Genomic DNA, 102,124 nt, shown 5'->3' with positions numbered 1-102,124 from the left:
TGATGTCCAAGCTGGATGATAAAATATGAATCCAGAAAGTCTGTGGGTTAGATTTCACTGAGCTTTGGCTGGAGTTGCTGGATTGAGGAGCTCTGTCTCCTCTGGCTTAGACATTACATAGCAAAGCTTGTAATTTTTCATCTCCTCTGGAATGCAATTTTGCAAGAAATACCAATTCTAACTACTAGGTGCAAAGGAATTTTTTTAAAATAAACTTTTACCTTGTCCACCTGTGTTCAGAGTGGGTCAGAGAGTGGAAGGAAGGTGCCCCCCTATCCATGAGAGGTACCTGAGGGGAGCTGGGCTGCACACAGACCCAGCACTGATATTTCAAATCCTTCCATCTGAAAATAGGGGCTGGTGAGGTTTAAATCACAAACACACAATAAAACCCACTTGAAATGAGTCCATGTAAACGAAGGGATTGAAAAACAGCTCTGTATCTCTGTCCTATTTCCCTTTCCAGGAAGGAACATCTCTTGGGTAACCTAAAAACAAAACAAAGTAGCAGAAAACTTTATTTAACCTCCAGCTAATTTCCTATCTGGACTAAATTTAGCAGGTTGGATTTTTTTGGGGGGATGTGCCTCCAGCCCAGTAAATTCAGAGGGATGTTGCCATTCCCCTAAAGCAACTCACGCAGTGCTCTGGTTAAAACTGGCTGGGTTAATTCCACATCACAGCATAAATTTTTAACATGAAATGTCACTTTCGGTTTAAACAGGGCAGCACAGGGGTCTGGTGGAGCTGTGGCTGAATTCTGCTCCCTGGAAAAGCCCAGCAGCAAACACACAGCAGAAAACCCACAGAGCAAACAGCTGCTGGAGCTGCCTTGCAGCCACCTCTGCCTCTCAGAGAGCACGGGAGGACAAAAACTTTGCCATGAAAGCTCCTCCACGCGTGTTTTGAAACAGACAGTCCTTAATTGAAGGAAGATCAAGTCAGGGACCAGCCCAAAACACTTAGATTATTTTTCCATGAGTCAAGGGTTATACTCAAAACAAAAATTAGCCTACAAATACCAAGGCCAGGCTGGTGCACTGAGCATTTCCCAGCACAGGTCACTGCTGCCAGCCTCCTGCTACAGAGAAAAAACCATCTGACAAACGACTTGGAAAGTTTCTGAAACTTTATTCACTCTGTCTGTCTTTGCCTTGCTAAAACCTTTCATTTCAGGGCCTGCAATTATTTGCACTGCTGTCAGCTTGAGGTGTAGAAATTGTGGAAGGAGCATAAAAGGACAACAAATACATTTAAAAACTCTCTGAAACTGGCAGCAAGTGTTTCTACTGTGTGTTTGGGGAAGCTGGAGACCTGGACAAGGTGCTTCTCTTACCTAACTAAGAATTGCATCTTCTTTGTGTTGAGAATCTTTCCAGGGTATGGAGATACCGGGTTACCAAACTGTCCCAAAAACCATGACTAAGAAGTGTCTGCTGCTCACATCAATCCTGAAATGCTGGAGGAAGAAGAGGAAGGGAAAAAACCATTTTTAAGCAAGTGAATAAAAAAAAAAAAAAAAACCACACACAAGAACTTGTACAAATAAAAAGCAGCAACACCTTTATTAAAGTAGTGCTTGAAGTTAATGTTTGAGCAGACAGTGTCTTTGATCCCATCAAAGTGAAATGATTGAAAGGGAATGGCAAATGCACTGGCAGGCTGGCTGGAAAAGGTGATTTCAGGACACTTCCCTGCACCACATCCCCCCAGACCCACCAGAATCCCTGTTCCAGCCCCTGCCCAGCCTCTGCCCTGTGCATGCAGAGCTCCTGGGGCTGGTTGGTTTTCCAGCCTGGCATTCATGGTCCCTGTTTTGCTACAGGGCAGAATCTGAACGCTTGAAATTACATAAAAAACATTTTTGTGCTCATAAATGCAGGGGCAGAGGCTGCAGCCGTGTTTTCCTGCTGTGCTGGAAGCAGCAGCACCTGGCACAGCACTGGGAAGGGGCATCTTGCTCCTGACAGGTCTGTGGTTTTTTTATTTTCCTTTTTATTTTCCTTGTTTGTGAGCAGAAAATAAAATTAAACTGCGTTAAACTGGACCCTTATTTTCGCCATGAACTAAAAGGTGCATTTGAGATTTTACCACTCACAGTAATGAACTGGATGCAAATGAAAAGAAAGCTGTCTTACACACATAATTTAGCCTTCTGTAATCATTAACACTCTTTCCTAAGTCCGTGGTTGATTCACTTTGACGTTTTTTGTGGGATTTACAAAGCCATTTAGCCTCTGTTGGACAAATGAGACTGTGCCAGATGCAAGCCAGGGCTGAAGATGATTTAAGATTGTTTCCACTCTTTCAGCAGCAGTTTCTCCTTCTGTCTCTGGCGTTAACAAATAAACACAATTACAGGCAGAGGAAGAACAAAAAGTTGCTTACTAGCATGAAAGAAACTTTTAGGAAGAAAAAAGAAAAAAATAGTTTTGCAGTAAGGGTTGTATTTTTCATCTGGTGACACTCAGCCCTGTCAGAGACCTGGAAAAGCTGATTCAGGGCAGGTTTGCAGAGCTCAGTGCAGGTGGTGTCAATGCCTTTAAAAAAAAAACCTATGAATAATGAATAATACATAACCAAGCTTTTGTTGAGTAATTATTAATAGGAAACACAGCATTTGAGATAAAGGAGACTCTTTGCTGGCAGAAGGTGGTAGGGATCACCATAACACTGAAGTTGGCCATCCGTGGGGTTTACTTGGCACTCAGCAGAAAAGGAAATGTATTTTCCCTGCTATTTCCCTGAATAGTTGAGAGTGGAGCAAATCACCATCAGCAGAAGGCAGGAGAAAAAAAAATCTGTTCCTGATGCAACTTCCCATGTTTTCAATCAGCATTTTCCATAAACTGCCTTTGGTGATGCATTTAAAAGTGATGTAAATGCCAAAGAGTACACATATATTAAAGAGGCACAGTAATAACATAAATACTAATAAACAGAAAAATATATACATATATAGACATATGCATATACATATTTTTAAATATATATATATAAATGTATATACATATTTATGTGTTGGCTGAAGAGAGCCACTGCCAGGGCTTCTGTATGAAATGGGAGAGAAAAACTAATTATTTGCTTTTTCAAGTAGCTGTGCATTTGTGGGCCCTGGAAACACAGGTACTGTTTTGCAAAGGGCTCATTGCAAATGAGAAATGAGCTCCAACTCCATCACATCTCCTCCCCCTTGCTGTGAAAGGTCACAGTTGGCTGAGCTCCATTGTAGCTCCCCTCAGAAAGTGGGGAAGGAGTTCAGAAGTTGTTTTTCCCACCAGAAATAAAAAAGAAAAAGAAAGAAAAGAACAATTGTACACCATTTCCATTTTCTGAAGAGGAAATGGTGATTTGTCTCAGCTGTGCCATTGCCTGGGAATTCAGCAGCCTTTGGTATTAAAGGAGTTAAGCAGCAGGTTTGCATTAAATCTGGAGGAAAACATGTTGTTTGAATTGCTTTTTTCCATGGTAAGTAAGCACGAGTCCTTCCTAGCACCTTCTCTCTTTCAGGTGCACCCTGCCCCTGGCTTGGCTGGTTTTTGCTGCATCCCACCTCAGCTCTCACCCAAATAATGTGCCACACCTGAGAGGAGCACCCACGCTGGAAAATCTCAGCCTAAGGAAAACAAGTGAGAAATGCACTGAAATGCTCTGAAATTCCATCTCCTGAGCAGACCTGAGTTCCAAGGCACCAATTAATTGTGTTCTGTGGGCTCCCTCATCCTGTGGGTCAGGGTGGAAAGCCAGATGAGGATCCAGCGAATGGATTTTTCACTGTGACCTTTTAAATCATCCCAACAGCACGGGTGCCACTGGAAAAGCCCCAGATCCTCTTTTGTTGTGAACCAAACCCTACTGCAAAATTTCCCTCTGGGTCTCGTGTCCAAACACGAACCTTTTCTGTCTCCTCAGCATGAAATTCTGTATCCCAGCCGTGCTTTGGGGGGAATCTTTCCCATATTTTTTATTTTTTCATATGTGAAACCTGCTGGTTTCCCTCCCTGCAGAGGATGGAGCTTGTCTGGGCACGACCCAGGCTGATTAAGGAATGAGGCTGGGCTGCCTGTGACACTTGGATGGTTTGAGATGATCAATTCCTCACACAGGCACCAGCTATTAATGGGCTGCTTTCTGGAAACTTCTGATTCAGAGCTCCAGAGCTGTCAATAACTCATTCTGACCATTTATTTGCACGTCAAATAAACAAAATGCTGAAAGAACCCCAAGTGGAGCAGCATCTGAGGAGAACTGGGGAGCATTTTGGAACTTTTGATGTTCATTTCCCTCTGTCCTTCTTCCCCATGGGGGTAATTCAGAGGAGCTGAATCTTCACACCTCCAATTCATATAAAATCAGATTATTAATAATTTATGCTCACTGGGTGAGAGTGAGATGAGAATCATGGCAAACCTGAGGGTGACATTTAGTATCACAACTTTGAAAAGCTGTTTTCAACAGCACATTGCAGGGTGCAGTTGCCAACAAGAAGACAGAACATGCAGACACCTCATTTTTGCAGGGTTTTCCACTCTGCATCAGCCTTGTGATGACAGAAGTGGTTCTTATAACTATTTATTTAAGGCTTTATTATAATGCTCATGCCAGAGGGCCCTGGATTAAGATGAATTGCAAGTTTTAATCGTGTCATTTCATTGTTTTTGTGGACCTGCCTCGGCGCTCGCTTTTGGGCAACCGCTGGCTTTACAAAGAAAACTGTGTGAAAAGTCTGTCTTTTTCACTGCACTAACAATGGACAAACCCCCAGCTCGCAGGAGCAGTGTACATCCACTGTTCTGCACATTGTTCGTGCTCTGAAAAGGAAGAGGAACGGGGCTGGACTCCTCCAGAAATGAGACAGAAATGCCATTGAGGTCTCATTTCCTGCGCGGGGCTGGCGAGAGCTGGGCTAAGAGCTGGGCCGTGGTTTGTAGGAGCTGCTGCATCCTCCTGAAATCACTCACCCAGGGTGAAAAGGGCTAAGAAAGGGTCTGCTTTTAATCAGTTTAACATTCTGAGCTGGGGACAGTCCCTGTGAGTGGGGAGCAGAGATCCCCTCATGTGACCTTGTTCACAGGGGTCTGAGGATGAGGGAAGAGGCGAGGATCTGACTCCCTGTTTCAGAAGGCTGATTTATTATTTTATGATATGTATTACATTAAAACTATACTAAAAGAATAGAAGAAAAGGTTTCATCTCAGAAAGCCAGCTAAGCTAAGAATAAAAGGAATGATAACAAAAATTTGTGGCTCAGGCTCTCTGTCTGAGCCAGCTGGCTGTGACTGGCCATTAATTAGAAACAACCACATGAGACCAATCCCAGATGCACCTTTGCATTCCACAGCAGCAGATAATCAATGTTTACATTTTGTCCCTGAGGCATCCCAGCTTCTCAGGAGGAAAAATCCTAAGGAAAGGATTTTTGATAAAAAGATGTCTTCAACACCCTCATCTCCCCCCGGTGAGGAGTGGGAGCGAAGCCCCAGCGACATCTCAGCCTCCAGAGCAGCCCCAGTGTGTCTGGGCATCCAGAGACCATCCCTGACCTGTCCAGTGATGGTCAGCAGGGCCCTGGCCACCAGCAGCACCACATGATGCCCAGCTGGGCTTCAAACCCGCTGAAGTAATTGTTTAAAGTAGTCACAGCCAAGCAGAGTGGAAAATGTTAGAGCTGTTTTAGGTGCTGGTTGTACTCACTGCCACTCACACTCATTAATCAGACTCCAGAAATGATGGATGCCTTCAAATGTTGTTGCTTGTAAGTGAAGGTTTAGGGGCTCTGGTTGTTTGACACTGGCTTTGTGCCATTTGAGGTTTTTTTCGGGTGGTATATGATGATCCTGCTGCTTCCAGGGTGTGGGGCTTTCAAATCCATTCTTCCTCCCAGCTAAAAGTCATGGATTTGTGAAAAAAAAAAATAAATTGCGGTTTAGCAACACTGGGTATGTATTGTGTGGCTTTTATGGGACAAGAAATCATTGGTAGCTTCTCCTTTCCCCTGTGTGCTTGAATGGAGCACGGAGAGGCAGCTTCATCTCTTCATGGCTCTAAGAATATCAGTGAAATTGGAAACACTGCACTGCAAAACCCTTCGTCACTTCCAGGAGCTACCCTGGGAGAACATAATGTTCATCTCAACCAAAAGAAAACATTCTGAACCATATTTTAGTTTATATGTATATTTTAAATATATATTGTGGTTTTTTTCTGGGAAATTAATTTCCTCATCTCATCTTCTTCCTCCTTCCCTTTCACCTGAAGTGATGGACACCATGAAAGACATTTCTTGATCCCAGATGTGTTCCATTTCCTGAAATTGAAATCATTGCCTTCTTCATAAATACCTGCCAGGGATGGAGATGCACTACTTAAGAACTTTCTGCAACTGCTTTGGTTAGAAGCAAATCAATCAGAAGGACTTGAGGAGGTAGCCAGTATTTTCTAATTTGTTTCTACTGGCAGAAGTGCTGCACTGAGGCTACATCCAAACAAATTTGGTGGCAGCATCTGCCTTATAATGACTTAAATGTCTAAATCTAACTTTAGAAAGTGACTTGCAGCAGGTTCAAGCAAGGCTTTCAGAGTTTTATTTCCACTGCTTGAAGTGAAGAGCTGGCCCATGGGGTTTGTGATTTTGGGATCCCTGGAGGGATTCTAAGCCCAGCACAGTCCCCAACTTGTCCAGAGGAGCCCATCAGTGCTGTTTGTGCTGTTCCACAAAGGGTTGGACACACCAAGAGATGGCTCTGGAGGCAGAGAGGATCTGTTTCAATTCCCCACCTGACAGCACTGGACTAAAATGGGCAAATGTGGCTGTTTAACAGAAAAACTTCAGCTGTTTTATGGTCCAGATCCTGCCTCAGTCTTTAACTGGGCTTTAGTGCACAGGACTCCTCTGAGTTTTATATATATATATATATATTAAAAATATATATATAAAAATGCAAAAATCATATATATATATATATGTATAAGATTTTTGCAGCCAGGCTAAATAGATGCTGAAGAAAAAAGCTTTATTATGTCGTATCATACACACATTAAAAAATATAAATGCATAAACAATGCCGCATTTCAGAGCTGCACGAGAAAATTTGCTCTTTAGGGGTATTTTAAATATTTAAGATGCTATTCTGGAATGAAATTAGTCACATTAATAATTCTATTAAAATGTAGGATCAGCGTCCAGAGATGTAAGGGATTATTACTGTACAGGATGTGAAGAAACAATTAAAGAGCTTGTAAATGCCTCCTGTCCTGTGTAGTTTTGGCCTTTCAGGTATTTTATTGCAGGATTTTCTTTTCTCTAAAAGTTAGTGGTAAAAACACATCTCAGGTCAAAATAGTAAATAGTGAATCACCCACAAATTCAGCTCATTTCCTATCTCTCACTGCAAAAATGTTGATTCCAGGCATGGGAGCAGAGCTGTGAGCCAAACAGTAATTTCTTTATGGTGTGGATGACTCAGAGGAAAGAATGCCTCATGGGGATAGCAGGAGAAAAAAACCAAAGAACAAGGAAAAAAAGTAAACTTTCTTTAAAGAAACAGGCAATCAAGTGAAGGGCAAAAGGTCAGAAAAAGCCCTCAGCTGTTTCTGTGATGCTCCTGTGATCCTCTCAGTGCCCTGCAATGCCAGGTTTGTCCCCAAGGCAGGGGCAGCCCAGGCCAGGCTGAGCCCAGCCCCATTTCTGGGTTCAGAGCCCCAAATCCCATCCAAACCAGGACTGGGAACTCGTTTCACACCAGGCACTGGGACAGGAGTTTCCTTCCCAGCCCTGCTCCAGGTGTGAAGCCCTGGGAGCTGATCCTGCCCTGGGTCTCTGCTGGGAGAATGATGCAGAGCCAGCCACCTCTGTTTCTGGGAGGGGGATTTAATGTTTTCAATGTTCAATCCCTCTTTAGTAACTCTACTTAATATTAAGAGTTATTAACTCTACTTAAGGATTTTGGGACCTCCAGCAGCTCTTTTGTTTGTCCCTCTTTCCTTTTTCACAAATGTGAATAAAAGCACTTTAACCTCCTCCATTAATTGCTTTGTGATCTCTTGATGGGCCTTTAATTATTACAAATATTCCTTGCCCTCCCTGGCAAGTGTCTCCTCCCCCAGGCAGATTTATCCAGTGGGGTGAATTGATATTCATCAAGCCCATTTCATGAAGGCTGATTGAGAAATGGAACAGAATTTCAGCTCAGCTTTCAGCAGCAATATCTCATCTCATTGCCATTCCTTTTTTTTTTTCCACGGTGATAATGAATGATTAATTTCAACAAGCATTGCTATCTACATTTACATAATTATTTATGTGCAATTAAAACATCTTGCCTGCTGTTCCAGAGTCAATATCACATGGCCAGGAGCACAAAACAAGATAAGGAGGCAACATTAAAATGTATGGTAGCTTGTCCCTGTGGGGTAACCATGTGCAGCTTTAATGTCACATATTTAAAGCCATGCTCAGGACCAATTAATTTCAGTCTGTGAAGACTGAGAAAATTATTTGTGTTATCTCAGTACAGATCATTACCCTCTCCCACGCATTTTAGGAGCTTTCAAAAAAATGTCATTCAGGTTCCAGCACGATATAATTTGAGGCCTGAGGCAAATTTCCTCTTCAGCACCTTTCCTTCATAGGGATGCTGCAGCAAATGGCCTGACATTTATGTACAGTGATAGCTCTAAGAAATAAACCAGATTTCTCTGATTTTCCATGAACACTTAAAATATGAAATAGAAACGTGTCTTTTGGAAGAATTATTTAAGAGTTAATTCTTGACAGTGTAGGAAAATGCAGTAAAAAATTAAAGTTTCTATTTAAAATAAAAGCTTAGAATTGAATTAACTTCTTTCCACTCAAATTCACTTCCTCACCTGCTAAAATATGGTAGAACTGTTTCAGGAGCTGGATTTATCCCTAGGAGTTGTTTCCAGAAGGTGAAATTCAGAGTGTAAATAATCTGCAGGAAGAAAAGACTTGTTAACAACAGATTGGCATCAATTATTTATTCCCTGTTAGCAGGCCAGGCAGAGCTGGGCCCTGTGACAGTTTCCAACCACAGCAGGTTGGGAAGCTCTGGGTGGGGAGTCAGAGCTTCCACAAACATTTGGGGATAATGAGACTGTCAATCCGGAGTGACCTTTGCTGCTGGGGTGGGATGGACATCAAAGGGCTGAGATTTCCCTCTGCCTGCCCAGGGCTGGGACATCTGAGCTACACCAGGCCCTGAGCAGCTTCTGACACACCACAGGTGAGAGCCAAGTGCTTTCCCTGGCTCTGGGCTGTCCTGTTTTGGTTTGGGTACAGGTGAGAGCCAAGTGCTTTCCCTGGCTCTGGGCTGTCCTGTTTTGGTTTGGGTACAGGTGAGAGCCAAGTGCTTTCCCTGGCTCTGGGCTGTCCTGGTTTTGTTTGGGTTTGGGTGGCGATGGCCCAGGAGGAGCAGGATGACAGAGCTGTCACTTCAGAGGGCACTGCAGCTGTGTCACCTGTGCCAGCCCTTGGTGCCCCAGCAGCTCACTGCCCCTCTCTGTGCTGCATTACAGCTTGCTGGAAGGCTGGGGTTGAGTCCAGCAGGCTGCTTATCAAATGTCCTTATCAAAGGGATAAATGCCATAAATCCATGCTGTGCCCTCCTAACTGGAAACACACCAACCTCCCTCACTTTTTGTGTTTTCTTTCAACATGAGAAATGATTTCTCTGTTGTACAGATCTGCCTGATTAACAGGGAGAGAAATGGCAGGTTGTTTACTCATCGGAAGGGAAACAATGAGTAAAAGAACGGAACACATCCCATGAAGCATGTGGGAATTTCAGAAATCAGTTTTATTTAGAAATCTAGACAGATAGGAACTCAGTGATTAAGGTTTCCTTAAAAGAGGATCCAACTCTTTGCAATTGCCTGTGATTTGTGTCCTGCAAATGATGAAACAGCTGGAGTAGGGATACCCACACCATGACTATCCATGGGCTGTGAGGATTTTGGGACCTCCAGCAGCTGGAGGATGAGTGCAGGCCATGGCTCCCCCATTTTGGCATGGGGAGGATGGAGGAAATTGCACAACAGAGGTTCTGAAACAAGCTCAGGCTGCAGGAGATGGAACACCAGGAGCCCTGTGCTCCACACCCAGCGCTCCCTGCCCAGGATCCCACCTGAACCCCAGCAGGTTCTCCAGGCCACAGAGTGGAAATTGTCCCTGGCTGTCCATGGGGAAAAACCCTGCCAGGGACAAGGTGGGTGTGGAGGAGGCTGCTCTGGAGGCGATCAAATGTGCAGGGATCCACTGCCAGGGGTGTTTGTGATGACAGCTGGGGGGAGGGAAAAGCTCCAGGTTTTCCAGTGGAAAAGGCGACGTCAGGCAGCCTCAGGAGCTGGGAAAGCCCAGCAGGAACAGCTGAGGTCTCCACTCAACACTTGACATGGAAATTGGAAACTTGGTTTGGGAAGGACAAGACAGTCGGTGTCAGTGGTAACCAACACCTCAGGAGCTGAGAGAAAGGGGAGCCCCTGCAGAGGGGATCAGGAGGTGCCCAGCAGGCCGAGGGTGATGGTGCAGATGTGTCCGGCTGAATGAAACATCTGTTCTGAGTTTGTCTGTGGTTCCAGCAGCCCACACTCGGTGCCTCCAGCACTGCAGGGGGTGGTGGGACACCCACACCCCCAAAAACAGCAGAACTGCAGCAAGGAGAGATGGATGAGTGCAGGAGCCAACTCTGCCTCAGCATCAGCCCTCACTGAGGCACCTCTGAGAGATCAATGAGCAGCTCCACCACAGTTAAAGCTTTGCAGGCTACTCTTTCATTTCGAGTTAATTAACAGTAATGAGAATATTGCATGGATTAGGGGGTGGCTCTTGTTTAGCAAAGCATGGACTTTGTTTGTCTATCAGGACTATTCTCATTTTACTGACTCTCAGATCCTCATTAGATATTAAAACCAGGAACCTGCAGGGGAAAAGCCCTTCATCACATTTCTACTCAGTCAGTGTTTGTGTTGTGTAGGCTATGGTGCTCTCTAATTATTTCTAACTTTCATTAAATTTGAGGTTTCTTTCTTATTAAAACATAATTAACTGGATGGGATTGGAGAGAAACTATGCTTAATATAAAAAAATTGAAGGTGGCAGAGCTTAGGAACAAAAGCAGGGAGGTGAGACTGTCAATATTTTGAACCTTCTGACAAATGCCCAGACTGTTTCATTTTAAAAGGGCAGCAACAACAAACCTTCCAGAAAATCTGCTTTCATGTTTTCGTGCCCATCGTCATTTCTTTGCTGTTTGTTTGTTTTAAAATGCTCCACTCCACTGGTGGCCATGGTATGCTGGGTTACAACACAGCGTTTCCAGACATGGAAGAATGTTTATATATCTGTGGGGAAACATTTAGCTATCTTTTAAAAATAAGCTATTTATGTATCTGGGTGTCAAAGACTGATGTTCAGTTCAGAGCCTGGTCCCATCAGCCTTCCCTCTGCTCTGGGTCACTGTGGTCAGATTTACAAGCAAGATCTGGAATTATATTTTATGGTTGTCCCTCTAGCTGGAAGACACCATCATGAACTTCAGAGCCTTCATAACAAGTAAACTCTCAATGATGCCAATATCACATAGAATATTTGCAGGAGTTTGAGATAGATCTGGACAAAACAGCTAAACAAAAAGAGGTTTCAATATTCTTTTTTTAAAGGGATTTTATTACAATTTGTGTTCAGTGTAAGAGTTCTTGCTTAGAGCACAATGCATTACACCAGTCTCACATGTTGATTTTTTTTTTGGGCCATTTCTCAGTGTATTTGCCTGGTTCTGCTTTCTGCATTGGCATAAAGATGCAATCATTCTTTGTGAGTGAAAAGCTAAAGCACAACTAGTCCAGACACCAGCCTGGTGTCTCTGCAGGAAGCAGAAATTCCAAAAGGGAGCAGGACAAAGCTCACAAGTCTGGACTCATCCCCCAGGAAAGGCTGGTGTGTGCTCACAGAGCTGCTCCCGAGTACATCCAGGGACACTCTGTCCTGCCTGTGCTGGGGCAGGGAGTGGCAGACCCAGGGCTGGCACACAGGGACAGATGGCAAGGGAGCAGCTTCTACCTCTGCAGACCCTGACAGGACAAGGGGGGATCATTTTAAACCAGAAAGGAAGAGGTTTATGTTGGATGTTGGGAAGGAATTGTTCCCTGTGAGGGTGGCAGGCCCTGGCACAGGTGCCCAGAGCAGCTGTGGCTGCCCCTGGATGCCTGGCAGTGCCCAAGGCCAGGCTGGACAGGGCTTGGAGCACCTGGGACAGTGGAAGTGTCCCTGCCCTTGTCAGGGGGCTGGGAAAAGACAACCTTTAATGTCCCTTCCAGCCCAAACCATTCTCTGATTCTATGAATAAAACCAAACCTTCAGGCACATGGCTTGGGAGACACATTTTCGATTTAACTTTCACAGGGGTGCTTTACAGGTAAGCTGACCCAAGGACAGCACAAATTTGGCTGCCTTGTGACGTTATTTTCATTGCTAGTGTTATCACCTTCCTCCTAAAGAACATGAACACCTACAAAGGCTCTATCTCCCTCATTCAGCCCTGGTTTGAATTAGAGATTTCTTTCCCGTGCCCGGCTCCCTGGGGCTGGCAATGGCTGCGGTGATTCCTCATCCCCAGCTCCTTCTGCAGCACTCCAGGGACGGAGCTGATGGATGCAGAGGGAAGCACTTTTGGGAGGACGCCAAAATAATGTCACAGCCAAAGAAAGGGACCTGCCATCCTGTCCCACCGGGGCACGGGGGGTTCTGAGGGACACGGGTGGGATGGAGCCGCCTTTGGAAGGGGCTGTTTGCTGCTGGAGCGCAGAGCGGAGCTGTTCCTAAATGCCGGGTACCATCTGCTGGCCAGCGGGAGCAGTGCGGGATGGAGCGGGGACAGGGACAGGGATGGGAAAAGGGACAGGGATGGAGAGGGGACAGGGACAGGGATGGAACAGGGACAGGGATGGAACAGAGACAAGGATGGAACAGGGACAGGGATGGAACAAGCAGATGGATGGAGCAGGGACAGGGATGGAGCAGGGGAAGAGATGGAGCAGGGACAGGGATGGAACAGGGACAGGGATGGAGCAGGGACTAGGAAGGAACAGGGACAAGGATGGGAACATCATCTGTGGCTGGGGAAGTGTTTGGGTCCAGGAGCATCCTCAGAGCCTCTGAGATGGAGCAGGGCTGGCAGCATCACCCGGCTCTCACTCAGGGCATTGCCCACAAACAGAATCCTGGTTAGGATTAACAAACAGGCTGGGTTCAGCACATCATTCATGCCATGCAATTCAAACCCCACAGAGAGTAAATTTATTGTCTGAAAACTTCTACAAGAGAGCTGGAGGACTTTTTGCCAGGGCATGGCGTGACAGGACAAGAAGAAAGGCTTTAAAGTGTCAGAGGACAAAGTTAGATGGGATTTTGGGAAGGAATTGTTCCCTGTGAGGGTGGGAGGCCCTGGCACAGGTGCCCAGAGCAGCTGTGGCTGCCCCTGGATCCCTGGCAGCGCCCAAGGCCAGGTTTGCAGAGGGCTTGGAGCACCTGGGACAGTGGGAGGCATCCCTGGGGCTGGAATGAGATGAGTGTCAGGTCCCTTCCAGCCCAAACCATTCTATGAGCTCATAAATTGACCTCAATGAATGGGCAAATTAATCAGCATCTCAGTTTCGTGCAGGTGCCAGATTTCACCGATTCCAAGCCCAGTTTTTATCACCTAACACAATAAAAGCCATGTGCAGAGATGCTTTACTCAGCTCAGTGCCTGCAGATGTTTTTCCCCAGAGCTCTGGGGTGTCCCCCAGCAGTTTGGAAGTTCCTGAACCAGATCAGCTCAGTCACTTTGAGACCTCCTACCCCCGGGAATGTCCCACGTCTGGCCAGCAGCTACAGATGCAGCTTGGCAAACTCCAGATTTGTTGAAACCTGTGATGCCGAGAAAAAAAAAAATTACATTTATAAATATAATATTTTTAAGCACATAGAAAGAAATATCTCGATTTTGTGACCAAAAGTCAAAGGAAGTGAGTCTAAAAGGCCATTTTAGAGGTTAAGCTGGAGTGGGGGGAGGACTCTGGTTGCTGACAGCTGTTTGCCAACAGAACATTCTCTGGCATTTTCTTTGAGGAAAGCTCAAAAGGTCTTTTCACATTAGCAGTCCCCAGAATGGGTGTTAAGTTTCCTATTATTGTAAGAACGGCCTGGGAATCTCGGTGCCCTGCGTGGGAGCCAAGCACGGGCAGCAGCTGGGGAACAGTGCAGAAGTGCCCAGGAACTGCTGCCAGGCGGGAGAAAGAAAAAAATTCCCAAGGAAAAAGGAGCTCTCAGAAGGAGCTTGAAGTAGAGTTGGGGTGAGGAAACACGAATAAGTGATTATTTTAGTATATGGAGGGGGGAAAAACGGGGGGAAAAATATGATTTAGTGATTGTGGGGAGAGCAGAGCGAGCAGGGATAGCAAGGAGGAGCTGTGGAGAGGGAAGGGCTGCAGAGCTCCAGGGCAGGACAGCTGCTCCTGCCCTCCACAATCCTGGGAAAACGGGAGCTCTGAGCTGGGAGAGACTCTGGATGGATTCCACACCCTCAGAGGAAAAGGATTTTCAGTTTTGTGCAACCTTGTCTCTAAAAAACAAATTGATTTTGGTATCATCAGTAGTGATTCCCTCAATTTCATTTTTATCAGCACGCTCCAGGCCTGTTGGGTGGAATCGGTTTGGAGAACATCAGGCAGCTGTGGAGGAAATTATTGAGCCAAAAAAGTGACTCTGATCCCCCTGATCAGTCAGTTCTCCATTGCTGTTTGAGATCTTACTCCATCACAGGAACAAATCACAGGCACAAATTAAATGTGATTTAAGGACACTTAAATATTAACAGAAGGGGCTGCAGATGAAATTGTAGTGGCTTTGAATCTTCATTTTCAGCATTCCTGTCAATCACTGTCATTACTTTGGATGTGCAAAACCAAGTTTTTTGAACACAAAAGATGAATAAATTGTACACAAACACAGGTGTGTATTCCTGTCTGTAAGAGAAGTTTGGTTGCTGCATGCCAAGAGGTTTCTGTGCTCAGAGAATTCAAGAAAAACTAAAAAGTTTAAATATTTCTGCATTGCTTCAGTTTAAATTGCCAACCAAGAGGAATTTAATATTATTTATATAATATATAATATATATTTATACTTTTATATTATTTATTTTTAATATTTGTAGCAAGATAATAGTTTTTTGCTGTTCTCACTCTGGAGATGCTGTTGGGGAAGGGAAGGGAAGGGAAGGGAAGGGAAGGGAAGGGAAGGGAAGGGAAAGGGAAAGGGAAAGGGAAAGGGAAAGGGAAAGGGAAAGGAAAAGGAAAAGGAAAAGGAAAAGGAAAAGGAAAAGGAAAAGGAAAAGGAAAAGGAAAAGGAAAAGGAAAAGGAAAAGGAAAAGGAAAAGGAAAAGGAAAAGGAAAAGGAAAAGGAAAAGGAAAAGGAGGAAAAGGAAAAGGATACAGAGGGTCATGAGTGTGATAGTGACCAGTTTGCAGCCTCCTGGCTGTATTGCAGTTGGAGGGGCTGGAGAGGGACTGGGGACAGGGATGGAGGGACAGGACAGAGGGAATGGCTCCCAGTGCCAGAGGGCAGGGTTAGATGGGAGATTGGGAACTGGGAATTGTTCCCTGTGAGGGTGTGAGGCCCTGGCACAGGGTGCCCAGAGCAGCTGTGGCTGCCCCTGGATCCCTGGCAGTGCCCAAGGCCAGGCTGGATGGGGCTTGGAGCAGCCTGGGACGGTGGAAGGTGAAATCACCAGCAAAGAAAGGAAGGTGGTTTCTCTGCAGAAGCAATAAAGAACAAGAACACTGATGCTCAATGAGAACACCTCAAATGAGCCCTGATTTGGCTCTGCAGCCTCTTCAGGCTTTTCATGCAGAACCAGGGGAGCATAATCTGATTTTAAATGCATCCAAAAATTCCCAGCAGCAACAGCAGGGGAGTGGGACAGAGCTGACATCCAGACAGGCAGCCCTGAGAGGGGACCTGGAGCTGGGACAGGCTGGGACACCTGAGGGTCAGTGTCTGTCTGTCTGTCTGTCTGTCTGTGTGTCTGTCTGTGTGTCTGTCTGTCTGCAGGCACCTCACCCCAGCCAGGGCAGCTTCCAGGGCCACCAGCATCACTGAGCATTGTCCCACTTGCAGCCACTGGCCCCATCCCAGCTCCTCTGCCTGACTGGGGCTCGCGGCCCCCTCGATCTCAGGTATGGAAACAACAGCAATGAAAAAACTTCTGTAGGAGCTGGGCAAATCTAGAGCAAAAGTGGTTGAGACAAGAAAAATAAATATAAAAAGAGAGCTATTTTAAGGCACTGAGTGACTGAATTTCTTGGGACCAGTGCAGCCCACAGGCCATCTGTCTCCTGTTGGAGAGCTGCTCTGTGAGACTGGGCACACACACTGAGCACCCCAGGGCTCAGAAATCAGCCCCAGGACGGGCAGCAGTGTTTATTTGCTGGCTCAGGACGCCCATCCATGGGCAGTAATCCCCTCTTCATCCTCCTGAGGAAGCAGCTGAAGGAGGGGTCAGCAGGATTTGCCCCGAATAGCCTGGGCTCACAGCGCAGCCCGGAGCCAAGGCTTGGATAAGCATAAAAAGCTTTGGATAAGCCACATTAAAGCAAAGGTCAGATGAGATCACTCCACTCCTGATCATTCATGAGCAAAGTATTGTTCTCAGTTTCCACAAGGGAGCCTGACTTTGAGGAGATGGGTTTTCCAGGGACTGCTTCTGTCTGATGGTAACAGGAGCTGTCAAATCAATGCAGGGCTTTTCCCCCCCTGCTTATCATCATCCTCAGAAGAGTCCCATCGAGGCCAGCTCTGGAAAACTTCCTGGCTGGCACAGTCCCTCATTTATCCCTAATTTATCCCTATTTTATTATTTTTTTATGAAATTGCCAGCAACTGATGAAACTCTGCAAGCCTCTCCTCATTTAAAGAGCACCAGACATCCCTATGCTGCCATTCAGGAGAAAAATCTCCTAAATCAGGGAAAAAATGGGTGGGAAGGTGCTTTAGGAGAAGCTCCTTGTCGGTTTCTCGGCTGTTTTATGGCCTGGAAAGGCCCGGAGTGGCCTTGGGCAGCCCGCGCTCCAAAGGACGAGAAGAGACTTCAGGTTTTTTCTCGGTCTCGGTGTTTATTAATTGTTTATCTAAAAGATTTTCTCTCGGCCCGACAGAGGTCTGCACAGCAGCCAGCCATGAGCACACTGAGAGCCCCCGGGGTGGTCACCTATCTTTATACTCGAAATTACGTGTACAATATTTATCATTTTTCCCCAATACCTTTCACCCTTATTGACCAGTGCACTTCTAGTAATAACCAATCCCAAAGTGCCAACATCACCACAGAAGATGGAGGCCAAGAAGAAGAAGGAGGACAGGACACACCCCAATTCCTCCATCTTACTTCTTTAGACTCCCTGTACAGAAATCCTAAACCCTGTGTTTCACACTCTAATTAACTTATCCCTTCACCATTTATCCCAATCCTCCCATCCTCATACAGGTGTCGTTTCCTGTGTAGGGTCAAAGTCCAGCCACCAGACACTTCTGGCAATGTTCCAGGACTCCCGAGCCCCCCAAGGGTGGTCTCGGTCACTCTGCACATCAGTTCTGAGGTGCTGAGATCCCACAGCTCCTCCTGTCCTAAGCTTTGGGGTGAGTGAACCAAAGCAACCCAGGGACAAACCTCTCCTTTTCAGCTGCTGCACAAAGCACTGCAGAGGAGCCTGGTGGATGTGTCCTGCTCACAGCCCTGATCCCAGGAACGCTGATAAACCTCTGCCAGTGCCCCCAGGCACAGCCCAGCTCCGATGATTTCCCAAGGAACATTTTTTCCTGGCCCAGCTCAGTGCCCCCACTCCTGGATTTGCTTCATCTCAGTTGCTGATCTGCTCTTTGCAGAGCCCCGATCACTGCAACAGAATATTTAACAAAACCAGACGTGTTTATCCAACATGAGGAGTCAGAGCTGGCTGGGAGAATGTGGAAACAAGAGATGGAGACTGCCAAGTGCTCATGAGCACTGATCACAGTACAGTGCAAACAGACAGCTCCGAAAAGTGAAACTTAACCCTTAAGGAGCAAAGGAGAGGAGGGCAGAGCTTGTTCCTTGCTGCTCCTGACACACCTGTGGTGGTGTTTGCAAGAGTCCCAGGATGAGGGAAGAGATGAGGATCTGACTCCGTGTTTCAGAAGGCTGATTCATTATTTTATGATATATATTATATTAAAACTATGCTAAAAGAATAGAAGAAAGGATTTCATCAGAAGGCTAGCTAATAATAGAATAGGAAAGAATGAATAACAAAGGCTTGTGGCTTGGACAGAGTCTGAGCCAGCTGGGCTGTGATTGGCCATTAATTAGAAACAACCACATGAGACCAATCCCAGATGCACCTGTTGCATTCCACAGCAGCAGATAATCAATGTTTACATTTTGTTCCTGAGGCCTCCCAGCTTCTCAGGAGGAAAAATCCTAAGGAAAGGATTTTTTCAGAAAATATCATGGCTACACACACCCAGCTCTCAGGGATGCAGGGCATCACAAGTGAGGCTCCAAACACCACTGGACACTGCAGGGTGCTCATTTATTTCCCTTCTGTGGCTGCAGATTTCTCCACAGGTGTGTCCTGACCATTGGGACTTCAAATGCTCACATAAAGCAAAATTAGAGCACAACTTACCTTGCTGATTAAGGCTGGTAATGAGCAGAGTGTGAGGAGGAAATTCAGAGGTTATCCTCCTATTAGAAATGTCATTCCAGTGACACATAAGGATGAGAATTTGAATTTAATAACTGCACACTTACGGAGATTTTGCTTGCATTGGAAAGCCCTCAAAACATTGTAAAAGGGTTAAAGAAAAGTTGCTAAAAGGAGATGAACATCCTCAGGATCTCAAGGATATGTTGCAAAAGTTCTCTTTAGGTTGAGAGAGCACACAAGCAAATCCACAAATCAAAAGTTTCTTTAGGGAAAATCAGGCTCTGACCTGAAGAGAGAGCAGCCAGTCCCTCTGAGCTCCAGATCAACTGACACTGGGTTTTTTTCACTGAAAATTAGAAATTGAGAATGACTGACATTAAAACATGACATTGAATGTCTCCAGTGAAGGCAGCAGCAATCAGTGATTTGGACACCAGTCTTATTTTTTTGGCTGAGTCTCTGCCAGTGTTCCAATACCTTCTCCCCTTGAGTGTTTAAAGGAAAAAAATTAAAACTATTTTGGTGAGGATGAAAGGCAGGAAGTTCTCAGAGAAGGGAAATAGCTTCAAGAGAGAAATTCCGCTTCACCTGTCAAGCATTACCTCACACTTGCAAATCTTTTGGGCTTGCAGGGTTTTAGGAGGACCTGTGGAGCTAAGTCAGGCTGCTATACAAGTTGTAAGGAATTTAAGGAAAAGTGCACTCCTTAAGGGATTACTAGTGCTAAACATGAAAGAAAGGAGGGCTGGGTGGCTGAAAAGGAGGGCAGGGTTAGGTGGGAATTTGGGAAGGAATTCCTCCCTGGGAGAGGCTGTGGCTGCCCCTGGATCCCTGGCAGTGCCCAAGGCCAGGCTGGACATTGGTCTTGGAGCACCTGGGACAGTGGGAGGTGTCCCTGCCATGGCTGGGGTGGCACTGGGAGGGATTTCAGGTCCCTTCCTGCCCAAACCCTTCTGTGATTCTGGGCTAAAATGCTCAGCCCCATCCTCCCACCCTCATCCCTCTGCTTTAGTTTTGCTCCAGAAAAGTGCATCATCACCTGTCTCCCTTGGAAACCCATCCCTATGGCAACATGCAGGAATGTCTCCATGCAGGCATGGCACAGCTTTGGCAGCTCTGTCACACTCGTCATGGCACCGTCCCGAGGCTGTCGGGAGATGACGGGAGCTCGCCTCTCTCAAGACACCACTTGGAAGGTTTTCCACTGAGAACTTGTTTTCTGCAGTCTTTCACTCCCCTGGCTCTTGAACTCTCAGTCTGTGTATCACAACTGTGATTTTATATGAAATGTGTTGCAAAAAACCCCCATGTATTTGCCTTCATCAGCAAAAAGCCCTAACCCCACATGAGATGTTTTTGACAAGACCTACTTTCCATGGAGCCACCCTGCCAAGCACGAGCTGCTTCTGTGCTTTTTCCAAACTCAGTCCCACACTGGCTTTTCACTTGTGGGGTATTTTTATCAGATGCTAAGAAAGTTCACCTGCACCTACACCACCAACACTGTGAATTTCTTGCTACACTTTTTATGGGATTAACATTGTTACCATTTTCCCCACTCTGTTGTGAGTAAATATGCCACCTCTGAGTACATCACAAATTTTCCAATTAAAAACACCCCTTGCACTGCTGGCTGTGGGTGATAAGAGGGAGTGTTTGAGTATCCTGGGCTCCAGAAATTGCACTCAGGAATTCTGATTTCAGAGGCATGAAATCCTCCCCAAGGGCATGTTACCAACCACAGCCAGCAGTGCCCTCAACATCTGCACGTCCAGAAAGGTTGAGACCCTTTGGAGTGATGCTCACAATGAAATCTGCCACAGCTGGGCTTTCTTTGCACACAAAGACATGGTAACACGGGCTGCAAGGATGGTTCTTGTTTAATCCCTACTGCACAGAAATGCATGACTGAAATTTCACATGAGGAAAAAAAAGGTTAAAAAATAAACTGTGGCTTGTGACAGCAAGATGTACTTGAAACTTCCATCAAATTGCACAGCCAGTATTGAGCTTATCTAGATATTCAAGACCACAAGAATTGCTTATTCCTCACCAAGAACAAGGGACAACTTGGTACCTTGTGCTCACTGTGGAAAAGCCAGGTGTGGAGGAACACTGACACAAATTAAATGGCAAATTCTCACTCTGTTTACCGAGAGCTCAAGGCTCTCTGCTCAGCTGTGCCCTCCTGAGAAGACCAAGAGGCTCTGGCTGCCCTTGACAAGACCAGGAAAATAAAGGAATGCTGTTTGTAGAGCCAAAAACAAGAGGATAGAATGAAATAGTGGAAGTTATGATTTGGGGCTGTAGGTACAACTGAGATTTTCTCTCACTTAGAAATGAATCTTTTTGGACATCCTTCCTGGAGGTGAGAGAGCAGAGTTACACTCAAATACACTTACCCAGCTGAGCCATTACATAAATCCAGCTGATACAAGAGCTGAAAAAGAAGTCCTGTCATTCTAAATTGCAGCAGAAAGCATTTCAGCATCAGATTCTCTGCTGCTGACATTAAGGAAGGGAGAAGGAGCCTGTGGCTGCAGCAGGACTTCACCTCAGAACAACCAACTTTCTATTGCACCTGTGACTGGGAATAGCTCTGCACAGACATGGCAACAAAACCATTAAAATGTTTTCTGCAATTTAATGGAGTTTAAAAAATATTCATCCTATTTTGTTTTTGTTTCTTTGTGCTTGTCTTCCTGTCAACGCTTATGCCAAAAACCATCACGAAACCGCTCTGAAAACACCAATCCACAAACGTGGCTCACCCTTCCCAGATATCCACATGCAGGCACACTTCAGGGTCGTACCTGGGCAGGGAAAATGTATTTTTTTGCTGTAAAAAGCAAAGCAGGGCCTGTGAGGAGCTGGGAGGCAGGGGTGGATGGAGGCGGTGGGAGCTGCCTGAAGATCCCAGCCCTGGCTGCCGTCAGGAATGACAGATGGTGTTTGTCAAGAGGATAGAGATTTACCTTCTTATTTCACCATGGAAATACAGCAGCAAGAACACTACCAACATCCACTATTTTATCCAACAGATTTAAGAAATATATCCCACATTAAAAGAAAAAAAAACAAAACAAAACAACAAAGACCAACAGGATTCCTGCAGGAAAACAGAGCACCAGATGCAGCTGGAAATCCCAATTAAAAGAAGCAGTTGTGTTTACCAAGAGACAATGTCTGCCATTGCATGTAATTTATTTTCTCATTAAGAAAATGCACTGAGCACATACAGAGATTACATTCAATACAGATTTATCATTACAGAACCATAGGAAGATAAAGATACAATCAATACCTGCTTCCTGTAGCAGAAGAGATTGAAGGAACTGCTTCAAGCTGAGAATGAAATGAAAAATACTTACACCAATTTAAATGATTTTTTATACAGATGAGACACTTGAATCCAAATCAACATTCTCAGCCAAGATCTGCTGCATTGTTGCAATCTTTATATTTAACAGCTTTATCAGAGTGGTGCCTAGAGACTAAAAATAGATCAAACTGCCTTGTCTGAGCCCACCTGAACAAACCCAGGAGAATCCAGGCAGTCTGAAGCCACAGCCCACATGAGATGACGGAAGGATCCATGCTGGGGAAAGGGCACAGCAGAACCAGGAGACAGCTCAGCCCCTGTGACAGCTACAAGGCAGGCAGGGTTACACTCTGCAGGGAGGGCTCACTCATTGACCTTGCAGCAGCTCTAGAGTTTGCAACCTGAATAAAATTTTGGTCAGTGTGAAGAATTCTACTACACACTCCCCAGAACTGATTTTTCAAAGAATTGTACTGAAAAAAAGTCACAACACAAAGCTAGAGGAAAAACTACTTTGCCACTTATTTTGTGAGTTCCATAAATTTGATAACCTAACCTTTTTCCCACTAGGCAACTAAAACTAGAACTGGAAAGACCACCTCTACCTCAGCTACACCAGCTGGACTTACAGCCAGTCCTGTGCATGTTGTGTGCCAGGGGTTGGAGCAGATCATCACAGCTGGACATTAAAATCTACAAATTTCACTCATCTGCTTGCCTGGAGCTCCGAGTTTTGGATCAAAGGAGGTAGTGATGCACAATGCCTTCTACTGTGTGACCCCTTCTGGATCATTTACTTGGTAAAACTGCCATGAATGGGTTTATTAAAAATATTGATTTAGTCCCTCTTTATGCCTCTAAAGACCTCCAAGTAATTTCATTCACTTTGCAAAATGAAAAGATCATAAACCACCTCAACTCCATCACATCACTGAAGGGGGAGGCCTGTATAGATATATACACTCTTACTCCCAAAGACTGCAGTTTAGGGCAGTGGAGAATTATTTACATAACTGAAACCTCAAGAATTATAAACTCAAGTTATCATTTGCCTACAAGAAAGGGATTAATCACTTGTTTTTAAAACCAGCAGGAGAGAGGTTGAGCCAATCTTTGGATGGAGTACCAGTTCAAAAACAACTTCCAAACTCTTCTTTTTACTTCCTCTTCTGATGCTGTGGTAAAATTCTCAAGGGATCAGAAAAGAGAAGACTGGAAGGTGTTTTCTTCCAGGGAAATACAGACACAAGCATAGAACCATTGAATGGTTTGGGTTGGAAAGGATCTTAAAGATCATCCAGCCTCCCTGCCAGGAACATATCATAAACAACAGAATATACCTCCATGCATTATTCTCTTAATGACCTTCTCTTACCAGTTTTATTAATACTAAATCATCTGTATTTCAAGTTTCCTTTTGTCCAGCACGCCAATATGCTCTGGAAGATTAACTTCCTTGCTAGAATTTTCAGTCACTTTGTGCTTGAAAATTTTAGCTTGCTTTTGAATATCTGCCAACAGCAAAAAGCATTTGGCAGCCATTTGCCCTTGACCTTACTACCAGGTTACCTGCAGCCAAGATTTCTCCTTATCCAAAATGCAGGAAAATAAGCAGCAGGGCAGCATTCCTTACACAGAGATCAAAACCTATTCAGCAGATGAAACAATTTTTTAATCTAAATATCTGTCAGGTCTTCCTACAGCGTTTTGCCTAGTGAGATAAAATGGTACATGGAGCAACGTGATTAGCAAATATTATCACCCCTTGCTAAGAAGGCAGAGTTGTTGCTTCAGGATACTCTTTTTTTCCTTTCCCCCCTCATGTCAGCTTCAGCAAGGGGAGCCAGAGCAGAGTGAGGATGAGGAGGGGGAGGCTGCAGGAGCTGGTGACCCTGGGAGCCAGGCTCCTGGCGTTGCAGTTGTTGGAGTAGCAGCAGTGGACGCTCACGCCGGGCGCCCTCGATCCGTCGCGCCTCGCCCGCTCGCAGAAGGACCTGAACGAGCAGGACTTCATGATGCCACCTGCAACAGAGCCACGGTGAGCCCCCAGGGGCTGCAAACGGCCTCCTGCACCCCCAGCACCAGCCTGAGCACCCAGCACGGGGCAGCAGCCTCGGGTTGGGCTGCTCCTCACAGGAAAACGAACACGGCCACAACAAGGCAGCGCACCAACAGCTCCCCCTTAAATAACTCTGATTTACCTTAGAGGCAACTGGTGCAGCTTAAATACCTTTGGATGTGCCCAAGTGCTCATTAGCTTCTCTTCCATCCTAATTTCCAGCTAAGTCACTTGAGCAAAAAGTGGGCAATACTTAAAATGCTTCTTCCCAGCTTTCCCACAGAGTGGGTGCAGCTCATTGTGGCGCACCGACAAATCGTTCCCAGTGGGATTTTGTGACAACAAAACCAGGACAGAGATTCCTTAATGGGGTTTATTTTAAGAGGAGACATTTAATTTTGGTTTGCTCCTTAACTTACTATGCAGTCTTCTCTTTCCAACACTGATTATTTATTTCTTTTGTGACAAATGTAACAGGTCTGACACATTTGTGACACTTACTTGCTTGTCCTCTAATGACTGCACAGGCATCTGCATGGCCTGGGCACTGCTGACTTCCTTGTCTGTTGCAGTCATCATCACTAGAACCTACACAGGTGTAACACTGCAGTGCTTCACCTGGGTGGAGGGAGAAGAGACCATTTAGAATTTACAAGAAGTATTTAAAAGTATCAATCTTTCCAGTAAGGTTTCATGCACACATTAAAAAAAATGCAAAAAAAGCTTTGGAAAATCCAAAGAGTCTGTTAATCTTATCAATGTTTATTTTTTTAGAAATGGGTCAAATATTGATAAAAAGATAATAATAAAAAACATCAACCACAGATTACTTAGTTGTTATAATCTGCATTTAAAGTAACACAAGAAACATTTGATATTCTGTAATTGCATCCGTATCTTCTTGTAATGTTTTCAGAGCAGAGCCCACAAATTGGTTTTTTCCCCCCCATCATGATCTTTGGTCCACAGTACCATGAGAAATCACATTGTATACACATAAAATCTTACAACGATCCAATTTTCCTCTTCTCCTGAAGTACCAATTCAGCTGGAAAGCACAGCAATGTATCTTGAGTTTTGCTCTGGTTTAAACACCACAACCACACCTCAATCCTCTTTCTTTTCCTTGCCTCAAACTACATGGCATTTTCAAAGGAAGGCAAGCATGAGTTATGAAGATTTCAAACACCACATTTGAAGCTTGCAGAGCAGAAATCCCATCCCTGCTATCAGTGGGGACATTTGGATCTGTTAGCACACACATTTATCTTTACAGAGGTGCAGTTCCGTGCTGCCAACCACACACACAAAATAACCTGAAAGCATCCAGCCCAGGAGAGGAGCCCAGAACAGCAAAGAGGCTCAGCCATGCCTGAGGCAGGGAATGCAAATGAAGCAAAAAAAGGAAAGAAAAAGGAGCTGACTTACTTTTGAGGACAAAAAGGGAGCTGACAAGAACCAGGCTGAAGACTGTCCACATCATGGAGATCCAAGAGATGCACCATTAGGCAAAGAAAGCAGTTTGTTTGCTATTAGAGCCTTAATGCTTCTCCTCCATCCCTAATCCTGTGCAGAGGATAACTTACAGGATAAAGAGGTGTTCAAGAGTGCTACTTATGGAGAGCTTATTCTGGCTGCACCTCTGATCACACCAACCCCAGCTCCACCAGCCCTGCAGGCAAATTCTGCCAGGAGCAGGAAATTATTCACCTTTCAGTGCCAGACATGCTTAAAAACCATCCTGTCACCACATGGCACAGCCTCTGACTCCTCCAACAGCCTCATTACATTTGCCCATGGGATTTGCTGGATCAGGGTCAGAGCATTAAATATTTTGGAGGATTAAGCCTATGCTTGAGACTTGAGTGGTCCAAATCCAACACATAGACACATATATATGTATATTTAGAGAGACATTAAGATATAGACCTAGATATGTGCACATAAGCAGCAGACTCTTGTGACCCACAAAGTGTTCCAAGCAGTGACCCATGAAGTGCTTTCTGTGGAGGAATTAATTCCCAAGAGCATCTGGTGCTGAAATAAGCAAGTGAAGGACACAAAAGAGAGACATACTTATCTTCAACTTTCAACGAAAAAATTTATTTACAATAGAGAATTTCATTTGTGACATGCATTTTCCTTCTTTTTTTTTTTTTTTTTTGATTTTATTTTACAAATCAGCAAATGCAGATAAAGTTTACATTCCTTAAGGCAAGAGTCCCCATGCAAGTAATACATGTTTATATTAAATCCAAAAGACATCCAACATGGGAACTCATGTACAAAGGGAAGGCTAGGATCAGCAATTTGTATTTTCTTAGAGAACTTGACAATCTCCCTGATACAGGAACTTTGAGATCAACTTGCTATGAATTATACTATGAAAATGCAAACAATAGCAAGAAATTCTGATAGTCATCTTAGTACTGCATACAATTAAATCAACTTTATTTAGAAAGAAAATACAGTAGTGCATACGAAAAAGTGAAAATATAACCTGTCCACATAAATGTATGGACATCAGTGTGCCAATGGTCATATTGCACTCAGTATCGAAGTCCAGAAATTTGGTTAAAAGTTAGCTTTTCCCCATTTTGGCAATCAGTTCATCACAAATCTTTGTTAATTCTTCTATCTCTTTATTCTGGAAAATAAAATATGAAGTATTATGAAAAGGATTGTTGCATTAAGATGAGGGGTTTTTCTAATTTTAATGTTATCTAATCAGTGGGAAAGGTGTGGGAAAATTAACTTTTCTCCAATGCTGAGATCAGGAGATTTATACATACAGATATATGTGCAGATATAGTACAACTAAGTGTTCATATTCATAGCACAGCTACATGCATTCAAACAAATGCTTCCTTTTTTCCAAATTCAGCTCCTCCAGTTTTAATAAATCAAATTTAGCACCAAAGCAGACAGCCTCACAGCACTCATTCCCAGCACTCCACAACAATACAGAGTGGAAATTTGTTTCTGGGCTGCACTTTTCTATTTTTTTTTTTTCATTATTTTCACCCTGCCTTGCAGAGCTGCAAGCAAGGACGAGCTGTTCTATGCCAAAGCAAGCTCCCTTGGCTGAGCTAGAGATATAAATAGGCATTTCCTACAGACACTTTGGAATTAGCATTGGAATTACAGCTAGCACTAAAAAGGGAAACAGAACCTGAGAGAAAAACCTGAGAACTGAAGCAAGCCAAGGCCTGGGCTGCACCCTGAGCTCTGCCCAAGGCTGAGCCAGCCCCAAACACTTGGGCTCACATCAAACCTGGCTCCAGCTGGTGCTCACAGGGGTTCTGCCTTAAAATTTGGGGAGTGCTGCTGTCCCCAAACCTGCAGGACAATCCTCAGGCAGGGCTTGGCTCCTGGTTTATTTACCTTTTGTTCCAGTGTTCTCTCCAAGGCATCCACTTTGAGCTGCTCCTTGCGAAGGCTGGCCTGGTACGCTGCCTGCTCCTGCTGGGCCTTGCCTCTCACTTGTGCAATTTCAGCATTGGCTCTGCAAAAAACACAGGGCTTGGTCACAGCAGGGTCTCCACAGGAAAGGGCAGAGGGTGCCCAAGGGTGGACAGCACCTTAACAAATGGGGGAGAGGGCAGAGCTGCCTTCTGCACATCCTGGGTATGTTGTGAGACTTGTCCCTGAACACTTTCCACAACTCCCTCTCTTGCTCAGCAGAGCCTTTTCTTACTGTCTGTGTTGCTCCCTTTGTGCTTCTCTCAGATATCTCCGCTGGGTTCACAAATATGACTCAGGTAGAAGTGTTTTATGGCAGTTTCCAAACTTGCTCTCCAGCTCAGGGCACTGTAACTATGAGCCCTGAACATGATCCCTAGAAAGGCTTAAGTGGTCATTATGTGGAGATCTAGAAAAAAGAATCTGTCTAAGATCCTCTCATGATAATACATTAACAAATATAAAGACATTAGCTAAATATAGACATTTAAGGTGTTCTGTATGGTCAGGAGCTGGAAGAAACACCAGCACATTGCAGAAATTCTCATTATTACATTTCTTTCCACCTCTATCCCAGAGCAGCCTGTGCTTTGCATATTGCAGGATCAGTTTGGGATGTGAGGTCCAGCCATGGGAATCCTTCTGCAGCATGAACTCCTGAAAAAATGTGTACAGTCCATGCACCAGCCCTGGAAGTGTCCAAGGCCAGGCTGGACAGGGCTTGGAGCAACCTGGACCAGTGGAAGGTCCCTGCCCATGGCAGGGGGTGGAACAAGATGGTTTTAGGATCTCTTCCAACCCAAACCATTCTGTGAATCCATGACTCAATTACCTGTCCAGTTTTTCCTCAGCATGAATTTTGAGTGCCTGGTACCTCTGCTCCTCCTTCTTCACTCGTGACAAATATTCCTGCGCACATTTCTTCAACACTTCTTCATTCTTAAAAGAGAAGATGACATCAAATTTAAACCAAGAGGTTAAAATGCAGGACAGGGAGTCACATACACAGCTGTTTGAAGGGCTGCAGTCCAACACTGACACCCCCTGAAAGAGAATATTTCACAATGCAAAGAGTTTTACAATTTTTCTGTTTGCATTTGATAGCTGGCTGCAATCCTTCACCTGAAGATTATGGTTTGGCATGCAGAACATCAGCATCAGCTGGAAACAAAAGTCCTGCCTTCTGTCCAGCAGCACAGCACATTCTGGTCCACAGAATCCGCTCAGCTCTGCTCTTTAAAGGAGATGTTAAGGTGACTCACCTTCCGAAACCCCTCCAGGACTTCCTTCATCTTCTCGTATCTCCTGAAAAGATCTGCCAGGGATTTCTCCACTGAGTTCAGATCGGCCAGAGCTTGCTCCTTCTCCACTATGAGCTGCTGAACAGTGTGGTGGGAGACAGATTTCTCTCTCTGTTCATCCTCTGAAAGAAGAGAGGAGTAGAGAAAAGACAGGTTTTCAGAAGGGTAACAGGAGTAAGTCCACTGAGTTCACTATCATCTACAGTTTCTATCATACTCTGCCCTATTTGTGTATTAGTAAGCTTACAGGATCCAGAAAAGTCAGATTTATATAAAGACACAAGCCTGGTTTTGAAAACAGTTGCTAAATACAGTGATATTTAAATATTTTGATGTTGGGGGAAAATGTGAATGTATCTCTGTACTGATGATTTCTTCACTCTGAACTCGAAAAGGCAGGTGCTGGATTTCCCCTGAAGATGCATTAACTTAAAGAAAGGACATTTATGCACATTCCTAGCACTGGCCACAAGCTATCTGCCACTGTTGATAAATGCCTGTCATCTCCTGGCACCTTCTAGTCCTGCACAAACAAGGCACTTTGTTCAGTGCAATTCAATTATTCCCTTGGAAAAGCAACGTTTTACCAGCTCTCAGGATTGCTGGAGCAAGTGGCAGAAAGGAAATCTAACATCAGACAGACTTCCTAAGTGTAAAAAAACTGCAAAAAACATCTGCCAAGCTCCTCCTGTTTATAGCTAAATTTGAGCCAGGGGTGGTGGGAAGACCATAACAGGAATACAAATCCATATGGAGGAGGAATTTTCAAGGGATTTGACCTCATAATAAGTTGGAATATTCACATAACACTGGAAGAAAAGATCTGGCATTGTCTTCCAAAATGCTGCATTTTTTCCTTCACATCCTAAACTATGATTCTTGTGCCCATGTTTTAAGGGGTACTTTGCATGATACTGAAAGGAAAACCCAGCCACAAAACATAACAGTTTTATATTACCATTTTCCTTGGTTTATGATAGAAACTAAAATAAGGTCAAAAGTTCTCCTGTGGAAAAAGCATGGGGCATTTCAAAGTGTACAACTTTTCATTTGGGCCTTTATATCTGGAAACATAAAGAACTCAACAAATTTGTTGGTTTTATTTGAATAGAAGATTTCATCTGAATTATTTACAGTGCCGGTCAGCTCCAAAATGCCAAAGCTGATACTGTCAATCCCCGAGATTCATCTCTTCCTTTTGCATATTCCATCCAAAAAATGCAATTTTTGTTGGCCTGACCAAGGCTAGAGCAGAGATGATGCCACACTATGCATCAGCTCCTGGGCTCCTCTGCTCACCCCTGACAGCACCTGGCTGGGGCAGAGCCTGACCTTATCTTGCTCTGTGTGATACAGAAGATGAAAAGAACCAGAGAAGCTCTCAGGACCTGCTTGTAACACCTTTATTTTACTGGTGAACAAACACCTTTGACATGGCAGAGAAACCCAACAACATAACTTGGATACATTTAACACTTTATTAAAAAGAAACATTCTTTTCTATTTTGCTTTCTCAGAGACACCCTGTATTCCTCTCTAATGTCAAAATTATTGTGTTCTCAATTAAAACAAAAAAAAATTTGTTGTCTTTTGTTTATTTTTCTAAAGCTCAGAGGCTGTCTCCTTGTGTTCCAGCACTAAATCTGTTTAATCATGCTGGAGATTACACCCTGCCTAGATAATTCCAAACCCTTTCCTGGCAGGATCCTGCTCTCTGGCAACACTTCTGTCACTGCAACTCCATGGGCAAGAGATCCATGTGCATCCTCATCCAAAATATTTTAATGTATTTAATATCACATCCATACTTTTTGTGAGACTGCTGTCTGAGGTATTTTAGCCACTTCCTTACTTGTTTCCAGGGCGATCAGGAAGTTAATAAAATTCATGTCACACTCCCTCACAACTACTGAGCTCCTCCTCTTCCTCCCAGCACATTGTGGGCCCTCCTCTCTCCTCAGCTGGATCAGCTCCTCCAACACTCAACGCCAAGCAACATTTAAACCATTTAAACTCATGGGAAATGGGCAAATGCTACAGAATCCCAGAATGGTTTGGGTTGGAAGATCCTTTAAAACTCATTTAATTCCACCCCCCTGCCAAGGGCAGGGAGACACTTCCCACTGCACTAGGCTGATCCAAGCCCATCCAAGTGATGCTCCCAAACCAAAGTGGTTAAATACAACAAAAGGCAGAAACTTGGCTGGAGGGAAACTAGAGTTTTATGTGATACTTTCATAAAATCACAGAATGGTTTGGGTTGGAAAGGACCTTCTATTTTCTAAGACTATGATTTAGTTTCAATAAAATGTGCTAAGTCAAATCTTAGATAAGCAGCCACACATCCTTAATTCTAAATATGTTTATGAGGTCATGTGATCAAAATATTTGAATTAAATGACTTCCACATCTGCAACACAGCCTGCCCAGGGCTCACCAACAATCACAGCAGTATGCTCAGGACTAGCACTATCCAAATTGACAGAATCAGAGCAGCACCACGGCAGATCCGCTTTCAGGCTCAGCTCACTACTACTCACACGACTTCATGGGAATGCAGCAAACAGAGAACAAAAGCAAAAGAAACTAAAGATGCAAAATGCTGGTGTGAAAGTTGGTGAAAAGCTTTACTTACCAGGCTTGCCTGTTTTGTTTTTGCAAGCAAATAGCAAGAAGCAACGAAAACGGAAGCAAAATAGAAAAATCGGGAATTGTTAGGAAAGCAGCAAATAAGTAATGCAACAACCTGTAATGCACAAAGCATAACATCTGTTTGTTTTTCACAAGGAGAATCTCATCATCTATTCAAATGTAAAGTAATAAAAAAATCCTCATAATGTAAATCTCATAATGTAAAATCTCATAAATCTCATCATGTATTCAAATGTAAAAAAAAAGGACACATTTTTAAGAGGGAAAAAAAGACCAACAAACCAACATTAGAAACTTGTCAGTGAAAAGGAATTGGGGTGGGGATTTTGGCTGTGAGCCAGGTGTGTGGAGGGTGCAGGAACACTGGGGTCACCCAGGCTCTGCTCCCTGGCTGTCAGAGCAAACAGCACCAAGCACAAAGCAGCAGCACAGCCCGAAAGCCTGCTCTGTCCTCTCCCCACTCCTCAGAGTAAACTAAAATGTGTTAGAGGCAAGTGTAAGAAAAGAAAGGGAAAAAAGGATAAAAGCACAAGTAAAAAAAATACACCAAGTGACACTACACACTGGCAGCATGTACAGTGTGGCATGAAGTAATCACAGCAGCTAAGCTGGGTAATTTTGGGTTCCATATAAGTGAGACAGCAAATACTGAACCTTCCACAGCCCTTGGAATCAAAGGCAATTGTTTGCAATGCACATTTTTCAGTGCCTTTAGAAGCAAACATGGGCAGTCATATATTGTTAATATGGGACATTTTCAGTATTCATTATGCACACACCAGCCTGCAAAAAGCTCAGCAGGACCTATCAACCTCACTGAATATTCATCAAAGGGATTGGTGAAATTGGTTTATGTGCAGTGCCCTTCTAACAGGGCTGTATAAATAGTTCAGAAGGGTTAAATGATGAACAGAAACAGCACAGGCATTTCTTTTGTTAAGATGCATATTCTGCTTCAGCACTGAGGCATCACTAACAGGTCACTGAAGTACATGCAAATAACAAACACACATTTTCCTCCACATGTGGCATTCGGATGAGCGAATTCCTTTATCGGAAGGGACAGCAATTTACAAGAAATGGCATGACAAAGTGGGACAATTAGATCAAAAATTTACATTAAATGCAGGGAGAAGCCTCACATTTAACGTTTTACCATGCTGTAGGATTTGCATACTGCTCTAATTAACACAGAAAGGATGTTTTCTGTGTAGCTGTTGTTGGTTCAGTTCCTTTGCAAACAGACAGCAAATTAAATTACTTATAGCCACAGCCCTTAAATACTCACCACAGAGCATCTGAGAGGCCCTGATACTCTGAGTCTGAAGTTTAAAGAACTATTATATTACAGTCAGTGGCCCAATACTTACTGAACCTTCCTTTCTTTGCAACAAGAGGAAGTGGCAATGGTGGAATGCACCATGTACACCAAGGCCTCTGCCTCAGGATTCCTATTCTGTATATTACTGTTGCACTGCAGTCTCAAAATCTAATTTTTTTTTTTTAATCTGTTTCTCAAAAATAGAATTCTGATTTATCTCTTGTTAACTGCACGCATAGCTTGGGGAAAAAAGGACAAGTCTTTTGTGTGTCTGTAGTACTGGTCAGGTTCACGGTGGAAGCCACACCAGGGTATGTAAACCAAAATGAAATAAGTTCTTTGCACACTCTGGTCACTCCTGCTTGAACATTTGCATGATGACAATGACACACACCATGTCAGAAGGCAGCACATTGGCTCAGCTGCGCATACAAAAGGCAATGGAGGCATAATACCAGAGAGAATGAAGCCTGGCATATTATTATCATTATTATATGTATTTCATTAATTTATTAGTTATAGTTGTCATTACCATAAAACTTTGCAGGTGCATTTTACCCTTCACTTGAAATGAGGCTGGGATGCCTCCCAATGGCCAAGAAATCCAGGAAGGCAGCAAAAGCACCAGACACTGGTGCTCTTCTAAGCACCTCTGGCCTTGGAGACCCCAAAATTCCCCTCAACCATTTGCCTTTCTGGGAAACAGCTGGAGCTGAAGCAGTACAAGGCAGCACAAGCCACTGGTGCTTGTGCCTGCTATAGCCAGACTAATACAAAGAGCTTTAGAAATCTTAGAGGAGGCTTTAAAATCACATCCCAGGGGCCAGACCTCACGTGCTCAGGAACCACACGAGCCCTGCAACCTTTGGGTTTGGAGTGCTACTGAGGGTAGAGGTTTTTATCTGTGAGACATGCTGTTAGCAAAGGTTTTTTAATTACTGAGAGGCAAAGCTTGTCACAATTTAGACTTGAAAGGAGACCCCTGTGTCAGTAAGTTAACTGGGGGGGTGGACTGGGCACTTGTAAAGTCCCAGCTGGGATTGGAGTTAATCTTGGTTTTGGTCTGATCAATGCACTTAGCACAGATAATCCCAGTTGCTGTGAAGAGCTAACTTTGGTATCTGCCTTTAAACAGCTGTGAGCTGATGCCTAAGGGGTTTTTAGGTCACTGAAAGTCTCTCCTGGAGAAACCCATGAATCTGAACCTGTTTCCTAGGGAAAGCCCTGAGCTCTCTGTGTTACCTGAACTGCCCGGGGGCTGCTGGCTGTGAGACGAGGCCCTGACTTTTCCTTTCCTGGTGTCCTCAGATGCATTCACAATTCCCTGCAGCATCAGCAGATGCAGCCAGCATCAAAATGAAGCCCACAGACTTCAACCAGGGAGCACCTTTCACAGCAGGAACACCTACCTATCATCTGAGCAATCGTCTTCTCATATTCCGAAACTATTTTTCTGTAAGAGGGGAAAACAAAAAAAAAAAACTTTTGGCAAACAACATCATTACTCATGCTTACTTAGCAAATGACACTATCAGAAACTGAACTGTGGTGCTTTAAAGAGATACAGAATCCCGTCACACTTTTATATGTTCTTTATTGCCCAAATAACAAATAAAACAGAATTTTAACACTGCACCTGATTTTTAACTCTCCATAGGAATCCATAAAGGTGAGAGGAGCAAGGATTGCTTTGAAACAGATTCTGCTTTTTGAAACATCACCCATCATGATTATAATCACTGCCGTAACTCAAGAATTACAAAGAGCCTGATGTTTCCATTACTTTCTCCCCTCTTCTCCAAATTTGTGTTGGTTTCTTTTTAATATAAACTTCAAGTAAACTTATAATTGGCAGCAAGTAAACCTAACAGTAGTGTTGGCTATCATCCAAATTGTATCTCATCTTCTAAATTAATCTTCTCATGATTAAATGATTCACTACCACTTAAAAGAACAAGATCAAAATACTCAACTATGTAGCACAAAATCCATCATGTCCCATTTCCCAAATCTGTTTTTGAAGCAGAGTTGGCAAAATTTTACTTTTAAGACCATTTTATTTCATATACTCACAGTAGGCTTTGAATTTCCTTCTTGAAAAGAGGTTAGCCAAAATAAGCAGATTAAATGTGATTTAGAAAGATGATCCATCCCTTCCCAGAGCCAAATAAAGCTAATGAAATGAGACTAGCTTGATCTGTGCTTTGATTCATGAGCCACGCAGGACCGTCTACAAAAAACAAAATTACCCCACACTTCATCAGAAGTGGATATTCCAAACAGCTCACTGGAGTTGGAATACACCTCTTTTGAAACACTTTCACTTGCTCCATTTTCAAAGCTCTGCTGCAGTTGGTAAGATTACAGAAAGGGTATGGGAATAAAAGTCAGTAGGGAAAGGAGAAACTTGCTGAGCTCCCAAAAATCAACGATAGCAACTCCAGAAGTGCCTCAAATCTGAATCACAGACAGAGCCCAGAGGCCTGAGAAGGTCACCTGGCCCTAAAGGCAGCAGCATCTCCCCTGCCCTGGTCCTGCAGAGCACTCAGAGAGCAGGGCTCTAACCCCAGCACTGGGATTTTTCCTTTCAACCATAAATGACGCTTTGGAGAGCAAAGATAACAGCAAGGATTCTGCCCTAAAAGGAAGGGTTTGGTTTCATGTCCAAAGCAGATTACCTCAAAAGCCTGCTGTAAGCAATGAGGATTTTAAAGCTCTGTCATGTCCTTGTGACACAAGGCACCTTTGGGAAGTTTTATCATCCAAGAAGGAGAAGCCAAGGACTCAGGGTACTCAGGGTAAGGAACACGACATTACAACACTGCAGCACTTCCCAGGGAAGGATTTGCTCCAGATTCATGTCAAAGGACCCTTTCAGTCCAGCAGCCTAAATAATGGCCATTAGAGCTGGGGAACCAAAGGATGCTGCCACATCATCCCTCTTTGGGAGGGCACATCTTAACCCCAGGCTGACACATTACACAGGCCCAAATGTTGCTGTCTGAGACACTCAGTCCATTCACTGACTGCACATTTGTAAGGCATAAAACCATCAGAATCTAAGGCTACAAAGGGCCTCAGAGGTCATCTGCCTGACTCCCCTTACAGAGTCATGATCAATCAGACCTCCAAATAACTATAATTAAGTATTTCTTGCCTGCCTCTGGTTAGACTCCTGGATTATGGTACAGCCACTGTGGTTCAGCTCTTTGACAGCTACTGCATTATTAAACCTCTCATTCTGCCTTCTGTTCTCTGGAGTGGAATTTCCTCCAAGTGATCTTTTCCTGGTAATTTAGATGAATTCAGGATGTTCCAGCTACACTATGCAGTACATGGGTAGAGGAGCATTGCTTCTCCTTCTCTGGGAAGTGATGCTTTTGTGCCTGCAGCTCTAAATAATCCCTTCACTCCCTGCTTATCATTATGTCATATCTCATTGCTGCATCTCTAATTTACCACACATGGACTGCTTGAACATTTCAACTTCCAAGAGAAATCTTATCTTGGTGCACATATGTGTATTTATCATTTTGTGACAATATTAGCCAGATTTTTTTTCTTTTCATCCACATGTTCCAGGCATGTGCCTGTGGGAAATCTGGCTTGGTTATTGTGGGCTTTTTTTTTTTTTTTTTTTTTTTTTTCAAATCAGACTTTATTGAGGGTGGAGACACACACAAGCAAATTACTGTGTGGAAGATGAAGGTGCAGCTGCTCTGTGTCACCCCTGGCTCTGCTTCCATGAGGGAAAAGGCTGGCAGTGCCCACTGGCAGCCAGCAGCCACGTGCACCCCGGCACAGAGCAGACCCAGCACCACACTCGAGTGTGAGCTGCACACTGAGACATTCCTCACAATCCCTCCTTCTGCTCCCTCCCTGTTTGGCTCCCTGGGTCTGACTGCTCACAGCCACTCCGTTCTGTTGCTCCTCATTAAGCATTTCAGGGCTATGCCAGGGCTTTGTTCCCCATCCCAGCAGAGCACAAGGGAGGTGAGAGAACTCAGCTGGGCACTGGGAGGCGGCAAAAAAGAAATAAAGAGGCTGCCCTTGCCTTTTGCAGATGCTTCTCTTAAGATGCCTTGGCTCAGAGCCCCATGCTGCTGCTATTCCAATCTGCCATGTGCAATTCCTGGCATCCATGCAAGCGTTTGTGGAGCTCTGCACTGCAGCTCCCTTCTACTCTCCCTCCCTAAGCACAGTTTTCCTGGATATAAGTGATTGATTATGTAGGTCATCACTAGATACAGAGTTTAGCTTTAAAATCACTGAAACTCTGCATTTTTGGAAGAAGCTGGTGCTAGTACAGAAGGGATTTTGAAGAAAATACAGTCTCAGAAGTGATTTGTATAAATTATTATTTAAAGGAGGGATGCTAAAATAATGTGACAGTTTCCTTTTTTTTTTTGTTACTTAAGAGGGGGGACCATTTTTTCTGGTTTTGGAAGGTAGAAAATAATAAGCTTTAAAGACTCCATGAAGTATTTTATACACTCTCTTCTGCAGTTGATGGCTTTCTCAGATTCAGATCAATGAGCAAGCCAAGCTCATTGTTTTGTCCTCCTTATGGTCCTACCAACTGAAAAAAAAAAAAAAAAAAAAAGCAAAGCTGAAAGCTTGAAAGGTTTTTAACTGACTGAATGGAAGGCATCAGTTTCTTTGAGCAGCACTGCTCACATCATCCACTACAGGGATTTTGCTGTCATTCTTGCACGTGGTAGGACCTGGGCTAGAGAGGAGGATCAAACCATGTCCCAGTGTACAGATATTTAATGTAACAGAGGCAGGCTGGCACAGAAATAGAACAGATACAACCAGAACAAACTAAAAAGCTCCAGGTCCTTCTGTCAGCTCTCAAAGGGAACAAGAGAGCAAAAGCCAAGAGAACTATTGCTTTACTAAAATCAACCTTAGTGTGTGCAGCAATTAAAAAATCATCTTAGTTCAAAGAAAAGGGTGTAGAATCTCCCTAAAAGCCAACATTGATAGTTCAGAATGGTTCCTGTACAGGAAATGCTTTTCTACTGACACTGGTTTGATTTCTATTGTTGAACAACTTTACAATGATGTCCTGGAGGCAGCCTGTACTACTGCAAACCTGCATGTTCTTCCCTACCTTCCTTCTTTTTTCCAAGTAGAACTAGAAGTGAATTTAATGTGCATTTAATGTGCACCCTCCTGCCAGCTCTGCAGCAACTCATCCAGTCTGCAACAGGAAACTCACCATGCAATCCTAGTGAGAATTCACACACAAACCAGAGGAACTCCTTCCCTGGCATTAACCTGGAGTAAAACCTTCCTTATCTCAGTATTCTGAGGGTGTGAATGAGATCAGCAACACAGAAGTTTTCAGTGATTACCCTGAACAGTGGTGCACCCCATACAAAGTAAAAAGACAAAGTATCAGTTCAGGATCAGTGCAAAGCCTTAAGTTAAAAATAATGAAGCAAATTCAGCTAAGCAAAACAACTGTATGAGCCTGGTACTCTGTTGTCAGGCTGAGATGAAGCCTCATCTCTGACAGACTGATCAAGTTAATAACCCACCTCATTTCCATCACTTCCCTTCTGCTTTCTTCATATTTCTCTTTCCACTCAGATACTTCCCTGTCCTTGGCCACAATCTGAAACAGAAAACAAAGGGAATAAACCCCCCTGGATTATATCCATTTTTTCATTGCTATTGCTAGCCACACTAATATGATACATAGCTTTGTAAAATACATCATTTTATTCCTATTTCAAGCAGCATATATTTTTATATAATTATATAGCAATGTCAAGATGCACAGTGCACACCTGAGGTTTAAAACCATAAAGATTTGTGTTTACATCACATCTGCTTTTCACATCTGTAAAACAAGCAAAACTTGCAGTGTGGCACCTTTTGCTTTAGTGTGGCTGAGGACGGCTCCAAGAACAGAACAAGTGATCACTTTTGGCAGAAAACAGGCAAGGAAGGAATAACAAGGGGCAGGTTTTTCCTTTCCCAAGTTGTGCAGACAGTTACCTCTGCCCTGGCCAACCGTAGTGCAGAGTCCAGGTCCTGCTGGGGGTAGAGCAGAGCCGTGGTGCTTTCTGCATCTGAGGCGCCGATGCGGGAGTACAGAGCACTTTTGGAGATGGAAACATCTGCTGGGACAGCAGGTTCTCTCTGTGGGTTTGTTTTTTTAAATACAAAGAAATAAACCATTAAAAAGGTGTTTAGCTCATGGGTTTTCTGGGTGTGGTGCTAGGACTTCTAGTCTAAATTACAACACAAACAAGGAGCTCTGAATTCAGCAATCATGAAATATACATTGAAGATCCATAAGAAGCACCATGAGTCATATTACCTTTACAGAGAGGAAACAAAGACAGCACTTTGCTATCAATATTTTAAAGTCTTATTTTAGAAAATATACTGTTTTTCACCACAACATCCACAAGAAATGCACGTCAGCAGGAAGAATCAGATTTGAAGGCAGAAAGCTTGTTAAGGGGAATTCTGCTTCCATAAAAATAAATCAAGAAACCAGAAGCAAGAGGACAGCTCACTTTCTCAGGTCTGGCCTGTCAATACATGGCATCTATCATAAAGAATAACAGAAAAAGTGTGACTATGCAGGTGGCACTGCTGCCCCACTGGTGTCCAGCATGCAATTAGTCAGTTAAATGAGGCTTTTTTTGCAGCTGTCAATTCTGCTCATGTCAGCAGCCCAGATTAAATAAGGGAGAGCAGCATGTGAAATGAGGAGAGCAAAGAGCAGGAATGTGACACTGAGATGCAGGAGATGTCTCACAAACAACCCCTGATGCAAACAACCCAAGCTACAGCACATGAAAACTGAGGAGATTCCAAAGGATAGTCCATAGAATGGTTTGGGATGGAAGAGACCTTAAATCCCATCCAGTGCCACCCCTGCCAGGGCAGGGACACCTCCCACTGTCCCAGGTGCTCCCAGCCTGGCCTTGGGCACTGCCAGGGATCCAGGGGCAGCCACAGCTGCTCTGGGCACTGCCAAGCCCCCACCACAAGGGCTGGACCATGAGTGGGGAGGAAAGTCAGAGTGATCAATGCCTTTTTCCATCCACTGATGGAAATAGATATTCAAATCCTGTTTTCCTTGCTGCTGAAAAGGGGATAATGTATTTTCCCAGTTTACCTGTTAACTTTGTACATTAAAACAATGTATTCTGTTCATTCAGGTTCACTAATGCTGTTCCTAAGTCTTTAGGCTTTATCTGCAATAATTAAGAGTAGCAATCAAGAGTATTTCAAATATTTTTTTACATAAAAGAGAAAATAATTATTTTCTTGTATTTTCTTGTAAAAGAGGGTGGTGCGGTTTTGTTTTAGTTGTTTTGTTTGTATTTTTTAAAAGAAAATAGCAGAATCACGCTCTAGTGACTGAAGCACAGGGATGTGAAAGGAGTAGATAATGTCTGGATCAAGGTTCAGTCCTCATTAATTTCAACATCACATATTCTTGTCTCAGCACTGGTAAAGGAAACTTTGCCAGATGCTATTCCATAAAACATTCACCTCCTCACAGTTCTTCTCACACTGCCCAGCATCACAGAAAGCATCCAAACCCACTGCTAATTTTGTTGGAATCCCTTGTGAGTTCTTGTATCACACCTGAGTGAAGAAGCTGTATTTAAAACTGTACACAATGCACCCAGGACCAGATGTTCTGGATATCACATCTGTAAAGAACACAAAGAAACACTAACAACATTAAAAGACTAGGCAAGAAAACTGAATTAGAACAAGAATAACCCAAACAGTACTTACAGAACACCTCACTGCATTTTCATTTACAGGAGACCCTCACTAATTTACTGGTATTTTTTGTTTTTACACCTAGGAGTCAATTGACTCTCCTAGGATTTATGGAGCAGGCTATCCCTTCTCTGTTTTTGCTACCTTTAACATGAACACCTAAAATAATGATCAATTCCAGCAGAATTAGGAGGTGCAAGCTCAAACTTGGTGGATTTTCCTAGCAGAAGAAAAACCATTCCAAGATCTGTCAAAACTGCATAGCCTGTGCTCTTAAAAGTATCTCCCAATGTAAAATAACTACATAGGAAAAAAATCCACCTGGGACACAAGCTCAGACACCTCTGTAAATGCATAAATTAAAAAAAAAAAAGGTTCTTTACTCCCTCCTTAATCACAAAGTAGAAATAACTGAGAGATAAAAGAAAGCCATTAGATCATCAAAGCTGTCCTCCAAAGAAAGGCCACCCCTCAGATCGATCTGTTGAACTGCATCTGCCACATTTCAAAAGCCTCCTGCAGCTTAATTTGCTGGATCTCATAAAGAGATTGCTGGAAAATATTCATTGTGCCAAGAAGAAACACAAACGTTTTTCAAGCTCATATAAAAACAAGTCAAAGTAACTGCTGGGAGGATGACAATTTTTAAAGAAAAAGATGTTTAGAGCATTTAATATGTACTTAGAGGTATTTTTATATAGTGCAGAACAGATCATTAATACAGTTATGTTTTCTCTAGCTCTCTTTGCATTTGAGGAAATTGTACAAAACAACAGCAATAATGACATGCAGAACAGCTTGAAATTTCAAAAAAATGACCATAAAAACTCTTGGAACTTAACCACTGAGCAGAAATGCTTGTAGCAGTGGTCCAAGCAGTGTTGCCCTAACTCTGCAAACACCCTGCACAAGTCACAGCTGGGCTCTCTGGCAGGAGTAACCAGTAAAAGTCATCATGGTTTTACTTCAAAAGCCAATTTTACACAGCTCCTAACTGATGCATATGACTCAGTAACTGTTATTTGCTGCCTGCAAAATATTCCTGCCCTGAGAAAATAACAGCACCTGACCAACAGGATGATGGTGTTACCCAAAATAACCCAATAATAATGCTTTAACACTTAATTGCTAAGAAGGTAAGCAGTTAATTGGGGTAATAATCATCACAGGGATTTGTAAGTCACTAAACCTCGCACAGAAAGATTAGAGTCTTCAGGGGAATTACTACAAAATGTAGGTCACTGCAATCTTACTGTAAATATTTGAGAGCCCAACATGCTTCTCTTCCCAGCACCTTTCACAGAAACCAGGTATCTGACCAGAAGGGAAACAAATGCACATCTATTAACCAGCTGCAGCTATCTCACTTCCAGGAGGTCAGAGAGGGAGAAAATAGAGAAATGGAAGGAAAATGAAAAGTAGTTTTTATCCCAGCAGTTAGAGGAATGTGTGTTTAGCCCTGCTGGAAATGAGGCTGCCCTTTCCAAACCCCTGAAATGCTGCCTGGGTGTGCATGGAATGATGGATTCTTCTGATGGATATGTGAGCAGACAGGTCAATGCAGGCAAAGTGAGACCTACTTGTGCTTGCAAATACATGGAAAGGCAAGGAAAACCCAAGCAGAAGTTTTCTGCCTGTAAAGTTTTGCTAAAATCAATGGCATTGCTGTTTGTAGGAAATAATTCTCCTCCCGCCATGAGAGGCCCACAGAGCTGTAATGCACAAATCTCATTTTTGCCCGTGCCTTTTCTTCCAGTTTTTATTTTCCTTGGATCCTATCTCAGCACCCACAGGTGCTGGACACAAAAAATTAGCTCACAACATCCAAATGGAGACTGTTCAACAGAAAATAGTTAATTCATCTCAACACTGGAAGACAGAAATACTTGGCAATGTAAAAGTAGGTGACTGGGCCTGCTGTTGTTTAAGTCTGTGACAAGAAATTTGGGAGTGGTCAAATAACTCCTCTCTGCCTGAGAACAACAAACTGCACATCCTTATTCTCACTCCTAGTGCTAGCACAAAGTGCTTATATTTAATCTTCATTTTAGGTGATCTAATCATAACAAGTGCTTCTGTCTTTATTTATCATCCTATTCTTGTTACCCACTCAGTCATCATTTAGCAAATGTTAAATGTAATTATATAGCATTCAGAAAATAACAGAGGCCAGCCATCCAGAAGGGAATTCTGCCAGCAGCATCCAAATTTAAGTCACTGCAGTCATCTGCTGGTTTCTGTTCTACTTAATCCAGGCCATCAGTCACTGTAGGTCACAAGGGGTGTCATCACAGGCTAATTTAACACTGAAATAGCAAAGCCATGCAAGGACAAAAGTCCTTCCCAGCCTAACATGACACCCATGGTGCTGGCCTTCAAGCATTGCTGTGCTTGGACCAACATGGGGCACTGTCACCATCAGTAACTGCTGCCAGTTCTCTGTCAGAGGGGGGAGTTCTGCCTGTTTTTCTCTCCTCACCTCTGCTTATCATTTTGTTATCTTTATTACACATATTAGTGACATTTTCTAAAAAGTCACGTGAAATCCGTTCCATATTTCTTGTTCCAACAAAACTTGTTCCAACAAAACAAGGTGCTGTGATGATGCTGAACAACATCTTTAAAATGTAACCCCACATTCTGTAAAAATTCTGCAGCTCTCAATCTCCCATAGGTAACTCACAAGTACTCACAAACACACAAATGCATTCTCTTCAGTCTAAAAGAGTGCAACTTGAGAGTTTCTGAACAGCTGGCTGGTTGCAAAAATGCAGATTTTAAACAGAACAACATCTATGTAATATTATGTGTTTCATCTCAGGTGTTTCCTGATGCTGGAGGTCCTGAATCCTTCATGTTACAGCAAAGTGTTGGGAGGACAAGGAATTTGAGAGAGAATAAGGAGGTAGAGAGCATCTCACCTTATTCTCTTCCAACACCTAAAACTCAGGGCAGCAGAGCAAGGGGACACAGTCACACAAAGGAAAATTATTTTGGGTTTTCCTCCTTTGCTCTTTAAGTTCCTCATTACAGGTTTCAGCTTGGTTAGTCCTTCTAATGAAGACAACACCATGTTTTTCTTAATTAAATAAAAGATTATAACCACATACTCTAAAATACTCTTAAATCCGTGAGGAATGTGTTTACCTTAGTAAATATATGTGCACAGGAGAAACAAGGTGACTTATGGGCTTTAAGGTGTGTGAGATAAATCAAATATGATCATTGTTTTTCCAGAGGAGTACAGGTAGCCTTAAAAAAATCTTTACTTTTATGATGTAGCTGATCTTTAAAGCACAAAGAAATTCTACCCTGAAACCAGCCCAAATGCTGTTGTGATGCAATGAACTCCAGACAATCTAGGATTGGGCAAAGACTTTGGGCTGACCTATTAATGGACAGTACAAGAGGAAGGTTACTGGAGAAGGGCATGTCAGAAGCACATTCTCCTCATTTGGAATGAGATGTCTCACTGCAGCAGGACACTGCCATCCATTCAGCTGATACCCTTTCCCAAGACAGCCACCAACATTTATGGAATTACTTTTTTGGCTTTCCAAACACAGTGAGCTCCACGTGCCTCCCTACAGAAGAGCAAAGCATCACTGTGAGGCACAATTAACCAGCAGGACCTGCAAGTAGCAATGAAAAAAAAATAAGATTTAGATCTTTATGAATAAAGACACATTGTGATGTAAGGCTTTTTTTCCTTGGGAGCTCTGTAGCCCTTCCAACCCTGCTGCAGTCCCTTTCTTCAGATGCCTGAGGGCAAGGTTGACTGATTTCTTCCCTTCCAAACATTGAGGGTCAAAGGTGTCTGACTTCAAGCTGAAAATACTATCAGAAGACAGAATGTCCTTATGGCCAAACCAGCCTTGGTACTCTTCACCATCAAACAATTCAGGACAAATCTTGCTTCAGAGAAATGACAACCACTACCTGGGCTGCAGAATCCATCTCCTGCTGCAGGAACGCTGCTGCTTCTTGCCTGTTGTTAATTGGGGTGTGAGTGGGGTGACAGCACTTCTGTGTCAGCTCTGCTGCCAGCATGCTCCTGGTGTCCCCCCAGGACAAGCAGCACTCGGGCTGTGCACACTCACACACACAGGGCAGGCACAAAGCAGGTACCTTGGAGCGCAGGGAGGACAGGGCAATCTGCCTGGCTAACTTCAGAGCTTCTATCCTCATGGCAGCAAACTCTAGCTCCTCCTGTCACGGGGTTTGGTGGGGGAGTCCCCCACAGGGAAAAAAATGTGGTGAGAACATGGTAAGAAAAGTCTGACACACTCAAAAATGGGTTGTTAACTTTTAACGTGTAACTCAGACAATTCCTGGGTGACAAACACCCCAAATTCCTCTCATGGTGAGGACTGTGATGCAAAACTCCAGGGCTTGGTTAGTTTTGAGGTAGCTGTGCAGAAAAATAGTTTGTATTAGGTAATCAGTATGACTTCATGTGAAAGAAATGTTTTTTGAAGTTAAAGCTGTTTTATCACAGACTCCTCTCCCTTTCATTTCCATTTTATGTGAATTTATGCCACATGTCAATCTTAGTTCAACCTTTGCTTTTTTAAAAATTTCACTGTAAATATTCCAGAAAATAGTCCTGACATACAGAACTGCTCTGCAGATCCATTTGCTTTTCCTAGAAGAAACCATGCCAAATTCTGCATTAGAGAAATTACAAGAAAAACAAAGCCTGATTTTCATTTCAGCAGAATTAGGTCCTGAATCTCAAAAAATGAATCTATACATACACTAAGGCCACGTGACAAGACAACTCTCCACACATCAAGTCCTGTGCTCAAGCTTAAAATAATTTGCTTTGAAAAGACTTCTGGAAAATACATACATTAGAGGTACATAGGATAGGTGTTGATGAAATGTAAGGTTATGTGTTATATGAATTACATGATTTAAATGAAAATATCTTTGTTCCTCAAGTCTTTGAAAGGGGAGAGTTACTTTGGAAAGAATTAAATAATTATTTTAATTCTTTTCCACATGCCCTCCAAACCTCCCTCGACCCCTTTTAGATGAGGCAAAGCATTCCTTTGCCTGTGTATGGACAATGAGAAACAAAAGGACATTTATATTTCTGCTACAAACCTGAAGTTTCTGAGCAAATACTGGGGGGTTCTTTTCTGCTAGGTCAGGATCTAGGTATTCAGGCTGATCACATATTGAGGCTTTCTTAGATATCCTATTGAGAAGAGCATCAGCAGAGACAAAGGAGTCTTCAGGAGAAGCCTTAAAGGTAAAGAGGAGGCTGAATAAGCAACAGAGACTTTGCCCGAGTTGTTCGGGCCAAAAGCAAAACGCAGAATTTCTGGAGGAAGAGATTCCCAAACCATTATCATACAGGACTCACGATTTCAATGGCCTCTGGAGTTGTTCCCAGAGTCATGGGCTCCAGGTCCTTCTGCTTGGCCTTGTCAGGGGACGGCAGGTGTGCCTCCTGGCTGGCAGCGAGGACTCGGGACGCTGGGTGTGGGATTTTCATGCCCGAGGACTGCTGCGCTTCGGGGTCTTCAAAACTCGACCTGGAAAAAGATTGTGCACATGTTTTCAGCTTCACAATTCTGCTTCTGGTAGCAGCTGGGCAAGTCCTCTTCATCACTTTCATGTGTAGGTGTATATATAAAAATATATTTATACACACATTGTTTCAGCTCAAATTTACATCCTTATATCTCGTAACAATTTGAAATATCCTTTCAAAACAATGCACTGGAGACATCAAAATAAAACCAGTTCTATCAGAAAGGTCACTTTTCTTCAGTATTTCTCACTTGCCTTTTTACCCCTTTCTCACTGTGACCTACCTCTGTCCCAAAACACAACTCTTACTCACAAGAACAGATGTCCATGACAAGCAAAATTATTGGAAGTAAACACAATTCCCACATCCTGGTCTTATGAACAAGAGCCCTTGTTCAGAAAATGTATCCAGGGAAAACCAAGTGTAAAACTGCAATTAACAGATTTCTAGATTAATGTGGAAATTACCTCAGTATCTGAGGAAAAAGCTTTAAGTAGGAGGCCACCACTCAGTAAAACAGTTGCCACTGTGATTATTTAGTCAGAATGTGAAGGAGAAATCCATGCCCTTATTCCACCATGAAACTTGTGTCTCTTTGCCCTCTGTTCTCTATCATATGTGTACACAGATGGGGATCTATTTTTAAACAAATAACTTGGCAGCACAGAGGCAGAGAGAGGAAGAAGTTCCTGTGTGTGTGCTCTGAGGGGAACCCAGTCCCCTGACAGGCTCTGCACTGCTCACTGTCACCTACCCTGAGCAGGGAGTTGTGGAGTCAGACAATCTGATGGGAGGTGATTTCACTGGGCTCTCCTGCTGGGCATCAAACATTAGGTACAAGGACTGCTTCTTCTGGGTGCTGTCATCCTGCTGGCCACAGGGAAAGAGAAACTCATTAAGCAATTCAACCATTCTCCATTAAAGATAATTCAGGTCACTGAAGCCTTTAGTGAGCAAATGAGTTGACAGAAAACTAATAATACAGGGTTGTAATGCTGATACTGAGATGGATGCTCCCAGGAAGAAACCATTAAAGGACAAAACCTAAACTGTTCACTCTTTGTAGTGGCTCTTCTTCTCCCAGTTTGGGGTTAATCAGATTTCTGGTTCTGTCAGGCAGGAGGCACCCCTTGGCTGAGGGTGTTACTAAAACATCCACTGAATATTCCCATTGCTTTAAGCACCACCTGAGTGATTTTCCTAATGTCCCCAGTGGATATCCCCTCATTGGATCCAGTCAGGTTATGAAATCCATTATTAAAAAGGTGAAAAAAGTGATAATGTACAGTGCAGCATTCCAGACCTCACACTAATTCTGTTTCTCTCCTGATTCCCTCCAGCTTCTTCAAACTTTTACTCCCAATTTCTTAAAAAGTTCAGCAGTTGGTGTAGACAGCTCTGCACTCTGAACTGCTGGAAATACTGATTGGCTTTGAATCTTCAGAGAAAACTACTATGATGCTAGCTTAGAAATAAAAACATGAAATGGAACAAGCTTTACAGGACACAGGACAACAAAGCACAGGCAATTTACCCCAGTTATGCCAATTTCAAGGAACTGGCTTTGCAAATCAGCTGCAGGCACATTATGATTAATTTAAAGGGTGGTGAGGCTGAGGGCATTACTAGGGTAGTATATTCTGACAGGGGAATGCAAATGAATGGAAATAGAGGTGAGAACTTACAGGCACAGAGGAGCCTATTTTCTCCATATATTCTATTTCATATGAGTTGCCATATTCCAATTCTGCAACAGAAACAAAAAAAGAGGTGTTAATACATGCCATGACATGATTTTTTTTCAGAAGTAAATGAAAGATCTTCTCATTGACAGGGGCCACTCCCACTCTGCTCAATACTTTCCAATGACATATTAAAAATAGATTATACAGAGAGAAAGTAAAAGGTGTTAATATTCACTCATTTTCAACAATGAACCTGACACATTTCAGGCAAATCAGTTTGCCAGAAAAAAAATCAGCTTTTTAATTTGCCCCAGGGACCAGAATATTGAGAAGGTTTCAGAGTAATTTCAGAGTACAGGCAACTTTCCCCTATCATGTTATCACAGAAAACACATTTTTTCAATAAATGGCAATGCTGATGCCAATTTCTTTTAAACATATTTTAACAGCTGTTGAGAAAAAATAATTTCTATTTTTCATGTTTATCACGCTCTTAATTCAGAACAACTACTGGGCTATCACTGAAGAAAAAGGAACCTAAAATACCTGAGTGCTTATGAACCAGGAGTGAGGCACCAGCCCAGCTTATGGGGCTGTTCTCACATTTTGTTTTCAGAGAAAGAGTCTAAGGCAAGAAGATTTACAAAGAACCCTAAGTCTAAAATTTAATAAAAATGCAAATCTTTACTGCTCCTCTGCTTCTAATCTCCCAGTTACACTGGGGGGGATAACCAGCATTTCTCCCCAGTCTGTGGTCACGCAGTAGTTGATACAGAAGCAGACAAATCTAACACAGGAAAAGAGATCATATCCTCCTGCACTCAAATAAAAGCAAACTTCCTACAATGACAACTTAATTTAAAATTAAATGCATAATTAATTTGTCCAAATGCTGTGCTTTGTTCTGTTTCCATTATTTAATCCAATAAACCACTTGCATAATTTGATTCCCACTCCAAATAAATCCTAAGGAAATGCACACTAGCATTTGCATTATCATAAAATCATGTGCTAAAATCCTGCTAGATTTGGGCAGCTTTAGAAAAATAGAGCTTGCATTAAGAAGATGATAACCACCATTAAAATGTTTGATGTTTAAAAACAAACAATCCTGAAGAGAATCTCTAGCCTGATTTGTTGATGAAGAAAGTTTTAGAGGGTTCAATGTCATGTTACAATGCTTGATTTGCTTTTTTAGTAATAAAAAACACTGCACAAGGACTTTAATTCCACAAACTACACATTTTGTCAAACGACCACTGAAGAGGAGGAGCCACATGCCCTCAGTACTGGTTGGGAATGTTCACAGTAAAATCTGTAAGTGAAGAGAAAAGCTGTAATAGCAGGCTCCTCACGTTGAAATTCCTAGCACCACATGTTTTTAATGGTAATAAGGAGCCAGGCAAGATGGACAACCTCCTGGTGTCAGATACCAGCAACAGCCTTTCTCATTCACTTCTTTTCCCAGCGAAAGCAAAACCCAAACTGGAAGGATGAATTCAAACCCTCTGCGAGGAGCTGAACTGCAGGAGAAAGCCTGAAATCCCAGGTAAGAGCAGCAAGTGTTTAGAAACTGCCTCTCTGAGCCCCATTTATGCACAGACAGCCCACTGAGGTGCATCAGGAGCATTCATGGAGCAGCTTTGTGCTCCAGAGAGCAGCCCTGAGTGTCCAGGCAGCCTCAGGGGCAGCAGACGCTCCGGCACTGTCCTCTGCTGGCACAGCCACAGGGATCCTCCACCTGCCTGCAGCACTGCCAGCAGCCCTGCAATCCCAATCCAAACTGACTGCTGGGACAACACACATTTAACTTCACTGCTGACAAAAAAAACAAAAACCAAAAACCAGGCAGGACACAGATGGAAACAGCCCAAGTAGAAACAAAAGAAATAACGCGGCTGGCTAAACGCAGTTTGTTTCGTCTCACTGCTCTCAGGAGTCTCCAGCACAATTCCTCTCTCTCTCTCCTCTCAGACATCATCTCCCCTCCAAAATCTTAGGCTCGAGTTATCTCTGTACATTCAAAATCAGACAAGCCCAGGATATCCCACTAAGCAAGATAATTTTCTTTTATAAACACGTACAACAGACTTACTAAGTGATGTCCTCCAACTCCTCCTACAAATAGCTGCAAGATTACATCAGAATTTTCTGCTAATAATTAGAGCTTATTTCAGGTCTGTGCAACAGGAAAATGGCAGCAGCTACAGGCAGTGCCTGACACAGATAAGGGCTGGATGCCCTGGCTGGCTCAGGAGCTGGGCTGTATCTGTACAGAAGCAGTGTTAGGTTACAGGGTAACACACAGGTGTCTGGGAGAGGTAAAAATATCTACACTGAGAAACAGCCCTCAAATTACTCGGAAATTTCTCAAAGCTGCAGGAGTAAGACTGTCAAAGAGAAAAAATTATTATTTTTAAGAGATATGAAAAACAGAAGCATTGTTGATTATAATGAGTGTGTAATCTGAAACCCTGACTGTACCATGCAGCACACATGAGACAAGACAATTACCATTTAATTAGGAGCTTTGCTCACTTTCTTCTACCCACTTTGAAAGCTAAAATGATTGTTTCAGAGTGTCTTTCACTATTCTTTTGTTCCATTTTCTTTCATATAGTTCCCATCTTCCCAGATTTAGGGGTGCTTATTTTCTAAAAAGTGTTTTTTAAGTTATTTTTTAAAATTCAAATAAGGGAAGTCAATGTCTAAAATTTATGATTTGACAATAAAGGCCAATGAATTCATCCAGACTGAAATACTGATCTGTTTAGAATACTCAACAGATTTCAGAAAAGCCCAGGGCATGCAAGCATGTGCATATCAACAAAAGCACTGTGACTGTTGTTGCTTTTTGATGTCTGACACCTTGACCTAAAAGTTTTTAATCAGGCACAAATTTAGAGCCAGCCTAAAATGGCAGAAAGTGGATTTGATTGTTGATTGGGACAGGGACTGAAAGGCTGGGGGGAAAAAATGAATTCTAATCAAGAAGAAAAAGTTTAAGCCAAGTTAAACTCAAACATGTTTCCCACCCACAAAGCTGAACATCTGCCTTTGGAGCGGATGTTGCAAAGCAGAATTCCCTCTGGTAGCCCCAAGGAAGGCCACACACAAATTTTCTTAATTCTGTCCCTTCCAAATTTCACAGACCTGGAATGACAGTTCTCTAAACAGAAACTTCCAGCTTTAGCTCCCAGCTGCTTATAGGAAAGTATGGAAGGAAAAACTTTTATAGTTGACCTAGTAGGGAATTTTATCTGGAAATATGAATGGCAACTATCTTATAGAGGGGATATCCTGGACACTTTTATGCATGAAGATACTTGGAGCCCAGGAAGCTGGAAGAGAGATAGCATGGTATGGGTATTACTGCAATACAAAAGATTTGAGCAGAATTTTAACATGGGACCTTTCCCCATGCAGGTTAAGGAACAGGCTCAGGCAGAATCAGTAGTTCAGTGACTCTGGAGCAGTATCACTCCCCATTCTCCAGTAGAGAGAACACACTGCTCACAGAGAAGAACAATCAATCACAAAGGAAACAAACAAACACAAGGAAACAAAACCTTTCTCTGAAGGCCCTCTCATTTCCCTTTAAGTATCTTTTCTTTCCTGAAAACTCAAGGCTGGACTGTTGGGGTTTTACATTCAGCTCCCCATAATTGCCATGCTCCCCAGAATGGCCCAGAGAGCACAGCACCATTTTTAGGGTTCCCTAGTAAGAGTCTGCATTCAGCAGAGAACATCCCTGGCCAAAGCAAGCCCTGTCTCTCAGCAAACCCCCCTGGCTGGAGCAGTACCCTCTGTGGGAGAGCTGAACTTGGTCTCATTGACAAAGGTGGACAGGTCAGAGGGCTGAGGGTAGTCCTGCTTGTCCGTGTTCAGGTCCACAGTCATGCAGGTCCATTTCTGCCCCGTCACAGAGGACGCCAGCTTCTCCTCATCCGTGGCGTGAACCACCGTGGAGATGACAGGAGGTGTTTCTGGAGTTGGCAGTGGAGTGGGATCCTGCAGCAAACAAGAGCCAGTTAATTCCATTATCTTTCACTAACACATGGAACAGCTCCATCTCTGAATTCCCCTGCACCACCAGAGCCATCTCTTTAATTCCATAATCTCTGCTGCAGTGCTGTATAAAATACTTAATTGAAAATACTGACTCTACCAGCAGCAAGTTTTCCCAGTATAACTCAGCTCTTTGATGATAAACACTTGCATTGCAAAGCTGCTTTGATAACAGGGAAGAAAGAAGATCCAGAGCTGTTAAAATCTGTTATGCACTTGACACAAGTGGCACACATCACCCACCACTGAAATCCCTGACTATCAAAACTGACTTTTCAGGCTTCCTTCATAGGAGCAAACCCTTGTAGGGCCACGAGGTCACGAACCCTTTCCCCTCTCTTCACTTCTACACTGCCAAGCAGCACAAACAAAAGGGCAGGATGGAGAGCAGGAAGAGGAGCAGCAGCATGGAAGGAGCTGTGCCACATCAAAGCAGTCAGGCCTCTGTGCAAGAGCAGCTTTTGTCAACTTCTCTTCCAAGAAAACCACCTGCCAGCATTTTACAACGTGGAATCAAGCTATCCAAGCACATGCTCCTGGGAGATCAGCCCACTTGGTTTATTTCTATTTCCCTTCCAACCCACCAATTTGATGCATTTAGTTTCTGACTTCCTAATCTAAAAATTCCACGGTGGATAGTGATGGTCTTGTTTTTCAGACTGAAGATATTTACTCATATCCTTGCTCCATCTTAACAGAGGACTTCCCAAAGTACATTAGATAATACTCCAGCTGGAATTCCCAGAGAAAATACTAGATCTACTATATATTGTATTTAGAGGACAAAAGGTTAATGCTTTATGGTAATAGCCTAATGTCCTATACTTGGGACTTATGCACATTTTTTACAAAAAATCTCCTCTATTACTGAAACTACAGGTCTACAACAAAAATATCTTCTGTTATTAAACATACAATTCTAATTAAATTAATAAAATTTCCTATTTTTAATCCCTTCAAGGACACAAATTACATGCATCAAAATAAGGCAGCAATTTACCTGAGAAGGAGGATCAGATAGTGGAGATCTTTTTGGTGATTTTTTCACCCTAAATGTATCACTGAAAATAAAGTTCAAACTGTTAATATGGTAACAGCAGCAAGAATCAGGTCATTTCACACTTAGCAAGAGACAGCCACAGACAATGCAACCTCTGTAAGCCCTTCTGCATCAAAATCCCATCCATTTGGAAGCAGCACCACAGAGAACCATGCCATGGGTACATATTTTGTCATGCATTTGGAACAGGCCTCCATCCCTCCAAAGCTGAGAGCAGCAGGATTGCCATATTTTTCATGCTAGCTCCTGACACATTCACAGAGCAGGCTGCATTTCAAATTCAGCTGCAATTCAAATCCCTGCTCCACCACAGGCTCCCTCCAGGGCCCTGTGGAAATGATTCAGCTTCTGTCTGCTTCAGTTTCACATCCCAAAATTAGGTCTAACCCACACCTTCACCTGAGAATTCAAACTGGGATAAACTTGGGCTCCAATGACCCCAAAAACCAGGAAGAAAAAACCTGGTTTGCTTTAGATGAACTATATAAAACCATCTGAGGCAGATGCCGCTCCCCAGATGCAAGAATGAGCTCTGTCATTACAAATGGGCAGAACAGACCTTTTTAAAAACAAATAAACCAAGAAATATGGCAATTCTGCTTCCAGTTCCCCTGACACCTCACAGTGCAGAAGGAGCACAGACATTGTAGCCCTCCAAAACCCCACAGGTTTCAGTCAAGCAAAATGAATGAAGAATATAAATTATGTCATGATGGTATATAATTATTAATGTTGCCTTTACTCATAATTGGCTGAAAATATTTTCTAACCAAGAATAAACTAATTATTTGTCTATTTTCTTGATGCACATTGCTAGAGTTATTCAAAACTATTGATGTTACTAGCTACAAAAGGGAGAAAAATACTCTAGCAAACTCACTGATAAAGACTTTATGTTTGAACTGAGATGCAGTGGCAAAAATTACTGAGCCCACCAGCTCATCCCTGATCAATGACGGCAAGGCTGACACCAGAAATTCTAATGGTGGCTTTCCATGGGCAGAGGGTAAATCAATGCCACATCTAGAGAGGAAAATAAATTGGGCAGCTGAATATTGGTGTGTTCAATGCCATTAATTATCCAGTTATGATGACAGAATTAATTAGGATAACTTTTTCCTTCAAGAAAGATAAGCGTTTTATGTAGTATTTACAGGGAATTGATTGCACAATGTTGTTCAGTGGTAGAAATAAAACTTCCACATTTTAGCTCAAGGATACAAAATTTCTATAGGTTTTAAATGAGGATCTTCTTTGATAGGCAACAGATAATGAGGCAAACTCAATCACAGTCAGGCATCTTACTTAAAATAGCTTTCATATGTGCAAGTGAAGTGAAATCATTAACATAAAAGCTGCATGCTGAATAATAACTGATCATGCTGCAAAATAAATAAGTAAAATTAAAAAGCCCATAAATCAAAGAGGAAATTTGAATTGTTAGCTTAGAATTACTTACAACAGAGAACATACAGACATCACATCTTCTACCATCCTAAGACAAAGAAGACAAAGAAAAGAGAGACAGACAGAAGGAACTGACAAAAAAGATTAACCTACAAATACTGTTAATGTGTTAAGGCAATCTGATCATGCAGATTTTCTACCTGTATAATCTTAACCCCTATTTTTTATTTTGAAATACACAAGGAGAAAATAAAAATATTCATCAAGTCCTTCAATGTTTTCTAGCTCAATGTTATACTTTTAACACGTTTTCATCTCACAAAACACATTTTTCAAAGCTGACACCTGAAGTTAATTCCTCTCAACACACTAACTGTCCTTGCCTGCCCTGATGGAGGCCACCTGCTTGCTTTTCAGAGCACAGTATTTGTTATTATATGAGATGCAAAACTGTTCTTGAATGGCAGCTAAGCCTAAGGAGAGGGCACAGTTATCCCAGGTTTTGTCATGTTGGCTGATGTGTTGTGACAGCACAGAAAAAGCCACTTGACCATTTCAAGCCACTGACCCAGGTCAGGATAGAAAATGACATTTCTTTAAATCTCAGCTGGTTTGGTTCTCTCCAAAACCTAACCTGGTGTTCTAACACAGCAAATTAGTTACCCCCAAAGCAGAACCAAACCTGGCCAAACATCTTAAACTTAAGAGAAGTTTTCATTTACTTATAAGCTTGGCAGCTTCTGCTCATCTCTCCTCACGTGCAATGCTCATGACAGCTGGCACCTTCCCTTTGCAAACAGCCTCCAGCCATCCAAGGGCTGCCAGAGCAATGCCTGCACAAGCAATATCTCCACAAACCACTCATTTTTACTCATCACTGTGAGCTGGCTCTGGGGAGGCATCAGCTGCTCCTGCTCAGCATCACCTGAGCAGTGAGATTGTCCCCAAGCAGCTCAGCACTCGGGGAGATGAGAGCGGTTTGTGTCAAGCTCACATCTCTTGTAAAATCCTCATTTTTCATAGGGAGGTCAGCGCTTAAATTCTTGCAGTTTCATTCAAGAACAAAAATTGATTATTTTTACTGATTTAGCACATGTTAGACAGAGCACATGGCTCAGATTCAAGGCAGTACAAGCTCAGCAAAGGCTTGAACTCATGCCTGGCTTCTCCACTCTAATCTAGAACTCACTGCCTTTCCACATGAGGAACTTGCTTCCAAACAGGGTTTGATTTTTCTACACCCCTCAACAGGGCTAATAAAACCTCCTGCCACTGCCTACCCTGGCATCCCCTCTCAACCCTGAAGGTAATTTTCTTCTAGAAAGTACCACAGCTGCAGGCTGCAATGGGTTATTAATATTCAGCCTCATCTTTGTTTAAAAAAAAAAAAAAATCATTTGCAAAAGTAGGTTACAGGGCTGCAGTGAGAAATACACAACACAACCAGTGAAAGCAGAGCCAAGCACGGGCTGGGAATTGCTGCAGCCCTCCTGACCCAAGAACTTGTGAGCCCTGAGCTGGGGGAGCTTCGCCTCCCCACCCTGATAAACACCAGCACTGAACTTTGTGATTCCAAGACAGAATTCTCCTGTGATGGATTTTCTCAAGGACAAAAATGGCTTAGTAAACTCTCTGTAAACTCATTTTCCCCCTAAATTAATAACTTTGGAATTCTTTCCAGTATTCAAAGCAGATGGGAGAACCCAAGAGGCCACTCTGGGGGTCTGTGAGCTCCAGCTACTGGAAGACACAAGGACACACTGGCTGGCTGCAAAATCTTAAAGATCTGGTGATATTAAAATTTCCCTCTGCATATCCCTAGTAACATTCAAATTGTTCCTCCCTTGCCGTCAGACTTTTAAATCTTCTTGGTTTGGACCAAATTAGTTTGGACTGCAGGCATGGAGAAATGGCATTTACCACTAAATTTCAGGTAAACCTCAAAATGTAGCAACACCAGAAAAACCAGGCTCCTCTCCCAAAGAAAACAACTCAACTACAAAACTAAACTATCAATAAGTCAGAAACACCCCTAGAAACAAAATAAAATAAAGGCACAAGCTTCCTCAAATCTGACAAGGGACTTGACTTACAAGCTCAGAAGGCAGGAGGCTATTCAGAAAAATCTGAATAATCTCCATCTCACCCTGTACAGGAGATCAGCTTTTGTACTGCTTTACATTAACCACGTTATCTTCTTATCTTAAATTGGCATTTAAAAAATTTGCTCCCATGTTTGTTAGTCAGCTGAGACATTTAAACCATAAAGGAACACGAACTGAGATACTTTCTTACAGATATACACAGGAGATAAATTTCAGATATATGGGACACTTAAACTCAGTGGTCACCAACTCAAAATAACCATATCTGTGTAGATAAAGCAACATACAAATCAGCAACCAGCCATAGGGGTTTTTAACCAAATATCTAACAGCAACATAGAATATTTATCCTGGAATTTGTCACCCATGTCTAAAAGCTGGATATTTCCCTAACATATAGTAGTTTTGGATATTTTAAACTCTGCACAATTGTAAGCTTTTTCATAAAAAGGAATTTTTTCACATCTCTTAGTAGTGTATATATTTTTAAAAAATGTATTTATTTCCATACTCCACTCTTCTGCTCCATGCAATTTTCTTTTAAATACCATAAGTCACTGGATGAAACCATCTTCCTGCTGTTTGCAGTACGAGATTGACACTGCCTTTCACTGTCACTATTTCACATCCCACGCTCAAAAACAATGATTCATAAAATAGTTGTGCTGGTGTGATTACTTTGATCATCTTAAACAGCATCAACTTCCCAGAACGAGGTCACAGAAAATTGGGTACATAACTGATAAAATTGGGTACATAACCAATAAAATTGGGTATATAACTGATAAAACTGGGTACATAACCAATAAAATTTGGTATATAACTGATAAAATTTAACCAGGTTCAGAACTATGCTGAGCCCAAAGACTTGAAAAATGCAGTTGCCTAATGTGGCTTGGTAGTTCTGGAAATACCAAATTATTGAGGAAGCAGGTTGAGCGCAGGAAGAGCTCAGCATGGCTCCAGTTGTGGCCACCAACACCCAAAGTGACCTCCCTCTCTCTATTCAGCTATAAATCCTGTGTAACTTTGCTAAGGGATGTGCTGCTTCTATTTTAGAAACATCTTTGCCCTTTAACTTACGTTTTTAATGGCGTCTTCTTCTTCTTGGCAGGTTTGTTCAGGCTGTCTCCTTCTGTCCCATTTGTTTCGTTGGCACTGGCTGGTATCTCAAAGGAAGCTGGAGATTTGGAAGGCGAGCTGGCAATCTTAGAAGAAGTCTTGAAAGGATCAATGGAGTCCTCACACATGTCCGGCTCGAAGCTGTACGTTTGTTGAGGCAGTTTGGGAGACTCCTGCATTTTTGAACTGGACGAGAAGGGGTTAAAATTGGGATCGTCCCACTTGTCGATATCAAAAGTGTAAGAGCCTTTAGTGATGGGGATTTCGTTTGGATCAGTGGGCGACTTGGTCGGGGTGGTGGGAGCATTGTCAAGCTTCTCCACCGCCTTTTTAGTCTTTGGCCTCCGGAGCGGCATTTTAGCACCAGGCTTTTTCCCTGCCTTTTTGGGAGGAGGAGCGCTCTCCTGCTGCTCTTCACTCCCCCCTTTCTCCTCGGAATAGTCAAACTCCAGCCTCACTGCTTTGATGGGAGGGTCCTCCTGTCCCCCGGTGTCTGGCGGAGTCACCTCCACAGCCTCGGGGGCCGTGGTTAGAGGCAGCGTTTTCCTGCTGCCAGGGGGGGAGTTCTGCACCTTGCTGCCTCCGGAGCCGAACGCACCAACCCCTTCCAAACGGTCCAGATCCGAGGGCTCGGACCCTTCAGGCACAGACGGGGCCTCCTCTTTCTCAGCAGAGATTTTGGAAGGTTCAGTACATTCAGGCTTTGCTGAGTCAGCCTTCACCTCAGGTGCTTTGTCCTCACAAGCTGCTTGGCCAAGCTCGGGCGGTTCTTGTGGGGTTTCCTTCACCAGTGGAGCATCCAGAGGTTTTTTGGCCGACTGCTTCTTTTTTAAGGAAGCTGGTCTGGGTTTTTTTGTTCTCTTGAGGGTACTGGAAGCGCTGCTGGAGCCAGTACCGTAGGCATCTGCTGAGGGTGCTAATGTCTCACTGTTGCCAAGGTAAGATGCTCCATCAAAATCGCTGGCCTGCAGGCTGAGGGACCGAGACAACGTGGATTTGGACACTGGGACCGAATCCGTGGATTTTCTCCGGACATTTGCTTTGGGGTCACGATTCTTGGGCTCTGCAGAGCTCGGTCCTAAGGCATGGAGAGAATCAACCAGCTCAATGTTATCAAAATCCAAGTTGTAGGTTCCACTGCTGGCTATGGGCTTGTCCTCGTCGAAGACAGTGGAGAAGGAGTGGCAGGGGGGACGGAAGGGGCTCTCCTGAACTGGCTCGCTGTGTGACACATCGGTTACGGGCTCCGCTTCTGCACACAGCCCTGTGGGGGCAAACAGAAAAATCAGGGCACTTCAAACACCTCACCACAACTGGGGCTCAGGAGGTTTCATTGCAATCTAATATTACTACAAGCAAAAGGCATTAAAAATCATACAAATTAGCAAACCAAAGTGATTTTCCAATATATGAACCAGATTAGGGAAAAAATAGATCTGTTCTCCCCGGAACAGGATTCAAGGCAAGTTTCACAAAAAACCAAAATATGTATTTGCAATAGCCTCTAAAGCACCCCCTCTAAACTACCACTTGTAGAGATGGATATTATCATAATACACTAAATATTGCCAATACCAGAAAAACTGCACATAAAGCACTTTTTTCTCCCATTTTCTACTACTATAAAGAGGTCACACAATTGTGTCAGAGCTCTTATGAGGTAAATCTCCTGTAAATTGACTGGTGCTTCAGTAACTACATGCTGACCTTAAGTTTTGTTCTCCATGTGCTATTTTTACCAATTTACCCAGAGGAAAATGGCTTCCTCTCCACAACCCATCAATGCTGCTCCTCTGTCTGCCCCAAGCAGTCAATAATTACAAGTTTATAATAAGACATGAATAATTGAGAACTTGATATGAAATAAATTATGGTAAAGGTAAAAGAAGAAAAGGTCATTTAGAGAACTCCACAAATATTTTCAGTTGAAAATTCTTCCTTTAAAAAGCTGGAAGCCCCTACTGGTTATTTAAACCATGTTTTTCCAAGTGTAGTTCTAACTTGTTGATGAAAAGAAAATTTTGTAGAGAGATTTATGTCAAGACTCTTAATCCAAGCAGCTTTCCACTGCAATTAAAGGTTCTCTTATTGAATAGAATCCTAAAATGATTTATAGAAGTCTCTTCACTTGGGATAAAACAACTGTTGGACAAAGTAGGGAAACGGCACTTAACAAAAAAATTAGAAAACAGAGAGGTAGAAAAGCATGAAGGTGATGGTCCTTGCTGCCTTGTAGCTCATTAAGTTGATTATGCAAATGTTTTACAAATCCTGCATATGTTTTGCTCCTGCTGGGTCTGCACTACTCTGACCTGAATGACCCAGGGCCACCTCTGTCCCTGTGTGTCCCTGTGTGTCCCCCAAGGCTGGGACAGCTCTCTCCAGCTCCCAGCTCAGGCTGGGCTCAGCCAGCTGCTCTCAGCTCTCACAGAGGAGCAAAATCCCCCATGGCTCCTGTTGAAGCAACACAGCCTTCTTCACACTGTCATCTTTTTTTAATTATGCAATTATAAAGAAAAACAGTCAAACGAAAAGAGTGTTTTGCTCAACCCTAAACGATTTCAGAGACATTTCTGCTCATCCTTTTCATTCCAATCCTGACATGTTTTGCAGAATAACTCTCATTTGGCCCTGCTACATTCATTAACACTGTTCATAAAAGCAATACAGACAATCAATTATTATGTTAGTGAGAAGCTATGAATGGATTAAGAAAATGGAAAAAAATATTTCCTTAGTTTCAGAAGAAATTGTGTGTCTGCAAGGATTATTATTTATGGGTGTAGAGCACAGGAAAGGATTTAAGGGAATTGGACACATTTCCCAAAGTGGCACCATGTACTTCCAGAGACTGTCAAAGGGATGACAGCCACGCAGCTTTTCTTTTAAGACTGTGGAAGTTCACTAGGATACATCAATTAAAATAATATTCTAATGTGTTTTTTTTCTGCTAAATGAATGCTAATGGTGTAGCAGTACTTCAGAACAGTTTATTTTCTCCTAATCCCCACTGGTTTGGGTTGGTTGCAGCCTGGCTGAGGGGTCATTAATTAGGCTGGTGCTCACTTCACAGACACATCACTTGGTGACACTGATGGGACTCCTGTAAAGGGCACCCAGAGAGTGACACAGACCTCCAGCATCAGCCTCATCTGTCCCTTCCACCCTGAGAGGAGACTGGGAGGCACTTCAGGGGAATACATCACAATAAACATTGGGATGCCACTGGAGTACAAATGTAGGTCAGCAAGAAATCAAAGTGGGATCTGAACGAGGAGTCATCTGCAGTTATGCCCTGTTTTCATTCCTGCCTACGTCAAAACCCTCAACAGCATCGAGGCCCTTGTTCCAAGTGGTTATAAACATGCATTAAAACAAAGTAAAATATAATAAAATGAAACATTGCCTTGCAGGACTTGGACTGTAAATAGGAGGCTGAGGTTTGGGATGCATCATGCAAAGGGAACGTCCAAGGCTTTGCAGCTACTCCCAACAAAGCAGCATTTCAATTCTGTGTGCTCCACACACTGCAAGGCTTTCATCTTCTTTAACTGCTTATTTCATGACTTCCTCCTCATCAAATCCCTTTTACTCAAGAGTACGGATTTCTGCAGAGCGCTGCTCGATATTTTCATTGTTTCTTTATGAAACAAGATGTGAAACTGTCTCAGCAAACAGCTCTTGGCAGAAGAGAAATGCTGCTGTCAGCCTCTTCTGGCTTTACAACAGGCCTGGCTCGCTCCTGGCAGCAGCAGAATTGCTGGGGCAGGAGGCATAAATGGTACTCAAGGCTTTATTACCACAAAGCCATGAAGACCACACTTTCCTGACATTAACAGCCTGTTCAGAGAGCAGGGACATTTGTCCTTTTACAACACAAAATCCAAGCCAATCAGTATCACTACAGTAGTTTATTAAAATGCAGTTTGAGCACAAAGGAACATACTACAGGAATGCTCCTTTGGGATTTAAGGCAGGATTTACCTGCCCTAGAGAGAGACCAGCACAACATTTTAAATCAGGTTTATGCCTTCTATTGGTACTTGAGTCACCCACAGTTTATACTGGTAAGAGCTGCCCACAAGAAGATATTAAATTTTATAAAGCTCTCCAAGAACGTGGAGGATAGCTGGGGAACTTACACTGCAATAAAAAAGCCAGGCAAGCTCCTCAAACCCCCAATTTCATTAATTAAAAAAGAAGGTCCAAGTTCTGCTCCTTCCACTGGGAAATTCCTCTGATTCCAACCACATTTTCACTGGATCAACTATAAAAAATTCCCAAACCCAAACTCAACAACATAAACCTCAGACTTCTTGTATCCAGGTGATGAGACCTAAATATCAGAGTTACCTGGCATATTTAACACTTGGCATTTTCACCTGGCACCTGCTAGGGAAGAACCAGAAGCTGATAGAAAGTCACAGAATCACAGAATATCCTGAGTTGGAAGGAACCCACAAAGATCACTGAAGTCCAGCTCCTGGCCCTGCACAGGACAAACCCAAGAATCCCACCCTGTGCCTGAGAACATGAATAAAATATTGTAACACTGTATTAATAAACAAAACAAATTTCTGCTGCTTTTTTACAGAAGTAGCCAAGGCAAGGGGCTACTTTGCTGAAGCATCTCTAAAGCAGAAATAAACTGGAAATAGGTCTCAAGACTGCTGAGCTGGAAACAAAATGAAACACTCTTCTGACAGGCTTAGCAATAACATTTTAACAGATGTAATAAGCAAATATAGAAGAAATTGAATATCAGTTCTGTTTTCTAGAGAAAAAGCAAACAAAGGCAAACCTCTGGAAAATACATACAACACGCACCCAGTTACTATGTTATGAGGAAAAAATGCCAAAAGCATAGAGGAACTGGAATTGCCTTACACCAGAAATTTTGAAATACGGTTTATTTCAAGTCCCTTCTTGTTATGCAAACCCTTTGATGTGAGAAAATCAATTAGTACCACTTGTTTGAAGTTCTGTAAAAATACTTTTGTCATTTATTCTAAGATGTATTCTAACATTTTATATAAAAGTTTCTTTTCAAATTTTCCATATCAGGCTTCAAGAGGAAAAACTCTAAAGAAGAATGCTTCCCATACCAAAAATTTAATTTGCTTTTGTCTGGACCATAATGTCTCTTTTGGAAAGCTTGACATTAAATTTGCCTGGCACCAGAAGGACTCAAAAATAGGATCTGCCCCATATCCTGATTGTTGGGCTGTAATGCACACAGGGGACTCCAGCTCTCACTTTTCCCCCTGTGAATACAATCTGAATTCAGTAATCATCTGGGGAAGGCAGTGGGAGTGACAGAAAGTTCCTGAGCAGGAATTCCTGGCCAAGACCAGAGTATTTGGGAGAATGGGCTTGGGGGACATTCTGGTGCTCAGATGGATGAAACAAGGGACGAGAGGACACTGCTATGGGGAGCTGAGGAGACAAGTGACAATAATTTAAAACAATGACAATAATAATTGCAACCTCAAACACTCCAATTAGATTATAACCCGTGTTTCCCAGAATTATTCAGGGAGGAATGGAAGGGCTCACTGGAGGCAATTCCTGGGGCTCAGGGGGAGTTTCCATACTTGCTCTGCTGCTCCTCTTCCCCTCCAGACCTGCCCTCAGACTGACTCCCTCCTCTGCTCTGCTCTGATGGACCAGAGCCATGCAGCAGGTTTCACCCCACCAGGAGCTGGCACAAACCCAGCACCAGTCCAGCTTTGCTCACTTTCATCATATTCACTAAAGGACCACTGAAGTCAACCTAATTAAAACCTCTCCTCTTCCCTTTCCAGCAGTGGGGTCCAGCTGCTGTGCTAATGATATCATGCAACACAACTGCAGCCATCTGCATAAGTAATTATTGTCAGCTAGAGATGAAAGAATCCTTTAAACACTTACTGTGCTCCCTCCTTCCACCCAAACACGCTCTGCCACCCATCCCTTGTGCAGACAAAGCCATGTGGCTGCTGAACCAGGAGCCCAGCAGGACACTGCTCCTCTCCCTGTGCCTGTGCCAGGCTCTCCAGCTGCCCATATTCCTCACTCCTCCTGCAGTGAATCCTGGTTTTCAGCTGTATGGTGCCATCCAGGAGCTCTGCTTCAATGCCCCTGAGGAAGGGGCTACAATTCTCTTTGTGAGCAGCCACATGCATAACTTATGAAATAAATAAACTATCAGACACTCAAGTGGTTTATACAGTACAAAATGTTTAACTTTTCTCATTTCTAAACACCTAAACTATAGTCTTAGTATTATTTATTTCTTCTAAAGATTTCCAAAACAAATGAATGCTTTGTGCTGCCCTCCTACATTTGGATTTTTTCTGCATTACGCATCTTCTTCCCCTCCAATAAATTCCCCTGTTGTATAACTGTGTTTTGTGTCATTTTGGATCACTGAACAGATCTCTGTCATTTTGCTGTAACTTGCCTCCCATGGACAATCTGATTTGCAAATGAACTGGTTTCCCTCTGCCATCCAATGGCCTCCAATAAAGTTCACACTGGCTGTGAATAGCTAAATTCAGTTTCCCACTTTTCTTAAGAAAGATCTGAAAAAAAAAGGAGGGGGAGAACTGGGATGGAAGAAGACAAGAATCACATGTGCCAGGGAAGCACATGTGTAACCAGGGGCTTGAAGATAATCTACTGCAGTAATTAAAAGCACACTCCAGCCCTGTTCAGCATGTGTGTTCCTTTTGTTCTCTGAGCACTTATTTTGTAATCATTGGATTGCTAAAGATTTAAAAAAAGGAAAAAAAGATGCAAAATGAGTAACTTTTGCTACAATGAAGAGGGAACTCTAACAGCAGAAAGGAAAAAGCATCAGGGTGCCTCAGTATTTAGTTTTTATTTTGTGGAATCAGTTTGTAGAAAATCTTTGAAGGTTCTTAAAAACCTATCATAAATCGAGATCCTAAACAGCATTGCTTAATGAGTAACTCCCTTTGGTGGGATGCTACAACTCTTCCCAAACACAAGTGTTTAGCAGCTTTAGACTGCTGGGAGAAATATTATCTGCATACAATTTAGCCAGGTGATCAAGATGACTTGACTTTCAGATGGTAAAAAGACAGCATAATGGGGAATTCAGTCTCAAGCTGTTGAGCTGTCATCTGACAGCCCAAACAAAGCTATTTTGGGCTAATAGCATGCTTTCTACTCCCTCATATTCCATTACTCAATCTGGAGAACAAAGAACACTTTTAGGGGGAAAGAATTTCTTTGGGTTTTAAAGACATTTCTACCTTTTCAAAGATTTTAGTTTCCCAGTATGTAGCAATTTTCACATATGTATACCATACATACATTCATATGCAGCTCCACGTTCCTCTCCTATAAAATCAGTAATTCTGTTTTCTGACTACCTCCTGTTCCAGTAACACATTTGAAAATGGCATTTTGTTACTTGTCATAGCTAATAGTGCTCACACAGGTACCTGCATCTGCAACCCACATCTCTTTTTTCTACTCAACTGACTCTGTAAAGATCCTAGAAAAAGAAGCTTGGTACAAAAGGAAGAAAGTTTTTTCTAGAGAGCTCCTCTTTTCTTTAATATTTTTGAAATGTTATGGACAGATTCTCCATTACTTTATTCCAGGAGGCAACAGGGTTTTTCCTCTCTGCATGGGTAATTAATTAATATTCCAGAAGCCAATTTATTAGCATAATTCCTTGTCAGTGCTCAGAGAAACAGCTCCCTGCATATTCACCTCCCCCAGTGACGTGTACCACTCTTTACCTGTATCTTCCACGGGCAGCTGAGGTTTTATTTCTTGCTCTGCTACGTCTGCAACAACTTCTGCTGCTGCTGCTGCTGCTGCTCCAGGGGGAGGCTGTGGAGGTGAAGGTGGTGCCTTGACAGGTGTAGTGGACTCTGGGGTCTCAAATGCTTCTTCAGAGTCAGAGCTCCTGGGGAAAAATCAAAGCAGAGACTGGTGAGCAGAGGGAGGGCTCGTGTTTGCAGGTCAGGCTTGGCAGCACTGGGATTGCTGAGCTGGTGGCACAGACCTCAGCTCTCAGGCTATCCCTGTGTTTCCCAAAGGAGAGCTGACATCCCAGGATGGCTTCCAGAGCAGGATGTCATGGCTGTGGTTTTCTCCCTAGACAAGGATTTATGTCATTTGTGTTACAGAAGCGAACACACACTTGGAAATTAATCCATCCTGGAAATCCTGCTTCACTGTGTGAGGGAGGCCCAGCCCTCTCTGTGCACATCCCTGCGCTACTCCTTTCCACAAGCACACCTAAATAAACTAAAAAATACAAATAAAAAGACTATTATGATGAGAATTTCCAAACATATAAAACAGCAGCAAGTTTCTTTGTGTGCCCTCAAGGGTGAGAGAGCAGACATGAAGGTATCTGAGGTGCAGCCAACTCCTGTGCATCCTCCTCCTGTGGAAATACTGCATCCTATTTCCAGCAGAATTTTACCAGAGCCCTTTTCAAACAGACCTTGTGACACAAGGGAAGACAGCCTGTAAAATGCATGGAATCCTGGTATTACCAATAATCCTTTTGTGGCACCATGTGCTCACAGGGACACAAAAACACAGAGACCACCATGGGTTGGTGCCAGCTCAGGAATGTGTCAGCAGCACCCAAAATGGAGTCATTCAGGTGAAACACAAGCTTGAAAGGGAGCAACTCTACAAAATGATGAGTAACATAAAGATTAAGTGAAGATCTAAACCATTCAAGGACACATCACTTGCTCTTGGAGGTATACAGCCATAAGAAAGTGTCCTAGGTCTGGAAACTATAGATCATACTTAAACTGAGCCCAAATGATAAACATTTCATCCTTTGTTTGGGAGCAAGGAATGCAGTAACAACGGTGTCATGTTCAATATGCACTGAACATATGCTCAGTATACATTCAATAAGCACTTCTGTTAGTCAGATGCAGTTTTGGACTGTTGGTCTGTAATGAAGTAAATTGAACACAGCAGTTTGCTGAAGGACAGGACAGATTTGCCTCTTCCCAGTAGCTCTGCGTTGCCATAAAATGAGAAGCCATTTCATCCCCCAGGAGCACTCCACAACCCAGCCCAAATGAAGGACTCCTCTCATTTTGCTTGAGTTAGAAGGTAACTCAGAGCTGCCAGACTCTGTTTGGTTTCCTAGACCCATGATTATTTTAAGCAGCTCCATGTCAGAAGAACAAATACAGGATTTACATTCATTTGCCTAATTCTATCACAGCATAAAGCCTTAGGAGAGTTGGGGAAGAAGAGACCCCAGTGTCACTCCTGACACCTCAAGGAGCACAGTGGTCCCAATTTTCCCCCTCTCTCTTCTCTGCAGAATCCCAGAGAGAGCTCCCATCCCATCAGGATGCACATCATGACCCTGCACCAACCAAATCCTGGCTCATCACCCCTACTCCTGAAACAAAAAGAGCTCTACTAGGTTATAACTTTGGGTGTTTGGAGATTTCTTTATTTCCTCCCCAAACTTACACAGCTCAAAACCACTGTGTCTGGCTTTCCATTATATCTGCTCCTCAAAATCCCTTTGTGCCACTTCTTTAACCATCCTCATTCCTCAGGCCACAGAAGAGTCAAACTGGAACAGGCACACTGCATCATTTCAAACCATATCCCCCCAAAGATGCACCATGTTTTATGTTCTACATATTTCAAGCCTAAAGAACAGCTGCAAACAAAGGGCTTCTATAAATAAAGCTTCACAATAGGTATTCAACAACAACAACAAATAAGCTTTCTCCTCCCTCCATGGAGCTGGTTCAGGAAACTTTAAAGTTGAAGAATCAAAGAGAAAGAGAGTTGTGTGATATTTTCCCAGTGTCATAAAAATAAACCCAGGAAGTTATCATCTAAACCAACAAAACGAGAAGTAATTCATATCTCTCAGGCTTTCATGTAGTTCTTCATTGTGCTGCATTTAATTAATGTTTCACCCTTTACAACTTGAACTCCAAGTCTAGCTCTGTAACACTCAAACAATAATGTTTAGACTCCTTTTTCCCAAACTGTCTGTACAGCCTTGTAACATATACAGAAACTGGAATGGAAAAACCTCTATTTTCATATCCTACTCAAAGGAGGATTTGTTAAACTGCCTTGAGGGAGGAGTTCTGTGTCCTCCTTACTTAAATTATGTACAGAATTGGTGCCTGTTTATCTACCTTTTAAAGGAGGTCCCTTTGTTTACTTGGTCTCTTCCTTGGATGAATTGGGCATAACCATTTGAAGTAAATAGAAATATTTGCTCTTTTTTTTGTTCCCTGCTTGAGTTTCCACTCTGGAAAACCTCTTGAGTCTGTGGACAGACAGTTGAGGTGCCTGAGCTCCAGAAAATGGCTTTGTTTTGCCAATATTTAATAATTCCCAAAAGATTCTGATGCAACACTCCTGATTTTCAGCTAGTACAATCAAGTTAAGAACTGTCCTAACCATAACTCAAATCCTTGTTATGAGAAGCAGTTGTGCTCACAAAGAAAATTCTATTTAACAAAGAAACATGAAGGGAAGCTTAATACCAGAAAAACCTTCTTTATCATGGCCTGGGATCTGGGCAAGGGCATAAAGCCTGGAAGCACATTCCAGTACTGTGCTCCAAAGTCAACATGCATCCTGGAAATATTAAATATTGTGTTCAGTTTTCCTTAGTGAAAATACAGATGATCTGTCTTACATGAGGTATTTTTTCAAGACCACAGTCCTACGTTCAAATGGTAAGAAAAGATTTTCCCAGAACAACAGGATTTTCTGTGAAAAGGAAATTATGTATTTCAGCCAGTTCAATTCACAATGCCTTTTCTCTGAGAAACTCAGGGAATACATGGAACAGAAAGAAATAATGCTGCTGCTGTACAGTTCTTGGTGCAAAGCAAGATTGCCAAATTGTGATATACCCTGAGAGTTGGCACCAACTCAAAGCTGCACAAGGAGCAGCCACCACAGGTCCAGCTGTGGGCAGGCTCTCAGCAAAGGAAGAGTCTTGTACCTTCTAGAATATCATCCTGAAGCTCCAGCCAAGGATGCAGCAGAGTTTGAGCCTGCAGGACTTGTTTGTGGGGCAGTGATGAAGTGGGAACTACAGGAAGGAGCCTGGAAATTAGTGGGTGCTTACCTTCAGAACATGTCATACATATCATTCCACCTGTATCCTTTGGATTATGTACGTAACAGGTGAAAAAATACAGATCACAGAAGTATCAAAACATTCTTTCAGTCTGTCTCTTTCATGTCCCTTCTTGAAAGACACCAGTGAACAGTAAATCTAGCACATACAGATGGGGTCCCACAGTAGGGGAGAACAGGGAAATCCAAGAATCAGACCAGACCAACCAAATCTGGCAACTCCACATCAACGTGTGGAGCCTGAGCACCCCCACTCTCACCTGGGAAGTCTGAGCTCTTGCCCAGCCTGTTACATAAATCCCTGGAGGAAATAATGCAGGCAGAACCAGGGCTGACCTCTCTTCCTCACCTCTGGCCATGTGGAAACCCAGCCTCAAAAGTTACAGTACCTTTTTTTATAAACCACAGGTTCTTACAACTTAAATCCTCCCCGATTTCAGAAGGAAAATTTGCCTTTTTGTCAGTGTAGCTGGAAAGCAAGAATGAGATTTCTTCATTCCCCTGCCTCTCCTCCCTGCCTGCCCTTGCCAGGCAGACACAGCTCTGGAGTGAGGTCACCCCGGTTGCCACCAGAAAACTCAATTCATTAAAAAGTGGCTTTCAACAGAGCTGTGGCCTTGGGCTGTGGTGGGAATGCTGCCATCTGCCTTGGGTTCCTCCAATATTGACACTGCAGCAGCACAGCCAGTGCCACCCTGCTCCCTGCTCTCATTCCATAGCAGGGAAAGAGAATTTAAAACAAAATTAAAAGCAGGACTTTGACAGGAGGACTGAGCTCAGCAGCACCACCTCCCATGGAGGTGCTCAAGGGAGCAAAACTGGAAGTGGGATGTGCCAAGGGAGCTCCATGGGCTTTTGTGGGGTTACTTCATTTAATGCTAAATCTATATAGAATTTCTCTTTAGTGCATAGCCTGCTTCAGGAAACAAGACAAACAAACAAGCCTGACTGCTTTATGGAGTACTGATGTACTGATGTGCAATAGGAACAATCTGAAGAGGAAATAGGGGCTGATATTATGAATTTTTGAAGCCAGGAGCTGGAGCTGCATTACTGAGAAGTGCCGCCTGTGCTAGGAGTGAGGAGAGAGAGATGGAGCCAAAGGAGCTGCTCTCCATCAGCCAGGGTTGTGGATTCACAGCTAACAACAAGACTGGCTTCAGGGGGATCTGCACCACAAAAACAAAGGTGAACAGATTCTATTTCAATTTGTACATTTCCTTCCAAACTTTGCAATTAGGAAAATGTATGGTTTATCTCCCTAATTAGCAGAACGCGTCCTGGACTAATTGAGGTCTCTCCTACCGGTCAGCAACATCACTGAAGCCCTGCCAGCACTCCATAAACTCAACCTTCTCCCTGTTACCCAAAAAACTCTGTTCACCAATTGTTTTTCCCCTATATTTTATTGACATGACAATTTCATTCTCATGGTGTATTTAGAAATAGGACACATTGGGAGGAAATAAACCAGGCAATCTTACAACACACACACACAACACCAAAACCAAACTGTGCTTCACTGCCACCCAAGAGTGCTCGGAGGGAGATGCAATGAAAGCAAGGACTGCAAAGGTTTATGTGGATGTTTGCAGATTGCCCTCTCATTGCAGTGTGAGTGACATTTGGAGGTGTACAGAGAGACTGAGACTCTGAAGATGAGCAATCCCTCCCTCCCTGACCAGTTTTAACTGGCAATAACCCCTGCAGTCTTTTCCTGAGGTACAGCTGGACCCCCTGAGGGAGAGGAGATAGAAATGGACATTTTGTCTTTTTTTTCTCCATCTCATCTTTAGATCCCCATGTTCTTTACAACTGGCTAGAGCTGCAGCTCAAGGGGAAAATGTCTGTCCAAGTACATCCATCCCTCTAGGAAATGTAAACCCTCATTAAAGCTCTCTGCAGACCTGTCCCTGAGCCTCAGGACTCAAACAAGGAATTTGGCACCATGGGATCACCTCAGCTCCTGCACCAGGTACTGGCAGGGACCTGAGGCAAACAGAATCCAAGGCCATGGCATGAAGGACCCAGATGAGCAAACACTGCAGTGCTAATGCAAAAGCACCATCTGTGGCAAGAGCTAAAGGAAACAGATTCCATCAGGCCTGGCCCTGCAAAGCATTTGCAGCTGTTATATCATAAATTTAAGGTATAAATTTCACATGAGTATTTACTGAACAATTTATCATGCACCATGAGAGGAAACTCAATCAGAGAGAAAAGGAGAAAAAAGAAACCCAACCAACTTTTTAGATTGTTCAATTTAGTATTGAAGATTAATTTTGGCTTTCATTCTGGGTATCTCCCACTGGGAGATGAGCTGGAAATAAAAAGGAGGAATGAGTTCTGTAGTTTCACCTCCATCGATCATTTTCAGAGATGATCCTCATAAAGCCAGCATGAATAATTCAGGTGTGGTTTACTGATGAGCCCAGATCCAAGATAAGAGGAGTGGCTGCATCCTTCTGAGGTCAATCTGGCTGTGTGTGTTACTTAAGCAGGCACCTTCACTGCAGTGGCAAGGCCCACACAGGCTGACAGATCTGGAAAGACACTCAGTAACTCCAACTTCAGAGTTTCTAAAGCCAGAGAGACAAGGCACTCAGAGAGATGCATTAATTTCAGTCAAAGCTCATTCACTGTAAAAATCTGATAAAACCCTTTCAGATTTCCAGGTGTCATTTTCAGTGGTTAAAATGATCTTCTCCTAAAAATCCCCCAAACCCAAGTAAGCTACAACACAAAAAGAACACTGAGGCACGATGTTCCAGCAATACATCTCTCCAGATGAAGATCAATCCTGCTCTCAGCTTTGCCTCTGAACTGCTGCACATACACAGAATCATAAAACAAGTTTGGATTGGAAGGGACCTTTGAAATTCATCATGTTTAGTGCTCTTGGTGAGTTCAGTTCAAATTTGCCTTACCCACCCAGGCTGGGACCTTTAAACAGCAAGGACAGCTTCTTGTAATAAATGTATGCAGAGTCCAGAGGGGGCAAATGACTGCTCATGACATTTTACATTTGAGGGCTTTTCCCTTTTGTTTATATAAAATTAAATAACTGACAATCTCTCATAATTCATCTTGTGGCATCACTTGTGGTTCAGTTACACAAATCTAATACAGAGACATATACAGTCTTTACTCTTCTTTTTTTTTTTCTTCAGACTCTTACAAACACAGCTCTGCATCACAATTCAAGAACATCAGGAGAGCCCAAATGGTAATTCCTTTCCTGGAGATGAAGTTACCACTTCAGGTCAGCAGCCATTAGCTGACCCAAGGGCCTACTCAAGAGGACCAAGAATGTTCCACAGCTACAAGAAAAGGTCATTTTCTTAACCCCAGCACTAGGTTAGGATAATATCAGAGATGTGCCAACTTTCTATGCTGTGATTTTTACATAATATTTGCCTACCCAGTGACTTCCAGCTAACATGACATTCCCCAATAATTAGCTTCTTTTTACATCATGTTAGCTATTACATGCTTTGAATATGAAATATCCCTACTGATTTTTAATTTTGATTTAAATTTGTACAGCAACCCACAGAAAATAAAGATAGAATGGTGCAGTTATCTGGTTATTTTAGGTATTGATTTTTGGCATCTACCAAATTGGAATTAGTCTCCCTATCAAACCCAGCACCCACAGATCTGCTGAATACATGGTTTTAGAAAACAATGCAAATATATGTGTGAGTGACATAAACCTCACAAACCATTTTCCCTTTCTCTAATAAAACATACCTTTGGAATTATAGGGTGTCTCAAAAGAATTCAGTGCCCCTCTGGGGTTTGGAGCAGATGATCTCCAGAGGTCCATTCCAACTCCAACCCCTCTGATTCTGTGGAAACCTTTAGCCTGCAACCTCAGCCCAGCCTGCTGGAGATGAAAGATGGGTGACACTGCAGGGACCATGGAAAGCCATCTGTCCTGCTGCCTCTGACCCCTGGGAATGCTCTCAGAGCTGGATCTGATGCTTAAATTAAATCAGGAGCTGGGGGAGGTACCAACAAGTCACTTGGTGTCACCACACTCCATTTACAAGACAGCTCCTTCAGGGACACATTTCTGGCCATTAACTATTAATGGGCCTCTCTCACACTACTCCAGGGAAAAGTGACCAGATCACCCATCCTAGGATTGAATAAATTCACAACAAACCCATACTGTGAGGAGACCAACCACAAGAGAAGATGATGTTGAGAAGGAAACAGATCACCAAGCTTTCCTTCAGCTCCCATAGGCATGATACCATGGTCCCACATGATGAGAATAAAGCCTGGAGAATGTAATAAAATGATGTTTGGTACCTGCAAGGTGGACACAGGAAAACCACAGGGTACTGGTCTCTGAGGGTCTGCTCCAGTCACGTGCACAATGCCCCAGACCTCTGAGCAGAAGCCAGTGGGAATTCAGATTTCCAGTGCTGAGTCTGCACTGAAAAGTGCATCACCTTACAGGGGAATCCCTCAGTCTGCTGGCTGCTGTGTGGGGCACACATAGAGAATATATATCCTATATATCATATATATAATGTGTGCACAGAAAAGGCAATCACACTTTGGGCTACTCACCTGCAACACTCTACAGGTTCCCTCCTGCCTTGCAAAGTCTGACCATCAAAACAAAGCCATAATTTCATCACAGGATTATTTCAGCTTAAACAATAAAGCTGGAAAATAAGTCTAGTCCTACTTTATATAAATCCTATATTTAAGTCCTACTTTATAGCAAGAAGTTCCCCATATTGCTTTAAATCATGTTAAATTTTTCATTTGCATTTTATAACAGTCACCACCGCTGAGTTACCATATCTCTTTTATTTTTACTTTAAAACTGGATATGGCTCAATGAAAAGTACAACTCCAGCTCCTTTTACCACAGCAATTTCAAATAATTTTATAGAAGAAATCTATGAACTGGGATGAGGTTAATTTCTTTGGTATCTTCATTATTTATTCTGCTGTTTTTCTGATGCATTAAAGCAATAATTAAAAACAATACTGGAGGACAGACAGAATGAGGGCCATTTAAAAAAAATGTTTTTGTAAAAGAACACAATCAAAGCTGATTAAACAGAAATCATGTTTTGCATTCAGAGTAATATTCCACAAAATCCTCTGCAGTTTCTTTCTCAGCAGAGCCTTTCTGCTCAACCCGAGAGCAGGATAACATCACGTGTTCATTTTATGGCCTGAGCTATGGAGCAGAGAGAAGCATCCTTTGCAATTCTCACTTAAAATGAGAATCCAATTCTCACTTCAAATGTCAAATAAATCCCATTCCACCGAAACCACAATTGCACAAGAGCTCATATTGACAGGGATGTGTGCAGAAAGCAGGGCAGCCGCTCCTCTCCAGAGGAAGATTTTAATATTATTTCAGCTTAAACACTCCTACAGAAAACACAGCTCCCCAGTAAAATAACCACTATTACAACAAAGATGGCCCTTGCCAGCCCACAAGGATGTGTGGTGAGAGGCATAAAGCTGAATTTTGGGACACAAGGAGGAGGGTGATCCTGCAGCCAGGTGAGAGGGGCAAGGCTGAATTTTGGGACACAAGGAGGAGGGTGATCCTGCAAATAGAGGCAGGTGAGAGGCACAAGCCTGAATTTTGGGACACAAGGAGGAGGATCCTGCAGCCAGAGCCAGGTGAGGCACAGGGCTGAATTTTGGGGCACAAGGAGGAGGATCCTGCAGCCAGAGCCAGGTGAGGCACAGGGCTGAAATTTGGGACACAAGGAGAAAGGTGACCCTGCAGCCGGGTGAGGCACAGGGCTGAAATTTGGGGCACAAGGAGAAAGGTGACCCTGCAGCCAGAGCCATCCCCTGCCCTCAGCAGTTCTGTGCCTCCCCTCACCCTCAGCCCAACGGGTGCCAAACCCTCTGAAGCTGCCCCAGAGCACCTCAGCTGAGGTGTCATTGATGGACACCGGGGTGGATTTGCTGTGAACGGGTGAACACGGTCACACACTGCTGCTCTGATGGCACTGAGTCACTTCCCAGCTCTTCCAGCAACGGGGGTTCCAAGCTGAAGTGCTGGGATAACTCAGTGTCTGAGTTCAGACATGAGAATCTGCATTTTCTCTTTTAACACAGGTGAGATAACAGAAATAAAATGCTATGGCTTCCCCTTTCAGATCATTATGTGGGACTTCAGCAACGGAAGGTAAGACCTTGTGTGTTATCCAAGCCACAGAGATGGGTTTGGAAATGTGTCTGCTATAATAGATTGCAAAAAGAAAACTATGAATACCTTAAACATTAATCACTTGCTATAAAAAGGCTCGTTTTTCCTCACAGGATGGTTATATTTAGAGAACAGGATTAGAACTGCAGTGGAGGAGAACTAAAAGGGCATAATCATCTTAAAATAATGTTGAATTTTGGGTTTTAGCCTATTGTCTTATAAGCAGTCTTCCTACCATAAATGAAATGGGAAGAAGGAATTATTTTTTCCTGCTTTTTCTCCTTGTTTATTCAGCAATTTTGAGCACATTTTGTGCAGAAGCCAAATTCCCACTCCCCCAACAAAAGCCATTTCCTGCTTTCACACAGCAATGCTAGAGAAATGTCTCAAGCTGTGGGAAACCACATCTGAAGGAAAAAAGACTGCGGGATATAACATGGCACACTTACAGCAGCACTTCAATCTACTTAAATCATTTTTCTAACTGATTAGCAAGAAGTTCCCCATATTGCTCTAAATCATGTTACATTTTTCCTTTTTATTGCTTTTCCTGAGATCTGGCAGGGTATGTTTTTCAACACCACTGATATAAATGAATAATAAAACAATCCTCCATCCTTTCTGGCCAGCCTGCTTTCTCTTTCACTGGCTTCAGCCTGAATAATGAAAATATCTATGCCACAGAAACAGGACTCAGAATTGAAATTGTTTTTTAAATCCCTACGCTCTTCTCAGGGAGATGCTTTATTCCCTGAGGTACAACAGGAAAAAGCAATTTAATTAAAGGCACTCTTCTTCAGACATCACAACTGCAAATATACTAATGTGTCCCTAAATCACCAGAGGCTGCTGAATATTCAACCACAGAAATCTTTTAAGGAAGATGCAGACTACCCCAATATCAAAGGTGGGAAATGCCTAAAACAAATATAACCAGTTAATAGACAATAATCACAGGCAGTGATGCATTTTGCTCACCCTAGTGGGTTAGGGGTTGGGGTTTAAATCAGTGGTTGATGTTGAAATGTTTAATACCCCTGGTAGGTATCTTTCCTCTTCTTTTAGTCCCAAGGCCTCACATTTTAATCCAGGAATCATCACTGTGTGAACTGTGCCCCATGAAGAATCATCCTGTGCTCCAGCTACACAGCATCACCGATGGGGAACGGATCAATAATTCATCAGGAGCAGAGCCACAGGTTGGGAATTGCTTTGTTTACTGCAGCCACCCTTTAAATGCAACCATGTGCCTTTGCAGAGCCTCCCCTCAGCTCTGCCACGCAGCTCCAAAGCAGGACTGGGGACAGGGCAGCGCGGGGGGACGTGTGACAGCCACCATTCCTGGGCACTGGCCAATCCTGGGAGCACCGAGATGCTGAAAGTACCAGAATGTGGAAGGGGTGTTGCTCCTGCAGTGCCTGTGCACGGCCCTTCCTTCCAGAAAGGAGACAAGGATTACACGGGGGTGGAGAAGAGAGGCGGGGAGAACCTTCACTGAGAAGGAAACAGAGGAGGAGAGACCCTCTGCCTCCAACCTGCCCCATATTCTGCCTTTTGGGCCCCTGCACAGCCTCCCCACACGACTTTGCAAGATCCTCTCTAACCCTTACTCCTCTATTTCAACACCTAAACCAGCTGCATGCACTGACACGTGGCCAGCAAGCAGTAGGAAAAAAGAACAAAAAATATCTATCTTGACCTCTTAACAACAACAAAATCTCTGCTTGGGCTGTACTCATTCCATCTCCTGCCTCGGGTGGGTGAGATCCAGCTGCTGCTCCAGCTCGGTGCAGCTCTGCAGGGTTTCCCACTGCCTTCATTCACCTCTTCCATGGGCACATGGTGCTGCTGCAACTCTCAGGGAAACCTTCCCTTCCCTTCCCTTCCCTTCCCTTCCCTTCCCTTCCCTTCCCTTCCCTTCCCTTCCCTTCCCTTCCCTTCCCTTCCCTTCCCTTCCCTTCCCTTCCCTTCCCTTCCCTTCCCTTCCCTTCCCTTCCCTTCCCTTCCCTTCCCTTCCCTTCCCTTCCCTTCCCTTCCCTGGCTCAGGAAGCACCAACTCAGCACCACAGAGTGACGGAAAGAGCAAATCCTTGATTTCCAGTGGCATTTATTTCCCCAGCTGGACTGCCCAGCTCAGCCAGGTGAGGAGCAGCCTGAACCTTCCCTTCCCAAGCTCCCACTTTGGTCCGGCACTTGGGAACATAAACAAAGGGATCTGAATTCCTTGCCCATCTTTCCTCTCCTTTATCACCAAACCCTTTTCCCAGCACAATGCTGGACTCATTTCTAAGGAGAGCAATGGGCTGTTATTAACAAGAGCAATAAGTGCAGGTTTTTATGCTGAAGGAAATCAGAGCTCTAAAGGAGCAGGAGCTTATGTGATTGTAATTGTACCCTGCGTCAGATACAACCTGGTTTACATTAAGCTCTACAGAAAAAGCTGCTTTTGTTTAGGAAAACTGTACCATGTAAATTTGGACATAACTCTGAGGATTCTGATTAATCAAACTCAAATAAGCCTAAAATGGAAAGACACAGATTGTCTCAAAGTTTACATATTTGCCCCAACAGAACCAACAGCCCCAGTTCTTCCTCTCAGAGGTTTCCCAAGCATCCATTCATCCCCTGAATCACTCCCTGCAGCAGAGGGAGAGGAGCTGTAGCAAACAATACTGCAGGGCAAACAAGAAACAGAGCTCTACAGCTGTCCCAGGGTCTGTCTCAGACACATCCACAGGGGCTTCAACCAAAATTCAGTTCATGTGCAAACTCCAATTTGGTTTCCAGAGCCAGGGAAGGATCTCACTATCTTATCCAGTGTCACCATCAATGAAGGCTCTCAGGCCAACACCTGCCTTACAAAAAAATTTAAGACTGTAGCGGAAATAGGAAACTAATTCAATTTTTTCTCCATTAAGCTGCTTCTAATGGGAATACAAAACATGATATCCATAGCCTGCTACTAAATTCAGATGGTTCCTTAAGAGCATTTAAGGATCTGAAGAGAAATGACACTTTTCCTTTCTTTGCTTTTTCCAAAGTAAAAACACATTTGCTTGTTTGCTTCTAACAGCAAACCCGCCCACTTTCTCCAAGAGAATGCAAACTGCATTGAATTTCTAGTGTAATTACAACTCTGCCTCTTGCCACTCAAAAGCCTGTTTACCTGGACTACATAAGAAGCTTGGTACACAGCTAAATCCTTACAAAGCATCAGAGGTGGATAAGGATACTGTGTCCATAAGACATAAGCAAATACAAAAATGGTAAGTGCATGGTCTTAAAACAAAGGAAATGTGCTTGTAAGAGACAGAAGTGCTTTTCTGTGTGCTGTAATCATGTTAGAGAAACATTCAAAGCACCCAGAGTATTATCTCTTGAAACACAGAGCGCTGAAGATCATCTTTGATTTAAATCTAACAATCAGTTCCTCTGACTGCTGGGTCAAGGCAAGCAAAAAGCAAAAAAGCAAACGCAGCCAGGGAAGCAGCTCTGCTGGTAAATGACAGCCACAATGCATGTGCAGGAAATGCCTTTTCATTCATGTTCCTACCACCTCACATCAGTTTTTATTTTCCAATTTGCCTGCATGTCATAATCCATAATAGATGACAGCAGCTCCATTACAGGTGGCATAGGGCACCCCACTCCGTATGGAGAGCTTTAGAGCACACATGGGTTTGCCAGACGTGTGCTGTGCCTTGTTAACACAGGGCTGGGGGCTTTTCATTTTATTTTCAAGGCTAAACGTGACCTGCCTACTTCCAGCGACAGAAGAAGTGGTTGATGTAACCACCTCTCCTATCAAAGGGAGCGCTGTCATTGACTTCAGAGATGAGATCCTTTGGGCTCAAATAAGGGAGGCTGGAATGAAAGACAGGGAAGCCTGACAGAAGAATCTCCTCGTTACTCCTGGTACATCTTAAGCAAAACATCCCCATGGCTTCCAGCAATTCACCCTGTTTAGCAGACAAGCCCAGCAGATAGAGCATCCTCTAATTACTGATGGGGGATGCTCACTGAAGGCTGTCAGTAAGAGGAAGAAGAAAACAAATTTATGTTTCTACATAATAAGCTGACAATAGGCAGAACTGTCTGTCAAGGGATTAACTCAGACTAAATATCAATTCAGTAACATCAGCTTCCCCTCCTCCCAAGACTCAAATTCTTTCAATATGTTTAAATTATATATATATATATATATACCCCACTCTTCCATGTATATACATTTATTTGGACCATTTTCCTATGTATGAGCATATAATACTGTGCAAATATTTCACCAGACTGATTTTCTTTCAAACTTTTAAGAACCGCACAATGGATTCTTCCAGGTTTGAAAGACAGACAACCAAGGGCTGTTTTTTTACACATAAGGAGCCATAACTTTTATAAATACATGTGTTTACAGACCCTTACACAAAGAAAACTGCTCACATCTCCTGTGCAGAAGTCTGAGACTATCCAGTTTATATTTTTCTGAGTCTCCCCTGTAACCAACAAACAAAAGAAAAGACCACGCAGCAGAAGAAATATTGAAAAACAACTCACTGGGACGCCAGCAGCCTGGCCTGCTACCAATGATCAGTGACATTCAATTTCTTTCTTGGAGCCTGCTCCAGCTCCCACTGAAGTCAGTGGGCATTTCACTACCAACTTCAGTGGGAGCTGGCTCAGGCTTCAGTCATTTTCCTCTTGGATTGGCAAGGGATGCAAACGTTAGAGACGCAGCACGTGAAGCTCCTGATGGGAGGAAATAACACATCAGCACCCCTTTGGCTGATCACGAAATGGGCACTGAACGTAAATCCTGCCAGTTGCTGCAAGGACAGCAACCATAATGCAACCAGAAAAGCAAGGTGTGGTTCGTGCTCAGGAGAAAGAAACCCTTTCCCCTTAAAAAAACCCCAAATGATTCAGGGATGACAAAATGCCTAAGAGCTCCCAGCTTTTAAAACCCTAGCAACGTTTCCAGTTTGCCAATACTTAAAAAACGTTGCCAGGAGATAGAAATATACTGCTCTTACAAATCGAAGCACTGAAGATGAAGGTGGCAGCGCTTGGCAAGCTGGTTTGTGCTCACACCCTGAGCAGGGCAGCAGTGCCATGTCAGACAGAGCACACAAGGATGCCATCTCCAGCTGGGTGTGCACCCAACAGATCCGTGCACACTGAGCATCATCTCACTGTCACCGGCTCTGATTTCAGCAGAGCTCACTCCTATTATCTGATGGAAACGTGCCCCCGATTGAGCTCGGTCTGTGGCCACCAGGGTGCCTGCTGCGATTTGCAAAGCACACGACAGAGCTCATCACGTCAGCAGCGAGGCCCGAGCCACCCCACTTTCATCTGCAGTTAACTTTTATTGTCAGGGGCTTCCCTTGGGCTCTCCCTTTTTTATCATTCCAAATTGACTTTTCTTTTTTTCTTTAAATAAAAGGGCAATTGTCTGCTGCCAGCGAGTGCTAACAATCCACAATGAGCGACAGAACACCCCGGGCTGTCAGTAGCAATAGCGAGTTTATTGCAAATACTTTTATCCTGCCTGAAACAAATTTACATTAAAATTGGGAATTTGGCATATGCATGCAAAAAGAGCATATTTAATCATAGATAAAATCTTAACCTAGACCCCTTTTCAGCATGGATTCTAACACCAATTTATTTCTACAACTTTCCCTAATATTTCATCAAGAAGTCCATCATAGGATGGACGCTGGATACTTTGGAGGAACTCCTAAAGCAGCAGCTATATAAGGAATTTGCCTCTGAAGTTTTTTTGATGCTGTTCTACTCCAGTAATGATTCCTGACTGACACCCTCCTACTCTAATGAACTCAGGGCAGGCAAAGCCAACCCCGCTGTCCCTTTGTGGAGCAGCTCTCCTCAGGTCAATGCTGATGGCAGCAGCGATGGCTTCAGGGATGCTGGAGCTGCGTGGGCAGCTGCCCAACTTGCCTGGGACATGGCCAGATGTTTCTGCCTCTGAGCCATCACTGCCATTAAGGAATTTGCTTATGCGTGCACATCAAGCCAAATGCAACCTCATTTAAAAAGCACTGGTAAAAGTTACAGTGATAAGGGTAGAAAGTTAAAACCTCACACCAGAAGTGATGACCATGACATGCTACAAGGATGTTCCTGTTTCATGAAACAGGCCCATGATAGAGAAACACCTCCATTCTTATCTCATTTTGAAGAGTATTTAGTTGAAGAAAGCAGCACAATCTCTTGGTGATTTATTTAATACAAGATTAGTAATACCGTCCACAAACTCTTCCCAATGACATCAACAGTTGCTGAATGATGCCTGTGCTAAAAGTGCATCTGTTGATTATGTCAGCCCTTAAAAGATCATCTTGAAACCCCACAGGAATGACTTAATGCAAAACATGAGTAGGTTTGTATATAAAAGGAATCATTGAGAGAGATGACAATATAACGTACTCAAGTGCCCCTCAAATGTGTGTGTGTGTATATATATATATATTCACCTTCATCAGTATATATATAAATATATATATATATATATATATATACACCTTGAGCTTGTTCATCCAACAGAATGCATTCTTAAAAGGCTGTGAAAATTGAAGACAAAAAGCCTGAACACTGTTTTAGCAACATGTCTTTTATTGCCCAGTCCTTGGACTGCTGTTAATAATCAACAGCAGTGTGTGCAGATGAAAATGTCATTTATGGTGCTTTAAAGACAATGAGGCATCCTTTTATTCCACCATACTATTAAAATAGATGCTTTTTATAGGAATGTCAGATGGAACTATAGGGGAAAAAATATTAATTGCTGAAGCTACGCATCAAAAGAACAAAGGATGCAGAAATGCTGTTAGGCCTGTATCTTACAAATATAACAAGACACTGTCAAGCAAAGCTATCTGCTGATATCCTGGAATATGACAATAGGGAGCAGATACCCACTTGTAAGGCCTATTACAGAGGCAAAACTATCAGTTACTGCTCTATCATTCCCCAATGGCTCTGAGGCACTTATCTCAAACACACAAATGATGTTTCAACCATAATCAGAGCTACCTTAACAAGCACACATTAAATTGAAAAAAAAAATTTAAAGAGACCTATATGAGGCTCATTTGTAGACTAGCCCTAATGGATAAATACCTAAAACTTACCAAAATACATATTCAGTAATGAACACAGTAGTCAGGCATGTTAAGATAAATGTGATTTATATAACTGTAATGACAAAAGGAGACAAGGCAGTCCATTCTAAAACCCATGGTAAGGTCCATGCTCTAGCATTCCAGCTTACCAGCCCGGGGTGCAGGGTTAAGGAGAAAAGACTGTTGGCTAAGTAAACTGCCAAATCCTCTACCAATAAACTACTAAATCCTATTTACAAATGGGAAACGATGCTGCTACTCCTACATGCACATTTCTGCACTTTTATATGTGATTTAGCCACCCAGAACAGTGCTAACTCGCTCTGAACAAGCACAAATTGCCTCCTTTTTCCTCCCTCCCGCAGCAAATCTTTCCGAGCCGGCCTTCAGCGAGGAGAGACCTAAGGACACCTTGCTTATGCTCCACAGAGAATCTAACAGCACGGCAGGGATGGATGTGACAAGGCTGATGCTGAAAACACAGCATCCGTGCAGAGAGAAGCCCTGAAAAAAGCCCAGTGAAACGGAGCCCCACGCTGGGCGTTTTAAACCGACAACACCGAGGTGGCGGTGGGCTCGGGAACGGGCAAGGGGCCGGGGTTTTGTTCGCTGGCCGTGCTCATTGTGTTTGACGGAGCAGGCACCCGAAACACGGACAGACAGAACGCACAGCAGGCAGGCACACACGGAGCGGGGTGCCCCGGCAGCGGCACGGAGCTCTCCCGCACCCCGGCGAACAAAGGCCTCAGACACCCCCACGGCAGCGCCCAGCCCGGGCGCCGCACGGCACCCGCACTTACATGGCCTCAGACGGCTCCCGGACCAGGCCACCTGTCTGTGCCTGCTGCAGCGACTGCGAGCCTCCCATCCTCAGCGTGCCCTGGGCTCGGGGCTAGGCGACAGCAAGGCCGGCTTCCTGCGGAATCCCCCCGGCGAGCAGCCCCGGCAGCTCCGGCTCTGTGGAGGCTGCGGTGCTGCACTGCAGATGGGAACAGCTGCTCGCATCAGTGGCAGCACAGGCACGAACACTTCGGCAGCTTCTCCTCTCTGAAGCGTTGCCAGTTTTGGCGGTGGGTTGTTGCTCGGTTTTAGGGCTTGTTTTGGTTTTTTGGGTTTTTTTTTTTTTTTTCCTGTCCAGATGAACGGTGTTTATAAAATAAAACAAAATCGCGGCCGCCGTGACGGGGTAATCATCTGCTAAACAGCTCCGGTGCAGGCGCCTGGAACGGTACTATTGGCTATGGAAACCGGCTTAAAAAAAAATAAAAAATTTAAAAAAAAAAAAAAAAAAAGAAGACGAAGAGAAGCAGACCCTCCCTTTAAGCACACATTGTCAGCTACTGTGGCTCTCTAAGGACCTGCAGGCAGGACCATTACATTGTGTTGACTCAGCCGATTTGAAATGCAAATGCCCGTGCGCGCCGGGCGCCGCGCACACATCTCCCCCCAGCCCGAGCAGCCGCGCTCATCGGGACCCTGGCGCGGAGCAGTAACGAGCAGAACGGCTGATTTCTGCTCCTTTCACACACCAGCTCATCCCTCTTGCGGGGGAAAAAATGGAATCTTCCGTGAGGAACGTAGCGAGAATATCATGAGCAGCCAAGGTAAACAAGCCAAAGTGGGAGCAGCTCTATCCGACACTGGGGCGCTTTAACCATTCTGCTCCTGCCTGCACAGACCCCCCTTGCTGGACAGGGATGCTTAATAAAGGTGGGGAGGATCTTTAGGACCACAGATTTCCAAATCCTGCAAATCAGCTCGTCCTTTTGCCATCGAGGAGGTACCGGGGCACTGGGAATTCTGAGATGCTGAAAAGGATGGGCACCATCGCTCTCCACATCCCTGTCGTTGGCAAGTAACAGATGATTCACATACAAGACGTGTTTCACATCATTAAAGGAACAAAAACAAAAAAAAAAAAAAAAATCAGCTGCACTGCTGCCTGTATCAGGGATGAAACTCTAGGGATACAAATGGCTTGAAGCTATGTAACAATTCTGGATACATCACCGGGCGGAGGGGTCAAAAGGATCAGATAAATTTAACAAAAATATTAAAACGTGCTGACTTCCATGCCCCTATCAGTGCACAGCTTTTATGCTCTAGTGGAGGCCTCATTAGGCTCATGCTTTCAACAATTTTGGGATTTTTTTCTCTGCTTGCATAAATCCAGTTGGGTTTTCTTGCTTGACAGAAGAATGACTACATGTGTAATGTTCTGATTCTCTGGGTGCACCCACAATAAATTGTTATTGAGATAAGAGGAAACAAGAATGTTTAGAGAAGATTAAGAAATTTTCATTTCCAGAGGCTGCCTAAAATTTAATTCTGTTTTATGAACAGTATGAAGATAAATGATATTCTTCTTTTCCTTACTTTTTTTAAACTATAGGGGAAAGCCTGTGAGCCAGCACTTTGTTCTGCCACAAGCTTCCGAGCAAGTTATAATTTTGGGGTTGTTTAGTTTCTGACAAAAGCCAAACCCTCATTTCTAGCATCTCATTGCTCAAGACTCATCCCAAGTCCATCAGAGAAGCAGCAGCAGTGCCTCTCTCAGGGACTGAGCTCCAGAACTTCTGGAGCAGGGCTGGTGCCTGAGCCACAAGTGACCCCCAAACCCTGCAGCAGTGAACACACAGAAAGTGCCTAAAGTGTATGAAAATGTCCTATATACTCTCTGGCAGCAGATATGAAATGGTTAATAACTCCAGGATTCCCATCCAGTATGGGAAATCAATGGTATTGGCCAACACACTAAAATTCCATCTCTGTACCCAGAGTCCCTTGAGTTGGTGTGTGGTAGCTCTACCTGGTCTTTGAATATCATAATGGCTCCCTGCTGGATTTCATTTCTCACAGAAAGAAGAAAAATCCCTAGAAAGGCAAACACCAAATTAAGTAAAGCCCTACCAGGTACCTGGAAGCCAAGAGGGAGAACACAGGCACTGTTTGTCCTGGCACTGAGGGAAACAGGGATGCTCCTAACAAGTGCAAAGAGTACACTTAAAATGCCTGTGTCAACTCCTTCAAGTTTCACTTGTCCATTTATTAAATAAACAAAGACCTAATAAAAGAAAGCTGGGATTGAATCCTACTCTGAGTCAGCGTGGTCCTTTCAGGAGCTGTACAGTGCAGGTTTGCTCTTTTTCCATTCTCCAACGTTTCTATGCAACAAACATTCAAACTGAAATAGAACTGCGGGTCTTGGCAAACCTGCAGGACAGGAGGAAGGGCTTCATTCAGCCTTTGGAGCCCAGCTGTGGCCCTGCTCATCTGTCTGGGTTAGAGGGGGCTCAGGGTTATGGTGAGGGGTGTCACAGGCAAGGCAGTGCCTCCTCCTCCCCTCCATCCCACCCCAGTTCCTGTGCACAGCTCAGAGATTCACCAGAGCACAGCTCAGCGCCTCTGAGCTTCTCCTGCTCATGAGGAGCACAGGATTTCTCTCTTCCCCGTGAGAAATAACCACCCAAGCAGCTCAGCTGCAGCACTGTGAACTCCTGCTGGCCGTGGTCTTTCACAAAAAGCTGTGCTGCAACTGAGCCTTGGACTGGAGGGACTTGGTTGCCTATGGGATGCAATAACAAACACTAAACTGATGTTTCTGGCCGACACGTGCAAGGAGCCAAAATGCAGATTTACTCCTGATTTGGCCATGAAATCTGCTACACTACAAAGCTGCAGCCCATCCTGACTGGTAAGAAATACCTCAGATGAGAGGAGCTCCACCTCTCCTGCCTGGCCCCAGCTCACCCTTCGGGCCTGCCAAGAAGCATCAACTTAGCACTAAATTTAGTGTGGGCTTTTAAAAATACAAGAACCGTGTTGACACTCTGAGTACATTTGGTAAGAACTTCTCTGGAACCTTAAAAACACACAGATGTAGCTCAGAAAGAAAAAAAAATCTCATTGTAGCTTCAAAGGATTTGAAAATGCCCCAGGCACTTCAGCCTAGGGTTTAAAAGCCATGTAACAACTTATTGTGATCCCACTGCTGAAAATTCTATTTAAGTATTCAGTACCATCCTCGAAAATTAATCATTTTCTCTTTCTGCCTCTTTCACCCATTTAAGCAAGAGCCATATTTTGGCCTCTACTAAATTAATGTTTTATTGAAACTGGATGTCCACTGATTAGTTGCTTAAAACACTCTACAGACTCCTAAATATTTGGTCTTATTCCATTTTGTGTTTATATATCAATTCAAACTCTGGTCACTTGCACCCAATTTGAAAATTTTGGCTTCCATCAAAAAAACAATACTGAGCAGGACACGATAAGGTTTGAGATACTGAAATTTATGTTCTGTTTCTTTGCTCCTGGCTTCAGTGTCCATCGTGGCAGGCATTTACACAAGTTATAAACATGACCACACATACACACACGCACAGAGAGAACATCAAAGAGCCTGCTGAAAGAAAAGCCTTCCTCACACATCCATTCCCCAGGGAAGCAGGGCTGAATATTAAGCTGCACCTCCTAGCTGCAATGCATTATTGAGGTACTGTGCACAAACAAGCACCACATGAAAGAAAATGCAAAGACAGAGCAAAACCAAACATCCCGAGCAAAAAGGGGTTTCTCTGGTATCTGAATGCTGCTGCCAGAACTCTAAGGAACAGTACTTCCTATAAAAAATAAAAAAAATCCAATCAAACAAAGGCTGGGGAAATGTTTTACAAAACAGATTATTGTTTAAACATAATTCTAACCCTCAATAATTTTTATGTATATATACATTTATTTATTTATTTATTTATTTATATATATATATATATATATATATATATGTATATAAATATTTAATTATTTATTTCTTTAAATGATACTGGTTTTGGGCCCCAAAGCCTTGAAGGCAGCTTGGGAAGAAGCTTTCACCCCAAAGCCTCTCTTATTTGTAGGCTGCCTGGAATCAAAGGGTTCATGGCAAGGCTGTCCACAATATCAGAGGAAGTATCTTATAATTTCCACCTCCCTAGAGGACAGTAATTTAAAATTCCTTCCCAAGGAGCTGAAGCTGCTGCTGGAACACCACAAGGCATTTACTACCCTTGCTTTGGTTCTTCCCATATATATTCTTGTTGACTCCAACCCTATGTCACGCCCTGAGATGTGCCACAAGGGATCTCTGTGAGACCACATTTATCGTGTACTTTTTTATTCCAGCCAGGTCCCTCCATGCTCCAGCTCACCACCTGCACTGCTGTGGGACAGGAACAACATTTAGCACTGCTGCTGTCACAGAAACCTCCTTCAGAAAGCCACAGCTAAGCACAGAAACCCAACCAAACCATGTGATTAATTTTTTTTTTTTTTTTTGTTCCAGGGAATAGAAGAAAATTAACTATATTCCAGCCAAAACCAGGACAGCACAGAACTGCATGTGAGACCATAATTTAAAATTAAAAATCTTTATTATTTTGAAAGATGATAACCCAAATCAACCCTGGAGGGCCAAGCTATGACCTCTTGCTGCTATCAGATACTGAGAGCAATGGAAAAAAAAAAGCAAATTTCTTTCTCTCCCTTACTTTTATGAGCACCTTTGTGCTACAAATGAAAGAACAAATACAAAAGTTAGCTGAAACATGTGACAAATGTATCCCATTTTGGTATACTGGCAAAAACCAGTGAAAGGTTAACACAAATTGGAACATCTGTGCTTTAGCAGTGCCTAATAAATAGATATGTACTGCAGTTTATGGCCATGGTGTAGTTATTATTATAGTCTATAATTAGCCATTTAAAGATGCATTTATTGCCATCCTTCTAAAATCCAGTTATCCTTAGCTTAATTTCATTCCAGTATAGATAAATCAGAAATTCCTACACAGAGTGACAGACCTTCAGATTGAAACCATGGGTTCATTGGTTTGGTGGGTTTTTTTGTTAGCTGTAGGTTTTGGATTAGTTTTTGCTCAGCATTTATCTTTTAATGGTCTAAGAGTGGGGCACTGATTCACAACTGGAGAGTGTAAATGAAATCTGAGCAGTAAAATAATTGCAGAGTGTTAAATCAGTGGGATATTTTTCAATACAGTTTTCAAGGAAAACAGAAGCAATTTGTTCAATTGCCTCTGTGCATCACCTGGCACAACTCAGCCCTATCCATGTCACCGTGGTACAAAATTATCCACCACCAAACAACACCAGGAGATGCTGGGTGTAAAGCTTAACAGACTTAACTTGTTCTTACAGATCAAATACTTAAATAGACACATTGTCTGCTCCACCACTTATCTAGATTAACATAGAGTGAGTGCTTTATTTGCATTGATACACTCCTCATGAAAACACACAATGTCCCAGAGTTTTAAGCCTGAGCCCACTGACATCTGCTAATTCCAAGAAAACAGGAGAGACCTGTGATGATGCAGCCAGGATGGACACTGAAGCTGACAAGAAACAAACATTAGTGTGTGTTTCCAATAAAAATAAAACCAAGACAAAACATAAATAATTGCACCCCTCCCCACTGATCCCTGCTTGGTTGCTAAGGTCACTGCTTAATCTAAATTGCAAGTGAGATTAATGGCATTAAGAGTTATGAATAACCAAGATGCCTGCTTAGTTATTGAAATGTCCAGCACGGGAAAGGCAGGGGAGGACAACAAAAGGGGCCCTGCTCGGTGCTGCTGGGGGGCTCTCAGGGCCGGCAGTGAATCACCACCAGCGACGTGAGAACCACGCACCCCGCGGGATTCCACGCTCCAAAGCCTCCCCTGGAACCGAGGAGCCCCACCAAGAGGGGCAGGAGGCTCCCAGGAGCTGAGCTCAGCCCTGGCTGTGGGTGCTGCCCTGCAGGAGCGGGGCTCTGCCCCACACAGACCCTCAGAGGGGGCAGAGTTTGGGGTGAGGGCAGCCAAACCCCCACACCTCACTCTGCAGCCTCTGCTCTGCTGTTTGCTGCTTTGCTTTCCCTCCTGCCAAGGCACAGACATTTCTGGTTTGGATTTTGGGCTCTATCATGCCACTGCTGTAAGAGCCAGGCCGGAATTCCTCGGATCACAAACAAAACTTTAAACTCCTATTTACCAAATTTCTGTCCTGGCCTTCAGACTGGGACCACAAGCATCACCACACCAAAGGAGGGATGTTGTTTTCCTGCTGAACATGCCTCTGCAGACCATGTCCACGAGCCAAATACCCAAATTGTGTTGGCATTTCCAAACAACAGAGTTGCAAAAACACCATCACAGACGACAGGAGATCATCCTGCTTCCATGCTTCTTTTTAAGTCTCTGAACATCCTGAGGTGTAAGATCCCTAGGGCAGCTGGAGCCAGGCTTGAGAGGGAAGGAGCTGCCTCATGCCAGGAGGGGACTGACATTTTTAAGGATTTTATGCACCTGCCCTGAGCTGACAAGATCAGTGCTGAAAATGCTCTCTGGGAGCACCTTGTTGCAGGAGATTACAGCAAGCAGAATCCAAAGGCCTGCTGGCCTCAGGGCCCAAGTAAAGAATTAGATGATGAAAATGCAGGATGAAGAAAGCAGACAAGAACAGCATCCCCCCTGGTGCAATGCTCTGGCTGCTAAGGATGGGTGGTCAAATGACTGCCTTAAAGAAGTCAGCATGCAGCTTCAATTTGATTTCATGAGAGTTAACACAAAATTGGTCTGAAGTATGTCTGGTGTGTTTCAGTGGCTTCTTTAAGCTTTTGCTTTCAGAAGACTTAGCATTAGAGCACCCCAAAAGCCCATGCCGTATTTTAGCATAAAACATTTTGTACTGAGAAATACAAAACACACCTGACAACAGTTTTAGCTTATTTATTACCTGCTCTAGGACAAGAGGTGATCCCATACAAATCCTCCACCCTCCTGGCAGTGTCAGCTGTCCCTGTGTGTGCCACAGTGCCAAGGAACAGCATTCCAAGCCTAGAGTCTAATTTCTGAATATTTACTGCCATGGTTTTTGTAGGATGCAGAATGATCAGTGCTGTTCTCAGACTCCTTGTGGATGGATTAATTAGCGTAACGACATTTTCATTTTCATGCTGCTGAACCTGTTCTAGCAGCAAGGAAATTACCATAAATTGCCTGAGGGAACCTGTAAAATACACAGGAATAACAGGCAGACAGAGGGCTACCATCACCCTTTTGTCCATGCCCTCAGACTGAGAGCAGCTTTACCAGACACACAAACAATTGCTCTCTTTGAGCAAACCTGCAGGCAGAGCACCCCGGCGAGCCCAAATTCCCAACCAGCAAGGGCTTAGAAAACAGGTGACATTTCCCACTTGTGTCAAGCACCCATTAATGCTTTGCCTTTTAAAAATGGAGCTGCTGGCAGCTATTTGTTGACCGTCCCCCCACATCCTGGCTTCACCCAGATAACCCCACCACGCCAGTCCCACACCCAGCTACAAGAAAATCCACCACATTTTGGGCTTGAAACACAACAGACACCCCAGAGTTTGATGTTGTTAGTAATAAATTGAAAATGTCTACACAAAGCATCCTCCTGACTGGGGCTGAGCAGTACTAAACACAGGACTCAGGAGACAATCTCCTGTAAAAACCTGGAATGATGGAAAGGGATGAAGAGCAGCACTGTGGCTCATTCCTGTCCATTTTTTACAGGCTGGCTGGTTATGTGTAAGGGATCTATTTTTTTGTGCTGTTTTTCATGGTGTCAGCCACAAAGCCTCAACAAAAATCCTTGGGTTTAGTTTATAAGAATTAAACAACTTTATTTCAATGCCTTCTATCTGTTGCTATCCTCAAAAAGGCATCACTTCACTTGTGCACCAGACAGTCCAGACAAACACCTACTATCCAGTTCACATGAGAAACATGAAACCCACAAAAACTACACATTCCTTCTGCCCCAGAAGACCCCAAACCCAAAAAAACCCCCTGCAAATTCCCACATTTTGGAAGGAAAGAGGCATTTGTATCCCTCAATTCTCATCTCTTCCTTGCTCAATGCACTTGTAAACTTAAATGTTGTAACACATTCCTTTCAAAAGGGTTAAATTCAGTCAAGAGAAAAAAACTGGTTTCTGAAACCCATTTAATTCCTTCTTGGTTTTGAATATATCATTAAAATCAACTCAGTCTAGGATTATCAGTGTTGGTCCAAAATGAAGGCAATACATTGAATTTTATTTCCTCAGTTTCAAACCAAGCCTCTCTGAAGGTGGGCAAAAGGAGAAAACTTGTTTTCAACACACAATCAAGCAAATAAAACCCAGAAGTCATAAAGCTTATCCTGTTTTTCTGCCTGACACCAATTCTTCAGCTTTGCTTCCTCCCAGGGAAGCATTATGAAACATTTTGGAAACCAACAGCACAGAAAGTAGAGCTTTGTGTAAACACTGTTGTGACTTTCTGCTTTCAGAGAGATTTGTTGCCGTGCTCCCAATTGGTTCCAGGCTCATTTCAGGAAAATTAGGTAAGACAGAAATGTGTATTTGATTTCAGAGATCAACAGACATTCCCTGTCCATCCAAAGTCTCTCAAAATGTTCAGACTCCAGTCTGCTGTAGCTTTTGGAAGAAAACTGACCTGGTATCTGACAACAGGGAGGGCCCAGCTCTGCATTCCCATCAGCCACACAGAACATCACAGGTGCAATTGTTAAGTGAGACTGCAGCAGAGGACAAGCTCAAAACTAGCACTTGGTTTTTGTTCTCCAGAACAAATCATGTCCATCTCTGTTCCCCACAGCACAAAGAGATGGAGCAGCTCCCCAGAGACTTTCCAGCTCTGTCCATAGGCTTCCATAAAGAACCAGCTATTCTCCAGCAATATTCCAGCACTTCTCTCCAATTATGAAGTGTCTGTGACACGGTTCATAATGTGATCATCATAATCATAGAGGAGACTGCAATGCCTCAAGGATCCATTTTACAGAAAATCAGAGAGTGGTCCAGCAGCTGCACAAGTTCAGCACCTTGCCAGACATTTCTCATCAATGTGACAAAGTGAAACAGAACCCAATTTGCAGGCTATTATTTTCCATGGTTGATTTGACTCAATACACAGGAACCACATAAAAATACAAGGTAGTCTCAGAAGTATTCACATAAGGGGCTGATTACAACAGCAGACAGCTATTTGGACAGAAATATTTTTGCTTTTCAAGAGGGTGCAAGAATGATCTTTTGTCCAACAGACAACTCTAATTCTCACCTCTATGTGCATCTAAAGTCCATCAAGATACAAATGCACCAGTTCAACTTTGGAGAAAGAAGCTGTGAGTGACAAGATCACTATTCTCAAGGCATAGTGATGTGAGAAGTAAAAAGATTTCTAGATAGCTGTAAAAGCAGGCTCCAAACAGATAATGAGGGTGCTGCACATTTGGGCTGCTGACATCCTGGGCTGGATTTGGATTCTGCATTAAGAAGTTGTACTAACACAACATTTTTTTACATTTTGCCTGAACATTTTGCCTCTTTTGGCAACAAGATGTTGCCCAAAGAGGCTGTGGACTTCCCACCTCTGGAAGTGTCCAAGGCCAAGAGTTTCTTATGCACACACAAACACACATTTACATTATTAAACATACATCAATATCAAAACAAAACAAACTTCAGAGGCACAAGCCAATCTAAATATGTAAGCACAGCAGCTGTGCTCGCCTGCAGAGTTCTGAAGTTACTTCTCCTGTTGTTGAAGCTGAATTGTAGTGAAAAGGAAAAGAAAATCCCCATGTTTTAGTGGTTACAATTTGGATTTGTAAACAACAGTCATTTGTGACTGCACTACAGCCCTCCCAGAATGTGAAATCCAGGCTATCTGTGAAGCTCAAACAATTCTGGATGATTCTCTGGAAAGAGCCAACATCCTGGGGTGAGCATTTTCCAACTTAAAATCTCACATGCCCATTTTTCTCCAACTTCAATCCTCTCCAGATGACAGAAGTTGCATACTGCTGCAAAACACTTTTGTTCTCCACCAATTGTACACAGGTTTGTGCACTGCAGTGTCATGGAGGAAAACTACAAAGACCTGGCCTAACTGTGCCTCAGCAGCACACACACTAAAGGTGAAGACACCATTTTTCTGATCAAAACAATCAGGAGTTAAGAAGAAATAATTAATTAGCATTTCCTAGATATTAAAGTCAATAGCTTTTCACCAGCATTTGCTAATAGCTCTTTGTGCACTGTTCACAGCAGAACACATCTATTGTGCACATTTTAATTCATAATTCAGAGTACCCTCCTGCTGACAGCAGCATCTTTTGGCATTTCTGAGCAGAGCTTTAGTGGCATAACTGCATTTCCTGTGGTGTCTCCTGTCGTGCATCCCACTCGTCACAAGCTGCCATGGGTATTGGTGGGGTGGAGAATGCTGCTCTCCAGGGAGTGCCCATTTCATCTTCTCAGCTGTGCTGTGACCTTTTCCATTAACAGATGCCACAATAAGGGCAGGCCTTAATTGCTGAGCCCCAAGAGCAGACTGGTTAATCACCACAGACAGGAATATCCAAGCACATGTCTCGTCTATATTTGAGATGGGATGGTTGGGACATGATCTTTACGGTTCCTTCCAACCCAAATAATTCTGTGAGTCCAACTCAATTTAGGGGTTTTCAAAGCAAAAACGTGCTGGAGCACCTGTGAAACACTATGGCAACAGTCAGTGTAAATCTGAGGGAGTGAAACATTTAACTTTGAAATCAAGGTAATATTTATTCAGCAAGAGTGAAACCAGCTGAAAAATTTCTTCCTTCACTACTGACAGTGGCAATGCAAATCAGGTGTGGGGTGGGGAAGTTGCTGGCAGCATCTCAAGGAGAATGAGCAGAACAGTCCTCTTAAACAGGACCTGATCTTGCACAGTTTCACACCCAGAAACAAACAAAAAAAAATAAAAAAAAACCAGCAAAATTTAATTCAATAAAGGAAAATATTGGGGGAAATAAAAAACATAAAAAAATAATAGTTTAAAAACAGAAGGAAAGATCAGCATAGTAAAAACCAGTGTAGCCTAAGCTCCCTCTTCTGGTATTTTGGAGTAGATACACTGGATTAGCCAGGTGTTGATAAGTCTAACATTTGGATTCAAAATCCAGCAGCAAAATGTTCATATAACTCAGACAAAACACCTGTCAAACTTAGTCAGCCTCTTTCACACCAGAAACATTTCTTAAGCAAAACATGTAAAGACATGGCAAAGTCTTGTAACAACTGAAATCACACAATACCTTTTCTTTTCCCTTGTGAAACCTTCGGTTTCTTCAGCAGGCAGCTCTACACCATCACCAGGGGCCACAGCCAAAGGTGCATCCTCAGAAACGTGGTTATCAACTCCCTCGCAGCTATCAGGATTGGAAGTGCTACAAAACAGGTATTAAAAATAAGCTGACACATTTCAGAAATGCCCATGAAGCTTTAATAGTCTCTTTACAGGATGAACTTTGGCTGGATCTACAAGGAGCTGTAAGGAGCACATCACCCCCTCCCAAATTCCCTCTCCCTCCCACTTCCCAAAAATTACTTCTTCCTCCCAACATTATTTCACTTCACTTCTGGGCTGACCACATCATCAGCCTCTATAGACCATAACATTAAGTGCTAGAGACTTTAACTGCATATGAAATCAGTATAATAAATAAATAAATCACTAATGACTGCTTTGCTGCTCCCACACAGCCCTTTCTCCTCACTGTACAATATAAACATTTGATTAAGCAATTTGTGTTTTTGCAAAAAACCCTAAAATCTAGGACTAAAACAATCTCCTACTTTGAAAGCTCTCCCCAGGCTGCAAAGCTGAACAGAGTAATCCCAGAACTCATCCCATGGATGTGAGCTCCCTCTGCTCAGCAAAGCCCCGTGCTCAGGAGCAGGGCAGTGACCACAAACTCCCCCTGCTCTCAGCCACACTCATTGACAGAAAAGGAAATAAGAACCAATGACTTCATGTCTCAAAAGCAGGAGCAGTTCAAGGTCTTGTCATGCCACACTGGCCCTTCCAGGACAGAGGGACACAAATATCCTGGGGCAGCAGCCACACACAACAGCCTCTCCTGCTGCTGCTGCCAGAGATACAGACACCAACGCTGATGGAAATGTTGATGGAAGCAGGATGTGACTGAGAAGGTTCTTACAGGTTTCCTGAATTAAATATAAACAGCTATCTTAGTCATTCCTTTCCGATTTTTCTCTCCTCTTCCCCCAGCAATTACACTGGAATGGCAGGCAGCAGATGGAATTGTGTTAGTGATGGAGAGTTAGTGAGGTCCAGGGACAGGCTGTTCCCTTCTCTGGTGCACAAACAGCACAAGCCTAAACCACATCCCTGACTTCAGTCACAACACACAGGAGCACGAGAGCAGCCACCTCCCCAAGTGCTTGTCCACTCAGGCACTGAGATCTCCAAAGCTCTTTGTGAGTGTAGTTTACCTTGATTAGCTTATATCCACAAAGCTGCTTTGTGCCATATGGGGCAACCACCCAGCTATCTCTTCCAAGAAATTTGCTCTGCTTTCCTCACTCCTTCCCTCCTTTCCTTCCTTCTGTTTTCCCAAACTGCCCTGATGCTGACAGACCCTCAAAATTTTCAGCCCCATCAAGTGAATACAAATAAATAAATAATGATTAAGAAGCAGGCTGTTTCCTTTTTCATGCAAAGGCCTTTGTCCTTGGCTAAAAATGTCTCTGTACTAATATAGTAACAGCATCCTCTCTATAGCAAGGCTGTGACTATATAGGGGCACAGGGAGAGCAGTGAAAGTAAGATTTTTAAAGCAGAAAAAAGTGAACTGCTAAAAATAAGTGAATGCTGAACATCTGTTTGGAGAGCAAACAAAGAGCTGCAAAACCCAAACAATTCACAAGAGGGCCCAGCCAAACCAGCACCAAAGGCACATAAATTATGGCCCTGGTGTTATGGACACACAAAGCTGCCCCAGTCTTACAGAAGCACCTGTGTTATCCACACTCTTCACACAGGTCCTAAAGATCATCTGCAGCCCTTCAGCTTCCCCTCCAAGCCTTTCCACACCAAATGAAACCATTTTCAGAGATATTCTGACTAATGAGTGTCATTCCCAACAGTAAAGCAAAACTTGCCATCAACACACCATCATTTCTGGAAAAGCTCTGCTCCCCATCCTTCCCAAAGCCCTGTGTCCACTCCTCCTCCTGTTCTGACACACTGCAAAATTGAGGCAGGGAGCACAGAACAGAAACCCTGTCCAAAACAAAGACTTTCTGTCCACTCTGAGCTCTCCAGCCTCACCCTGCATCAACTGGGGTCCATCTGGGACTTTCATCACCTCAGACATGAAATGGCTACATCAAAACCTCACCACAGCTCTTATTAAATCAAGATTTTCCATTAAACTTTTTTCTCAACTGGTGATATTTTAATGCTTGCAAGAAGAATACTACCAAAAGGCCCAAGCTTTCTCAGTGCACTATATACATTGACCAGTATTTATCCGGTGGAGGTGAGCTGCTTAGAAAACAAAAATTTTCAAGCACTATCTCTTATAAGAAAACCTCAAAAATAATTTTCTGACTATCTGTGTACACAGACAAGTGTGGGTACTCCCTGTTTGTGCTGCCAACACTGAGAAGTACACCATAAATACATGCAGCAAGTGCCTTCTAAGCTGTCATTTTTTCCTGGGCATTTGCAGGTTTGGGGTTTTTTTGCCCACAAGCCAGGAAGGAAGTTGCAGGGAACAGACAGACACTGCTCAGAAGTGTTTCACACCCCTAACCTGGAGCCCAGCTAAGCTGTGGCCTTGTACAGACAGGGCTTTATTTGCCTTCTCTACCTTTCCAAGGCAAACATTCCTCCTACAACACACCAATCCTGTTGCAGAGCTCTGCACCTGCAGAGCAAAGAGAAAGCTGTGCCTGGCCAAAACTTCTCCTAGAGCAACGTGTACTGGCAAATCAGAGTGAACCTGGCCTTTCATTGCTGAACAAAAATGCTTGGCAGAACCACCAGTGAACTTTTTACCTAATTCTTTCCAGGGCACTTCTCTGCAGAGAAATAAAATCTTACTGAGCAGATGCTAGCATGTTGTCCTGATCAATATGGTATCAGTCAGTCTCCCTCAAGAAGCCAAACAAAGATAGAGTTTCTGACTGGCCAGATGGAGGGACAACCTGATCTCTGACTCTGCCCTGCCATCTGGAAGCCTTTTAGCACAAACTGACCCCCACCATGCATGCACCATGATTTTTCCCTTCAAAGTGCCCACCATCTGCATTATGTGACACTCCCCATTCCTGATGGGGAAATACACAGAAAAAAAAGCCAATTTAGTAAATGACTAAATATTCTGGGGGAAAACACACACTTTATGACTGCACCTTACTGCAGACAGACTGGAATAACACCATGGCATTCAGAGCCCCTGTAACATTTCCATTTCACAGAGGTACCCAGCAGGCAGCACAGAGACATCACATTGTGCATTAGGGAATTGTACCCACTCACACTGAAATGCACTGGTGCAGTGCTTCTACATAAAATGCCACAAAAGCAGAGGCTTTAATAAGATTATTTTACTTATATCAGCAATAATCTGCTCCATGAAGGTGAATTGCTGATGACAGATAAGGCATGGAAGAACAAACATCACTGAGGCTCCTCCCTTGGGTGAGAGAAGCCCAGTCCTGCTATGTGGGCATAACCCCAGTGTTCTGACACTTCCATTTGCTACCAACTTTATATTGTTGGCAGAGCCCAGGGAAGCCAGCAGAGCTGCTGCTGCAGGAGGAGCTGCACCAGGACTGAGCACACAGGAGTTCATTAAAGCAGGGCTGCAGCTGCACTGATTTAACCCCTCCTCTGCCAACCTGCTGCCACCTGGGGCTGGGCACAGTGGCAGCCTCTGGGTTTTCTACTGCTGGGACAGCAGAGAACCCCTCTGCAAGGCTCACAGAGCAACTGGCAAGTGGCAACAGCCTGGACAGGAAAGGCAGGTGGAGGAGAATGGGCAGGCTTTTATATCTAAAGCTGCACACGGATGCAAAATAAGGGAGTAAGGAAAATAAACGACACTGACAAGAGTTAACTTGTGCAGCACTTAGAAAACAAACAAAGAGTTAAAAGCAACAAACAGAAGAAGCACTCACAGCCAGCTTCACTCCAGTTGACCAAAGCGTATTTCTCTGTCAGTTTCCTCTGTTGCAGGAATTGTAAAACTACCTACATCCAACGTGAAATACCCCTGGTTTGCCACTTTTTAGTGCTGAACCCTTGCAAAAACCCTTGCAGCTCCCTCAGGGCCAGGATTTGGAAACCAGCAGATGCTGTGGCTGCTGCACAGTCCCTGTGCCCTCACCCCTACTGGGCTCAGCCACCCTGGATGGGGCAAGCACAGCCCAGCACCAGCACGGAGCAAGGAGACACCCTCAGACACTGACAACAGCACATTCAAAGGCACAAGCTGTGGAGGAGATCAAAAGGAAAGGTATGATATGATTAACGCCAAATTCCAGATTGGTGTGAGAATGCAAACAGAGGGAATTCATGAGGTTTACAAGAAACAGTGAATTAAAGCACTCTGAGACTGCTCTCCCTAAATGTTTAATCATAGACAGCTTGTGTGCCTTTTTCCCTGCAAACAGCAAATTATCACCCCAAGGGCACACAATCTTCTGTTCCAGACTGTAGTCCAAAGACCATATACAAATCTTTCTGGCACTCTTGGTGCCTTTTTCATGCTTCCACATTCAGAAAGTAGTTCACAGCTCCACCTCAATTAATGCTCACTCTTTTCTAACTGCCTCACTACTACAGCCAACAATCCATTAGCAAGAAAAGCAGAATCCACAAAAAAAACCCACCAGTAACCCAATTACATTGGTTAAAAACAAAAGAAACACAACTTTTTTGAGTAAAAACTTACAAGAACTGAAAGAAATCCACATCATTAGCTTCCCACTGAAAGCTTCTCTAGATCATCTTACTCTGACTGTAGGAAAAAGTTTGTTTCTCACAGTCTCTCCCAGCCAGCACTGGTGACTAACCAGCTTGGGGACTGGTGGCAGAGCAGGATGGGCTAAACAGCAAAGTCACCCAGCTTTTAAGGTGGATTGAGCAAACCACACCAGGTCCCTCCAGCCCCTGATGGTGTGTTATTGTGACTTCAGCTAACAAATGTAATGCTAGCTTAAATATACTGTGTGTGTTTACACTCCACTGAGCTCCTGGTGATTGAAGGGTACACACACCCTACAAGGCTTCCTCTACTGTTCAGATAAATTTATATGCCCCAAGATCCTGACAACCCCACCACCAGCAGCACAAAGAAAGGAACAATTTCCCTTCTCAGTGCAAGCAAAGGCAGACCAAAAGGCCAGAGTCCAAGACAGATATCTGAATGCTTTATAATCAGTGTTGTGCTGTTTAAGAACTTCTCAAAGAAAATGCCCCAAGGATTATTTACCCTGTACTAATGATAATAATAAAAAGTATAAGCACCTGAAATAATATAGGAAATATATTGCACCTTCAGACACCATGTGCTGAAGTGACAGAATCTCAGGGAAGGGTAAACAGAATTTTCATTGGAAGGCTTAGACAAGAGGGGATTTAAACTCTGGTACAGATCTCTGCTGATGGATAGAGGCAGAACCAGCAAACCCATCAGCAATGGCTCCAGCAGACCTTTATCCATGCAAGGAGGGTGGCAGCAGCCCCTCAGCCAGTGCTGAGCTCCTGGTGCTCCAGTCCCCTGCAGCAGGGAGCTCCACACCATCACCAGGGCCCACAGGCAAAGGTACATCCTCAGAAATGTGGTTATCACTGAGCAGCCCCTGCCTGGCCCAGGCCCAGCCCTGGCAGTACCTGGCTGCAGTCAGCTCAGCAGCTCCCACGGGGACAGCATTGCCAGAGGCTGCACACACAGCTGAGGGATGCTCACAGGGATCCAGGGGAGAAGCCAACTGATTATCATCACCTGGCCCAGCAGGGCTGTGGAGAGAAAAGACAGAGAGAAAGGCACATTTAATGTCTGAGTTATTGCAGAATTACTCTGTTTATCTCTCTGAATCCCTGGACTTGAGCATGAATGAGCTAACTTGTGTGTTAGGGAACACAGAGGAAGTTGGCATTTTTAATCTGAGTTGCTTTTGTTCCCACAGGACTGAAGTTTCTGGGTTTTTGTCTGACTTACAACTGCAGAAGCAATGAGACAGTACAGCCCAACAGCAAATGAACCCCATTGTGCTCCTGATTATGAACAGCAAATGAGTAATGGAGCTGCAGCTTGAACAAGGGAAATGACAAGATTCCCTCTCTCAGAAACCACATAAAATACAAGGAGCTCAATGCTGGTTTCCACCTGAGCCAGGGGGGCTCATTGGTGGGGGCACAGAGTCAAAGGTGTCCAGGTGCTGTGGGGAACACCCCCAGGGAGACATCCAGCCTTGTCCCACTCCTGGGAAAAGCAGAGTGCCACTGGGTACCAGCAGCTCGGGCCTGAACAAACCCATCTGGAAACACTGCTGAAGCAAGAGGAAAGGAGCTGTGCTGAAAAGAGACTTGGTTTATTTTTACAAGACACCAAACCGTGGGAACCCCCTGAAAACAATGTTTTTGCTGCTACTTCAACCTGACTTTGCCATGTGACCACCCAGAGATCAGAACCCTTGAAACATCAGTTTTCCCTGAAATTCACCAAAATTCTCAAGCTATTTGTAAACCATAAAGTGTGACCTTAAACTGCTGATGGAATTTCACACTGCCCCGGACCCCTTCTGCCCATGCTGTTTCCTGTACTACCTAGTGAATACAGCACTGAACACACAGGGATGGTACCATACACAGATGGATTTGAGGGGCATAAACTCAAAACTGTCACTCAGCATTTGCAATTCCAGCTCATAATAAAAAGCTCTAAATCAGAGAACTCAGCTTTGACTCTAAGTGATTACTACCTTACCTAACTTCAAATCCAGAGATCCTGTATGATTTCCTACTATAATTTAATTTTGAATCAAAAAAAACATAAACAGTTAATTTTACTGTAACAATGTCAGTGCCATTCTGGTAATGACTGAAGGTACACCTGAATGTACTCACACTTCCCATATTTTATCTAAAGGATTCTGTACCATGCTCATGTGGGAAAAACAATTACAACTCTGAGCAATTGACTGCCCACAGGTTCTCTGAACCACACCTGAGGGCTCTGCCTGTTCTAGGGACCTTTGAGCCAAGGTGTTTCCAGGTTCTAAAGTCCTCTGGCTTATTATCATAAAGGGACAGGTTTTCATTCATTGCTGAGCTGCAGCTGGGGTGCTCCCTCTGTTTTGCCTTAAAATGAGTGTTCAAAAAGTCAATTTTGACAACAGCACCTCACAATTTATTCTTATGTACATAATGAGTGAAGTGAGGAGATGGGCAGGTTTTCTTCTTGCTGTCACAGAGCTCTAAGGCTGCTCCTGTAAACACCTAAAAAACACAGCACAAACCCAAACTGCAGCTGGAACTGCTGTGCCCCAGCCTGGTGGAGAGGTGTCTGCTCCTCACCACTCACGTTTCCTGCACAACCAACTCCTGGACAGGGATTTTCATAGTGCATGGACAAAGTAACCTGAAACTCAGGCCTGGGGAGGTGATGGAGAAGCTGCTCCTTGCCAAGCCACCCTGCTCTGCGCCGCACGAACAATGGAGCCATCCATGAGCTGCTCAGACGAGTTCCACAAGTGACATTCCCGGGAATCTCGACTGCCCTTGGCTCTCCAGGGGCTGCCACCAGCCCTCTGCAGCCACCAGCCTCTGAGGCCAGCTTGCTGCAAGAACTGAGCTCCATAAAAAGGCCACGAGCGTTTTCCATTCTGCTGCCTCAGTTCTGGATCCAGCCTGGAAAAGGATCGACATAAAACTGCCTCCACATTCTGCTTATGACAGGCATGACTGAAATAGTGTGCAGAGGAAAATACCTCAGAGTTTAACAAGCAGTTGCTCACCAACAGCTGCAGCAAGCACACTAAATTCAGCCCCAAGACCACGGGGCTCAGTCTGTTATTAGTGTGTCACAAGAGAAAGACACTGCCCATCAAGTGTCCTCAGGCTCTTGAGTTTCACAATTTCACTTTTAAGGCCTCTACTTAGCCT

General features: G+C 43.5%; 2 protein-coding genes across 10 annotated transcripts; both read right to left on the bottom strand.

Annotated features, from left to right (window-relative positions):
* Nucleotides 1-21,975: 21,975 nt before the first annotated feature.
* On the bottom strand, nucleotides 21,976-25,982 carry LOC131086372 (CD59 glycoprotein-like). Its single transcript, XM_058029359.1, has 3 exons — nucleotides 25,551-25,982; nucleotides 24,624-24,740; nucleotides 21,976-24,085 (listed from the first exon to the last, which is right to left on the bottom strand). The coding sequence occupies exons 1-3, from the start codon at nucleotides 25,603-25,605 to the stop codon at nucleotides 23,883-23,885; spliced, it is 375 nt and encodes a 124-aa protein (XP_057885342.1). The 5' UTR covers nucleotides 25,606-25,982; the 3' UTR covers nucleotides 21,976-23,882.
* A 219-nt stretch (nucleotides 25,983-26,201) lies between these two features.
* TACC2 (transforming acidic coiled-coil containing protein 2) lies at nucleotides 26,202-83,634 on the bottom strand. 9 transcript variants are annotated; one of them, XM_058029633.1, is made up of 17 exons: nucleotides 82,880-83,634; nucleotides 65,366-65,535; nucleotides 57,573-58,875; nucleotides 52,918-52,978; nucleotides 51,653-51,860; nucleotides 47,850-47,911; nucleotides 46,919-47,034; nucleotides 45,994-46,165; nucleotides 45,732-45,872; nucleotides 44,751-44,831; nucleotides 38,868-39,011; nucleotides 38,405-38,481; nucleotides 34,268-34,311; nucleotides 28,847-29,007; nucleotides 28,417-28,523; nucleotides 27,507-27,627; nucleotides 26,202-26,769 (listed from the first exon to the last, which is right to left on the bottom strand). In XM_058029633.1, exons 1-17 carry the CDS (start codon nucleotides 82,945-82,947, stop codon nucleotides 26,704-26,706), a joined length of 3,102 nt encoding a protein of 1,033 aa, XP_057885616.1. In that variant the 5' UTR covers nucleotides 82,948-83,634; the 3' UTR covers nucleotides 26,202-26,703. The 9 variants fall into 9 exon arrangements, with proteins under 9 accessions (XP_057885616.1, XP_057885607.1, XP_057885609.1 ...); XM_058029624.1 differs by lacking the exon at nucleotides 44,751-44,831 and adding an exon at nucleotides 54,437-54,472 and having other exon boundaries at nucleotides 45,985-46,165; nucleotides 82,880-83,633; XM_058029626.1 differs by lacking the exon at nucleotides 44,751-44,831 and adding an exon at nucleotides 54,437-54,472 and having other exon boundaries at nucleotides 45,985-46,165; nucleotides 46,919-47,031; nucleotides 82,880-83,633.
* Between the last annotated feature and the right edge of the window lie 18,490 nt (nucleotides 83,635-102,124).

Source organism: Melospiza georgiana, chromosome 8 (genome assembly GCF_028018845.1).
Source record: "Melospiza georgiana isolate bMelGeo1 chromosome 8, bMelGeo1.pri, whole genome shotgun sequence".
Taxonomy (NCBI): domain Eukaryota; kingdom Metazoa; phylum Chordata; class Aves; order Passeriformes; family Passerellidae; genus Melospiza; species Melospiza georgiana.
Note: the sequence above shows the minus strand (reverse complement) of the source record. Positions and strands in the feature narration are given on the sequence as shown.

Bases quoted from the DNA above. Each gene is read 5' to 3' on its own strand.
- LOC131086372 (XM_058029359.1), bottom strand. From the start codon at position 25,605: ATGATGTGGACAGTCTTCAGCCTGGTTCTTGTCAGCTCCCTTTTTGTC. The intron at 24,741-25,550 runs GTAAGTCAGCTC...CCCTCCACCCAG, and splicing joins CTCCCTTTTTGTCCTCAAAA to GTGAAGCACTGCAGTGTTAC. The intron at 24,086-24,623 runs GTAAGTGTCACA...GCTCTGTTGCAG, and splicing joins AGTCATTAGAGGACAAGCAA to GTGGCATCATGAAGTCCTGC.
- TACC2 (XM_058029633.1), bottom strand. From the start codon at position 82,947: ATGGGAGGCTCGCAGTCGCTGCAGCAGGCACAGACAGGTGGCCTGGTC. The intron at 58,876-65,365 runs GTAAAGAGTGGT...TTGCCCCCACAG, and splicing joins GCTGCCCGTGGAAGATACAG to GGCTGTGTGCAGAAGCGGAG. The intron at 26,770-27,506 runs GTAAATAAACCA...TTTATTTTCCAG, and splicing joins AGAGAACACTGGAACAAAAG to AATAAAGAGATAGAAGAATT.